This window comes from Heteronotia binoei, chromosome 15 (genome assembly GCF_032191835.1).
Source record: "Heteronotia binoei isolate CCM8104 ecotype False Entrance Well chromosome 15, APGP_CSIRO_Hbin_v1, whole genome shotgun sequence".
Lineage (NCBI taxonomy): Eukaryota > Metazoa > Chordata > Lepidosauria > Squamata > Gekkonidae > Heteronotia > Heteronotia binoei.
In genome coordinates, this window is record NC_083237.1 from 2,483,480 (window position 1) to 2,622,853 (window position 139,374).

The window sequence follows — 139,374 nt, forward strand, 5'->3', positions numbered from 1 at the left end:
TCCGCCTCACCCCCACCCCCACAACACACACCATAAGGAGGTTCTGTTGGCTTACCACTTCTAGAAAAAAGTCCACGTGTGGCCTCTTATGTACAAAAAAGCGGACTGGGTGCTTGTCTATGACAACCTGGAAAAGAGGGGTGGGAGGAGACACATTTAGCAGGAGCCTGGCCATAAGGACATAAGAGAAGCCATGTTGGATCAAGCAAATGGCCCATCCAGGCCAACACTCCGTGTCACACAGGGGCCAAAAAACCAGGTGCCATCAGGAGGTCCACCAGTGGGGCCAGAACACTAGAAGCCCTCCCACTGTTGCCCCTCCCCCAAGCACCAAGAATACAGAGCATCGCTGCCCCAGACATAAGGACATAAGAGAAGCCAGGTTGGATCAGGCCAAAGGCCCCTCCAGTCCAACACTGTGTCACATAGTGGTCAAAAAACCCAAGTGCCATCAGGAGGTCCATCAGTGGGGCCAGGACACTAGAAGCCCTCACAGTGTTGCCTCTCCCAAGCACCAAGAAGACACATCATCACTGCCCCAGACATAAGAACATAAGAGAAGCCCTGTTGAATCAGGTCAATGGCTCATCCAGTCCAACACTCTGTATCACATAAGAACATAAGAGAAGCCCTGTTGGATCAGGCCAGTGGCCCATCCAGTCCAACACTCTGTGTGACACTGGCCAAAAAACCCAGGTGCCATCAGGAGGTCCATCAGTGGGGCCAGGACACTAGAAGCCCTCCCATTGTGCCCCCCCACAAACACTAAGAATACAGAGCATCACTGCCCCAGACAGAGAGTTCCAACAATATGCTGTGAGAGCCACTGATGGATCTCTGCTCCAGATGTTGATCCAATCCCCTCTTGAAGCTGGCTATGCTTGTAGCTGCCACCACCTCCTGTGGCAGTGAATTCCATGTTAAGAAGAAGTAATTCTTTTTATCACTTCTAACCCGACTGCTCAGCAATTTCACTGAATGCCCAGGCCCTGGACCGCATGCCGGGTCTTGACAACGGCACGCTTGCCCCTTGGCTCTGAGCCAGCCCTCCCTGAGCTACAGTGGGAGAGGGCACCAATGCCAAGGGGAAACAGGAGCCCCAGGAGGCTTCCCAGGTGTCTTCTGAGGCTTGACAACCGCAAGAGACTAGAGGGCTGGGAGGGACCTCCCATCGAAGGCTCCCCAGGAGGACTGGGGAGATTCTCCCCCCACACTCCTGATAGTATGTTAAGCCAATCTAGCCCCCTGTTTCATAGAATCCTTGAGTTGGAAGGGACCTCCAGGGTCATCTAGTCCAACCCCCTGCACAATGCAGGAAACCCACAAACACCTCCCCCTAAATTCACAGGAGCTTCTTTGCTGTCAGATGGCCATCTAGCCTCTGTTTCAAAATCTCCAAGGAAAAAGAGCCCACCACCTCCCAAGGAGGAAGCCTGTTCCACTGAGGAATTGCTCTAACGGTCAGGAAGTTCTTCCTAATGTTGAGCCGAAAACATTTCTGATTTAATTTCAACCCACTGGTTCTGGTCCTACCTTCTAGGGCCACAGAAAACAATTCCACCCCATCCTCTATAGGACAGCCCTTCAAGTCCTTGAAGATGGTGATCCTATCACCTCTCAGCCGCCTCCTCTCCAGGCTAAACCTTTCCTTCAACCTTTCTTCATAGGATTTGGTCTCCAGACCCCTCACCATCTTCATCGCCCTTCTCTGGACCTGTTCCAGCTTGTCTATATCCTTCTTAAACTGTGGTGCCCTTTACGCGCTATCACTCTGTCGAAGTGGCAGACTTTGACCGCCCAGCATCGGTGCAGACCGTTCTACAGTTCTGCACAGACAGAAGTTCTAGAAAACCGGCGGATCGAACAGGGCTTCAAAACACATGGCGTTCACGTGATGCAGCCTTACAAGGGATCACGACGTTGGTCCATCAGAGTCAGCCTTGTCGGCTCAGACAAACAGTGGCTCTCCAGGGCCTCGGGCAGAGAAAGGTCCTTTCCCTCACCTACTGACTGGTCCTTTTTAAACTGGAGATGCCAAGGAATGAACCTGGGGCCTTTGGCATGCAGAACAGGGGCTCTCCCACTGACCCACACCTCCTCCTCTTAAAACAGGACTACTCAATCAGACGGTGCCATTGTGCACCGGGGCGTCTCACCTTAAGGATGAAGTCAGGGGGTGTGCCGGGCCTCACCGTGGGCCTCAGGACCCCGTCGTGATGGGAATGGATGAGCGTCTCATCCAGGTCTAGGACAAGAATCTTTCTCTTCACCTGATCTGCCAAGGAAGGGAAGGGGGGAAAGGGAAGCAGACAGGGTTAGATGCAGCCCAGACAGTCCACTTGTTTTGCCATCCTCTTTACAGGCCCTTCTAATATTAAGAACATAAGAGAAGCCACGTTGGATCAGGCCAATGGCCCATCCAATCCATGTCACACAGTGGCCAAAAAAACCCAGGTGTCATCAGGAGGTCCACCAGTGGGGCCAGGACACCAGAAGCCCTCCCACTGTTCCCTCCCCCCATCCCAAGCACCAAGAATACAGAGCATCACTGCCCCGGGCATAAGAACATAACAGAAGCCATGTTGGATCAGGCCAATGGCCCATCCAGTCCAACACTCTGTGTCACACAGGGGCCAAAAAACCCAGGCGCCATCAGGAGGTCCACCAGCAGGGCCAGGACACTAGATGCCCTCCCACTGTTGCCCCTCCCAAGTACCAAGAATATAGAGCATCACTGCCCCAGACATAAGAACATGAGAGAAGCCATGTTGAATCAGGCCAATGGCCCATCCAGTCCAACAATGGCCCATCCAGTCCATCACTCTGTGTCACACAGCGGCCAAAAAACCCCAGATGTCATCAGGAGGTCCATCAGTGGGGCCAGGACACCAGAAGCCCTCCCACTGTTCCCTGCCCCCACCCCAAGCACCAAGAATACAGAGCATCAATTCCCCCAGAAAGAGAGTTCTATCTATACGCTGTGGCTAACAGTCACTGATGGACCTCTGCTCTATATATTTATCCAATCCCCTCTTGAGGCTGTCTACGCTTGCAGCTGCCTCCACCTCCTGTGGCGGTGAGTTCCACGGGTTATTCCATGTACATTCCGCATGATCCCAGGAGGAAGTGTTTAAAAACCCCACCCATCTCGGTGAGGGCCACACTTACTGAGCCGTTCCCGTGAGACTTTGGAAAGGGGAAGGATATCGTAGCGCACCGTCTGATACTGGATCACCTGCCAGAAGGAAAAGAAAGGATTCTAAATGTTTGCAAAAGGCAGCAACCCGTCACAGTGCAGCCAGCTGCGCGAACGCTGGCATGCAGAGTGCCCCCCCATGGCAATTCATACAAGGAATAACGGGGAACACACACACGTAAGAGGGAGGTTTTGGTGGTGGGAAGGGCCTTCGTTACAGCCAATTCATGGCAACCCCTGAAGTGGTTTTTAAGGCAAGAGGCTAACAGAGGGGGTATGCCATTGTTTGGCTCTGCAGAGTGACCCTGGACTCCCCTGGTGGTAGGGGAGGGACGGTGGCTGAGTGGCAGAGCATCTGCTTGGCAAGCAGAAGGTCCCAGGTTCAATCCCTGGCATCTCCAACTAAAAAGGCTCCAGGCAAGTAGGCGTGAAAAACCTCAGCTTGAGACCTGGGAGAGCCGCTGCCAGTCTGAGTAGACAAGACTGACTTTGATGGACCAAGGGTCTGATTCAGTAGAAGGCAGCTTTATATGCTCATATATTTGGGAAGGGATGGTGGCTCAGTGGTAGAGCCTCTGCTTGGTAAGCAGAAGGTCCCAGGTTCAATCCCCAGCATCGCCAACTCAAAAGGGTCCAGGCAAGTAGGTGTGAAAAACCTCAGCTTGAGACCCTGGAGAGCCACTGCTGGTCAGGGGAGGGATGGTGGCTCAGTGGTAGAGCATCTGCTTGGTAAGCAGAAGGTCCCAGGTTCAATCCCCGGCAACTCCAACCAAAAAGGGTCCAGGCAAGTAGGCGTGAAAAACCTCAGCTGGAGACCCTGGAGAGCCGCTGGCAGTTGAGTAGGCAAGACTGACTTTGATGGACCAGGGGGGGGGGGTCTGATTCAGTATAAGGCAGCTTCATACGTTCATCCAAATACTGCTGACGCTTGCTTGGCTTCTGGGATCTGACAAGATCAGGGTTGCCAGATCTGGGCTGAGAGACTTCAGGACACCCCCAAGCCCTGAAGATGTACATTTTTAAAGAAAGAATTTGCGAACAAAGTGATGCAGAAAAGGAGGAGGGGGAAGGCAGCTGGAATTCAGATGCATCGAGAAATCTGCCCCAGTCTTGCACGCTTCATTCCTCTTAACACAAGTGCTTTCCTATCAAAAAAAAAAAGGGCAGAGCGCGATATGGTTCTCAAAACAGACGGTGAAACTTGGCCTCCTGGCTCCCGTCTAGGGCTTACGTTATGTTTGTACAAGACTCAGCTTCAGACTCCAGCCAACGGACTGCCCTCCTCCCACTCGCAGGTAGAGCACCGAGACATCTAGTGCAGCCGGAGCGCACCTCCCACTTCCCCTCAGAGCCCTGATACCAACAGCTGGAACTTCCTCGGCTATGGAGGTGCACCAACTCTGCAAACATCAGCCGAAGATTGTTTTTCAAACTACGCCCTTCCTTTGGCGCACAGTATACTCTGCCCCCACCCCACCCCACTGCTCGCAAGGAATCTGCTGTTAATTTAAGCCTTATCAGACCTGACGAGTTGGCTCCTTTCTGCCCAGTTTGACTGCAGGGACTCTGCACTCTGCCCAACTCAGAAGGGAGAAGGACCCCTGGGCCTCTGCTCTCCCCTCCTGGCCACGAGACGCCCGACCTCTTCTGCAGAGAATCTGGCCTCAAATGATACCAGCACCCGGCCTTACTGACATCCCAAGGTGTTTATTTGCCACCAGGGTTTTTTTTCGCAGCCGGAACTCCTTTGCCTATTAGGCAAAGGAGCCAATCCTCCTGGAGCTTACAGCAGGCCCTGTACGAAGAGCCTCTTGGACGATTGGCTGACATCAGGGGGCGTGGCCTAATACGCAAATGCAGGGCTTCTTTTGTAGCAGGAACCCCTTTGAGGCCACACACCCCTGATGTAGCCAATCCTCCTGGAGCTTTCAGGAGGCCCTGTACGAAGAGCCCTGTAAGCTCTTGGGGGATTGGCTGACATCAGGGGGCGTGGCCTAATACGCAAATGCAGGGCTTCTTCTGTAGCAGGAACTCTTTTGCCTGTTAGGCCACACCCCCCTGATGTAGCCAATCCTCCTGGAGGCCCTGTACGAAGAGCCCTGTAAGTTGTCCAGTTAGCTCAGTTGGTTAGAGCGTGGTGCTAATAACGTCAAGGTCGCAGGTTCGATCCCTGTTTGGGCCACAAGTTTATATTTGGGGAGGGACGGTGGCTCAATGGTAGAGCATCTGCTTGGTAAGCAGAAGGTCCCAGGTTCAATCCCCGGCATCTCCAACTAAAAAGGTTCCAGGCAAGTAGGCTTCACAACCTTTCAAGCCTTCTCAGCACTGCCCCCCTTGACAGGGGTGATGTAATGACTTCTGAGGTAACAAACTGCCCGCCCTCCTGCAAACAACAATCTCTCCCCCCCCCCCCCCAGATCTCCCTCCCCAGGATTTCCTGGGCTCTCAGGGACTTCAGCAGACCCACTTCTTTCCTCCCTCATTCTCCCTTTAACTGGAAAAGGAAAGGAAAGGTCCCCCGTGCAAGCACCAGTTGTTTCCAACTCTGCAATGACGTTGCTTTCACATGGTTTTCACGGCAGACTTTTTACGGGGTGGTTTGCCATTGCCTTCCCCAGTCCTCTACACTTCCCCCCCAGCAAGCTGAGGACTCATTTTACTGACCTCAGAAGGGTGGAAGGCTGAGTCAACCTGGAGCCGGCTACCTGAACCCAGCTTCCGCCGGGATCAAACTCAGGTCAGGTTTAGTGTGCCAACTCTTATCTGGGTTTGATTCCCCACTGCTCCACTTGCAGCTGCTGGAATGGCCTCGGGTCAGCCATAGCTATCGCAGGAGCTGTCCTTGAAAGGACAGCTTCTGTCAAAGCTCTCTCAGCCCCACCCACCTCACAGGGTGTCTGTTGTGGGGGAAGAAGATGTGGGAGATTATAAGCCGCTCTGAGTCTCTGATTCAGAGAGAAGGGCGGGGTATAAATCTGCAGTCCTCATCTTCTTCAATCCCAGAGCATGGCTGCCCTGTTCACCACTGAACTGGAGGGCCAGCGTAACAAGACAGGATGCTATTCCTTAATGATTTGGAGTTGGGAGTACGCAGCGAAGTGGCTAAGATTGCAGATGACACGAAATTGTTCAGGGTGGTGAGAACCAGAGAGGATTGGGAGGCACTCCAAAGGGATCTGTCGAGGCTGGGTGAGTGGGCGTCAACGTGGCAGATGCGGTTCAACGTGGCCAAGTGCAAAGTAATGCATATTGGGGCCAAGAATCCCAGCTACAAATGCAAGTTGATGGGGTGTGAACTGGCAGAGACTGACCAAGAGAGAGATCTTGGGGTCGTGGTGGAGAACTCACTGAGTATGTCAAGAGAGTGTGCGGTTGCAATAAAAAAGGCCAACGCCATGCTGGGAATTATTAGGAAGGGAACTGAAAACAATCAGCCAGTCAGCTTCAAGAGGGGATTGGATAAATATATAAAGCAGAGGTCCATCAGCCACAGAATATTATTGGAACTTTCTGGGGCAGTGATGCTCTGTATTCTTGGTGCTGGGGGGTGGGGGGTGAAGTGGAAGGGCTTCTAGCCCCACTTGTGAACCTCCTGATGGCACTTGGGGGGTTTTTGGCCACTGTGTGACACAGAGTGTTGGACTGGATGGGCCACTGGCCTGATCCAACAGGGCTTCTCTTATGTTCTTTTGCCTGGGGCAGTGATGCTCTGTATCCTTGGTACTTGGGAGGGGCAACAGTGGGAGGGCTTCTAGTGTCCCTGCCCTGCTGGTGGACCTCCTGATGGCACCTGGGTTTTTTGGCCCCTGTGTGACAAAGAGTGTTGGACTGGATGGGCCATTGGCCTGATCCAACATGGCTTCTCTTACGTTCTTATGGCTGGGGCAGTGATTCTCTGTATTCTTGGTGGGGGGAGGGATCAGTGGGAGGGCTTCTAGTGTCCCTGCCCTGCTGGTGGACCTCCTGATGGCGCCTGGGTTTTTTGGCCGCTATGTGACACAGAGTGTTGGACTGGATGGGCCATTGGCCTGACCCAACATGGCTTCTCTTATGTTCTTATGTGACACAGAGTGTTGGACTGGAGGGGCCATTGGCCTGACCCAACATGGCTTCTCTTATGTTCTTATGTGACACAGAGTGTTGGACTGGATGGGCCATTGGCCTGACCCAACATGGCTTCTCTTATGTTCTTATGTGACACAGAGTGTTGGACTGGATGGGCCTTTGGCCTGATCCAACATGGCTTCTCTTAGGTTCTTATGTTCTGGGATGCAGGGCGCCAGGCTGCTGCTGTTCCATCTGGGCACCCTTGGAGGAGATCTTTCTGGGACAGACCAAAGCCACTTCCTCGTCCCGCCTGCACGAGGCACTTGGAATGGTCTCCACGGCTCTTCTCTCAAGCCGCACACCTTGGCCAGCCTTCACCCTGACCTGCATGGCCCAGGCTAGCCTGATCTCATCAGCGCTCTGGAGCTAAGCAGGATCAGCCCTGCTTAGTACTGGATGGGAGTTCACCAGGGCTGCTATGCTGAGGCCTGAAGTGGCAAACCACCTCTGCTCCTCTCTTGCCTTGAAAACCTTCCAGGGTTGTCGCAAGTCAGTGGCAACTTGAAGGCACTTTCTGGCTCTATTAAAAGCTTTCCTGACCTTGGTGGTCTATGCCAGGGGTCCCAGTCCATGGCCGCTTAGCAAATGGGCCGTGAGTTGTATAATTATTTCATTTTATATTGCAATGTAGTAATAAGAAGACGACAGTATTAGATTTATATCCCTCCCTCCACTCCGAATCTCAGAGCGGCTCACAATCTCCTTTCCTTTCCTCCCCCACAACAGACACCCTGTGAGGTAGATGAAGATATTGGATTTATATCCCGCCCTCCACTCCGAAGAGTCTCAGAGCGGCTCACAATCTCCTTTCCCTTCCCCCCCCCCCACAACAGACACCCTGTGAGGTAGATGAAGATATTGGATTTATATCCCGCCATCCACTCCGAAGAGTCTCAGAGTGGCTCACAATCTCCTTTCCCTTCCTCCCCCACAACAGACACCCTGTGAGGTAGATGAAGATATTGGATTTATATCCCACCCTCCACTCCGAAGAGTCTCAGAGCGGCTCACAATCTCCTTTCCCTTCCTCCCCCACAACAGACACCCTGTGAGGTAGATGAAGATATTGGATTTATATCCCGCCCTTCACTCCGAAGAGGCTCAGGCTGGCTCACAATCTCCTTTCCCTTCCTCCCCCACAACAGACACCCTGTGAGGTAGATGAAGATATTGGATTTATATCCCTCCCTCCACTCCGAATCTCAGAGCGGCTCACAATCTCCTTTCCCTTCCTCCCCCACAACAGACACCCTGTGAGGTAGATGAAGATATTGGATTTATATCCCTCCCTCCACTCCGAATCTCAGAGCGGCTCACAATCTCCTTTCCCTTCCTCCCCCACAACAGACACCCTGTGAGGTAGATGAAGATATTGGATTTATATCCCGCACTCCACTCCGAAGAGTCTCAGCGCGGCTCACAATCTCCTTTCCCTTCCTCCCCCACAACAGACACTCTGTCAGGTGGGTGGGGCTGAGAGGGTTCTCACAGCAGCTGCCCTTTCAAGGACAGAGTCTCAGAGTGGCTCACAATCTCCTTTCCCTTCCTCCCGCACAACAGACACCCTGTGAGGTGGGTGGGGTTGAGAGGGCTCTCCCAGCAGCTGCCCTTTCAAGGACAACCTCTGCCAGAGCTATGGCTGACCCAAGGCCATTCCAGCAGGTGCAAATGAAGGAGTGGGGAATCAAACCCGGTTCTCCCAGATAAGAGTCCACGCACTTCACCACCGCACCGAAATAAAGTGCACGGTTGTATCATTCCGACACCATTGCCCCCGGTCCGTGGAAAAATTGTCTTCCACAAAACCGGTCCCTGGTGCCAAAACGGTTGGGGGGCGCTGGTCTAGGCTATCCCGATCATGTCAGATACATTTCCTAAATAAATAAACCAACGCTTGACTACTGAAGTTACAGTGGAAGATCAACCACTGCTGTGTGAACGAGGTAGGAACCGCCGCTGAATTCAGAGGGTTTTTGAACCCCGGAATGCACAAAGCCTCTACTGGAAAAGGAGCTCTCTGGCCCCTGCTTGCTTAACCTCCTGAGCCCCTGGGAGGGCGCCCGAGCTCAGTGGCACAGCCCACGCTGGCAGGGGCCCTTTGAGAAGGGCCTGGAAGTCAGCTGCTCCCATTGGGCAGAAAGGTCCAATGGAGGGACAGCGCAAGAGGCAGCTCCTATCTCTCTTCCTGCCACCAAATCTATTCCCGTCCTCCACCTGCTGCCTTGCCTCAAATGGCCCTGCCCCTCCGTCGCAAGGGCATCAGGCTGGGGACAGACCCAATGACCGCACAGCAGCTGCCCCCCAAGTGCCCCCGGCAGGCACCTGCATGGTCGACCCTCTCCCACCCGCTCTTCCAAAATTAGCCAACCCAGCCTCCCTGATCTGGGATCGCCTTCCGGTCTCTGGCGAGGTGCCCATGTGCTGAGTGCAAGGTGCTGAGGTGAACCAGCAAAGGAAGAGAGATTTCTGTGCCTCTGAAACTCTCTTCTGTACTTTTAACTGCGCGGCACAGACGCTGCGGGGATCTGAACCCAGACAGGGATCCAGGAAGGAGTTTCTCATTAGCCTGCACAGATTCCACTGAAACGTTCTGCTTTCGCAGTCCTGCTTCACAGGTCACTCAGCCCAGCCGCTGAGGCAGGTGATCGTGAAAAGGGGAAGTCTAAAGGGACGGAGGAACAGCCAACATTTTACACATTGCTTGGCCCTTTCAGTCTATGGGGAAAATGGGATAAAAAGCTCGAGGCAGCAGCCAGGGTTGAAATGTAGACATTTCAAAGAGTTCCCACGCCATGTCAAGGATAGCGTTATAATATGTTTTAGTTAATTGTTTTAATTCAGGCTTTTAAGGTTAATTTAATGTTTAATTTAATGTTTCCAATGTAACTGTTTTATTGTTGGTGCACCATTGGGCACCGTATTGTTAGCCGCCCTGAGCCTGCTTCGGCAGGAGAGGGCGGGGTACAAATAAAATTTATTATTATTATTATTATTATTATGGCCCTCCCATTCCTAGAGGAAAGCCCTGCTATTCTCAGAACCCTGGACACATTGGTGTAATTGAATCATGACGTAGTCATGTCTGTGAGCCGCCCTGAGCCCGCCTTTTGGTGGGGGAGGGCGGGATATAAAAATAAAATTTATTTATTTATTTATTTGGTCAAGACTGCAGGCAGGTGGGCTCTCTTTCAGCCTTCACTTGGCTCAGAAGCTGTCCTCCCTTCAGCCGCTACCGGTCTAGACACCTTGCCCCAAACGTTGTGACTTCTGACCTGGACTACTGGAGCGCATTCTACATAGGGCTGCTCTTAAAGGTGACCCAGAAGCCCCAAGAACTGCATAAAGCACTTGCTTTTAGGAGAGCCAGTTAGGTGTAGTGGTGAAGTGTGCGGACTCATATCTGGAAAAACCGGGTTTGTTCCCCCCTCCTCCACTTGCAGCTGCTGGGATGGCCTTGGGTCAGCCATAGCTCTAATAGAGAGCCAGCTGGGTGTGGTGGTTAAGTGTGAGGACTCTTATCTGGGAGAACCGGGTTTGATTCCCCACTCCTCCACTTGCAGCTGCTGGAATGGCCTTGGGTCAGCCATAGCTCTGGCAGAGGTTGTCCTTGAAAGGGCAGCTGCTGTGAGAGCCCTCTCAGCCCCACCCACATCACAAGGTGTCTGTTGTGGGGAGGAAGTTATAGGAGGTTGTGAGCTGCTCTGAGACTCTTCGGAGTGGAGGGCGGGATATAAATCCAATATCTTCTCCTCCTTCTTCTACTTTACTCAGAAGGCTGAGCTATGTGTGAGTTTACTGGTTTATTTTATTTATTTATTTACCTTAAATTTGCATGCCGCCCACTCCATTTACACCAGCTTAAGAGTTCAGTTCAAGGTGCTCATCCCCATCTTTATAGCACTCCACAGTCTGGAACTGGTCCTCCCTGTATTAACTTCTGTGCCAGCTACACACCTGCTCCCAGGGCACGTTTTGCCCCTGTCCATTCTGAGCTATTGGTTGTGGAACAGGTAGCAGACGTGGACCAGAAAGCATCACCACCGAGAACTTTTCACAAGGACTGTTATTCCCCACCCCCCCGTGAGCTTTTCTGTATTGACTGCTATCAAAACCAAAATATATGGCTAGTATGTAGACAATGAGGCTTTGATGTTTTTGCAGGGCTATGTAGCCTGGGAATCAGTTAAGAACATAAGAGAAGCCATGTTGGATCAAGCCAATGGCCCATCCAGTCCAACACTCTGTGTCACATAAGAGAAGCCATGTTGGATCAGGCCAATGGCCCATCCAGTCCAACACTCTGTGTCACATAAGAGAAGCCATGTTGGATCAGGCCAATGGCCCATCCAGTCCAACACTCTGTGTCACATAAGAACATAAGAGAAGCCATGTTGGATCAAGCCAATGGCCCATCCAGTCCAACACTCTGTGTCACATAAGAGAAGCCATGTTGGATGAGGCCAAAGGTCCATCCAGTCCAACACTCTGTGTCACACAGTGGCTAAAAAAACAGGTGCCATCAGGAGGTCCACCAGTGGGGCCAGGACACTGGAAGCCCTCCCACTGTGCCCCCCCCCCAAACACTAAGAATACAGAGCATCACTTGCCCCAGGCAGAGAGTTCCAACAATACACTGTGGCTAAGAGCCACTGATGGATCTCTGCTCCATATGCTTATCCAATCCCTCTTGAAGCTGTCTATGCTTGCAGCCGCCACCACCTCCTGTGGCAGTGAATTCCACGTGTGAATCACCCTTTGGGCGAAGAAGTATTTCATAAGGCTTTGTGGTTGGACGCACACTTGAGTTTTAGTTGTATTGACGTGGTATGCCGTCACCATTTTTTTTCTAAGCATCTTGAGCGGCGTGTGCTGAAAGGTGCCAACAAGTCACACCTGACCAATGGCAGCCTCGGATGGTTTTCAAGACGAGAGATGAACAGATGAACCCCCGACGTCCTTGCTGGTCTCCCATCCAACTACTAACCCTGCTTAGCTCCTGAGGTCTGAGAAAACTGGGCTACCCCCGGCCATCCAAACAGAGGAGCCCGCCTCTGTGCATTGACCCCCTTGCTGGTCTCCAACCAGGGTCAACTCTGCTTCTGAGATCAGGTCAGCCTAGGCCGCCCAAGTCAGGGCTGTGCTATAAAGCTCAATCTAGTCTTTTTCTAGCAGGAGACTCATATGACTTCCTTTCCTTTTAGAACTCTTCTGCACAGCATGTGCCGTGTTTCATGGACCTCATGTGGCCTGGGGTCATGTTACAAATCACACCGGGCTAGAGAGGGCTTGGATGTTTTCAACGAAGCAAAACGGGGAATCCAACAGCCCTTTATTATCCAACAGGGTCTCATCTGTTCACAGAAAAGGGAAGCAGAGAACCCTTGCAGAACCTTGGACTGCAGCGCCTGACATACACACCCGTCCTTCTTTGCCCAGTCAGGGGAGAAGTTAAGACATGAGCCCCTTGGGCAGTACTGGACTCAGCCAACACAGAGGGAGAGAGGAGCAATGAAGCGCAGACATCTGTCCCACCCAAGATTCCTCAAGATGTCCAACGCAAGCTTTGGCAGAGCAGCTCAGGAAGTGGGGAAATCCCAAGCCTTCACACGAGGGCACCCAACAGCCTCCAGTCTCTCAGAATGCAGCTTTTCCACTTTAGGCAGCCGCTGGGAACTCTGCAGTGTAACGCAACTGACGGTTTGCCCAACTTCCTCCAAAACAACCCTCCGTCGCTAGCCTCAGGGTGAAGGAGATGCTGCAACTTGAGCCCGGTTCTGCTAGGAAGGGGTGGCAGCGAGCAACAAACAGACATGGTCTCACTTCCTTCGCAACGTCCTAAACACACACAAGCCAGATCGCTTCAGTGTTCCATCCCTCTCCCCAGTATTTTAACTGCTGCCACAATCCTTTCAAGGGCAGCTGCTTTGGAACCAGAAGGAACCAAAGGTGGTTTCCAATCCAGGCCTGGAAGCTAATTTATGAGACCAGTGGTCCCCAGACCCTATGTATTTCTGATCTGGAGGAAGCATAAGGCAGAGAATGGGGGGAGGGCGGGGAGGTGAGGACAAGAGGAAAGTTTGAGTTCGGTGGTACCCTTTAAGACTAACAACTTTAATTCTGGGTAGAAACTTCCATGGGCATGCACACTTTGAAGAAAGCTTATACCCAGGATCAAACTTTCTGGTCTTAAAAGGTGCCACCGGTCTCAGACTTCATTGTATTGCTTCAGAGCAACATGGCTATCAAGGAACTGTGCAGCAAGGTAACAACTGAGTTAAATGACAAGGAAACAGGCTCACTAGCAGCGGATCTTGGAATTATATTTTCCTGACAGTGAACCTGGTGCCTTTAGTAAGCACCCCTGCCCACAATGAACAACAGCTTCTCTGCCAAGAGCTTTACCCCACACACACACACACACCAGGAGGGATGGTGGCTCAGTGGCGGAGCATCTGCTTGGGAAGCGGAAGGTCCCAGGTTCAATCCCTGGCATCTCCAAAAAAGGGTCCAGGGAAATAGGTGTGAAAAACCTCAGCTGGAGACCCTGGAGAGCCGCTGCCAGTCTGAGAAGACAATACTGACTATGATGGACCCAGAGTCTGATTCAGTAGAAGGCAGCTTCATATGTTCACATGTTCACCAATGCAGCCAACTACATCCCATTTTACAGAGGAGAAAACTGAGGCAAGTAACTAGGTCAAGACGACACTGAGTCCACAAAGAAAAGAAAACTGCGCCTACAAAATACACTTTACACACACTAGGTAGAAACATTAAAAAAAACTTTACATGGATGTTTCCACTTAAAAGTATGTGTAAAGTGTTTTTTGTAGGCGCAGTTTTTCTTTTCCTTTTGGATTTCCCACTGTGCCGCCACTGTTCTCCTGACACTGAGTCCAAAGCGGACGACAGCAAACGTGGAAACTCTGCCCGTCAAAGCACTTCTGATCCCACAACTGCACTGGCTGGTGATGATGATGATATTGGATATATATCCCGCCCTCCACTCCGAAGAGTCTCAGAGCGGCTCATAATCTCCTTCACCTTCCTTCCCCACAGCAGACACCCTGTGAGGTGGGTGGGGCTGGAGAGGGCTCCCACAGCAGCTGCCCTTTCAAGCACAACCTCTGCCAGAGCTATGGCTGACCCAAGGCCATGCTAGCAGGTGCAAGTGGAGGAGTGGGGAATCAAACCCGGTTCTCCCAGATAAGAGAGCCATGGCTGACAAGGCCATTCCAGCAGCTGCAAGTGGAGGAGTGGGGAATCAAACCCAGTTCTTCCAGATAAGAGAGCTATGGCTGACCCAAGGCCATTCCAGCAACTGCAAGTGAAGGAGTGGGGAATCAAACCCGGTTCTCCCAGATAAGAGAGCTCTGGCTGACCCAAGGCCATTCCAGCAGCTGCAAGTGAAGGAGTGGGGAATCAAACCCGGTTCTCCCAGATAAGAGATCTCTGGCTGACCCAAGGCCATTCCAGCAGCTGCAAGTGAAGGAGTGGGGAATCGAACCCGGTTCTCCCAGATAAGTGAGCTATGGGTGACCCAAGGCAATTCCCGCAGCTGCAAGTGGAGGAGTGGGGAATCGAACCCGGTTCTCCCAGATAAGAGAGCTCTGGCTGACCCAAGGCCATTCCAGCAGGTGCAAGTGGAGGAGTGGGGAATCAAACCCGGTTCTCCCAGATAAGAGAGCTATGGCTGACCCAAGGCCATTCCAGCAGCTGCAAGTGAAGGAGTGGGGGATCAAACCCGGTTCTCCCAGATAAGAGATCTCTGGCTGACCCAAGGCCATTCCAACAGCTGCAAGTGAAGGAGTGGGGAATCGAACCCGGTTCTCCCAGATAAGCGAGCTATGGGTGACCCAACACCATTCCAGCAGCTGCAAGTGGAGGAGTGGGGAATCGAACCCAGTTCTCCCAGATAAGAGAGCTCTGGCTGACCCAAGGCTATTCCAGCAGGTGCAAGTGGAGGAGTGGGGAATCAAACCCGGTTCTCCCAGATAAGAGAGCTCTGGCTGACCCAAGGCCATTCCAGCAGCTGCAAGTGAAGGAGTGGGGAATCAAACCCGGTTCTCCCAGATAAGAGAGCTCTGGCTGACCCAAGGCCATTCCAGCAGCTGCAAGTGAAGGAGTGGGGAATCAAACCCGGTTCTCCCAGATAAGATAGCTATGGCTGACCCAAGGCCATTCCAGCAGGTGCAAATGGAGGAGTGGGGAATCAAACCCGGTGCTCCCAGATAAGACTCTGCACACTTCACCACTACACCAAACTGGCTCTGGTCTGACATGCTGAGGAAAACTCCTTCTCCAGCAACTCTGAAAAGAAAAGCGAGCGCTGCTTAAGAGTTGCAAAGACGTTTTCACCACTGTAGATGGTCCGTCTTTCTCACACAATTGGATTAACTTCAATGGGGCGGGGGGGGGGAGAAATAAGCAGATTTTCAGCCGGAAAACAATGCTCAACAATCCCAGTCCCACTTGCACCCAGATATCCTAGCTGTCTCTTGCGCCACTGGAATAGCACTGCAACAGATGTAAAGAAAGCAGACAAAGGGCAGCTCATTTACTCTAAGATGCTGTCAGCTTAAATCGCATTAACTCCTACAATCTGTGCCAGTGATAGTTTAGCGAGACACCTAAAAGTAAGACCAGCAGACAGGCTCCTTTGTGCTTCCTGCTGCACCAAAATGTAGGTCTCTACCGGCATAGCTTTCCCTTCCTTTGGTTTCCAATTCACATGAAAATGGAAAGTGAAGCAGAAACTGCTGGGAGAGCAGGGAGGGGAGTGCAGAAGAGTAGGAAGTAGAGGCTTACAAAGAATGATAAATAAATTGATCTGACATTCTCTCATACTTAACAGTCTCTCTACAGATTTGCATCGATACCTATCTCCCCTCCCTCCTAAACTAACTACATTTGAGAAGAAGGGACCCTGCAAAGTCACCAGGTGTTTTCCTGAATTGCACAAAATTCACTGGAAACAGCCACTGTCACAACCTAAAAGGAAGTTACCCTCCATTTCCCTGGTGTTGATTTTCAACGAAAATCTTTGCCTTCTCCAGCTGAATTGCCACCTGTCACCCGACAATCCTTCAAGCAGGAGCCACAAGTCACAGCCAAAACAGATGCCCAAGAGGTTGCTCATGCCAGATGGTGTGAAAGTCGGCTTCTCCGCCAGCAAAGGAGCGTGGCTGGAAGAGCGTCAGAGTTATCTGGTTTGAGAAGGTCGACCCGAGGCTGGAAAGCCAATCCCGAGACCAGACCCTGGGGCATATGAACTTATGAAGGTGCCTTCTACTGAATCAGACCCCCCTCAGTCTATCAAAGTCAGTCTTGTCTACTCAAGACTGGCAGTGGCTCTCCAGGGTCTCAAGCTGAGGTTTTTCACGCTTACTTGCCTGGACCCTTTTTAGTTGGAGATGCCGGGGATTGAACCTGGGACCTCCTGCTTACCAAGCAGATGCTCCACCACTGAGCCACCGTCCCTCCCCAAACATATGAACATCTGAAGCTGCCTTCTACTGAATCAGACCCTCCCTGGTCCATCAGAGTCAGTCTTGTCTACTCTGACTGGCAGGGTCTGTCTATTCAGACTCTCCAGCTGAGGTTTTTCCCACCTATTTGCCTTTTTTAGTTGGAGATGCCGGGGATTGAACCTGGGACCTTCTGCTTACCAAGCAGATGCTCTACCACTCAGCCAAAGCCCCATTCATGGCTCTCCAGAGTCTCCAGCTGAGGTTTTCCACACCTATTTGCCTTTTTAGTTGGAGATGCCGGGGACTGAACCTGGGACCTTCTGCTTACCAAGCAGATGCTCCACCACTGAGCCACCGTCCCTCCCCTAAAATGAAGCTATGAAGCTGCCTTCTACTGAATCAGACCCCCCTGGGTCCCTCAAAGTCAGTCTTGTCTGCTCAGACGGGCAGCGGCTCTCCAGCTGCAAGCAGAAGGGGTCCGCGGAGGCCAGAGACTGGGGGGGGGGGGGGGGAGAGACTTGCATTCCTCCCCTCGCAGCTCCTCCAGAGCGGCCAAGGCGAGCAGGCCAGCAGCCATACCCCATAGGCAGGGGTGGGGTGGGGGTCCCGTCTGCCTGCTGCCTCCCGCAGCCCCTGGCGACAAGCCTCCTCCTAGCAGGAGCGGAGCTGCGGGGCCGAGGCGGGCGGGTGCTTGCGGCGCGGGGGAGGCGGGCAGGTACTCACGGTGCGGGCCTGGCGCCGCAGGAGGTAGAGCAGGAAGCCCCAGAGCTTGGCGGCGAAGGCGAGGAAGGCGCGGAGGCCGAGCAGGCACTGGGAGCGCATCATCCCGCCGGCGGGCCCCGCGGCGCCCCCGGCCCGGCCCAGCTCCGCCAGGGCGGAAGGCGGGAGGGCGAGGGAGGGGAGGGGAGGAGGGGGGCGCCGAGGCGGGCGAGGGGCCCGGCCCACCAACCGGCCGCCCTCAGCCCGTGCCCGCGGGCTCCGCCATGCGCGCTGCCCACGACGGCCGCTGTCGGTCGCTACCGGCCCCCGAGGAACCGCTCCCCCCCGGTCCCGCCGACTCTGGGCTCTTCTTCAGGCCACTTCCGGGGCAACCGAGCAGGGCGGCAGGGAGTGCTTCCGGGGCAGCGGGAGGAGCGTCCAATGAGAAGCCGGAGAAGCCGCAGCCCCTGTGCCTGTGGAGCGGGAGGAGGGAGAAAAAGCGCGGGGGTGGTGCGCCTGCGCCGTCTGTGAAGGGAGGCGCGCATGCGCCGTGTTCCCAGCTCGAAGTTATCCGGCTTACATTTCCGCGCGTGCGCTCCAGGCTCAGCGACGGCGAAACAGAAAGAGGAAGGGCAGCGAGCGCCGACAGACGCATGCGCTCAAGAGCCGAGCGAGAGAAAAGAGGAAAGCTTAGCGATTCCAGAAAGGGGCGAGGCTATGACGACAGAGATGTGGGAGCGGCCAATGTGAAGATTGGGCAAGAAGTGGGAGGACGGGGGGCAGGGCTGGATTGACAGCTGGAGGGGCGGATTGAATAAACCAATGGAAAAGCGGGAACGGGTACAGAAGGTGTCACGGGGGTGGGACTAGCAGTCTTTTAAAAGAAATGGGGAGGAGCCACGGAAGGAGGCGGGGCTTAGATTTATAAAATGTAAACCCAAAAACATTTGGGATATACCTTTTTGCAAATCTTCCTCCCCTCTGCTTTTGTAAACTATTACTTTTCTGAATGCAGTAATAGCTCACATTCTGGTTATAAGCTCTTTAATATTGGTGGTTGTTTTAAACATCAGGTCAATTTCTTTTAATGGGCAAAACATGTTTAATCAGAGATCATACAAATTGTACCATGTTTCTGCTTTGCATGTGCTAAAACTAGTACTGGATCTAATTTTTGTTCTGCCCCCTCCTCAACTAAGATAGAACGGAGTGACCCTTGATCAGGTCTACTAACCTCTTTAAACCGGCTGCAATCCATGTATTAAAAGTTGCCTTCTACAAAAAGAATATTCTAACTCATAAGTAAAGAGTGCTCTCAATGGACCTCACTGGTTCTTTCATTTATGCTATACTTGGGCAGTGCTTTTCTGATTGCATCAGGTCCAGAATCAACGTGGTCCTGCTTCTGGCCTTTTTTCCAAACACACAACGAAGTCTCTGTCTCTGCGTGTTCTAACTCCAGCAGGGCAGTTGAACTTCCTGAACCAAAAACCGAGGGTCCTCAAACTTGTAGCATAAAAGTACACTTCAATATTTGGTACTATCAAACCCCTTTCAAAGACAACTCCTGTGATAGCTCTGGCTGACCCAAGACCATTCCAGCAGCTGCAAGTGGAGGAGTGGGGAATAGAACCCGGTTCTCCCAGATAAGAGAGCTCTGGCTGACCCAAGGCCATTGCAGCAGGTGCAAGTGGAGGAGTGGGGGATCAAGCACGGTTCTCCCAGATAAGAGAGCTATGGCTGACCCAAGGCCATTCCAGCAGGTGCAAGTGAGGAGTGGGGAATCAAACCCGGTTCTCCCAGATAAGAGAGCTCTGGCTGACCCAAGGCCATTCCAGCAGGTGCAAGCGGAGGAGTGGGGAATCCAACCCGGTTCTCCCAGATAAGAGAGCTATGGCTGACCCAAGGCCATTCCAGCAGCTGCAAGTGGAGGAGTGGGGAATCCAACCCGGTTCTCCCAGATAAGAGAGCTATGGCTGACCCAAGGCCATTCCAGCAGCTGCAACTGGAGGAGTGGAGAATCCAACCCGGTTCTCCCAGATAAGAGTCTGTGCACTTAACCACTTAGCAAGAGCTCTGGCTGACCCAAGGCCATTCCAGCAGGTGCAAGTGGAGGAGTGGGGGATCAAACCCGGTTCTCCCAGATAAGAGTCCGCACACTTAACCACTACACCAGACTGTCTAGATAGAATCAAGTTTATTAAGAACAGACAAATGAGGTGGAATGAAAGAAATCAGCCTGATACATTTGGTCAAAATTCAATCCTTACCAACAAGTGAGATTTAATAAAAGAAAACAGTGATCAAGGTCAAGTTGGATAAAGCGAGATTTCTGCCCCCGCTGCTCCCCTCAACAAACTTTCTTCCTCCTGCCCACCAGCAGGCATCCCTTCCCAGGGAGGAATGTACCTGCCCAAGGTCTGTTCTCTGGCCAAGCTAGCCAAGTATTGCCTGAGGTGACCCAAGGAGGTGGCTGCAGCAAGGGCCTTCGACAAGAGTGAATCCGGTCTCAAACCGGTCGCAGGTTCCTGAAATCTGATAATCCCAAAAGCAGGATTTATTCATCTTTCTTTACAGATTTTAAACATCAGAAATTTGCGCCAAAGGAACTCGCACACTTCCCCTTTCATAATGGGAGTCAAACTGACGCTGCATGGAAGCATTAGAACAAATGCCACCCCCCCCCTCCAGGCTATGGCAAAAAAAGGCACAGCGGCGTGTCCTGCTGTCTAAGCTGAAGAAGTTCCCCTCTGCCAGAGTTCATTCCCTCCCTTCAAACAAGATCAATGCTGCTTGAGTGTTCATTTGGGTGTACTGAACAGATCCGTTGGGGCCGTTCTTACGGGCCATGCAAGGTCTTCAAACCGAGGTCAGGGCCTTTCGTCTCAAGGGAGCATCCTCTCCAGTTCTCCACAGGGATCTTCCAGGTGGTTGGCTGGGTCTTTCACCTCCGAGATGGTCCATGCAAGGCTGGAGTGCTGGTGGTGAGGCCCAGAAGGCATCCAGTTCGTGTCCAACTGCTCGGCAGCTGCTTCTCTAGGGTGCTTCCAACAACAAGGGCAGGCCAGCTGGAAGGGCCCCCTCCATCACCCCAGCTCCCACCCCGGATCACTCTCAGAAATCCAGGTCATCGTCGGGATCTTCTTCATCGATGTCATCAGCAGCATCCGGCTCATAGTGGATCTTTCCCAAGCTAGTCGATGTCTGTAACAGAGACGATTTCCTGAATGGGAAGAAAGGAAGTTAGAGGCTCCATCACAAGCTGAGAAAATGGGGAAGAAGAAGAAGATATTGGATTTATATCCCGCCCTCCACTCCGAAGAGTCTCAGAGGGGATCACAATCTCCTTTACCTTCCTCCCCAACAACAGACACCGTGTGAGATGGGTGGGGCTGAGAGCGCTCTAACAGCAGCTGCCCTTTCAAGGACAGAGTCTCAGAGCGACCTACAATCTCCTTTGCCTTCCTTCCCCACAACAGACACCCTGTGAGGTGGCTGGGGGCTGAGAGAGCTCTCCCAGAAGCTACCCTTTCGAGGACAGTCTCAGAGCGGCTTACAATCTCCTTTGCCTTCCTTCCCCACAACAGACACCCTGTGAGGTGGCTGGGGCTGAGAGGGCTCTGACAGAAGCTGCCCTTTCAAGGACAACCTCTGCCAGAGCTATGGCGGACCCAAGGACATTCCAGCAGCTGCAAGTGGAGGAGAGGGGAATCAAACTAGGTTCTCCCACATAAGAGTCCGCACACTTCACCACTGCACCAAACTGGCTCTCTACAGTTTTGACAGGCTGAGGCCATTTAAGCACAGTCTTGTGGGGGGAACCAGGGACGAGAGATCTAGAAAGGAAAGGAGGGATGCAAAGGGTCAAGGTTTCAGCACAGCCTAGCATGGAATGCCCGAAAGAAAAGCAGCAGGAGACAAACAAAGGACTGAGCAAGGGGAGAGCAGGATTCAAGGTACTCACTTCTCCTCGCTGAACTGATAAGGGAGAGGCACCGCCTCCTTTGCCCGGCGTTCGGCCTCCGACAGGCGCAGGTTAAAGGTCAAATTAGCAGCTGGATCAGCCTGAAGGAGTCCAGAGAGAAAAGCGCTTACCAGAAAGCAGGAGGCAGCAAGAAAGTCGGAGTCCAGCCTCGGCTGGGGGGGGGGGAAGGGGACAGTGGCACGGCTGCCCAACCTGTGCCAAGGTGCCTCTCTCCCTCCTCCTGCTATGCCAGGGAAGCTTCTGGTGGGGCTTGACCCCGATGTCCCTCCATGAAGGACCAAGACCTTCTGCATATGGAGCAACTGGGAGGAAGGGCTGATTCCTAGCCAAGGGTCTTACAGAATCATAGAGTTGGAAGGGACCTCGAGGGTCATCTAGTCCAACCCCCTGCACAGTGCAGGAAACCCACAAACACCTCCCCCTAAATTCACAGGATCTTCATTGCTGTCAGATGGCCATCTAGCCTCTGTTCAAAAACTTCCAAGAAAGGAGAACCCACCACCTCCCAAGGAGGAAGCCTGTTCCACTGAGGAACCGCTCTAACGGTCAGGAAGTGCTTCCTAATGTTGAGCCAGAAACTCTTTTGATGTAATTTCAACCTATTGGTTCTGGTCCTACCTTCCGGGGCCACAGAAAACAATTCCACACCATCCTCTAGATGACAGCCCTTCAAGTCCTTGAAGATGGTGATCAGATAACCTCTCAGCCGCCTCCTCTCCAGGCTAAACATCCCCAGCTCCTTCAACCTTTCCCCATAGGACTTGGTCTCCAGACCCTTCACCATCTTCGTCGCCCTCCTCTGGACCCATTCTAGCTCCCCTAAATTCACAGGATCCTCAATGCTGTCAAATGGCCATCTAGCCTCTGTTTAAAAACTTCCAAGGAAGGAGAGCCCACCACCTCCCGAGGAGGAAGCCTGTTCCACTGAGGAAACGCTCTGTAAGGAAGTTCTTCCTAATGTTGAGCCGGAAACTCTTTAGATTTAATTTCAATCCACTGGTTCTGGTCCTACCTTCTGGGGCAACAGAAAACAATTCCACACCATCCTCTATATGACAGCCCTCCAAGTCCTTGAAGATGGTGATCCTATCACCTCTCAGCCGCCTCCTCTCCAGGCTAAACATGCCCAGTTCCTTCAACCTTTCTTCATAGGACTTGGTCTCCACACCCCTCACCGTCTTCATCGCCCTCCTCTGGACCCGTTCCAGCTTATAGAAACATAGAATCATAGAGCTGGAAGGGACCTCCAGGGTCATCTAGTCCAACCCCCTGCACAATGCAGGAAACTCACAAACACCTCCCCCTAAATTCACAGGATCTTCATTGCTGTCAGAGGGCCATCTAGCCTCTGTTTAAAAACCTCCAAGGAAGGAGAGCCTACCACCTCCTGAAGAAGCCTGTTCCGCTGAGGAACTGCTCTAACGGTTTAATTTCAACCCACTGGTTCTGGTCCTACCTTCCGGGGCCACAGAAAACAATTCTTATAGAGAGAGTTTGAAGACCTATGAGATGGCAATCAAATCCGCAAAGAAGACATACTTTGCGGCTAAGATTGCGTCCGCAACTTCGCGCCCGGCACAATTGTTTGAAATAATTCGAGACCTGACGACTCTGCCCCAGGGCAGACCAAATTCCGATAGAGATAGGCTGTGAGGCTTTTGCGAACTATTTTGTGGACAAGATCGCGTCACTCCGCCACGACCTCCCTGTCAACTTTGAGACAGTTAACGCAACCGAGGCCCCGAGCATGTCTTCGAATTATATCCTGGACGGTTTCAGCCCCCTCAGCCTGGAGGAAGTCGACAGGATTCTCTCATCTGCCCGCCCAACAACTTGCAAATTGGACCCATGCCCTTCCTGGCTTATTAAATCTTGCCAGGGGGATCTCAGATATCCTATACGGGATATCATAAACAGATCCCTAACGGAAGGGCTTTTTCCAGCGCCCCTTAAAGAGGCCGTGGTCCGGCCCCTCTTAAAAAAACCATCTTTAGACCCGGCCCAATTGGCACACTATAGGCCGGTCTCAAACCTGCCCTTTCTGGGCAAACTTATTGAGAGGGCAGTGGCGAGGCAGCTACAGACTTTCCTGGAGGACGCTTCCATCCTCGACCCACTTCAGTCCGGCTTCCCCCCAGGTCACGGGATGGAGACGGTGTTGGTTGCCCTGGTGGATGACCTTCAACGGCATCTGGATCGGGGTGGCTCGGCAGTACTGATGCTGTTGGACCTATCGGCGGTGTTCGATACGGTCGACCATCGGCTGCTGACTTGCCGCCTTGCCGACGCGGGGATTCAGGGGTTGGCCTTGCAGTGGCTTTCCTCCTTCCTTGAAGGTCGGGGACAAAGGGTCGCGATTGGGGGGGAACTGTCCCAGAGGCGCTCACTTAACTGTGGGGTGCCCCAGGGAGCGGTTCTCTCCCCGATGTTATTTAACATCTATATGCGACCTCTTGCCCAGATTGCCCGAAGGTATGGGCTGGGGTGTCACCAGTATGCTGATGACACCCAGCTCTATCTACTTATGGACGGCCGACCGGTCTGCGCCCCAGAAAACCTGGATCGGGCATTACAGGCCGTGGCTGAGTGGCTCAGACTGAGTGGACTGACACTGAATCCTGCGAAGACAGAGGTCCTTTGTTTGGGCCGTCGGGGACCGGGGGGGGAAATCCCCCTGCCAGCTTTTGACGGTGTACCGCTGAGGCCAGCGGACAGGGTCAGGAGCCTGGGGGTGCTATTGGAGCCGTCCCTAAAGATGGAGGCTCAGATAGCGGCCACTGCCAAGTCCGCGTTTTTTCATCTTAGACGGGCAAGGCAGTTGGCCCCCTTCCTGGCCCCCGACGACCTAGCAACAGTGATCCATGCCACGGTCACCTCGAGGTTGGATTACTGCAATGCCCTCTACATGGGGCATTGCAGCTAGTGCGGAAATTGCAGCTAGTGCAGAATGCTGCGGCCCGGCTGTTACTGGGCCTCCCAAGGTGGGGGCACATCCGGCCGGGCCTTCGTGCTCTGCACTGGCTTCCAATAATATACCGAGTCCAGTACAAGGTGCTGGTCATCACCTTTAAAGTCCTATATGGCCTGGGACCTGCCTACCTGAGGGACCGTCTCTCCCCACACGTTCCCCAGAGAGTACTGAGGTCTGGGACTCAAAACCTGCTCACCATCCCCGGGCCCAAGGAAGTGCGTCTCAAGGCAACTAGAGACAGGGCCTTTTCCACAATGGCCCCTATGTGGTGGAACCAGCTACCGGAAGAGGTGAGGGCCCTGCGGGACCTTGCTCAGTTCCGCAGGGCCTGTAAGACAACCCTCTTCCGGTTAGCCTATGCCTGATTAGATAATGTAGCTACCAGATTTCTGTGATTATACTGTATAGTTTTAATGTTATAATTTTAAGGTTTTTAGGTGTTAATTGTCTGATTTTAAATGTAATAACTTGCTCTGATTTTACTGTTTTATTGTCGTTGTAAGCCGCCCTGAGCCACTTGTGGGAAGGGCGGGATAGAAGTCACCAAATAAATAAATAAATTCCACACCACCCTCTGTAGGACAGCCCTTCAAGTCCTTGAAGATGGTGATCAGATCACCTCTCAGCCGCCTCCTCTCCAGGCTAAACACCCCCAGCTCCTTCTTTAGTCCCAAAGACCTCTGTGAACCACAAGCCTCCCCCCATGAGGGAGGGGAAGGGCACATACCGTAGCTGGGACTGGGGCATCCGCTGCTCTGGAAAGGCCACCCACTGGGAGCTCCCCGAGGCATTTGAGGGTCCAGTTTGGGAGCACGGTGAAGTATTCTTTCTGAAGGAGAAAAGTGGAGCAAGGATAAGGAGGGAGCTGGAACCCCACCCCTTCTGTCCTCCCTTTGCTCCCTCTGCGAATCCACTTCGGCAGCAAAGCAGATGCCTTTTGCACAGCTCACGTAACTCCCACTGGAGAGCTCTGGCCAGAGGCATAGGCAGTTTGAAAAGGAGGATAAGGCAGGGTCACAGAGGACGGGAGGCCCATCAGTGGCTACTAGCCATGGAGGCTAAAGGGAACCTGCACCTTCAGAGGCAGTTAGCTGAACCCCAGTGCCAGGGGCAATCTCAGGGGAAGGCCTCGGCATCCATGCCCTGTTCTTGGCCCTCTAGAGGAACTGGTTGGCCTCTGTGTGAGACAGGAGGCTGGACTAGATGAACTGGTCTGACCCAGCAGGGCTCTTCTGAGGTTCTTCTGAGGGGAAGGCCTCTACTTCTCTGCCCTGTTGTTGGCCCTCCAGAGGAACTGGTTGGCCGCTGTGTGAGACAGGTTGCTGGACTAAAGGGACCCTCACTGGTCTGACCCAGCAGGGCTCTTCTGAGGTTCTTCTCAGGGGAAGGCCTCAGCCTCTCAGCCCTGTTGTTGGCCCTCCAGAGGAAGTGGTTGGCCACTGTGTGAGAGAGGAGGCTGAACTAGATGGGCCCTCACTGGTCTGATCCAGCAGGGCTCTTCTGATGTTCTTCTCAGGGGAAGGCCTCAGTCTCTCTGCCCTGTTGTTGGCCCTCCAGAGGAACTGGGTGGCCACTGTGTGAGATAGGAGGCTGGACAAGACAGACCCCTGGCTCTTCTCATGCTGAGAGGTTTTAACAACTGCTCTTCCTTGCTGCTCTCCATGCCCAGCAATCTAGGGAAATTTTCTAATTTCCTTGCTCTGCTGCAGCAGCAGAGGAGCATCTGGGAGAGCCACTCACTATTCCCAAAACACCTCTGCTGGGTCTTCATCAATGGCGCCACAGGAGTGGAAATGCAGATCCTGATCGACCTGCAATGAGGCAGGAGCTCTGTGACACTAACCCACTAAGTAGGAAGCCTAGCCTAAGTTCAAATCCAACCTTTGCTATGGCAGACTATCCAGGGAGACCAGTTTGAGATAAGAACATAGGCGAAGCCATGTTGGATCAGGCCAAAGGCCCATCCAGGCCAACACTCTGTGTCACATAAGAAAAGAAGAGGAGCCATGTTGGATCAGGTCAATGGTCCCTCCAGTCCAACACTCTGTGTCACACGAAGGCCAAAAACCCCAAGTGCTTTCAGGAGGTCCATCAGTGGGGCCAGGATACTAGAAGCCCGCCCCCCCCAAACACCCAGAATACAGATCATCACAGTCCCAGATATAAGAACATAAGAGAAGCCATGTTGGATCAGGCCAGTGGCCCATCCAGTCCAACACTCTGTGTCACATGGTTGCCAAAAAAATTCCAGGTGCCATCAGGAGGTCCACGATACTTGAAGCCCTCCCACTGTGCCCCCTCAAGCACCAAGAATACAGAGCATCCCTGCCCCAGACAGATAGTTCCATCAATATGCTGTGGCTAATAGCCACTGATGGACCTCTGCCCCATATGTTGATCCAATCCCCACTTGAAGCGTTCTGTGCTTGTAGCTGCCACCACCTCCTGTGGTAGTTTGTTAACCCAGTCAAGGTGTTGACGTCACTTTCCAGCACCGCATCAGGACGCCACTCCCCTCCCATGCTGGTCACCTCCTCACTGGGCTGCCACAAACAGGAGGGTCTCAGGTATCTCTGCTGCCCCACACACCCAGGTTGCTCCCGCTCCGTCAGCTACAAAACAGGGGGGATGCTGCTGCTGATGGCCCCTCTCCCAATTGCAGCCCTCACCTTCTTCATCACTTTGCCTCCCCGTTTCTTGTGCAGCGTAACAGCAACACGGGCAGCTTCATCCCCTCTTGGCACACCCTCCGGTGCTGGCACGATTTTCACCACAGCGGGGGCCAAGGCATGGAGAGCCTCCAGCTGGCCCTGCTGGTGCAGATCTCCATGAAGGAGGGCCACAATCCGAGTGACTTTCAGACCTGCCAAGGAGAGGAGTGGTAGGAACAACCTCTCAGCCCTGCCCTGTGCTGGCAGCTTCCCCGGCTCCAGCCCAGCTGGAATCGGGTGAGGCCAACACCCTAAGACCAGCAGAGTTTGGTGTAGTGGTGAAGTGTGCAGACTCTTATCTAGGAGAACCGGGTTTGATTCTCCACTCCTCCACTTACACCTGCTGGAATGGCTTTGGGTCAGCCAGAGCTCTCTTATCTGGGAGAACCGGGTTTGATTCCCCCCTCCTCCACTTGCACCTGCTGGAATGGCCTTGGGTCAGCCAGAGCTCTCTTATCTGGGAGAACCGGGTTTGATTCCCCCCTCCTCCACTTGCACCTGCTGGAATGGCCTTGGGTCAGCCATAGCTCTTGTAGGAGTTGTCCTTGAAAGGGCAGCTGCTGGGAGAGCCCTCTCAGCGCCACCTGCCTCACAGGGTGTCTGTTGTGAGAGGAGAAAATATAGGAGATTGTAGGCCGCTGTGAGACTCTGTCCTTGAAAGGGCAGCTTCTGGGAGAGCACTCTCAGCCCCACCCACCTCACAGGGTGTCTGTTGAGGGGGGAGAAGATATAGGAGATTGTAAGCAACTCTGAGTCTCTGATTCAGAGAGAAGGGTAGGGTATAAATCTGCAGTCTTCTTCTCCTCCCCCCCTCCGAATCAGGCCCATCTAGTCTAGACTGACACTTGTATTGTATTGCATTTATATGTTGTGAGCCGCCCTGAGCCTGCTTGTGCGGGGAGGGCGGGATACAAATAAAAAGTATTATTATTATTATTACTTCAGAAGGCACAGAGGCCAGAACTTCCCCCCTCCTGCTCTCCAACCCCCCCACAACATATTGTGTGGCTCTTGAAGCCCTCACTGCCCCATTAGGCAGCCTGGAGAAGGCATTTGTCTCTTTAAATCACTTCGCCAACTCAAGCCAGCTGGCAGCTTGGAGAATGCATTTAAAGTTAAAGTTGTTTTCTTTCCACCTCTCCCATCTATTTTCCTTCCTTCCTGTTCTCAAACATCTGACATTTATCACTTCTTCAAGCCAAACCAGCAGCTTGGAGAATGCATTTAAAGTTAAAGCTGCTTTCTTTCCACCTCTCTCCCATCTATTTTCCTTCCTTCCTTCCTGTCTTTCGGCTCTCAAACATCTGATGTTTATTCTATATGGCTCTTATGTTAAGCAAGTTTGGCCACCCCTGATACATCCCCTGCATCCCACAGAACTTCTCCTGCAGAAGTGGAGAAATTCCTAACAAGCACTCCTTTGGGCAAATCGACAGATATGCTCAAGCCTGTGATTGGTCCCAGAAGACTCTTGCTCTAATTTATTCATTTACACCCTGCCTTTCTCCCCTAGTGAAGACCCAAAGGAGCTTATCTCCTCAGTGTGATGCGGTGGCTAAAAAGGCAAATGCAATTTTGGGCTGTATCAACAGAAGTCTAGTGTCCAGATCACGTGATGTGATGGTATCGCTTTACTCTGCTCTGGTAAGACCTCACCTGGAGTCTTGTGTTCAGCTTTGGGCACCGCAATTTAAGAAGTATCTAGACAAGCTGGAACAGGTCCAGAGGAGGGCGACAAAGATGGTGAGGGGTCTGGAGACCAAGTCCTTTGAGGAAGGGTTGAAGGAGCTGGGCATGTTTAGCCTGGAGAGGAGGCGGCTGAGAGGTGATAGGATCACCATCTTCAAAGACTTGAAGGACTGTGATGTAGAGGATGATGTGGAATTGTTTTCTGTGGCCCCAGAAGGAAGGACCAGAACCAGTGGGTTGAAATTAAATCAAAGGAGTTTCCGGCTCAACATTAGGAAGAACTTCCTGACCATTAGAGAGATTCCTCAGTGGAATAGGCTTCCTCCTTGGGAGGTGGTGGGCTCTCCTTCCTTGGAGGTTTTTAAACAGAGGCTAGATGGCCATCTGACAGCAATGAAGGTCCTGTGAATTTAGGGGGAGCTGTTTGTGAGTTTCCTGCCTTGTGCAGGGGGCTGGGCTAGATGACCCTGGAGGTCCCTTCCAACTCTAGGATTCTATGATTCAGTGGGTTGAAATTAAATTAAAAGAGTTTCTGGCTCAACATTCGGAAGAACTTCCTGACTGTTAGAGCAGTTCCTCAGTTTAACACGCTTCCTCGGGAGGTGGTGGGCTCTCCTTCCTTGGAGGTTTTAAACAGAGGCTAGATGGCCATCTGACAGCAATGAAGATCCTGTGAATTTAGGGGGAGGTGTTTGTGAGTTCCCTGCATTGTACTGGGGGTTGGACTAGATGACCCTGGAGGTCCCGTCCAACACTAGGATTCTATGATTCCTCCTCCTGATCTCCATTTTGTCCCCACAACAACCCTGTGAGGTAGGTGAGGCCGAAAGGATGTGAGTGGCCCAAGGCCATCCAGCAAATTTCCATGGCACAGCCGGAGATCGGAGCCTGAGTCTTCCCGATCCTTATTTATTTCTTTATCTATTTTATTCCATTGATATCTCGCCCTCCCTGCAAGCAGGCTCTGGGCAGGTTCCATCGTAGAGCCACACATTACATCAGTTCACGAATTAAGATATATTTTAAACGATCCAAATATCAGCATCAATAACTAGCTGGTGCCTCGACGCTGATGCTCTAGCTCAGGGGTGGCGAAACGTGCTTAATACAAGAGCCACATAGAATAAATGTCAGATGTTTCCGATGAGGGAAGGAGGGAAGGTGGGAAGAAAGCAACTTTAAATGCATTCTCCTGCCGGCTGACTTGGCGAAGGGACTTAAAGAGAGAAACGCCTTCTCCGAGCTGGCCAATGGGGCGGTGGGGGCTTCGAGAGCCACACAATACGAGTGAAAGAGCCACGTACGGGTCCCGGGCCACATTTTGGCCACCCCTGCTCTAACCCTTCCACCACGCTGGCTCTCATGCTAATCCCAGATGTGTGCTGACAATGGTTATTCAGGCACTCCCTATGTCTTCCAAGGCATTCATGGCTTGCTGATTTGCACTGCTGGAAACTGTGTGTGCTTTCAGTTTTCTTTCAAAGGAACCTAGGAGTCCTGGCCGTCCCATCATCTATATCCGTAGAGCAGGGGTCCCCAGCCTTACGAAGCTGCCTTATACTGAATCAGACCTTCTTTGGTCTATCAAAGTCAGTATTGTCTACTCAGACTGGCAGCGGCTCTCCAGGGTCTCAAGCTGAGGATTTTCACACCTATTTGCCTGGATCCTTTTTAGTAGGAGATGCCAGGAATTGAACCTGGGGCCTTCTGCTCACCAAGCATATGCTCTTACCACTGAGCCACCGTCCCTACCTTAAAGTTGCCTTCGTTCCTTGTGAACATATGAAGCTGCCTTATACTGAATCAGACTCCCCTCAGTCCATCAAAGTCAGTCTTGTCTACTCAGACTGGCAGCGACTCTCCAGGGTCTCAAGTCTGGAACCTTTTTAGTTGGAGATGCCAGGGATTGAACCTGGGGCCTTCTGCTTCCCAAGCAGATGCTCTTACCACTGAGCCGCCCTCCCTCCATCTCCATCACCTACTGCCTGGACCCTTTTAGTTGGAGATGCCGGGGATTGAATCTGGGACCTTCTGCTTCCCAAGCAGATGCTCTACCCCTGAGCCACCGTCCCTCCACTGAGCCACCTTTTGGAGCCTGTGAGCGCCTTTGGAATTCTGACACTGCGTGGTGGTGGATGTAGCCACAAAATGGCTGCCACAGCTTCCTTCACTCACCCTGTGAAGGGCCTTGTGCTGTGGTGGCCCCTGCGGCCAAAGCAACATTCTCAAAAATCTACACAGCCAATCAGAAGCCTTGCTGGGCAAAAGCCTGACCTGGCCCCACCCACTTTCTACAAACACTCACCCTGTTGAGGCACCCTGCTGTAGTAGCCTTCCCAAGCCTCCCGCCCTGGCGGGAGAATACTGGATTTTCAGCCTCTTTTCCCGCTTTCCATAACTCTGGAAGCGGGGGGAGGAGGGGGGAATGGCGCCAAGGAGCATTTGCGTCGTCCGGGGAGGAGGTGCTGAGCCTGGCAAGGGAAATCTTGAGAAGGGAGGCTGGCTCGCCAGCGAGCGGGTGGAGGTGGCTGCCGAACGCAGGCGGGTCTTGACGGACTCCAATGCCCGATGCTTCTCCTCCTCCCTTCCCTTCCCACCCAGCCCCGTTGCAGCAGCCGTTCTTCCTTTTCGCAAGCTGCTTCCCGCGCCCAGTCAGCTGGCTGGGGGGGGGGGGGAGGAGAGAAGCCCCGCCTGCAAAGGACCATGTGCCTTTGCACCTCCGGAGGCTTGATTGCAAGGCTCCACTTTGGGATGGTGTGACTGCTGCTGTAAAGAAGCTGGCAGCAACTCGTGAGTAGAAAGGCCAGTCCCTCGCTTCAGTTGCCAGAAAGGGGGGGGGGAGGGAGGAGGAGAGGGAAACGTCTTCATTATTCCCTATGTGGAGATCAATTCTCATAGGGTATAATGGGGAATTAATCTGGAGGTTTTGGGGGCTCTGGGGGAGCTGTTTTTTGAGGTAGAGGCACCAAATTTTCAATATAGTATCTAGTGCCTCTCCCCAAAGTACCCTCCAAGTTTCAAAACGATTGGACCAGGGGGTCCAATTCTATGAGCCCCAAAAGAAGGTGCCCCTATTCTTTGTTATTTCCTATAGAAGGAAGACATTTTAAAAAGTGTGCTGTCCCTTTAAATGTGATGGCCAGAACTCTCTTGGAGTTCAATTATGCTTGTCACACCCTTGTTCTTGGCTCCGCCCCAATGTCTCCTGGCTCCACCCCCAAAGTCTCCTGGCTCCTCCCCCAAAGTCCCCAGATATTTCTTGAATTGGACTTGGCAACCCTATGCTGTAGAGAGCTAATTAGACAACAGCCCCCCCATTAAGAGGATAATCTGAAGCGGGGCAGGCGGAGTGTGATGACGTCGCCACCTTTCCCTTCCCATTGCCGCCCTGCCCTCCGCCACTCTGGGTCTCACCTGTTGCCTTTGCCCTCCTGGGCAGCTGCGCAAGGACCTGGCAGACAAGAGGAAGCGGCAAGCGAAGGAGCAGCCAGCTGAGTGAGTCCAGCACCACCGTGGAGGGCCCCTGCTTTGCAGCCTTCAGCCGTGCCACCAGTTCTGAGGTTGAAAAGCCATCCAGGGTCAAGCCACTGCCCTGCCCGGTCCAGCCAAGGGGATCCCGAAATGCATCGTGGTAAAGCAGCCTAAGATGTTTTTAAAATATATATATATTACTATGAACAACGATCCAAATGAGACATGATATCCCAGGCAGAAGGCGGAAGGGGCGTTGCAAAGAAGGGAGTCTGGATGCAAAAGGAAACACTCCCTTAGTGATTAAAATGTGGGGCCAGAGGATGCAGCGATGGCCACAAGAACAGACAGCTTTCAAAAGGGATCAGACAGAGCCACGGAGGACCGGCCTAGCAGTGGCTACTAGCCAAGGTGACTGAGGGGAACCTTCACATTCCGAGGCAGTCAGCTTTTGAATCCCAGCGCCAGAAGGCAGCAATAGGGGAAGGTCTCGACCTCTATGCCTTCTTGTGGAACCTTCAGAGGGACTGGTTGGCCACTGTGATGGACCCTCACTGGTCTGATCCAGCAGAGCTCTTCTTATGTGCTTATCAAGGGACGGCCTTGGCTCCTATGCCCTGCTGTTGGCCCTCCAGAGGAACTGGTTGGCTGCTGTGAGAGATGGGATGTTGGACTAGATGGACCCTCCCTGGTCTAATCCAGCAGGGCTCTTCAAAGGTTCTTCTCAGGGGAAGGCCTCAGCCTCTGTCCTGTTGTGGGCCCTCCAGAGGGACTGGGTGGCCACTGTGTGAGACAGGAGGCTGGACTAGATGGACCCTCACTGGTCTAATCCAGCAGGGCTCTTCAAAGGTTCTTCTCAGGGGAAGGCCTCAGCCTCTGTCCTGTTGTGGGCCCTCCAGAGGAACTGGCTGGCCACTGTGTGAGACAGGAGGCTGGACTAGATGGACCTTCCCTGGTCTGATCCAGCAGAGCTCTTCTGAGGTTCTTCTCAGGGGAAGGCCTCAGCCTCTCTGCCCTGTTGTTGGCCCTTCAAAGGAACTGATTGGCCACTGTGTGAGGCAGGAGGCTGGACTAGATGGACCCTCACTGGACTTATTTATTTTCTTTTATATTTTTATATATTTTCATATTTTTAAATATTTTAATTTTATATTTTCTTATTTTTAATGAAGAATGTAATAATCTTCATTACAACAGGGGATATAAGTATCCTGTGTCCCCATTTAACGGGGAGGGGGGGAGGTTTCTATCATTCTGAACTTGTGAATGAATTCCAGTTCAGCGATCTTACACTGTAATCTCCTCTAGATGTTTCTCTGAGGACTGCCACTCTTAGAAGATGATGATGATATTGGATTTATATCCCGCCCTCCACTCCATATCTCAGGGCGGCTCACAATCTCTTATACCTTCCTCCCCAACAACAAACACAATTCTTGTGAGAGCTATGGCTGACCCAAGGCCATTCCAGCAGCTGAAAGTGGAGGAGTGGGGAATCAAGCCCGGTTCACCCAGATTAAGAGTCCGTGCACTCTCTTAAATCAGCAATGGAATGGCTCAGAAGATTAAAATGATCTTCCACCTGTCTGACTGCAGATATTGTGTTTTCCATCCCTTAGCATTTCTCCTCTGCTCTGATCTAGCTGATCACAATGCGCTTTGTACTTCTGCATCCAGTGTCCCTTCTTTGCAGCATCCATCCTGTCTTTTATAAGGACTTGATGGACCCTCACTGGTCTAATCCAGCAGGGCTCTCAAGGGGAAGGCCTTAGCCTCTCTGCCCTGTTGTTGGCCCTCCAGAGGAACTGGCTGGCCTCTGTGTGAGACAGGATGCTGGACTAGATGGACCCTCACTGGCCTGATCCAGCAGGGCTGTTCTAATATTCTTCTCAGGGGAAGGCCTCGGCCTCTCTGCCCTGTTGTGGCCCTCCAGAGAAACTGGGTAGCCACTGTGTGAGACAGGAGGCTGGGCTAGATGGACCCTCCCTGGTCTGATCCAGCAGGGCTCTTCTGATGTTCTTCTCAGGGGAAGGTCTCAGCCTACGTCCTGTCTTCTATAAGGCCTCAGAGATCTCCATTCCGGCTTGGATCTAACAAACAAGAGCTTTGACTCTTGAAACAAGGGTTCTGATCAGGGACAGAAATGGGCCACTGTGGGCAGCAAAGGACTGGCACGGATGCTTTTGAAACTCCCAAAGCTGTTTGAATTGGAGAACATGAATGGGATGGAGAAGGTAGAGAAAGAAGTACTTTTCTCCCTTTCTCACAATACAAGAACTCGTGGGCTTTCGTTGAAATTGCTGAGCAGTCGGGTTAGAACGGATAAAAGGAGGTACTTCTTCACCCAAAGGATGATTAACACGTGGAATTCACTGCCACAGGAGGTGGTGGCAGCTACAAGCATAGCCAGCTTCAACAGTGGGTTAGATAAAAATATGGAGCAGAGGTCCATCAGTGGCTATTAGCCACAGTGTGTGTGTGTGTGTGTGTGTGTATAAATTTTTTGGCCACTGTGTGACACAGAGTGTTGGACTAGATGGGCCATTGGCCTTATCCAACATGGCTCCTCTTATGTTCTTATGCGACACAGAGTGTTGAACTGGATGGGCCACTGGCCTGATCCAATAAGGCTTCTCTTATGTTCTTATGTGACACAGAGTGTTGGACTGAATGGGCCTTTGGCCTTATCCAACATGGCTCCACTTATGTTCTTATGTGACACAGAGTGTTGGACTGGATGGGCCATTGGCCTGATCCAACATGGCTTCTCTTCTGTTCTTCTGTGACACAGAGTGCTGGACTGGATGGGCCATTGGCCTGATCCAACAGTGCTTCCCTTATGTTCTTATGTGACACAGAGTGTTGGACTTGATAGGCCACTGGCCTGATCCAACCTGGCTTCTCTTATGTTCTTAACATCTGCCTGAGCCAGGAGGGTTTTTCTCAGTCTCTAACTAAATGTGCAGAAAGCTTGAAAGAATTGCTGGGGAGGAGGGAGAGAAACTCACTGGGAGGTCACTGCGGCGGAGAATCCTGCCTTGAATTCTTCCTCTGGGATGTCGAAGCCAAGAACATGAACAGATTCCCCCCTAAAGAAAGGAAGGAAGCAGAAGAAGACCGCAGATTTATACCCTGCCCATCTCTCTGAATCAGAGTCTCAGAATGGCTTACAATCTCCTTTATCTTCTCCCCGCCCCCCATCCCACAACAGACACCCTGTGAGGCGGGTGGGGTTGAGAGAGCTCACCCCGAAGCTGCCCTTTCAAGGACAATTCCTGCAACAGCTGTGGCTGACCCAAGGCCATTCCAGCAGCTGCAAGTGGAGGAGTGGGGAATCAAACCCAGTTCTCCCAGATAAGAGTCCACACACTTCACCACTACACCAAACTGGTTCTCAAGCAACAGACACCCTGTGCGGTGGGTGGAGCTGGAGAGGGCTCTCACAGCAGCTGCCCTTTCAAGGGCAACCTCTGCCAGAGCTATGGCTGACCCAAGGCCATTCCAGCAGCTGCAAGTGGAGGAGTGTGGAATCAAACCTCCCAGAGAAGAGTCCGCGCACTTAACCACTACCCCAAACTGGCTCTCTGGAAGGCAGGAACTGATTGTACAGGCAGGGGAGAGCCCAATATGGCAAAGGGATTGAGGACACAGAGAGGGGAGGCAGAAGAAAGGGTTTCAGTCCATGTGGGGCTGTTTTAACCGGGGGGGGTGGGGAGGGGAGACACAGGGGGAAGATGGTGAAGCTGCCCTGGCCTAGCTTTGCTTGCAGGAGGGAAGAACCAGGTATCCTGAACTGGAAAACAATGGGTTTCTGACAGCCAGGAGTAACCAACCAGCATAAGCAACAGAAAAGCTTAAATAAGAACTGCTAGCAGGTCACATCCACCCCTTTTCTGTCTCCTCCAACATCATCAGAAGAACCAGGAGAAAATTCTCTGCTCACAAGATCTTGCAGACTCCCCAAGTCAAACTGGCAAGATGGGCAGCAGTGGAGTCAGGGGCTGATTAGGACCTGATTCCCCAAAGGGATCTAGAGCTCACACTTCCCACCCACCTTTCTGCAGAAGCAGCCACAAAGCTCTTGAGCAAGGTCCGGCCTTCGCAGCTGACCGAGTCTGTCAGGGAGGAAGAAGAGATGAGCCACCGTATGACCCCCCCTTCCCCATAAATTCTGCCTTTCTCTGAGCCTCTAATACCCTCTTCCTGGGTTCTTCCATCCCCCTCACCTTAAGTTTCCCTGCATCTTCCAGCCTCTGATACCTCTCTGCCTCCACTATGGGAGCAAACCTAAAGAGGTCTACCCAAACATAAGTATCGCTTTATTCAAAAAGGGGCTTACTTCCCAGGAAGAAGACGAAGATTTTTTGGAAGATTTTGGATTTATATCCCAGCCTATACTCTGAATCTCAGAGTGGTCACAATCTCCTCTACCTACCCCCCCCCCCCACAACAGACACCCTGTGAGGTAAGTGGGATTGAGAGGGCTTTTATAGCAGCTGCCCTTTCAAGGACAACTCTTGAGAGAGCTCTGGCTGACCCAAGGCCATTCCAGCAGCTGCAAGTGGAGGGGTGGGGAATCAAACCCAGTTCTCCCAGATAAGAGAGCTCTGGCTGACCCAAGGCCATTCCAGCAGGTGCAAGGGGAGGAGTGGAGAATCGAACCCGGTTCTCCCAGATAAGAGAGCTCTGGCTGACCCAAGGCCATTCCAGCAGCTGCAAGTGGAGGAGTGGGGAATCAAACCCGGTTCTCCCAGATAAGAGAGCTCTGGCTGACCCAAGGCCATTCCAGCAGGTGCAAGTGGAGGAGTGGGGAATCAAACCCAGTTCTCCCAGATAAGAGAGCTCTGGCTGACCCAAGGCCATTCCAGCAGCTGCAAGTGGAGGAGTGGGGAATCAAACCCGGTTCTCCCAGATAAGAGAGCTCTGGCTGACCCAAGGCCATTCCAGCAGCTGCAAGTGGAGGAGTGGGGAATCAAACCCGGTTCTCCCAGGTAAGAGAGCTCTGGCTGACCCAAGGCCATTCCAGCAGCTGCAAGTGGAGGAGTGGGGAATCAAACCCAGTTCTCCCAGATAAGAGAGCTCTGGCTGACCCAAGGCCATTCCAGCAGCTGCAAGTGGAGGGGTGGGGAATCAAACCCAGTTCTCACAGATAGGAGTCAGCACACAACCACTACACCAAACTGGCTCTCACAATCTCTTTTATCTTCCTCCCCCACAACAGACACCCTGTGAGGTGGGTGGGGCTGAGAGGGCTCTCACAGCAGCTGCCCTTTCAAGGACAACCTCTGCCAGAGCTCTGGCTGACCCAAGGCCATTCCAGCAGGTGCAGGTGGAGGAGTGGGGAATCAAACCCGGTTTTCCCAGATAAGAGTCTGCGCAGTTAACCAATACACAAAACTGGCTCTCAGTCACACACACTAAATCAGGGGTCCCCAACCCAAAGGCTGTGGACCAGTACTGGTCTGTGGCCTGTTAGCAACTGGGCCACAGAGTGAGGCAGAGATTTCTGCCTACTTCTCATTTAAAGATCCGCATTGGGTGGGGGGCAGGGACAGGTTGTGGAGATGGGAGCAGCAAAACCCCCAGCACCCCCACCAGCATGTGGAGAAATTCTTCCACAAAATCTGGTCCCTGGTGCCAAAAAGGTGAGGGGCCGCTGCACTAAATAATGCACTTTCAACCCAATTTCATCAATACCCTTTCCAACTGGATTCTGCCAGATCACAAGATAAAATCCAGTCGGGAAGTAGATTGAAAGTGCATTGTTGAAGTCTGTGTGATCGCAGCCTTAGAATTGCAGCCCTCGACAGTCTGTTTCTTGCAGGTGATTCTGGCCTCCTGGTTCCCAATTACTGCATTTGACAGCCCTCTCTCAAATTTTGCAGCCCAAGGGAGCTGTCTGATACCAGGGGGGTGAAGAGAAGAACCTTGAGAGTCCCTTGGACTGCAAGAAGAACCAACCAGTCAGTCCAAAGGGAAATCAACCCAGACTGTTCCCTGGAAGGTCAGATGCTGAAGCTGAAGCTCAAATACTTTGGCCACCCAATGAGACGGGAGCACTCCCTGGAGAAGATTCTTGAGAGTCGCTTGGACTGCAAGAAGATCCAACCAGTCAGTCCTAAGGGAAATCAACCCAGACTGTTCCCTGGAAGGTCAGATGCTGAAGCTCAAACACTTTGGCCACCCAATGAGAAGGGAGCACTCCCTGGAGAAGACTCTTGAGAGTCCTTTGGCCTGCAAGAAGATCCAACCAGTCAGTCCTAAGGGAAATCAACCCAGACTGTTCCCTGGAAGGTCAGATGCTGAAGCTGAAGCTCAAATACTTTGGCCACCCAATGAGACGGGAGCACTCCCTGGAGAAGATTCTTGAGAGTCGCTTGGACTGCAAGAAGATCCAACCAGTCAGTCCTAAGGGAAATCAACCCAGACTGTTCCCTGGAAGGTCAGATGCTGAAGCTGAAGCTCAAACACTTTGGCCACCCAAAGAGAAGGGAGCACTCCCTGGAGAAGATTCTTGAGTCGCTTGGACTGCAAGAAGATCCAACCAGTCAGTCCTAAGGGAAATCAACCCAGACTGTTCCCTGGAAGGTCAGATGCTGAAGCTGAAGCTCAAACACTTTGGCCACCCAAAGAGAAGGGAGCACTCCCTGGAGAAGATTCTTGAGAGTCGCTTGGACTGCAAGAAGATCCAACCAGTCAGTCCTAAGGGAAATCAACCCAGACTGTTCCCTGGAAGGTCAGATGCTGAAGCTCAAACACTTTGGCCACCCAAAGAGAAGGGAGCACTCCCTGGAGAAGACTCTTGAGAGTCGCTTGGACTGCAAGAAGATCCAACCAGTCAGTCCTAAGGGAAATCAACCCAGACCGTTCCCTGGAAGGTGAGATGCTGAAGCTGAAGCTCAAATACTTTGGCCACCAAACGAGAAGGGAGCCCTCCCTGGAGAAGACTCTTGAGAGTCGCTTGGACTTCAAGAAGATCCAACCAGTCAGTCCTAAGGGAAATCAACCCAGACTGTTCCCTGGAAGGTGAGATATGCAATAAAGAGGCCTTCAGAAAGAGAATCCTGGATTGGACCAGAGATCCAGCCGCAGGGTCAGAGAGCGGATTCTGCAGCACGAGGCCCTCCCCGGGCTCCCTTTGCAGCTCCCCCCTTCCTCACCCTGGAGCAGGAGGAGCCCCTCGGCGCCCCCCGCCGCCAACTCGCCCAGCATGCTGCGCCGCCGCTTCCCCCGCCCCTGCCCGGCTCCTTCCTCGGCGCGCCTCTCTGACGTCACTGCACGGCAGCCTCCTCCTGGGCGGAGGCGTCCCAGGCACCGCGTCGTTGGCGAGGTCCGGAGGCGCCTGCTTTTGCACGTGGGGACTGGAAGAGGAGGCGGAGAAGCGTCGGATCCTGGGGTGGGGTGATTGAACACGATTGGCTCGCAGTGATTGAACAAAGCAGGAGTCAAGTGGCATCTTGTTGTTGTTCAGTCGCACAGTCGAGTCCTACTCTTTGCGACCCCCTGGACCAAGTCACGCCAGGCCCTCCCGTCTTCCACCATCCTCCGAAGTCTGCTCAAATTCGTGTTTGTGACATAAGTAACGCTGTCCAGCCATCTCCTCTTTTGCCGTCCCCTTCTTCTTTTGCCTTCTGCCTTTCCCAACATCAGGGTCTTCTCCAGGGAGTGCAGCTGCTGGAATGGCCTTGGGTCAGCCATAGCTCTCTTCTCTGGGAGAACCGGGTTTGATTCCCCACTCCTCCACTTGCACCTGCTGGAATGGCCTTGGGTCAGCCAGAGCTCTCTTATCTGGGAGAACCGGGTTTGATTCCCCACTCCTCCACTTGCAACTGCTGGAACAGCCTTGGGTCAGCCAGAGCTCTCTTATCTGGGAGAACCGGGTTTGATTCCCCACTCCTCCACTTGCAACTGCTGGAACAGCCTTGGGTCAGCCAGAGCTCTCTTATCTGGGAGAACCGGGTTTGATTCCCCACTCCTCACTTGCAGCTGCTGGAATGGCCTTGGGTCAGCCATAGCTCTCTTATCTGGGAGAACCAGGTTTGATTCCCCACTTCTCCACGTGCAGCTGCTGGAATGGCCTTGGGTCAGCCATAGCTCTCTTATCTGGGAGAACCAGGTTTGATTCTCCACTCCTCCACTTGCACCTGCTGGAATGGCCATGGGTCAGCCAGAGCTCTCTTATCTGGGAGAACCAGGTTTGATTCCCCACTCCTCCACTTGCAACTGCTGGAACAGCCTTGGGTCAGCCAGAGCTCTCTTATCTGGGAGAACCGGGTTTGATTCCCCACTCCTCCACTTGCACCCACTGGAATGGCCTTGGGTCAGCCAGAGCTCTCTTATCTGGGAGGACCAGATTTGATTCCCCACTTCTCCACTTGCACCTGCTGGAATGGCCTTGGGTCAGCCGGAGCTCTCTTATCTGGGAGATCCGGGTTTGATTCCCCACTCCTCACTTGCACCTGCTGGAATGGCCTTGGGTCAGCTGGAGCTCTCTTATCTGGGAGAACCGGGTTTGATTCCCCACTCCTCCACTAGCACCTGCTGGAATGGCCTTGGGTCAGCCATAGCTCTCTTATCTGGGAGAACCGGGTTTGATTCCCCACTTCTCCACTTGCACCTGCAGGAACGGCCTTGAGTCAGCCAGAGCCCTCTTATCTGGGAGACCGGGTTTGATTCCTTACTCCTCACTTGCACCTGCTGGAATGGCCTTGGGTCAGCCGGAGCTGTCTTATCTGGGAGAACCGGGTTTGATTCCCCACTCCTCACTTGCACCTGCTGGAATGGCCTTGGGTCAGCCGGAGCTCTCTTATCTGGGAGAACCGGGTTTGATTCCCCACTCCTCCACTTGCAGCTGCTGGAATGGCCTTGGGTCAGCCAGAGCTCTCTTATCTGGGAGAACCGGGTTCGATTCCCCACTTTTCCACTTACACCTGCTGGAATGTTCTTGGATCCGCCATAGCTCTGGCTCTCCAGCCCCACCCACTTCACAGGGTGTCTGTTGTGGGGGAGGAAGGGAAAGGAGATTATGAGCCGCTCTGAGACTCTTCGGAGTGGAGGGCGGGATATAAATCCAATATCTTCATCTACCTCACAGGGTGTCTGTTGTGGGGGAGGAAGGGAAAGGAGATTGTGAGCCGCTCTGAGACTCTCCGGAGTGGAGGGGGGATATAAATCCAGTATCATCTTCTTCTACCTTGCCTCCTTTTTATCCTCACAACAACCCTGTGAGGTAGGCAAGGCTGGGTGACGGGGCCAAGAGGGCTTTTGCACCTAGGGACCATTCTGACACTCTGGCCACCAGAGTGGTCACCGGCAGGCAGGGGCCAGCGGAAGGCAACCCGCAATGATGGCAGAGGCCTAAGGGCTACTTGATTCTGCGGTCAGCAGTCCCTGCCCCGCAACAACAATGGCCTCGGCCCAGCTCTGAGCCAGGTTGCCAACCCTAGGGGGGAACTTGCTGATTTACCATCTCAGGCCATCACGCTGGGACCTGCGGGGAAGCTGCTAGGCAAAGATCTCTACTGGGGATTATCTCACGAGAGGAGCCTGACAAGATTTCCCATGACACTCCCACGAAAATGGATTTGGTGGGGAAAGTTCTGGAAACAGCAGAGTTGGACTTCTTGTCCCAGCTGTTAGCTGGGAAATCTAAAGAAGGAGCAAAAAAATATTGGATGAAATTTCTATGAAATTAGATAACCAAGACTCTTAAGATTCACTGATGTGAACTTATTTTTTCTTCTTTTTCCCTGTACCTTATATTATAACATTTCTCTTTACTGGAATTGTCAAAATTACTAGACAATTTTACCAAAAGGTTTATGCTATAAAATTTGAAAATGGATTCTGTGCAGTTGAGACATAATAATAGCGGACAATTTATATAAAGAAAATATTGTAGAATTAAGGTTTTTTTTGAAAGTATTCCTATGCAAAATAATACCAGAAATGTATTGTGGGGTTTTTTTTGTTTTTTCCCATTCCCCCATCCCTTTTCCTTTCTGAAACCAATAAAACTTTTTGAAAATCAAGATTTTTTGTGGCATGGGTGTGTTAAGTAATTTTATTGTTTTATTTTTTTTAGAATTTTAATTAATTGTTAGTTATTGTTTAAATCATTGTATAACACATTGTACTGACTGATGTTGTTAGCCGCCCTGAGCCTGCCTCGGGGAGGGCGGGATATAAATAAAATGACTGATTGATTGATTGGGTGTGGTCAAGACACTGCCAACTTAGGGCGACCTCCCCATGAATTTATGACCTCCGAGACATCCTCTCCTTAACAGCCTTGTTCGGGTCATGGAACTGAGGAATCTTGGAACTGCGGCTTTCTTGAGAGGCTCAGCCCATCTCCTGTTGGGTCCTCCTCTTTTCCTCCTGCCCTCAGCTTCTCCTAGCATCCTCTCTTTTCCAGTGCTTCATGTCTTCTCATCATGAGGTCAAAGTATAAGCCACAGTAAATCCATAATGCTTTGTGTGGCACCATGAAAGTCTGGTTTTCAGACAGGTGGAGAGCCAGTTTGGTGTAGTGGTTAAGTGTGCAGACTCTTATCTGGGAGAACCGGGTTTGATTCCCAACTCCTCCACTTGCACCTGCTGGAATGGCCTTGGGTCAGCCATAGCTCTGGCAGAGGTTGTCCTTGAAAGGGCAGTGCTGTGAGAGCCCTCCCAGCCCCACCCACCTCACAGGGTGTCTGTTGTGGGGGAGTAAGGGAAAGGAGATTGTGAGAGCCAGTTTGCTGTAGTGGTTAAGTGTGCGGACTCTTATCTGGGAGAATCGGGTTTGATTCCCCACTCCTCCACTTGCACCTGCTGGAATGGCCTTGGGTCAGCTATAGCTCTCGCTGGAGTTGTCCTTGAATGCGCAGCTGCTGTGAGAGCCCTCTCAGCCCCACCCACCTCAAAGAGTGTCTGTTGTGGGGGAGGAAGGGAAAGGAGATTGTGAGCCACTCTGAGACTCTTCAGAGTGGAGGGCAGGATATAAATCCAATATCTTCATCTACCTCACAGGGTGTCTGTTGTGGGGGAGGAAGGGAAAGGAGATTGTGAGCCGCTCTGAGACTCTTCAGAGTGGATGGCGGGATATAAATCCAATATCTTCATCTACCTCACGGGGTGTCTGTTGTGGGGGAGGAAGGTAAAGGAGATTGTGAGCCGCTCTGAGACTCTTTGGAGTGGAGGGCGGGATATAAATCCAATATCTTCATCTACCTCACAGGGTGTCTGTTGTGGGGGGGGGGGGAGGAAGGGAAAGGAGATTGTGAGCCGCTCTGAGACTCTTCAGAGTGGAGGGCGGGATATAAATTTAATATCTTCATCTACCTCACAGGGTGTCTGTTGTGGGGGGTGGGGAACATAAGAACATAAGAGAAGCCATGTTGGATCAGGCCAACTGCCCATCAAGTCCAACACTCTGTGTCACACAGTGGCAAAAAATTTTATATACACACATACACTGTGGCTAATAGGCACTGATGGACCTGTGCTCCATATTTTTATCTAAACCGTTCTTGAAGGTGGCTATACTTGTGGCCGCCACCACCTCCTGTGGCAGTGAATTCCACATGTTAATCACCCTTTGGGTGAAGAAGTACTTCCTTTTATCCGTTTTAACCTGTCTGCTCAGCAATTTCATCTAATGCCCACGAGTTCTTGTATTGTGAGAAAGGGAGAAAAGTACTTCTTTCTCTACTTTCTCCATCCCATGCATTATCTTGTAAACCTCTATCATGTCACCCCGCAGTCGACGTTTCTCCAAGCTAAAGAGTCCCAAGCATTTTAACCTTTCTTCATAGGGAAAGTGCTCCAGCCCTTTAATCATTCTAGTTGCCCTTCTCTGGACTTTCTCCAATGCTATAATATTGTAAAAAAGATTGTGAGCTGGGAAGGTAAAAAAGATTGTGAGCTGCTCTGAGACTCTTCGGAGTGGAGGGCGGGATATAAATCCAATATCTTCATCTACCTCACAGGGTGTCTGTTGTGGGGGGTGAAGGAAAGGAAATTGTGAGCCGCTCTGAGACTCTTCGGAGTGGAGGGCGGGATATAAATCCAATATCTTCCTCACAGGGTGTCTGTTGTGGGGGAGGAAGGGAAAGGAGATTGTGAGCCGCTCTGGGACTCTTCGGAGTGGAGGGCGGGATATAAATCCAATATCTTCATCTACCTCACAGGGTGTCTGTTGTGGGGGAGGAAGGGAAAGGAGATTGTGAGCCGCTCTGAGACTCTTCGGAGTGGAGGGTGGGATATAAATCCCATATCTTCTTCTTCTCTCTGGAATCTGAAAAGCAACCAACATCACTCTCTTCTCTTTCCAGACTACAACTCCCTACCCATGTGCCTTTGCAATAGAATCCTATAGCCCCATATGCATCTAGATACCTCTCATGATCCTAGAATCTGCATTTACACACCGTGCAATCCATGTTGAGCATTTATGGAGTACATACAAGAAAAAATGATTAAAATGATGCATTATGCAGTCCAGCCATTTCTGCGTCTCCTGCAGATGGGCAGTGTGACGGAACCGGCCCGATTCTGCCTTCAGGCCCGGTCCCGTCAGCTCCCTATTGAGTCGCCAACTCCTGGAGGGAGCTATTTCTCCTCCTGCCCCTTGGGCTCGCTGCCACCACCTGCTCAGTCCAGGGGTTCAGATTGAGAGGAACAGGACTCCCAATCCCCCTCTCCAGCTGTGAGGCTAGGCCTCCAGGTCCTCTGCCACCCTGCACTTGGGTTTCACAGAGACCTCAGCGCGTCTTTGGGGCACCCCTGGAGGGTTGGCACCTTATCCAACTGCATGCCTTCCCCCTTCCCCGGGGCCCCCTTCTCAAAAACAGCGTGGTCTAAAGCGGTTTGGGGATCTATGTGGTACAGAGTTTGACTGCCAGCATTTTAAACAGAAAAAACATTTATTTAAAAGGGAAAAGGATAGGGAAAGAAAAACAAAACAAAAACAGTTGCATCTAAAAAAGTAGCACAGCACAGCACAGCAAACAGCATGACAAAGGAAAGGTGTTTATAAACGCGTCCTGCTGGCCCTGATCTAAACTTGTCCTGTCTTGAGAATTACTTACTTAGTCTGCCTGCCTGGGGGCCTCCCCGGCAGGAGCCTCCATTGTTCACCACATGCTCGCTCGAGCCCCAGTTCAAATCTGGCTTCTCTTCCTGCCTAACACATGCAAGGAACAACAGCACTTCCTCCCTCTCTAGGAGATATTCCCCCTAGCATTGTTGGTTTGGCTCTGGAAGTGAGGGGGGGAGTGAGGGGAAGGCTACAAAGCTTGCTGAGGGATTTACTGATCCCTGCCAAATGAAGCACCACCACTGACTAAAATGGCGTTTCTCCACAGGCATGATCCCATTGCAAAAAGCACTGTGAATTATTAGGGAATTATTAGGATGGGAATTGAAAAAAAATCAGCCAGTATCATAATGCCCCTGTATAAATCGATGGTGCGGTCTCATTTGGAATACTGTGTACAATTCTGGTCACCGCACCTCAAAAAGCATATTATAGCATTGGGAAAAGTCCAGAAAAGGTCAACTAGAATGATTAAAGGTTTGGAACACTTTCCCTATGAAGAAAGGTTAAAACGCTTGGGGCTCTTTAGCTTGGAGAAACGTTGACCACGGGGTGACACAATAGAGGTTTACAAGATTATGCATGGGATGGAGAAAGTAGAGAAAGAAGTCCTTTTCTCCCTTTCTCACAATACAAGGACTTGTGGGCATTCAATGAAATTGCTGAACAGTCAGATTAAAACGGATAAAAGGAAGTACTTCTTCACCAAAAGGGTGATGAACACGTGGAATTCACTGCCGCAGGAGGTGGTGGCGGCTACAAGCATAGCCAGCTTCAAGAGGGGATTGGATAAAAATATGGAGCAGAGGTCCATCAGTGGCTATTAGCCACAATATATATATGTGTGTATGTGTGTGTATTGGCCACTGTGAGACACAGAGAGTTGGACTGGATGGGCCATTGGCCTGATCTAACATGGCTTCTCTTATGTTCTTATGTGACACAGAGTGTTGGGCTGGATGGGCCATTGGCCTGATCCAACATGGCTTCTCTTATGTTCTTATGTGACACAGAGTGTTGAACTGGATGGGCCACTGGCCTGATCCAACATGGCTTCTCTTATGTTCTTATGTGACACAGAGTGTTGGACTGGAGGGGCCACTGGCCTGATCCAACATGGCTTCTCTTATGTTCTTATGTGACACAGAGTGTTGGACTGGAGGGGCCACTGGCCTGATCCAACATGGCTTCTCTTATGTTCTTCTGTGACACACAGAGTGTTGGACTGGAGGGGGCATTGGCCTGATCCAACCTGGCTTCTCTCATGTTCTTATGTGACACAGAGTGTTGGACTGAATGGGCCATTGGCCTGATCCAACATGGCTTCTCTTATGTTCTTCTGTGACACACAGAGTGTTGGACTGGATGGATCTTTAGCCTGATCCAACATGGCTTCTCTTATGTTCTTATGTGACACAGAGTGTTGGACTGGATGGGCCACTGGCCTGATCCAATAGGGCTTCTCTTATGTTCTTATGTGACACAGAGTGTTGTACTGGATGGGCCATTGGCCTGATCCAACATGGCTTCTCTTATGTTCTTATGTGACACAGAGTGTTGTACTGGATGGGCCATTGGCCTGATCCAACAGGGCTTCTCTTATGTTCTTATGATGACAGCAGACACTAAGATGAGCAAGGCCACCGGATTTTTCCCTGCTGAATTGCAGATGCCTCCCAGGGAGAGCCAGTGTGGTGTAGTGGCTAAGAGCAGCAGACTAATCTGGGGAACCAGGTCAGATTCTCCACTCCTCCACATACAGCCTGCTGGTGACCTTGGGCCAGTCACGATTCTCAGAGCTCTCTCAGCCCCACCAACTTCACAAGTCCCTGTGTGTTGGGGAAAGGAAAGGAAGGCAGTTATAAGCCGCTTTGAGACTCTACAGGGTAGAGTGTATACAAAAACTGGCTTCCAAACGGCCAGCTCCCGAAAAGCAGCTAAAGGCTGCCCCTTTCAACTGCTTTTTCTGAGGGAGGCGGGGGAAGAGTTTGGCGCATCTGAATTCCGCTGCGCCAGGCTTCCAGGGAACAGCATTAACTGCTTTTGGAGGACCTGAATTCGGATGCAGAAGGGTGAGTCAGACCTGCTGGGGGTGGGGTGAGATCATGCAATTCCGAAGAGCAAAGAGGAGCACTGGAAGCAGACATGCACAGAGCGGCCCCCGGGAAGGTGGCAGGCAGGGGCTGGGCGGGAGGTTTCTGGACGAAACCTTCCTCTCCCACCCACACTGGGGTCTTCTTCCCAAGCCGCTTTCCTGCCTTGCTCCTCTTCTCGCTGAAGGGATCCAAAGGGAAGTCGCGATGCAGTGCCCAAGAAGGGAAGGGGGACCGCAGGCCTTCCAGCATCCCCATCAACCACGGCCATCCAACTGTCTCCAAAAATCTCACGTTTTAAGGGTTAAATGGTCTTAAAAGTGCCACTGACCTCAAACTTTAAAATAATGGCAATTGGAATTGGATAATAATAATTAATCATAACATAATACAATAATAATAAATTGTTCAATCGCACAGTCGAGTCCGACTCTTTGCAAACTCATGGACCAAGTCACGCCAGGCACTCCTGTCTTCCACCATCCTCCAAAGTCTGCTCAAATTCATGTTTGTTACATCAGCAATGCTGTCCAGACATCTCCTCTTTTGCTGTCCCCTTCTTCTGCCTTCTGTCTTTCCCAGCATCAGGGTCTTCTCCAGAGATTGCTCCCTTCTCATTGGCTGGGTTGATTTCCCTTAGGACTGACTGACTGGATCTTCTTGCAGTCCAAGGGAGTCTTCTCCAGCACCACAGCTCAAAAGCATCTATTCTTCTGTGCTTAGCCTGTTGTATAACAGCACTGTGGAATGAATACCGTCGCCACGGAAAAACTGTACAATGTGTAACATCTTTAATATTAATCTAATCTTAGAATGCTTTTTAATTACAATGATGATTAATTTTATAAATGTTTGATTTTTAATATGTATGTACGTATAATATGTATTGTTTTAATTGATGAAGAACCTGTGTTGTAAGCCGCCCACAGCCTGCTTCGGCGGGGAGGGCAGGATACAAATTAAATATTATTATTATTATTATATAATCACTCACATCCACCACTCAAAATACATACATGGGCCATTACACAGTTCTTATTATGTATGGCTAAGAATCTCTGCATGCAGAATTATAATAGCGACAAGACGGCTGCTGCTGCCCTCTCGTTCGGTGTCAAACAGTGCCGGGACCACGGAGGTTAACAATCTCCGTGTTACAAAACAATATCAAAATATAATTACAATACTTTCCATTCACGACATAGTATTGCAATGTAAATTTCAGTAACAAATTCAGTGACAAATACCACCCAAAGCACACAACTTCACTACTGTCCATAAGATGATATCAGGTTCTTTCCAAATGATACAGTCTGATGATGCAAAACCGGTCCGTTCTCGTTTCGGATCCTTATGATCCTTCCTCTGGGACTGTCTTATTAATTTTTGAATGCAGTAGTCTGATGGTGCCTTATTTCTTTACTATCCAGGGTTGGCCAACGGTAGCTCTCCAGATGTTTTTTGCCTACAACTCCCATCAGCCCCAGCCATTGGCCATGCTGCCTGGGAGCATTTGGAGAGCTACTGTTGGCCACCCCTGTGCACTGTTTTCCAGGCTTTCTCTAATTTATTTCATTACTAGAACGCTACTGTCCTTTCTCCATCTTTCAGCATTTCCTTGCTTTCCGTCTTTCAGCATTTCATCTCGTTCGGGGCTCGTTTTCCCCCCAGGAGAATACTGTCCCCGCTGAGCCACCGGAGGCAAAAAACATCTGGAAAGCTACCGTTGGCCACCCCTGCAGGCTTTCTCTAATTTATTTCACTACTAGAACGCAACAGTCCTTTCTCCATCTTTCAGCATTTCCTTACTTTCCATCTTTCAGCATTTCATCTCGTTCTGGGCTTGCTTTTCCCCCAGGAGAAAACTGTCCCTGCTGAGCTATTGGAGGCAAAAAACATCTGGAGAGCTACCATTGGCCACCCCTGAGAGCTTTCTCTAATTTATTTCACTACTAGAATGCTACTGTCCTTTCAGCATTTCATGTCGTTGGAGGCTCGCTTTCTCCCCCCCCCCCCCGCAGAAGAAAAGTGTCCCCTCTGAGTAGGGTTGCCAATCTCCAGGTGGGGGCAGGGGATCCCCTGGTTTGGAGGCCCTCTCCCCGCTTCAGGGTAATCAGAAAGCAGGGGGGGGGGGAGAAATTGCTGGGAACTCCTGATTCCCTATGAAGGCTTATTCCCATAAAAAATAACGGAGAATTGATCCGCAGGTATCTGGGGCTTTGGGCCCCCGTTTTTTGAGTTAGAGGCACCATATTTTCAGTATAGCATCCAGTGGCTCTCCCCAATATACTCCCTAAGTTTCAAAAAGATTGGACCAGGGGGTCAAATTCTATGAGCCCCTAAAGAAGGTGCCCCTATCCTTCATTATTTCCAATGGAAGGAAGACATTTAAAAAGGTGTGCTGTCCCTTGAAATGTGACGGCCAGAACTCCCTTTGGAGTTCAATGATGCTTGTCACACCCTTGCTCCTGGCTCCGCCCCCAACGTCTCCTGGCTCCACCCCCAAAGTCTTGAATTGGACTTGGCAACCCTACCTCCGAGCCACTGGAGGCAGAAAACATCTGAAGAGCTACCGTTGGCCACCCCTGCGCACTGTTTTCCAGGCTTTCTCTGATTTATTTCACTACTAGAACGCTACTGTCTTTCAGCATTTCATCTCGTTGGCGGTTCGCTTTTCCCCCCCTCCAGAAGAAAAATGTCCCCTCCGAGCCACCGGAGGGCCGCAAAGCGAGCCGCCACGGCTCTGCCGCAAAGCGCTGCGGGCCGCCTCCCTCGGCGGGCGCTTGCCCTTCTGCCGTCAAGCGCGGCGGCATGCCCCCTTGCCGTCAAGCGCGGCCGGCCGTCGCGCCTGGTCGTGCTTGGCGCTGTGGGGCAGGCAGGCAGGCAGGCAGAGGCCGGGCCGGGGCCAGGGCCGGGGCCGGGCTCGGCTGGGGGGCGGGCGGGATGCTGGGCGGGCAGCCGGGCTCGGGCGGCTCGTCGTCGTCGCCGCTGCCGCTGCTGCACCCGCGGACGGGCCGGCTGGTGACGCTGTCGCGGGGCGGGAGGAGCGCCGCTCGCTCGCAGCCCGGCCAGGAGTTCAACCACGGGCTGGTCCTCAGCAGGGAGCCCCTCGGCCCCGGAGCCCTCTTCACCGTCAGGATCGACCGCAAGGTGCGGGAGGAAGGGGGGGGGGAGGGTCTGCGGCGCGGCTCCGGCGGGGGGGTCTGAAACACAGTCAGGCCCCCCTCGGTCCATCCGAGTCAGCCTTGTCTGCTCAGACTGGCAGCGGCTCTCCAGGGTCCCAAGCTGAGGTTTTTCACACCTATTTGCCTGGACCCTTTTGAGTTGGAGATGCCGGGGATTGAACCTGGGACCTTCTGCTTCCCAAGCAGATGTTCTACCAATGAGCCACCGTCCCTCCCCTGACCAGCAGTGGCTCTCCAGGGTCTCAAGCTGAGGTTTTTCACACCCACTTGCCTGGACCCTTTTTAGTTGGAGATGCCGGGGATCGAACCTGGGACCTTCTGCTTACCAGGCAGATGCTCTACCACTGAGCCACCGTCCCTCCCCTGACCAGCAGTGGCTCTCCAGGGTCCCAAGCTGAGGTTTTTCACACCCACTTGCCTGGACCCTTTTTAGTTGGAGATGCCGGGGATCGAACCTGGGACCTTCTGCTTACCAAGCAGATGCTCTACCACTGAGCCACTGTCCCTCCCCTGACCAGCAGTGGCTCTCCAGGGTCTCAAGCTGAGGTTTTTCACGCCTACTTGCCTGGACCCTTTTTAGTTGGAGATGCCAGGAATTGAAGCAGAGGCTCTACCACTGAGCCACCGTCCCTCCCCCAATTTGAACAACATAAATTTCTTAAATTTGAACAATGTAAGGGAAAACGGGGCTGTGCTGCCTTGCATTTTTAAAAGGCTAATTCTGCTAAAAAAAAAAAAAGCAACTTCCCTATAATTGGCTTTTTTCAGTTTTAACCATGTAAGAGAAATGCATGCTGTACTGCTTTTTGAGAAAGCGTCATAATAATAATCATAATAATGATAATAACCACACGATTGCCATCTCCTGTTTCAATGCTGATGTTTTGTTTCCAGCTTTCTGCTTGAGATTTCATCTGTTTTCCGATTTCTGTAGCCCAGCCCTGATGGTGCTTGGGGGAGCTCTCCTCCTGTGGATTGTGTTTGAACACATGAAGCTGCCTTCTACTGGATCAAACCCAAACATTTTAGTTGGAGATGCCGGGGATTGAAACTGGGACCTACTGCTTCCCAAGCAGATGCTCTGCCACTGAGCCACAGCCCCATTCATGGCTCTCCAGCTGAGGTTTTTCATACCTCCTTGCCTGGACCCTTTTTAGTTGGAGATGCCGGGGATAGAACCTGGGACCGTCTGCTTACCAAGCAGATGCTCTACCACTGAGCCACCATCCCTCCCTTAAAGTTGCCTTCGTTCCTTGTGAACATATAAACATATGAAGCAGCCTTATACTGAATCAGACCCTTGGTCCATCAAAGTCAGTCTTGTCTACTCAGACTGGCAGCGGCTTTCCAGCGGCTCCAGCTGAGGTTTTTCACACCTATTTGCCTGGACCCTTTTTAGTTGGAGATGCCGGGGATTGAACCTGGGACCTTCTGCTTACCCAGCAGATGCTCTACCCCTGAGCCACCCTCCCTTCCCTTAAGTCAGTCTTGTCTACTCAGACTGACAGTGGCTCTCCAGGGTCTCAGGCTGAGGTCTTTCACATCACATTCTGCCTTAAGAACATAAGAGAAGCCCTGTTGGATGAGGCCAATGGCCTCTGTGACACAGTGGCCAAAACCCCCCCATGTGCCATCAAGATGTCCACCAGTGGGGCTAAAAGCCCTTCCACTGTGCCCCCCCCCCCAAGCCTTGTCCTTTTAACTGGAGATGCTGGGGATTAAACTTGAGATCTTCTACATGCCAAGCAGAGGCTCTTCCGCTGTGCTGTTACCGCTTCCCAAATAGATCCTTTGTCCATCAAGATCTGTACTCTGACCAGTGGGAGCTCTCCAGGGTCTTAGACCTCTAGAGGTCTCTCCCATCACCTCCTGCCTGGTCCTGTGAACTGGAGATGTTGCCAGGAATTGGACCTTCTGAATGTTAAGCAGAGAGCCAGTTTGGTGTAGTGGTTAAGTGTGCGGACTCTTATCTGGGAGAACCAGGCTTTATTCCCCGCTCCTCCACTTGCACCTGCTGGAATGGCCCTGGGTCAGCCAGAGCTCTCTTATCTGGGAGAACCGGGTTTGGTTCCCCAATCCTCCACTTGCACCTGCTGGAATGGCCTTGGGTCAGCCATAGCTCTCTTATCTAGGAGAACCGGGTTTGATTCCCCACTCCTCCACTTGCAGCTGCTGGAATGGCCTTGGGTCAGCCATAGCCCTGGCAGAGGTTGTCCTTGAAAGGGCAGCTGCTGTGAAAGCCCTCTCAGCCCCACCCACCTCAGAGGGTGTCTGTTGTGGGGGGAGAAGATATAGGAGATTGTAAGCTGCTCTGAGTCTCTGATCCAGAGAGAAGGGTGGGAGTATAAATCTGCAATTCTTCTTCTTCTTCCACTATTTGACTTACTCTTTGTAATCTCTGAGCGTCAGTGAGAAAAGTGGAGTCTAAGCAATGTAGATGAATAGACCTGTAGAGGCTGCAGCTCGGTAGCAGAGTTCCTGTGTTGCATGCATGACAGTCCCAGCTTCAGTTCCCAGCAATTCTTGTAAAGGCTCTCAGGGGGCTGACGCTGGGAAGGCCTTTTCTCTGCTTGAGAGCTCTGCAGACCAAGGGTCTGGCATGGTAGAAGGCAGCATATTACGCTCCTGTGACTTGAGGGGTCCACAGGGGCCTGATCCTGCCGGACTTTGCATGTGCTTAAGCTTCTAGGAAATGGGTATTTCTGGACCACTTAGCAACATACCGCTCCACTTGCAGCTGCTGGAACGGCCTTGGGTCAGCCATAGCTCTTGCAGGAGTTGTCCTTGAAAGGGCAGCTGGTGTGAGAGCCCTCTCAGCTCCACCCACCTCGCAGGGTGTCTGTTGTGGAGGGAGAAGATATAGGAGACTGTAAGCCGCTCTGAGTCTCTCATTCTGATAGAAGGCGGGGTATAAACCTGCAGTCGTCTTCTTTATCCTATCTCATCTCTGCAAATTGTGGCCAGGTTTTAATACTCCTGGATAGCTCATAATTTACGAAGATTGCTTTGGAGGGGGTGGGTGGGGGGTTGGAATGAAAGCAAGCCCTGTTGATAACGGAGAGAGCTGGACCCATCTCTGGTGTGTCGGCTGTGGGGCTGTTTCTCCACAGGGGCTTTATGAAAGAAGCTTCCATCTTGGAGACTTGAACCTATGAAGCTGCCTTATACTGAATCAGACCCTCGGTCCATCAAAGTCAGTATTGTCTACTCAGACTGGCAGCAGCTCTCCAGGGTCTCAAGCTAAGGTGCCTGGGCCCTTTTAGTTGGAGATGCCGGGGATTGAACCTGGGACCTTCTGCTTACCAAGCAGATGCTCTACCACTGAGCCACCATCCCTCCCCTAGCATTGTGTGACTTGCATTGACTTGCATTGTGTGGACCAGCACTCTGTTTTTCTCTGCTTCCAAAGGTCTTCCCAGGAAGATGGGAAGTGAAAAGTATCTCTGGGCATGTGGAAAGTACTATCTGAGAAGTAACTACCACCAGCTCCAGCTTATTTTTGGGGGGCCAGGAGGCAGGTCTGAAGCTGGTTTGAGCTCCAGTGCATCTTCATAATTAATTAGAAACCTGTCTTCTAAGTTGAAGTTTATTGGATTTCTATCCCGCCCTCCCCGCCGAAGCAGGCTCAGGGTGACTCACAACCAGTAAAATCAAATGATATGCATTACTTGCATAATAAATTAAACAATTAAAACAGCTAAGACAGTAGTATGTCTGTGTGAAAAGGATCTCGGGGTCTTAGTGGATCATACGCTGAACATGAGTCAAATGTGGGGATGTTTAGCCTGGAGAGGAGGCGGCTGAGAGGTGATCACATCACCACCTTCAAGTATTTGAAGGGCTGTCATACAGAGGATGGGGTGGAATTGTTTTCTGTGGCCCTGGAAGGTAGGACCAGAACCAAGGGGTTGAAATTAAATCAAAAGAGTTTCTGACTCAACATGAGGAAGAGCTTCCTGACCGTTAGAGTGATTCCTCAGTGGAACAGGCTTCCTCCTTGGGAGGTGGTGGGCTCCCCTTCCTTGGAGGTTTTGAAAGATGCTGGATGGCCATCTGACAGCAATGAAGATCCTGTGAATTTAGAGGGAGGTGTTTGTGAGTTTCCTGTCTTGTGCAGGGGGTTGGACTAGATGACCCTAGAGGCCCCTTCCAATTCTATGATTCTATGATACAATGGGTGGAAATTAAATCAGAAGAGCTTCTGGCTCAACATTAGGAAGAGCTTCCTGACCGTTAGAGTGATTCCTCAGTGGAACAGGCTTCCTCCTTGGGAGGTGGTGGGCTCTCCTTCCTTGGAGGTTTTTAAAGACAGGCTAGATGGCCATCTGACAGCAATGAGGATCCTGTGAATTTAGGGGGAGGTGTTTGTGAGTTTCCTGCATTGTGCAGGGGTTGGACTAGATGACCCTGGAGGTCCCTTCCAACTCTAGGATTCTTCGGGAGGTGGCGGGCTCTCCTTCCTTGGAAGTTCTTAAACAGAGGCTAGATGGCCATCTGACAGCAATGTGGATCCTGTGAATTTAGGGGGAGGTATTTGTGAGTTTCCTGCATTGTGCAGGGGGTTGGACTAGATGATCCTGGAGGTCCCTTCCAACTCTATGGTTTTGTGATTCCATGACAATCTGGCGCTAATATCGGTTGACATTGTTCCATTTTAGATGGCGTTCTGTACTACCTTATCAGTCATTCCAGATCAGTTAAAGACCAGCCAGAATAGTGTCATCTTGCGGAGCTGGGCAAGGAACTGCGTGTGCAAGAATATTGTAACGTCCCCCTGCGGTTGGAGGTACAGTTGGTGTGTCTCTGCTGACCTTCCATGCTGCCCTTTCCCCACAGGTGAATTCCTGGAGTGGCTCCATTGAGATTGGGGTCACAGCCTTGGATCCCAACCTCCTGGACTTCCCCAGCAGCGCCACAGGCCTGAAGGGGGGCTCGTGGATCATCTCCGGCTGCTCGGTGCTGCGGGACGGGCGGTCCATCTTGGAGGAGTACGGGCAAGACCTGGACCAGCTTGGCGAGGGCGATCGGGTGGGCATCCAGCGCACAGCCAATGGGGAGCTGCGGCTTTGGGTCAACGGCCAGGACTGCGGCGTGGCAGCAACCGGCATCCCCCACCGGGTCTGGGCAGTCGTCGATCTGTATGGCAAGTGCACCCAGATCACCGTGGTGCCGAGCGATGCGGATGAGGCGGAGGAAGGCGTGCCTCACGACAAAGGTACCTTTTTTGTGAGCAGCCAGAGAAATGGGTGGAGTTGTGTGTGGGTGTCAGTTGAAATCCCCCTCTTGCTCCTTGGCCCTTCCCCCTGGGGTCCCAATTCCTGGTCATCCTTCCTTGTTCTTGGGGAAGTTAGTCGGCACGTAAAGGTTTGGGCTCCAAGGACAGTTGGCAGATACGAAACACGTCATGTTTTAAAAGCCGCAACGGTGTGCCGTGGCAAGAGGTTAGAGCACCGCACTACAACGTAAGAGCCAAAGGTTCAAATCCTTACTTAGCCATGATGAATTTGCAACCCTTTCCTCCCCCGTCGAGATTCCGTGCAGCTCACAACACTGTTCTCCCTTCCTCCAATCTCTCTCAACAACAGCCCTGCGAGGCAGGCCAGACTGAGAGGTTGGGATGGGCCAAATATCACCCAGGGAGCTTCTGAAGTAGAAGGAGAGATTCAAACCCGGGTCACCAAGGGCCCTAGTCCGCCGCTCTCTCCGCTACCCCACACTCATCTGGAATAATATGTACAATTCTGGTCACCGCACCTCAAAAAGAATATTATAGCATTGGAAAAAGTGCAGGAAAGGGCAACTAGAATGATTAAAGGTTTGGAACACTTTCCTTATGAAAAAGGTTAAAAGTACTCCAAATCAGACTGCACCATCGATTTATACAGGGGCATTAGGATACTGGCTGATTTGTTTTCAGTTCTCTTCCTAAGAATTCCCAGCATGGCACTCTAGGATATTCAGAAAGTACCTCAAATTTTGCCGCATCATTCTTCCCGGTATGAATCCAGTTTGATCTTCCTGTACTATATTTGTTATAACTTTTTTAAATCTGTTAGTCAGTATCGTCGCGAAGATTTTATAATCTGCATTTAGGAGAGAGATTGGTCTATAATTTTTTATATCTGTCGGTTCCGTTCCTTCTTTATGGATTAAAGATATCAATGCCTCCCTCCAAGATGTTGGAATTATAGCCGATTCCTGAATTTTCTCTCTAATTTTTGATTAAGAAGATAAGAGACGACACTGAAATTAGGGGCTTGAAAATAAAAAATGAAGAATTTAAAATTCAGGCGCTTGCAGATGATTTGCTGTTCATCCTAGAAGATCCTATCCACTCTATTGATAAATTGAAAACAAGGCTACAACAATTTGGAGAAGTTTCCGGTTTTAAAGTTAATACGCAAAAAACTAAATTCCTAACCAAAAACATGAATAAAGAACAAATAATACAATTAGAGGCCAAATTTGGATTTAAATACGAAAAAAGAATTAAATACTTAGGGGTTCATTTAACAAACGATCTGAAATCTCTCTATCGAGATAATTACGAGAAGATTATTAAGGAAATAGAAGCAGATCTGGAGAAATGGAGAGATCTACAAATCTCCCTTTTAGGGAGAATAGCCACGATCAAGATGAATACCCTCCCTAGAATCTTAATAAAATTTTTAAATTTTTGGAAAAAAAAATAATTCCCAGCATGGCGTTGGCCTCTTTTTATTGCCATCGCACACTGTCTTGACATTTTCAGTGAGTTCTCTACCACGACCCCAAGATCTCTCTCTCGGTCATTCTCTTTCTTAAGTAGGGGGGAGTCTTATAGAAAACGAAGACGCATATGCTTCTAGGTTCTGTGAATATACCGAATAGTACTATTTTATATGCCAAGTTGCTAAATGATGCATTGTCTGATATCGAATCAGTTTTTTTTTTATAGAAATAATTCTATTTTTCCCAATGTGGCTTCAAAGTTCCCAAATTTTCCCCTCTCTAGTTTGGGGCAGGAGGCCTCTTGCTTCCTCTGTTTGATGTTGAGGTGTGGGGGAATATCTCCCCCTTTCCTCAGTGCCCTGACATAGGGGGCGTTGAGGGATGCAGCAGAGTCTCTCCACACCGTGTTAATTTTGCGAGGACTCGCTGGGAGGCTTTTGCTGAGCCAGCCTGATCTCTAGATCTGGGATCGGGCGATGTGGGCTGGTGATGCTGGGGGCGGGGGATGGATTGGGTGTGCCTGCTTCCTCTGGGAGCCTATGATTGACATCAGCCAGAGCTCTTGAGTGTGTGTGGAGGGACCTTCTGCTTGTGACAGCCATGGGTTGTGGGGGGGTTGACTTGTTGTGGGACGGGACAGGTAGACAATGTGCCGTTGTGTGTGTGGAGTTGTGGAGGAGGGACCTGTTAGGCTGGGTCTGGGGACGGGTGATCCTGCTTGGTTGTCTTGATGGGATGCTTACTTCTTTCTCTGCTGCCTTTGCAGTGCTGGACCTCCCGTGCAATCAGAACCGGCCTGATACGTTTCCCAACAGTCTGGAGTCCGAGAATGGTAAGCATTCCTTCTTGTCCTGGTCCCCCGGAAACCAAGTGGGGGATCTGAAGAGACCAGGGTGGTGCTGCACACATGCGAGACTGCTGGTTCTGATATTGCTCTTATAAATCCAATAGCCAGTTTGGTGTAGCGGTAAGTGCGCAGACTCTTATCTGGGAGAACCAGGTTTGATTCCCCATGCCTCCACTTGCAGCTGCTGGAATGGCCTTGGGTCAGCCAGAGCTCTCTTATCTGGGAGAACCGGGTTTGATTCCCCACTTCTCCGCTTGCAGCTGCTGGAATGGGTTAGCCATTAGCTCCGGCAAAGGTTGTCCTTGAAAGGGCAGCTGCTGTGAGAGCCCTCTCAGCCCCACCCACCTCACAGGGTGTCTGTTGTGGGGGGAGAAGATAGAGGAGATTGTAGGCAGCTCTGAGACTCTGTCCTTGAAAGGGCAGCTTCTGGGAGAGCTTTCTCAGCCACACTTACCTCACAGGGTGTCTGTTGTGGGGGGAGAAGATAAAGGAGATTGTAGGCAGCTCTGAGACTCTGTCCTTGAAAGGGCAGTTCTGGGAGAGCTCTCTCAGCCCGACTCACTTCACAGGGTGTCTCTTGTGGGGGAGGAAAGGAAAGGAGATTCTAGGCCGCTCTGAGACTCTGTCCTTGAAAGGGCAGCTTCCGGGAGAGCTCTCTCAGCCCCACCTACCTCACAGGGTGTCTGTTGTGGGGAAAGAAGATAAAGGAGATTGTAGGCTGCTCTGAGACTCTGTCCTTGAAAGGGCAGTTCTGGGAGAGCTCTCTCAGCCCCACCTACCTCACAGGGTGTCTGTTGTGGGGGGAGAAGATAAAGGAGATTGTGAGCTGCTCTGTGACTCTGTCCTTGAAAGGGCAGCTTCTGTCAGAGCTCTCTCAGCCCCCACCCACCTCACAGGGTGTTTGTGTGGGGGAGGAAGGGAAAGGAGATTGTGAGCCGCTCTGAGATTCGGAGTGGAGGGCAGGATATAAATTCAATATCTTCTTCTTCATCATCATCGCATGACAGGGCAAAAGGTGGCTGAAACTTAAAAATCCTGCTGGTAGTTTCAGAGGACGGCTGCGGTGGTCTGCAATAGAACGGCTAAATTTGCGTCCAGTAGCACCTTTGAAACCGCCAAGAGTTTTGGGGTACCAGCTGTTGACATCTGGCAAAAGGAGCTTTCTCTCTTGAAAGCGACGTGCTTCTGACTTGAAGGAGTGAGAGCATGCTCCCAAACTCTTGGTGGTCTTTAAGATGCTGCTGGATCTGATTCTAGCAATCCTGAGGCTCCCGAGCATTGTGGGGTGTGAGGTGGGAGGGCCCAGCCTTCCCATTGGCCCAAGAGCTTCTGTGCCATTCCATCAGTCTTCCTCTCTGGCCTTCCTCCCCGCAGGCTTTTCCAGCATGGAGCTGTCCGAAGTGGTGAGCAACGCCATCTTGTCAGCCTACAACGGGAACCTGTTGAACGTCAGCCTGGGCAGCCCGCCCTCGGACTCCGCCCCCTGCGGGGCCCCGCCCATGACCTCCAACGACGCCCTCCTCTTCCACGAGAAGTGCGGCACCCTCATTAAGCTCAGCAACAACAACAAGACGGCGGAGCGGCGGCGCCCCTTGGACGAGTTCAACAACGGCGTGGTCATGACCAACCGCCCACTGCGCGACAACGAGATGTTCGAGGTGAGCAAGGAAGGCGCGGGTTCTCCTCCTTCCCCTGCGCTGCGGTTAAGGCAGTCTGGGGTCGTGGTGAAGTGCACGGACTCTTAGCTGGGAGAACCGGGTTTGATTCCCCACTCCTCCACTTGCAGCTGCTGGAATGGCCTTGGGTCAGCCAGCGCTCTCTTATCTGGGAGAACCGGGTTTGATTCCCCACTCCTCCACTTGCAGCTGCTGGCATGGCCTTGGGTCAGCCAGAGCTCTGGCAGAGGTTGTCCTTGAAAGGGCAGCTGCTGTGAGAGCCCTCTCGGCCCCACCCACCACACAGGGTGTCTGTTGTGGGGGAGAAAGGGAAAGGAGATTGTGAGAGCCAGTTTGGTGTAGTGGTTAAGTGTACAGACTCTTATCTGGGAAAACTGGGTTCAGTTCCCCTCTCCTCCACTTGCACCTGCTGGAATGGCCTTGGGTTAGCCATAGCTCTCGCAGGAGTTGTCCCTGAAAGGGCACCTGCTGCAAGAACTCTTTCAGCCCCACCCACCTCACAGGGTGTCTGTTGTGTGTGTTGGGGGTGTGGGAGGTAGAGGAGATTGTGACCGTTCTGAGTTTCAGAGTATAGGGCACGGTATAAATCCAATGTTGTTGTCGTCTTCTTTCTTCTTCTTTTTCCTCCTCCTTCTTCTTCCTCTTCCTCTTCTTCTTCTTCCTCTTCTTTTTCCTCCTCTTCCTCTTCTTCCTCTTTTTCCTCTTCCTTCTTCCTCTTCCTCTTCTTCCCCCAAGATGATTTTACCCCGTCAGATTTCTTGTCTTGTGCATGATAGTCAAAAGTTCCTTTGTGTCGTGAGAGCTGGTGTTTCTCGCAGGGGAGCTTAGCCTGTGCATCATTACTGGCTTTTCCATTCTCAGCGGAGGGTGACTGTCCTCCTGTGCGCCTCAAGGAAGGAGGAGAGACAGGCCAGTGAACTGAAACAAGAGAGAGAGAGAACCGATTCCCGCGCTGGGTGCTGGGGGCAGGGGAAGGGGATCTTGTATTTGAAGCAGGTGGAGACAGATTCTTGGCCTCTTCTTCCAGATCCGAATTGACAAGCTGGTGGATAAATGGTCGGGATCCATAGAAATCGGTGTGACCACACACAATCCTAACAACCTGGAATACCCGGCCACCATGACTAACTTGCGCTCAGGTAACGCACCTGCCTGCAGGGGGAGGGCAGGGAGACAGGAGCCGTGGTGCAGAGACTGGGCCGGGAAGGACTTCAGCTGGGCTTCCATAGGATACACCGAGCTTCACTTCTGCTGGCTGCCGGTGAGCCTCCTCGATCCCGTTTCTGTTCTCTCCCCAAGGAACCATCATGATGAGCGGTTGCGGCATCCTGACCAACGGCAAGGGGACGCGAAGGGAATACTGTGAGTTCAGCTTGGATGAGCTGCAGGTGTGTAAGCCTTCCACGTTTGTGTGTGCTTCTCCACCCCAACCACCACCCACCCCAGAACAGGGTCCTTCTCCCTTTCTTGTTTCCCCAGAATTCTGCTCACCCTCCCTCTCTGCTTCCGCAGGAAGGAGACCACATCGGCCTCACCCGGAAGTCCAACAACGCCCTTCATTTTTACATCAACGGTATCGATCAAGGTCAGTGTGGCTGGAAAACGCAGGGGTTTCTTTTGAGCTGGGATTGGCAGGACTCTAGAGATGCTGCCGGGGCCCCGAAAGAGTGAGTGGGCGGGCAAGGGGGAGAAGCAGGAGGCTGTGAGGGAGCAAGGCATGGAGGGAGGCATCTGTCCTTGGCCCATTTGCTCTCCCGAGGAACTGGTTGGACACTGTGTGAGACAGAACACTGCACTAGATGGACCGCTGGTCTGGTCCAGCAGGGCTCTTCTGATGTTCTAGTGAAGGCCTCAGCCTTTCTGCCCTGTTGTTGTGAGACAGGATGCTGGACTAGCTGTGTGACACAGAGTGTTGGACTGGATGGGCCATTGGCCTGATCCAACAGGGCTTCTCTTATGTCCTTATGTGACACAGAGTGTTGGACTGGAGGGGCCACTGGCCTGATCCAACATGGCTTCTCTTATGTTCTTATGTGACACAGAGTGTTGGACTGGATGGGCCATTGGCCTGATCCAACAGGGCTTCTCTTATGTTCTTATGTGAAACAGAGTGTTGGACTGGATGGGCCATTGGCCTGATCCAACATGGCTTCTCTTATGTTCTTATGTGACACAGAGTGTCGGACTGGAGGGGCCATTGGCCTGATCCAACCTGGCTTCTCTTATGTTCTTATGTGACTCATAGTGTTGGACTGGATGGGCCTTTGGCCGGATCCAACATGGCTTCTCTTATGTGACTCAGAGTGTTGGACTGCATGGGCCGTTGGCCTGATCCAACCTGGCTTCTCTTATGTTCTTATGTGACACAGAGTGTTGGACTGCATGGGCTGTTGGCCTGATCCAACAGGGTTTCTCTTATGTTCTTATGTGACACAGAGTGTTGGACTGGATGGGCCATTGGCCTGATCCAGCATGGCTTCTCTTATGTTCTTATGTGACTCAGAGTGTTGTGTTGGACTGCATGGGCCATTGGCCTGATCCAACATGGCTTCTCTTATGTTCTTATGTGTCTGGTTGGATACTGTGTGAGACAGGACACCGGACTAGATGGACCGCTGGTCTGGTCCAGAAGGGCTCTTCTGATGTTCTTGTTAAGGCCTCAGCCTCTCTGCCCTGTTGTTGTGAGACAGGATACTGGACTAGACGGACCACTGGTGTGATCCAATGAGGCTGCTCTTACAAATGGAGGACAAAATTGTGATCCTTGTAATGAAGGATGAACATGATATAGGCTGGAAGCCACGACAAGCAACACTTGGAAGGGGACAGGAATCCGCAGACCTTGCGTGTCCCGTTGGTGCCTTTGTGCCACGCAGGTGTTCTTTTGCCCACTGGCAGAGACGAGTAACTGTCTGCTCCCTTCCCCTTTCTCCCAGGCGTGGCCACCAACCTGACTCCCCTGGTGGTTTATGGTGTGGTGGACCTTTACGGAATGGCTGTGAAGGTCACCATTGTGCACAACCATAACCATAGCGACCGGCTGCGGCGTAACAATGCCATCATGAGGGCCCTCTCGCCAGATGTGGGACGCCGCGCCATCGACGCCGGGAATGAACCAGAGCCAGAGCGCCTGCTGTTCCACCCCAACTGCGGGCAGAAGGCCGCCATCATCAACGAGGGACGGACCGCTCTACGGCCCCAGTACGTATCGAGGTCTTCAGCTAATAGAAATGTCTTGTGTTGAAGACTCGGCAGCCCTTGATCCCTAAACTGCACTCTGGATCGGGGGAGGAGAAGGGCCACGGTTCACTGGCATAGCTTCTGCTTTTCATGAAGCAGGGCCCAATCCTCAACATCTCCAGTTTTTTGTGTAAAAACAATTTTATTATAATGTAATATATTGTGATTTCCTATAATCATTGGTTATTAAAAATTAAAACAAATACATTACATTTTCTCTACCCCTCCCTCCTTTCCGTGATCCCTGGCAGTGCAAATTTTACCCCTTTTATAAACTGTCCCTTATTGCTATTTTCTTTAATTGTTAGAAGGTAAATTCTACCTATTAAAGAATCTTTTTCCATAAAAAAGACATTAAAGAAGAAAAATAACACCATATTTGTAATCCAATTTAATAATAATCCTTTTTAGTCCTCCACAAAGAAACAAAAAATATAGAATCCAATAATCTCAGACTTTTCTTAACTCATATAAAGTTTTTGAGATTATCCATTGTCAAAAATACCAAACGTCCCTTAACGTTCCATTGTTTTTCAATGTACTTTTGAAATTTTCTCCATTCATTTTTAAACTTCTCTAAATCTTGTTCTTTTAAGATTCTTGTAAGCTTGTCCATTTCACTCCAGTGCATATCTTTGAATGCCCACTCCCAGCTTTCTGGTATTTTGTCTTGCTTCCACATTTGTGCATATAATGTCCGTGCAGCTGAAAGCAGGTACCATATCATTGTTCTACCTTGTTTTGGAAATGTTTCCATTTGTAATCCCAGCAAAAAAGAAAAAAAAGTCTGGCGCCTTCTTAACATTATATCCCAAAATTTTCGAAATCTCTTGCTGAGCCATTTGCCAAAATCGTTTCGCCTTTTCACAAGTTAAAAGGAACAGGGGATGGGAAAGACCTCTGTGCATGAGGCCTTGGAGAGCTGCTGGCAGTCTAAACATGTTCAGCCCTTGAGGGGACCAAAGTCTGACTTAGTCTAAGGCGTTTCTTGCCCCCCTACCTTCTCTTAGCCTAGCCTCTTTTCTTTCTCTCCCTTTCTGCCAGCAGGAAATATCTCCTGTTGGCACAGGTCGTGTACGAGGTGCTCTGCCGGCCAAATTTAAGTTTTGCTGCCCTTGCAGAAGCCGCTGTGCCGCTCACCCTTTCACTTTGGTCGGAATGTTTGCGAGCATTCCATGACAGCACAACAGCTTGGCCAATGTCAGGGGGAAGTTTGCAGAGAGGGTGGCACACAGGTTTTTAGTGTCAGCAAAGGGTTCATTGACGTTTCAAAATGATCAGACTTGTCTTTGTTTCAAAACTAAGTTTTCATTTATTGATTACAGCAATGTTACTCTCTACTAAGAAGCATTTAAACTAACGGTTAGCTTCACCTCTTGGCATTTATACATACACTTCAAAGGACTGGGCTTTAAACTAATTATCATAACAAAATACATTTGGCCCTGCAAGTAACTTCTTCACACGCCCGCTTATCTGTTGCCGGTGACGGCCGGTCTCTCCCCCCTGGTGATGTCCTTGCTTTGCTCGGGAGGCGCCAGAGAGGCGAGCTTGGTGCTTTTGCACTTCAAAGGCCGTGCTGGCCTCTAGGGCCCTGGCGCCTCCGTTCCCACCCCTCCTCCTTCTCTTGCAGGGCACAGGTGTTAGTGGTACAATATTTTATTCAGGCATAGGGTTAGTAAATATAAGACGTTAATAACTTCAATGAGACATTTCTGACATTTAGCCTCTTCTGTATGATACGTGCTATTTGGAGGGCCTGTGCGCTCATCGTTCCAGTCTGTGTATTTCAGTCCTGAGGTAGTTCTGTTTGACGGGTCCATATACAGACAGCACTCCCCATCACTCACAGTAACGGTGCTCTCATGTCTCTCCTACTCGAGCAGTGCCACAGATGATTTCAACCACGGAGTGGTCTTGAGCAACCGGCCGCTACGCAATGGTGAAGTCTTCCAGGTGCGCATTGACAAGATGGTGGACAAATGGGCAGGCTCCATTGAGATTGGTGTCACCACCCACAACCCCACCTACCTGCAGCTGCCTTCCACCATGACCAACTTGCGATCAGGTGAGACCTCTCCTCAAAGTCATCTCCTGGTGGGAAATAAGTGCCTCTTCGAATGCTGTTGTTTTAAACCAACAGGACTATTTGTGGAGCGATTTGCTTAACTGCACTTTCTGGGGTCAGTATCTGACAGAAGGGGAGCAAACGTGTTGGCAGATCTTTGTTGTGTGGTCTCGGTTGTGGTTGTCCCACAGTCGCTGCAGTAACTTTGTGGTCTTAGGACAATCCTGAATGGCTTCTGTGACGAACTGTAAATGGTTAATTTTTTATTTTAGGGTCACAAGGCTGCCACCAAATATGACGGTTCCTCCCAGGATCCCTTCACCTTCTTGGCTGTGCAGACCCTTTTCTTCTTTGTTTTTCAGTCTGTCCCACCCAGTTGTTTAAATATCTATAGGTATATGCTGCAGACAGAGGTATATGCCATAGACCCAGTCTAGGGATCTGAGGGAACAACTAAAATCATGCTTTTGTTTTTGTTTAAAAATGGAGCATGAGAAATTCAACACTAACAAACTTTTATTTTACTTATGAGGGGAAATGGTCAGGTAGGCATCAGGTTTAGGACTTAGTAGGTAAAAAGGCAACAGGAATGAGGTACAGATATATAAACAGAAGTATTTATATTAATAGCTACAATAGATAGCTTGTCACAAACAAGCAGCTGTTTAATTGTACAGATAGGTCTTTTAAACATTGAGGAGAGAGATTTCTTGGCAGTTTCTGCTTCCATAAACAAGCGTAGGCTTCTTTGTCTCACAGACACTTAAGTTGGTGAAGGCAGGAACATTCACACAAGTTGCAGTATCCTTTCTTGTACACTTGACTGGGATCACCTCTTTTTATGAAGGGTTATTTCCCTCAGACTTGGTAGAGATTAACTCCCCCCACCCTTTATTAGGAGCTATTTTCCTCAGGCATGAATGGGGATCCTTCTTGATCCTCTCAACCTACCTCCCTTCCTCGTCCACTGTCATTTCTTAACTGCCACTTCTAACTGGTGCTCTCAACCTGTAGAATTCCTTTTGAATCCCCTGTCACTCAAGGTTCTCAGACCAGCTTAAAACATTAACCATCTGTTGTCTGTCACAGCTTTGGAAACCTGCCAGTTTTCAGAGAGCCAGTTTGGTGTAGTGGTTAAATGTGCGGACTCTTATCTGGGAGAACCGGGTTTGATTCCCCACTCCTCTGCTTGCAGCTGCTGGGAATGGCCTTGGGTCAGCCATAGCTCTCACAGAGCTGTCCTTGAAAGGGCAGCTGCTATTAGAGCTCTCTCAGCCCCACTTACCTCACAGGGTGTCCGTTGTGAGGGGTGGGGAGGTAAAGGAGATTGTGACTGCTCTGAGACTCAGGGCAGGATATAAATCCAGTATCTTCTTCTTCCTACACCGCTGACCCCTTTAGAACTCTCTGTCCCCGTTTCCTCCTTGTCATCGCCAAGATCCCCACTTCTCTATGCCTGTCCCGATGACCATCTCTTTGCTCCAGCTGTGCAGGTGCTCAAGTGTGGAGCAGGGGGACTCCTGGTCTCTCCAGCCTGACTCTTGCCCTGTTTTTTTGGCTGATCTTCTGCAGGCACGTGGATGATGACGGGGAACGGGGTGATGCACAATGGAACGACCATCTTGGATGAATACGGCCACAACCTGGACCGCCTGAAGGCGAGTGCGAGAGATGGCAGCCACGGACTCGTAGCAATGAGGGTTTGGGACGGTGCTGTGCCTAGGAGTGAGCTGCAGCAGGACGCTCTGCTGAGTCAAGGAGGGCCCTGCAGGAGACATTCCCGGAGCAGGCTCCAAATACAGCCTCTACCTGGGCGTTGGATGCTTGCTTCTCCCTGTCCCTCCTCCTCACGGATGCCTCTTCGCTTCCGCAGGCAGGTGACACAGTGGGCGTCGTGCGCAAAGAGGATGGGACGCTGCACTTCTTCGTCAACGGGGTGGCCCAGGGACCTGCGGCGTGGAATGTCCCACCAAACATCTACGCTGTGGTGGACCTGTATGGGCAGGCGGCCCAGGCGACCATCGCTGATGACACAGGTGAGGAGAGGCTGTGGCTCAGGGGCAGAGCATCCGATTGGGCTGCAGGAGGTCCCCGGTCCAATCCCCAGCAGCATCTCCTGCGGAAAGGATGGAGCAGGAGGTGATGTGTAAGGCCTCTACCTGGAGAGCCTCTGCCAGTTATATTAAGCCATATTGTCTTTGATTGACCGAGGGTCTGATTCAGTATAAGGCAGCTTCGTATATTCACATCTTATCCTTTTTAGGAGGGGCCATGGCTTAGTGGGAGAGCCTCTGCTTGGCCTGCAGGAGGTCTGAACTTCAAGCTCTGCAGTCTCTGGTTAAGGGATCTAATAGGGGAGGGACGGTGGCTCAGTGGCAGAGCATCTGCTTGGTAAGCAGAAGGTCCCTGGCATCTCCAACTCAATCCCTGGCATCTCCAACTCAAAAGGGTCCAGGGAAATAGGCGTGAAAAACCTCCGCTGGAGACCCTGGAGAGCCACTGCCAGTCTGAGTAGACAAGACTGACTTGGATGGACCCAGAGTCTGATTCAGTATAAGGCAGCATCATATGTTAATAGAGGTGCAGCAGAAGAACTATTTGAGGAGGGATGGTGGACCAATGGTTGAGCCTCTGCTTGGTAAGCAGAAGGTCCCAGGTTCAATCCATGGCATCTCCAACTAAAAAGGGTCCAGGCAAACAGGTGTGAAAAACATCAGCTGGAGACCCTGGAGAGCCGCTGCCAGTCTGAGTAGACAAGATTGACTTTGATGGACCGAGAGTCTGATTGAGTATATGGCAGCTTATTAAGTGTTAGGGAAGGACTCAGTGGTAGAGCATCTGCTTGGTAAGCAGAAGGTCCCAGGTTCAATTCCCAGCATCTCCAACTCAAAAGGGTTTAGGCAAATAGGTGTGAAAAACCTCAGCTGGAGACCCTGGAGAGCCGCTGCCAGTCTGAGTAGACAAGACTGACTTTGATGGACCCAGGGTCTGATTCAGTGTAAGGCAGCTTCATATGTTTATAGTAGGTAACAGAATCATAGAGTTGGAAGGAACCCCCAGGGTCATCTAGTCCAATCCCCTGCACTGTGCAGGAAACTCACAAATACTTCCCCCTAAATTCACAGGATTGCTGTCAGATGGCCATCTAGCCTCTGTTTAAAAACCTCCGAGGAAGGAGAGCCCACCACCTCCCAAGAAAGCCTTTTCCACTGAGGAACCGCTCTAATGGTCAGGAGGTTCTTCCTAATGTTGAGCTGCAAACTATTTAGATTTAATTTCAACCCACTGGTTCTGGTCCTACCTTCTGAGGCCACAGGAAACAAACTCTGCACCATCCTCTAGATGACAGCCCTTCAAGTACTTGAAGATGGTGATCCTGTCCCCTCTCAGGAAAGACTTTCCTCTCCCTAAGGCCCTGGAGAGCTGCTGACAGTCTGAGTAGACAAGACTGACTTGGGTGGGCCAAAGGTCAGATTCAGTGGAAGGCAGCTTCATGAGGGGACTGGCCAGATTGGTGTGTTGTTTGCTAGGACAGGGGGGCCCATTGTGGGGTAATGAGCAGGTACTTAATGTGTTTGCAAGTCTGACTGCGCTCCTTGCTGGACTGTGCTGTCCACCTGGGCTTTATGCAGGAACCCTGACTCCAGCTTTTAAAAAAAACCCTCTGGTTCTTTCATAAAAAATAGCAGGATGTGTCTGTATTCTCCCTGCATGAGTGGAGGCTTCACCGCTGAAGGCTGCACACCTTGGGGCCCTACAAAGCTCCGCTGCAGCTAGGGGATTTTTTAAAAAAAATTAGGTGTTCCTTTTTCTTTGGACTGCAAAGAATGCCTGATGAAGTCTCAGGAATGCGGTGGGCTCTCCTGCCTTGGAGGTTTTTCAACAGAGGCTAGATGGCCATCTGACAGCGATGAAGATCCTGTGAATTTAGGGGGAGGTGTTTGTGAGTTTCCTGCATGGTGCAGCAGGTTGGACTAGATGGCCCTAGAGGTCCTTTCCAACTCTAGGATTCCTTCCTTCCTTTCAGCTTCCTCAGGAGGTGGTGGACTTTCCTTCCTTAGAGGTTCTTAAGCAGAGGCTAGATGGCCATCTGACAGCAATGAGGATCCTGTGAATTTAGGGGGAGGCGTTTGTGAGTTTCCTGCATTGTGCAGAGGGTTGGACTAGATGACCCTGGAGGTCCCTTTCAGCTCTGTGACTCTATGACTGTTAAGGGCAGTTCCTCAGTGGAACAGGCTTCCTCAGGAGCTGGTGGACTCTCCTTCCTTGGAGGTTTTTAAGCAGAGGCTGGATGGCCACCTGACAGCAATGAAGATCCTGTGAATTTAGGGGGAGGCATTTGTGAGTTCCCGTCATTATGCAGGAGGTTGGACTAGATGACCGTTAGAGCGGTTCCTCAGTGGAACAGGCTTCCTTGGGAGGTGGTGGGTTCTCCTTCCTTGGAGGTTTTTCAACAGAGGCTAGATGGCCATCTGACAGCAATGAGGATCCTGTGAATTTAGGGGGAGGTGTTTGTGAGTTTCCTGCATTGTGCAGAGGGGTTGGACTGGAGGTCCCTTCCAACTCTGATTCTGTGATTAACTTTCTGACCGTGAGAGTGGCTCCTCAGTGGAACAGGCTTCCTCCTCGGGAGGTGGTGGGCTCTCCTTCCTTGGGGTTTTTTAAACAGGTTGGATGGCCATCGGACAGCAATGAAGATCCTGTGAATTTAGAGGGAGGGGTTTGTGAGTTTCCTGCCTTGTGCAGGGGGTTGGGCTAGATGACCCTGGAGGTCCCTTCCAACGCTAGGATTTTATGATTCAGGCTGGGGACTGAGCAGGCTGTGTGGGAAGGGTCGACTCCAACACTTTTGGTTTCTGCTGTTTGATGCGATTGGGGGAAACGCTGAGTTGCGTTCTGTGCGTTTGTTCTGCAAGTGGCAGTGCTCTCCCTTGCAGGTGGCATGCCCCGCTTCAATCCGAGCTCTGGCAGAAAAAGCCGGACTCAGATGGGCCTTCGCGGGGCCCGTAGGTAGGTGGTATTTGGGGCAAGGTTTTGGAACTGCGTTGCACGTCCGTGAGGTGTGATGCTTCCTCCACAGATCTCCCCCCTCTTTCGGATGACCTGTCAGAAGGGAACAACCAGCTGTCTCCCAGCAGCCCGTCCTCAGTTGCTTCGGGGAGCGACCTGCGCTTCCACCAGCTCCACGGCAACAACGCGGTCATCACCAACGGGGGGCGCACGGCGCTGCGCCAGAACTGCCGAAGCGAGTTCAACGACGCCATTGTCATCTCAAACCGGTCAGTTAGCAGCCAGGAGCCAAGCTGTGCCCCCAGTTCCCCCTTCCCTTTCGCTCTCCATGTTGCTAATCCTAAAACCGGACGTCTGCTCTGCAAACCAGTAGGGTAGCCGGACAGTTGGGAGCATGGGAAAACAGACTGCGTTGATTGGATTGCAGGGGGCTTGCTTAAGAACATAAGAGAAGCCATGTTGGATCAGGCCAGTGGCCCATCCAGTCCATCCAATGGAGTGGAGGGCGGGATATAAATCCAATATCTTCATCTACCTCACAGGGTGTCTGTTGTGGGGGAGGAAGGGAAAGGAGATTGTGAGCCGCTCTGGAGGGCGGGATATAAATCCAGTATCTTCATCTACCTCACAGGGTGTCTGTTGTGGGGGAGGAAGGGAAAGGAGATTGTGAGCCGCTCTGAGACTCTTCGGAGTGGAGGGCGGGATATAGATCCAATATCTTCATCTACCTCACAGGGTGTCTGTTGTGGGGGAGGAAGGGAAAGGAGATTGTGAGCCGCTCCGAGACTCTTCGGAGTGGAGGGCGGGATATAAATCCAATATCATACCTCACAGGGTGTCTGTTGTGGGGGAGGAAGGGAAAGGAGATGGTGAGCCACTCTGAGGCTCTTTGGAGTGGAGGGCGGGATATAAATCCAATATCTTCTTCTTTCTTTCTTTTATTTTTATTTCATTCGATTTTTAGCCCGCTCTTCCCATAAAACAAATCAACAATAAAAATAAAAGGCCAATTTAAAATATTTAACATCTACCAGTGCAGAGTGACGATAGAGACTAAAATGGCAGGTTCTGCCTCCCAGACATGGCCTCTTGTCCAGGTCCAACAGATCTTATAGCCCTGGGATGGAATGAAGAGGGGGAGGCCGGTAACAAGTGACATCCACCTGCCTCAGCTGAAAGCCTGGCAAAAGATCCCACAGGCCCCAGATCTCCAGGGAACTCATTCCACCAGGCAGGGGCCAGTGCTGAAAAGGCCCCGGCCCTCGTCGTGGCCACATGGACGTCTCTGGGGCCGGGTATTGCCAAAAGTTGTTGGGTCACTGATCATAAAGACCTACAGGGCTCATACAGGGAGAGGGTAGAGAGCAGCCCAAAAGTTTGGTTGAGCTTTGTTCGTGTATCTCAGCCAATCAGAGGCTAGAGCAGTAAAACTGGGTAGCATTTTCAAGTGGACAGAGAGGGCATGGAAGTCCCTCTCTTAGTTACGTTGAAAGAGCTCATGGGACTGACTGCCCTTTTGGTATCTGTCAGCAAGACCAAGAGACTGACCAAGAGAGAGATCTTGGGGTCGTGGTAGATAACTCACTGAAAATGTCGAGTCAGTGTGCGGTTACAATAAAAAAGGCCAACGCCATGCTGGGAATTGAAAACAAATCAGCCAGTATCATAATGCCCCTGTATAAATTGATGGTGCAGTCTCATTTGGAGTACTGTGTGCAGTTCTGGTCACTGCACCTCAAAAAGAATATTATAGCATTGGAAAAAGTGCAGAAAAGGGCAACTAGAATGATTCAAGGTTTGGAACACTTTTCCTATGAAGAAAGGTTAAAACGCTTGGGGCTCTTTCGCTTGGAGAAACGTCAACTGCAGGGTGACATGAAAGAGGTTTACAAGATTATGCATGGGATGGAGAAAGTAAAGAAAGAAGTCCTTTTCTCCCTTTCTCACAATACAAGAACTCGTGGGCATTCAATGAAATTGCTGAGCAGTCAGGTTAAAACGGAGAAAAGGAAGTTCTTCTTCACCCAAAGGGTGATTAACATGTGGAATTCACTGCCACAGGAGGTGGTGGTGGCCACAAGCATGGCCACCTTCAAGAGGGGTGTAGATAAAAATATGGAACACAGGTCCATCAGTGGCTATTAGCCACAGCGTGTATATATATGTGTGTGTGTGTGTATATATGTGTGTATGTGGGAACAACCTCAGCTAGAGACCCTGGAGAGCCGCAGCCAGTCTGAGTAGACAAGACTGACTTTGATGGACCGAGGGTTTGATTCAGTAGAAGGCAGCTTCATGGGGAGGGACGTTGGCTCAGGGATAGAGCATCTGCTTGGTAAGCAGAAGGTCCCAGGTTCAATCCCCAGCATCTCCAACTAAAAAGGGTCCAGGCAAGTAGGCGTGGAAAACCTCAGCTTGAGACCCTGGAGAGCCGCTGCCAGTCCGAGTAGACAGTAGTGAGTTTGATGGACCGAGGGGTGTCTGATTCAGTATAAAGCAGCTTCATCTGTTCATATTAGAGGAGGGGCGGTGGCTCAGTGGTAGAGCATCTATTGGTAAGCAGAAGGTCCCAGGTTCAATCTCCAGCATCTCCAACTCAAAAGAGTCCAGGCAAAAAGGCGTGAAAAACCTCAGCTGGAGACCCTGGAGAGCCGCTGCCAGTCTGAGTAGACAATACTGAGTTTGATGGACCAAGGGGGGGGTCTGATTCAGTAGAAGGCAGCTTCGTATGTTCATATGTCCCCCACTTCCAATTTCCCTGCAGACCTCTCCGAGACGGGGAACTGTTTGAAATTGCCATTCAGAAGATGGTAGATCGCTGGTCGGGCTCCATTGAAGCAGGTGAGTTGGGGAGACACAGGCTTGTTTGTTTAGAACGCTTCTGTGTGGGCGTTTCCTTGAGTGGAGTGCTTTCGATCTGCATTCTCCCTTCAGGGCATTTGAGGTGGCCGCAGACTCGAAAAGACGGTTGGAGCCCTTGGATCTGTTTTGCTAACAGCAGGGCTTTTCACCCGGCAAAAAAAAGGGGGTGCTGTTAGCAGGCCAGTCCATCCCAGGGCGCTGAACCCATTTTCACAACAGCACTGTGGTTTGAGAAGCTAGACTGGAGTAACACCTTAGAGGCCAGCAAGAATTTTGAGCCGTAAGAGGCAGAGCTCCCTTCGTCAGAGACAAAGTTCCTGACTCTGGAAATCTGGTTAGTCTCTTAAGATGCTCCTGGTCTCGAATCCAGCTCTTCTGCTGCAGACCAACATGGCTGCCCTCTGGATCCATCTATCTGTCTGTCTGTCTGTCTTTGAGAGCCAGTTTGGTGCAGTGGTTAAGTGTGCGGATTCTTATCTGAGAAAACCCAGTTTGATTCCCCACTCCTCCACTTGCAGCTGCTGGAATGGCCTTGGGTCAGCCGTAGCTCTGGCAGAGGTTGTCCTTGAAAGGGCAGCTTCTGGGAGAGCCCTCTCCAGCCCCACCTACCTCACAGGGTGTCTGTTGTCAGGGAGGAAGGTAAAGGAGATTGTGAGAGCCAGTTTGGTGCGGTGGTTAAGCGTGTGGACTCTTATCTGGGAGAACCGGGTTTGATTCCCCACTCCTCCACTCACAGTTGCTGGAATGGCCTTGGCTCAGCCAAAGCTCTCGTAAGAGTTGTCCTTGAAAGGGATCAGGCCCACCCACCTCACAGGGTGTCTGTTGTGGCGGGGATGGTAAACCAGGTTTGATTCCCCACTCCTCCACTTGCAGCTGCTGGAATGGCCTTGGCTCAGCCACAGCTCTCGCAGGAGTTGTCCTTGAAAGGGCAGCTGCTTGTAAGAGCTCTCTCATTCCCACCTACTTCATAGGGTCTCTGTTGTCGGGGGGAGGGGGAAGGTAAAGGAGATTGTGACCACTCTGAGACTGAGATTCAGAGTATAGGGTGGGATATAAATCCAATATCATCATCATCATTATCTGTCCATCCATCTTCTTCTGTCTGTCTGTCTATCCTCCTATCTAAAAAGCAACACATATCAAAGTTGCCATATGTTGTTACGAAGTGGAGTAAGGAAACACAGAAACCAGTCCCTCCACAACAGAGAATATGGAGTCAAATATAAAATGCAAAACCGCCATGAAATCAGCAACGTGCTAAAGAATATAAAAAGTTTTCTGCCAGGCGCCTGAAACTGGTGCCAGAAAAAACTCTTTGGGAAGAGATACAACCACCTCTGGAACAGCCACCTAATTGTCAGAGGAAAAAGGAAAGGTCCCCTGTGCAAGCACCAGTCGTTTCCGACTCTGGGGTGACGTTGCTTTCACAACGTTTTCACGGCATACTTTTTTACGGGGTGGTCTGCCATTGCCTCACCCAGTCCTCTACGCTTTCCCCCCAGCAAGCTGGGAACTCATTTCACCGACCTTGAAAGGATGGAAGGCTGAGTCAACCTCGAGCCAGCTACCTGAAAACCCAGCTTCTGCCAGGGATCGAACTCAGGTTGTGAGCAGGGCTTAGGACTGCAGCTTCAACCCTCTGCGCCACAGGGCTTGTCTGTCAGAAGAATACTCCAAACAGGCATTCGAAGCAACAGCACTGCTGACCGTCAGGGCAGCTTTCCCCAGCAGACTCGAAAGGAAATCTCCAGGGGCTTTCATGGCCCCTGAGGCAGACCAAGTGTCCAGGTCTGGGGGACAGCAGACAATTTTCACAGTCTCGGAACTGATGGAAAAAGCCCTCTTGGCTGTTGCTGACATCAGAGGGTGGGACCCTAGGAGGCATCTGCCCTGGTACAGTAATAGTCTGGCTACTGATGAGCAAGGTTCCCTCTAAGCTGAGTTAGCGTGAGCTAGCTCACAGTTTTTTAGCCTCCAGGTCACACATTTTTGTCTCCACTCAGGAAAAATGGCCCCAGAGCACACTCATTGATGCAGGAGCTCACAACTTTAGTGCCAGAACATAACAACATAAGAGAAGTCATGTTGGATCAGGCCAGTGGCCCCTCCAGTCCAACACTCTGTGTCACCTAAGAACATAAGAGAAGCCCTGTTGGATCAGGCCGGTGGCCCCTCCAGTCCAACACTCTGTCACATAAGAACATAAGAGAAGCCCTGTTGGATCAGGCCAATGGCCCATCCAGTCCAACACTCTGTGTCATATAAGAACATAAGAGAAGCCATGTTGGATCAGGCCAGTGGCCCCTCCAGTCCAACACTCTGAGTCACATAAGAACAGAAGAGAAGCCCTGTTGGATCAGGCCAGTGCCCCTCCAGTCCAACACTCTGTGTCACATAAGAACATAAGAGAAGCCCTGTTGGATCAGGCCAGTGGCCCCTCCAGTCCAGCACTCTGTGTCACATAAGAACATAAGAGAAGTCCTGTTGGATCAGGCCAAAGGCCCCTCCAGTCCAGCACTCTGTGTCACATAAGAACATAAGAGAAGCCATGTTGGATCAGGCCAGTGGCCCATCCAGTCCAACACTCTATGTCACATAAGAGAAGCCATGTTGGATCAGGCCAATGGCCCATCTAGTCCAACACTGTGTCACAGAAGAACATAAGAGAAGCCAGATCCTGAAGCGCTCCCCAAAAAGACGGCTTCTTTCTGTGGCAAGGCTCTTGGTTCCTCCTCCTTCCTCATCCCCTTCCTTGTCCCTGTCAGGTGTGACCGCCATCCGTCCAGAGGACCTGGAGTTCCCCAACACCATGACGGACATTGACTATGACACGTGGATGCTGAGGTGAGTAGAAGGGAGGAGTGCAAAACAAGCCAAGCTCGTCAGCTGGGGGGTGGGGGTGGCGAAGACAGGCAGAAAAGGACTCATCTTAAACACTTAAGAGAGGGGCTTATGGTGTAGCCCCCTCCCCCCACCTGGAGTTCTAGAACTTCTGTTTGCATTTCCCCCCCATCCCCTGCAGATGTATTTTGTTTTGTTTCAACATGTTTTAACCTTGCTCTTGCCGCTAAGATACTTTTGGGATTTTTGGTTTTGTTTTGTTTTTAATGCCCCATAACCCACAAAGCACTCTTTGCAAATAAGGAACCTCCCCCTCCGGAAATACAGAACTGATCACAGCAGCCTGTGTCACATAAGAACATGAGAGAAGCCCTGTTGGATCAGGCAGTGGCCCATTCAGTCCAACACTCTGTGTCACATAAGAACATAAGAGAAGTCATATTCGATCAGGCCAATGGCCCCTCCAGTCCAACACTCTGTGTCACATAAGAACATAAGAGAAGTCATATTGGATCAGGCCAATGGCCCATCCAGTCCAACACTCTGTGTCACATAAGAACATAAGAGAAGTCATGTTGGATCAGGCCAATGGCCCCTCCAGTCCAACACTCTGTGTCACATAAGAACATGAGAGAAGCCATGTTGGATCAGGCCAATGGCCCCTCCAGTCCAACACTCTGTGTCACATAAGAACATGAGAGAAGCCATGTTGGATCAGGCCAATGGCCCCTCCAGTCCAACACTCTGTGTCACATAAGAACATAAGAGAAGCCATGTTGGATCAGGCCAGTGGCCCATCCAGTCCAACACTCTATGTCACATAAGAGAAGCCATGTTGGATCAGGCCAATGGCCCATCCAGTCCAACACTCTGTGTCACATAAGAACATAAGAGGAGCCCTGTTGGATCAGGCCAGTGGCCCCTCCAGTCCAACACTCTGTGTCACATAAGAACATAAGAGAAGCCATGTTGGATCAGGCCAGTGGCCCATCCAGTCCAACACTCTATGTCACGTAAGAGAAGCCATGTTGGATCAGGCCAATGGCCCATCCAGTCCAACAATCTGTGCCACATAAGAACATAAGAGAAGCCATGTTGGATCAGGCCAGTGGCCCATCCAGTCCAACACTCTATGTCATATAAGAGAAGCCATGTTGGATCAGGCCAATGGCCCATCCAGTCCAACAATCTGTCACATAAGAACATAAGAGAAGCCATGTTGGATCAGGCCAGTGGCCCATCCAGTCCAACACTCTATGTCACATAAGAGAAGCCATGTTGGATCAGGCCAATGGCCCATCCAGTCCAACAATCTGTCACAGAAGAACATAAGAGAAGCCATGTTGGATCAGGCCAAAGGCCCATCCAGTCCATCCAAAGGTGGGACGGTGGCTCAGTGGTAGAGCATCTGCTTGGTAAGCAGAAGGTCCCAGGTTCAATCCCTGGCATCTCCAAAAAAGGGTCCAGGCAAAAAGGTGTGAAAAACCTCAGCTGGAGACCCTGGAGAGCAACTGCCAGTCTGAGTAGACAAGACTGACTGATGGACCAAGGAGGGTCTGATTCAGTATAAGGCAGCTTCATATGTTCAACCAGGCCTCAAAGTAGTAGGCCCCGTTAAAAAGCCTGGGAGAATAGCAAAGGGAGGGGTCTCGTGGAGCTGTTCCACCGGCAGAGGTTCTCGCCTTCGGCAAGAGGTGTGTTAGAAGATACTCCTCCCATTAGCAAAGAAAAGCTTCTGCTAACCAACCAGGGTCACAGGAAGATAGAGTCAGGTGGGGGCAGCCGTGTTGGTCCAAAGCAACAGAACGAAGCTCCAGTCTAGGGGCACCTCGAAGACCAACCAACTTTTATTTAATGCTCCTGTATAAATCGATGGTGCGGTCTCATTTGGAATACTGTGTGCAATTCTGGTCACTGCACCTCAAAAAGGATTTTATAGCATTGGAAAAAGTGCAGAAAAGGGCAACTAGAATGATCAAAGGGTTGGAACACTTTCCCTATGAAGAAAGGTTGAAACGCTTGGGGCTCTTTAGCTTGGAGAAACGTCAACTGCGGGGTGACATGAGAGGTTTACAAGATTATGAATGGGATGGAGAAAGCAGAGAAAGAAGTACTTTTCTCCCTTTCTCACAGTACAAGAACTCGTGGGCATTCCATGAAATTGCTGAGCAGTCAGGTTAAAACGGATAAAAAGAAGTCCTTCTTCACCCAAAGGGGGATTAACATGTGGAATTCACTGCCACAGGAGGTGGTGGCGGCTACAAACATAGGCAGCTTCAAGAGGGGATTGGATAAAAATATGGAGCAGAGGTCCATCAGTGGCTAATGAAAGCTTGTATCCGGCAACACAATAACAATGACACAAATGTTGTAACAACACAAAAACAATAAATGAAAAATACACATAAACATTTTGGGGGAAGAGAACTTTGATCTGATTCTTCTTCTAAGTTCATCTATCAGTTTCATAAAACTTCTCTTCCATCACCCCTCTCCTTTATTACTACTCTTTCTGCATGCTCAACCAATCGTACATGGGCTGCCAAAGCTCTTTACATCGATTGAACTTTGTTGCAAACAGTTTTGTTGAAAGTCCATTTCAGCTCTTTCCAACATTTTTTTGCACAAATTCTTCCTCCTTAGGTATTTGTGGTGTCTTCCAGTACCTAGCCGTAGTTGCATGAACCAAAAATCTAGCTTGTGTTTTTGTGTTGTTATAACATTTGTGTCATTGTTATTGTGTTGCTGTCCTTATGTTGTATATTATGTCAAAAATAAAAATATTTAATATTGAGGGGGAGGGAAAGAAAGCTTTAAACTTTGTTGGTCTTCAAGGTACCACGAGCCCCAGAATGTAACTGGAAGATCTATTGATATCGAAAAGGCTCCAATGCAGGGAGCAGGTCAATGAACGCCGGGGCGGTGGCAGCAACAGAGAGGGGTCTGTGATTATGATCTTGCTGTTTGGGCTGCTCCATACATCCATAATGAATTCCTGTCTGTAGAGAGCCAGCATATTGCAGAGAAAGCAAAGCTCCTGCCTTTTACCGGGTGACTTGAAAAGGCCTGGAGCCTCAGAGGAGCCTGTTCCCTGCAGTGAAAGGGATGTGGGGGGCAGAGGGCATGCTGGGAGCAGAAGGGGCTTGTTGTGAGCAGTCATAGGTGGCTGCTGCATCTGCCCCCGTCCTCTAACTCAAAGATGGAGTTGAGGGCTGAGAAGATAATGGAAGAGTCCCTGCGCTGTTGTCATTGTCAGCTCGTAGCGGAATTGGGGGACATTTGCAGGATGGGAAGGCCCCCCTCTGTGCTCACAGGTGTGCTGCTGCATCTTGGGAGGGGCGGTGGCTGCGTGGTAGAGCATCTGCTTGGTAGGCAGAAGGTCCCAGGTTCAATCCCCGGCATCTCCAACTAAAAAGGGTCCAGGCAAGGAGGCGTGAAAAACCTCAGCTGGAGACCCTGGAGAGCCGCTGCCAGTCTGAGTAGACAGTACTGACTTAAGGGGAGGGATGGTGGCTCAGTGGTAGAGCATCTGCTTGGTAAGCAGAAGGTCCCAGGTTCAATCCCCGGCATCTCCAACTAAAAAGGGTCCAGGCGAGCAGGCATGAAAAACCTCAGCTTGAGGCCCTGGAGAGCCACTGCCAGTCTGAGTAGACAAGACTGACTTTGATGTACCGCGGGGGGTCTGTTTCAGTAGAAGGCAGCTTCATAGGTTCATATATGTTCACATATTTAGCACTACGGAGTCACCCTTTAGGGAGGATGGTGGCTGAGTGGTAGAGCATCTGCTCGGTAAGCAAAAGGTCCCAGGTTCAATCCCCGGCATCTCCAACTAAAAAGGATCCAGGCAAGTAGGTGTGAAAAAAACCTCAGCTTGAGACCCTGGAGAGCCGCTGCCAGTCTGAGTAGACAAGACTGACTTTGAGGGACCCAGGGGGGTCTGATTCAGTAGAAGGCAGCTTCATTTTTTCATATGTTTGGGGAGGGCCGGTGGCTCAGTGGTAGAGCATCTGGTTAGTTAGCAGAAAGTCCCAGGTTCAATCCCCGGCATCTCCAGCTATAAAATGGTCCAGGCAAGTAGGCGTGAAAAACCTCAGCCTGAAACCTTGGAGAGCCACTGTCAGTCTGAGTAGACAAGACTGACTTGGATGGACCAAAGAGGGTTCTGACTCAGTAGAAGGCAGCTTCATACGTTCACATCTCGCATCTCTTTCCTTCCGTTCCAGCGGCACCGCCATCATGCAAGACGGCAACACCATGCGCAACAATTACGGCTGCGACTTGGACTCGCTGACCACGGGGTCCCGCATCGGCATGATGCGCACAGCCAAGGGCGACCTGCACTACTTCATCAATGGTGTCGACCAGGGTGTGGCCTGCTCAGGGCTGCCTCCAGGGAAGGGTGAGAACCTGGGCACGAGTGTGTGCATGTGAGGGGGTGTGCTTTGACTGGCAGAGCCTGTGGATCAGAACGTCTCTTTGGTTTATCCTGCAGCATCGAAGGACCTAAATATTTATGAGTTTATAAAATTATGTACAGCTGTGGAGAGAACCAACAAAGAGCTTTCTTTCCCTCTCCTGAAATCCTTTCGCTTGGGGGCCTCCTGCGAAGCCAACGGGCAGCAGATTCAGGATGGACAAAAGGAAATGCTGCTTTACGTGACAAATGGTTAAAAAGTGGAATTTGCCGTAGAGGATGTAGTGATGGCTGCAGGCACAGATGGCTTTAGAAGAGGATTAGGTAGATTCGTGGAAGACAGGTCTATGAGGGACTGCTAGCCGTGGTGACTAAAAGCAATCAACCTCTGAATCCCAGTGCCAGGAGGCAACGTCAGAGGAAGGCCTCAGCCTCTGTGTTGGCCCTCCGGAGGAACTGGTTGGTCCCTGTGTGGGGGCAGGATGCTGGACTGGATGACCCTCACTGGTCTGATCCTTCAGGGCTCTTCCAATGTTCTTCTGAGGGGAAGGCCTTGGCCTCTCTGCCCTGTTGCTGGCCTTGAGAAGGAACTGGTTGGCCACTTTGTGAGGCAGGAGGTTCAACTAGATGGACCCTCCCTGGTCTGATCCTTCAGGGCTCTTCCAATGTTCTTCTCAGGGGAAGGCCTCAGCCTCTCTGCCCTGTTGCTGGCCTTGAGAAGGAACTGGTTGGCCACTGTGTGAGGCGGGAGGTTCAACTAGATGGACCCTCCCTGGTCTGATCCTTCAGGGCTCTTCCAATGTTCTTCTCAGGGGAAGGCCTTGGCCTCTCTGCATCCCGTTCACAGTTTTACAAACCTGATCATATCCCCCGCTTAGTCGTCTCTTTTCTAAACTGAGAGGTCCCAGACTCTTCAGCCTTTCGCAATCACCTCAGAGTTTGCCTTTTTCACTGCTGCAGCGCACACGGCTGACGCTTTGATTGAGCTCTCTGCTACAAGCCCGAGAGCTTTTTCTCTCTCTCCATCTCAGCAAGTTGAGACCCGGTGAGCCTAGACTTGAAGTTGGGGGGGTGGGGGTTGTCCCAATGTTCTCGGGCGTGGAATTCTGCACAGGGAATAGGGTTGCCCTGTACAAAATGGTACACAAACTTACTTGGATAATAAACCATTAGAGACGATGGTCTAGACCGCTGTGCATGCTGTTGGCAGGATCCTGTTATGTCATTTTTCTGCATCACTTAATTTGTCGTGTAAATAGTAGCGCTGAGCTTCAGGTTTTTTTCTGGTGGTTGCAGACTTCTAAAATCCAGGACTTTTTTTGTAGCAGGAACTTTTGCATATTAGGCCACACCCCCTGAGGTAGCCAATCTTCCTGGAGCTTACAGCAGGCCCTGTACGAAGAGCCCTGTAAGCTCTTGGAGGATTGGCTGACATCAGGGGGCGTGGCCCAATACGCAAATGCAGGGCTTCTTTTGTAGCAGGAACTCCTTTGAGGCCACACCCCCCCTGATGTAGCCAATCCTCCTGGAGCTTAAAGTAGACCCTGTACCAAGAGCCCTGTAAGCTCTTGGAGAGGATTGGCTACGTCAGGGGGTGTGTGTGGCTTGATATGCAAAGGAGTTCCTGCTACAAAAAAAAAAAAGCCCCGCTAAAATCCTAATGCATTTTTTGAGCGTCCCGCTTTGAATGTCCCAGTCGTACCAGCTCGCTCTGCATAATCTGCTTCTTGTCCCTGTGAGAAAGGTGGCCTGTAAATTCTGTAAATGAAGAAGTCATTTTTTTTTTTGAGAGATGCTTCCGGGGGGGGGGGGGGTGGAGGGTGGGGGGGAGGTCAGCACCGAAGAGCCTCTGCGCTGGCGACTGTGCGGACTCTCGGGGAAGGGAGAGAGACTCCCCTCGGCTGCCGGTCTCCTGCCTCTCGTGCTAACGCGGACTTATCCCCTTTTCCCTCCCCCCGTGCGATGCAGAGGTCTACGCTGTGATAGACTTGTATGGCCAGTGTGTCCAGGTGTCCATCACCAGCGCCACCGGACCCATGGACAACAGCCTGTCCACCAGCAACATCACTGAGAAATCTTTCCCCATCCATTCGCCAGGTGGGAAACCCTGAGCCGGCTGCGTCCCCCCCCCTCCCCCAGCGCATCTGTCTCCCCGCGGCTCTGGGGAAGTGAGGGGGGGGGTCAAGCTTTCCTGGCTTCCAGGGGTGGGGCTGACTCACAGACTCTGCTGTGTTCTCTTCTAGTGCCCGGGGTGGCCCACCGTTTCCACACCAGCTGCGGCAAGAACGTGGCCTTCCAGGACGACGGGTGTCGGGCCGTGCGCGTGGCCGGGTACTGCCACGGCATCGTCTTTAGCATGAAGGAGCTGAAGACGGAGGAGGTGTTTGAGGTGAGGGCGCCTGCACGGGAGAGAGGCGCTGACGGGAGCACAAGGGGGGAGAAGCGACGGGGTCCCTGCTTAGACAGGCGTCGCGGGATCTGCTGATCTACGCCGAAGGTCTTGTCCCCCATTGTGGCGGAACCGGCCCGATTGTGCCTTCAGACCCGGTCCCGTCAGCTCCCTATTGAGTCGCCAACTCCTGGAGGGAGCTATTTCTCCTCCTGCCCCTTGGGCGCGCTGCCACCACCTGCTCAGTCCCGGGGTTCAGATTGAGAGGAACAGGACTCCCAATCCCCCTCTCCAGCTATGAGGCCAGGCCTCAAGGTCCTCTGCCACCCTGCACTTGGGTTTCACAGAGACCTCAGCGCTTCTTTGGGGCACCCCTGGAGGATTGGCACCTTATCCAACTGCATGCCTTCCCCCTTCCCCGGGGCCCCCTTCTCCACCCAGCGTGGTCTAAAGCGGTTTGGGGATCTATGTGGTACAGAGTTTGACTGCCAGCATTTTAAACAGTAAAAATATATTTATTTAAAAAGGGAAAAGGATAGGGAAAGAAAAACAAAACAAAAACAGTTGCGTTTAAAAAGTTAGCACAGCACAGCACAGCACACGCACAGCAAACAGCCTGACAAACAAAATGTGTTATAAACGCGTCCTGCTGGCCCTGATCTAAACTTGCCCTGTCTTGTGAATTACTTACTTAGTCTGCCTGCCTGGGCCCTCCCAGGCAGGAGCCTCCATTGCTCACCACATGCTCGCTCGAGCCCCCGTTCAAATCTGGCCTCCAACTGCCCTTCTCTTCCTGCTAACACACATGCAAAGAACAAAAGCACTTCCTGCCTCTCTAGGAGACTTTCCCCCTAGAGTTGTTGGTTTGGCTCTGGAAGGGAGGGGGGGTTTGGAGGGAGGCTACAAAGCCTGCTGAGGGATTTACTGACCCCTGCCAAATGAAGCACCACCACTGACTAAAATGGCGTTTCTCACACCCATCATTCCGGAAGCTTCACAAAGCAGAGTGGGAGACTGACAGCAGAAGCTTAGAGCAGTAGAGAAATGGGCGGACTTCTGAGTTAGAGCTGCCCTGGAGGGGTTTCAAGGCAAGAGACGTGGTTTGCCATTGCCTGCCTCTGCGTAGGGACCCTGGACTTCCTTGCTGGTCTCCCATCCAAGTACCGACCAGGGCCGACTCTGCTTCGTTTCTGAGATCAGGTTAGCCGGGGCCACCCAGGTCAAGGCAATACATAAATTAAAAAGGTCGTCCCCTGTGCAAGCACCGGTCGTTCCCGACTCTGGGGTGACGTTGCTTTCACGTTTTCACGGCAGACTTTCGACGGGGTGGTTGGTTTGCCATTGTCTTGTTTTTAAAGAGCCGTGTCTTATCAGCTTTTAGTTAGTGGACGTGGATCGTTCCCCACCAGTCACTTCTCGCAGCATTCCCTACCCGTCACTTCTCTCTTCTGGGGTTTATCAATCATATCTTATTTATTTCAGTTTAAACCAGCACAGGAAAGCAGCCGCTGCAGTTAAACACCTGCCCCGCCCCCAGCTGAGGCTGGTTTGTTTGTTTTCCAGTTTGGTGTAGTGGTGAAGGATGTGGACCTTTATCAAAGATCTCAGGTTTTCACGGCTGGCAACATCATTAGGGTTTGTAGAATCTTTCGGGGTCAAGTGCCGTGTTCTACTGGAGAAAGTTTCTCCAGCAGAACACGGCACTTGAGCCCGAAAGATTCTACAGACCCTAATTATGTGGACCTTTATCTGGGAGAACCGGGTTTGATTCCCCACTCCTCCACGTGCACCTGCTGGAATAGTCTTGGGTCAGCCATAGCTCTCTTATCTGGGAGAACCGGGTTTGATTCCCCACTCCTCCACTTGCAGCTGCTGGAATGGTCTTGGGTCAGCCAGAGCTCTCTTATCTGAGAGAACCGGGTTTGATTCCCCACTCCTCCACTTGCACCTGCTGGAATGGCCTTGGGTCAGCCAGAGCTCTCTTATCTGGGAGAACCGGGTTTGATTCCCCACTCCTCCACTTGCAGCTGCTGGAATGGCCTTGGGTCAGCCATAGTTCTCTTATCTGGGAGAACCGGGTTTGATTCCCCACTCCTCCACTTGCAGCTTTTGGAATGGCCTTGGGTCAGCCGGAGCTCTCTTATCTGGGAGAACTGGGTTTGATTCCCCACTCCTCCACTTGCAGCTGCTGGAATGGCCTTGGGTCAGCCAGAGCTCTCTTATCTGGGAGAACCGGGTTTGATTCCCCACTCCTTCACTTGCAGCTGCTGGAATGGCCTTGGGTCAGCCATAGCTCTCTTATCTGGGAGAACCGGGTTTGATTCCCCACTCCTCCACTTGCAGCTGCTGGAATGGCCCTGGGTCAGCCAGAGCTCTCTTATCTGGGAGAACCGGGTTTGATTCCCCACTCCTCCACTTGCAGCTGCTGGAATGGCCTTGGGTCAGCCAGAGCTCTCTTATCTGGGAGAACCGGGTTTGATTCCCCACTCCTCCACTTGCACCTGCTGGAATGGCCTTGGGTCAGCCATAGCTCTCCTAGGAGTTGTCCTTGAAAGGGCAGCATCTGTAAGAGCTCTCTCAGCCCCACCCACCTCACAGGGTGTCTGTTGTGTGGGAGGAAGGGAAAGGAAATTGTATGCTACTTTGAGACACTGGGATTCAGAGTGAAGGGTGGGGTCCAATATCATCATCGTCTTCTTTTACCAATAAATGTGTCCTGTATAAATGGGGGAAACAGCAGTTGGGGAACAGTATCGGCAGCATTGAACGGCAGTGTGTGTGTGTTTAAATATCCATAAAAGTGCCTACAAGTGAGAAAACCGATGGATTTCATCTCAATGGTGATGCGATCGAGGTTGTAGTTAAAAGCTTTGGTGAATAGAAATGTCCTGGTCTGGTACCGCATTGATAGCAAAGTCGGTGGCAGGTGACCTTCGAGGGGACGGGTGTCCCATGTAGACGGGGCCACTACTGACAAGGCCCCGCACCCCATGATGACCTCGACCCCTGTGTCCATAAGCATTGACCCTCCCTCCCACCGTCCTTCTAGGTGAAAATCGACGAACTGGACGAGAAGTGGTCCGGCTCCGTTCACATGGGGCTGACCACCTTCCTGCCGTTGGATGCCCCTTACGCAGTCACTGGGCTGCCCTCCTCCGTCCTCGAGCTCCGCTCCAAGGTGACGTGGCTGGTGACGGGCACTGAGGTGCGGCGCAACGGCATCCTGCAGAAGCAGAACTACGGGTGCTCGCTGGAGCGCCTTGGGGTGAGTGTGACAGGGAAGGCCTCTGGGACTCGGCTGGAGAGGTTTGCAGAAAGGGGAACAGAGGAGAGGTGGTGAAGGTTGTAGGTTTGCAAAAAGGGGAACAGAGGAGAGGTGGTGAAGGTTGTAGGTTTGCAAAAAGGGGGACAGAGGAGAGGTGGTGAAGGTTGTAGGTTTGCAAAGAAGTTTGTAAGTTGTAGGTTTGCAAGTTCTCATGGCGACGGTGGGCCTGTCAGAAACTCTCCACCTGGCCTACCTCACAAGGTTGTTGGGAGGATAAAACAGAGGGAGAATGGTGTTCGATCCCAGCTGGGAGGAGGAAAGTGGGATGTCGATGAATGAATGCAGGGCAAATGCAGAAGAGCCCCTCCCTCGGTTCAAGGTGCTGCCGTGTGGGTAGAAATGCTGTCTGGTGGAATGGGGGGGGGGGCAGGGGCTTTGTGTCAGTTGCACCTTAGAGACCAACATGGTTTTGGGGGGGTGAGCTTTCGAGCTCTATGGTGCTGCTGGATGTGAGTATGGCTGTTCCGCTGCAAACCGACATGGCTCTACCTCCTTTGAGTGAGGCGCTGAGGCAGCCTTCGGTGCTCACGGATGTCAAAGAGGTTACGAAAATGGCTGTCTGAAGGTTGTTAGCCAAGTCCCTGCACCCTCCGGGCCCTCTCCTGCGCTGGGGCCTGCTGTAGCCTGGCAGCTGACTCTGCAGTGACTCTGGTTCTTCCGGCAGGTGGGGAGCCGCATAGGCGTGAAGCACTGCACCGACGACACCATGCACATCTTGATCGACGGGGAGGACATGGGGCCTGCAGCGACTGGGGTGGCTAAGGTGAGGGCTGCTTCCCACGCTCATGAAAGGTCCGGTATTCTGCCCCAGGAGATGGGGTCTTTCTCTTGACTGGTGCAGACTTTGGGCATTTGTGAGCCAGTTTGGTGTAGTGGTGAAGTGTGTGGACTCTTACCTGGGAGAGCTGGGTTTGATTCCACATTCCTCCACCTGCAGCTGCTGGAATGGTCTTGGGTCAGTCATAGCTCTTGCAGGAGGTGTCCTTGAAAGGGTACCTTCTTGGGAGAGTCCTCTCAGCCCCACCCACCTCACAGGATGTCTGTTGTGGAGGAGGAAGGAAAAGGAGATTGTAGGCTGCTCTGAGACTGATTCAGAGAGAAGGGCGGGGTATAAATCTGTGCTCTTCTCCTCCACTTGCAGCTGCTGGAATGGCCTTGGGTCAGCCATAGCTCTTGCAGGAGTTGTCCTTGAAAAGACAGCTGCTGTGAGAGCCCTCTCAGCCCCGCCCACCTCACAGGGTGTCTGTTGTGTGGGAAGAAGATGGAGACTGTGAGCCGCTCTGAGACTCTGATTCAGAGAGGAGGGTGGGGTATAAATCTACGGTCTTCTCCTCCTCCTCCTCCACTTGCAGCTGCTGGAATGGCCTTGGGTCTGCCATAGCTCTCACAGGAGTTGTTCTTGAAAGGGCCGCTGCTGTGAGAGCCCTCTCAGCCCCGCCCACCTCACAGGGTGTCTGTTGTGGGGGAGGAAGGAAAGGAGATTGTGAGCCACTCTGAGACTCTGATACAGAGAGGAGGGCGGGGTATAAATCTACGGTCTTCTTCTTCATCCTATAGTGCTGGGTCCCTGATCTTTTTGAGCCTGGGGGCATCTTTGGCACGGTGGGCACAGCCACAGAATGGCTGCTGCAACTTCCCTTTGGTCACTCAGAGGAGACCTTTCTGATTTGGTGCCGGCTGCTGCCAAAGCAACATTTTAGAAAATCTGCACAGCCAATCAAATCTCCAGTGGCCAATCCCCACCTGGCTCTGCCTGCTTTCCAAATGCACTTGGTGAGCGCCAGGAAAGGTGTCGCCAAGTGAAGGTGAGGGGTCTGGAGACCAAGTCCTGTGAGGAAAGGTTGAAGGAGCTGGGGATGTTTAGCCTGGAGAGGAGGCGGCTGAGAGGTGTTGGATCACCATCTTCAAGTCCTTGAAGGGCTGTCATCTAGAGCAGGGGTGGCCAACAGTAGCTCTCCAGATTTTTTTGCCTACAACTCCCATCAGCCCCAGGCATTGGCCATGCTAGCTGGGGCTGATTGGAGTTGTAAGCAAAAAACATCTGGAGAGCCGCTGTTGGCCACCCCTGATCTAGAGGACAGTGCGGAATTGTTTTCTGTGGCCCCAGAAGGTAGGACCAGAACCAAGGGGTTGAAATTAAATCAAAAGAGTTTCTGGCTCAACATTAGGAAGAACTTCCTGACTGTTAGAGCGGTTCCTCCATGGAACAGGCTTCCTCCTTGGGAGGTGGTGGGCTCTCCTTCCTTGGAGGTTTTTAAACAGAGGCTGAATGGCCCTCTGACAGCAATGAAGATCCTGTGAATTTAGGGGGAGGGGTTTGTGAGTTTAGAGCGGTTCGTCAGTGGAACAGGCTCCCTCAGGAGGTGGTGTGCTCTCCTTCCTTGGAGGTTTTTCAAGAGAGGCTAGATGGCCATCTGACAGCGATGAAGATCCTGTGAATTTAGGGGGAGGGATTTGTGAGTTTCCTGCATTGTGCAGGGGGTTGGACTAGATCACCCTGGAGGTCCCTTCCAACTCTAGGATTCTATGACTCTGATAAAGCAGCTCCTCAGTGGAACAGGCTCCCTCAGGAGGTGGTGGGCTCTCCTTCCTTGGAGGTTTTTCAGCAGAGGCTGGATGGCCATCTGACAGCAATGAAGATCCTGTGAATTTAGGGGGAGGTCTTTGTGAGTTCCCTGCATTGTGCAGGGGGTTGGACTAGATGACCCTGGAGGTCTCTTCCAACTCTGTGATTCTATTATTCTAAGTTCCCACAGGCTTCCTTGGGAGGTGGTGGGCTCTCCTTGAACATATGAACATATGAAGCTGCCTTATACCGAATCAGACCCTTGGTCCATCAAAGTCAGTATTGTCTTCTCAGACCGGCAGCGGCTCTCCAGGGTCTCAAGCTGAGGTTTTTCACACCTATTTGCCTGGACCCTTTTTTGGAGATGCCGGGGATTGAACCTGGGACCTTCTGCTTCCCAAGCAGATGCTCTACCACTGAGCCACCGTCCCTCCACCGTCCCTCCTTCCTTGGAGGTTTTTCAACAGAGGCTAGAGGGCCATCTGACAGCAATGAAGATCCTGTGAATTTAGGGGGAGGTGTTTGTGAGTTTCCTGCATTGTGCACGGGGTTGGACTAGATGACCCTGGAGGTCTCTTCCAACTCTATAATTCTATTATTCTAAGTTCCCACAGGCTTCCTCGGGAGGTGGTGGGCTCTCCTTCCTTGGAGGTTTCTAAACAGAGGCTGGATGGCCATCTGACAGCAATGAGGATCCTGTGAATTTAGGGGGAGGGGTTTGTGAGTTTCCTGCATTGTGCAGGGGGTTGGACTAGATGACCCTGGGGATCCCTTCCAGCTCTATGATCCTAAGTGCCCCTGGGTGCCATGTTGGAGACCCCTGGTCTAGCGTAATGGTCTTGTGTTGTGGATCCTGTTGGTTTCATTCTCTTTCGGCTTCCCCCTGGGAGCTCTAGGCAGATGCTGAGGTACCAAGAAGGCAAGTGCAGCTAGTGCCTTTAGGCTTTTGTCCCAGGTGATGTGGAGGCCGAGCAGAGGGGGGGAGAGGGGAAGGCACCGCTTTGGTGGTGTTTGGGCAGGAGCCCGCAGCATAGCGGGCAACAAGGGAAAGATTTGGGGGGGGGGGGGAAGGTGTGTGTGAGCGAAGGAGATCTTCCCATCTGCCTCTCTGGCTCCAGAACGTCTACGTGGTGCTGGACCTCTACGGCCGGGTCACGTCGGTCTCCATCGTGAGCTCCAGCACCCTGGAAGAGGCGGACGGCACCAAACCCCCCTCGGTCACGTCAGAGCCCTTCAGCGAAGAGGAGGAGGAGGAGGAAGCCATGCCCGTAAGTGCTCAAATGAACAGCATCTGGGGGAAGAGTCAGGGGTGACGTTTTTGGGTCGGGAGTCCTGTCTTCCTTCTCCCCCCACTCCCGTTTACGGTGCGCAGATGGGGTGGGGAAAGCTGGTGGTCCCAGCGTCTGCCTCCTTCTCTCTGAACCCTGAGAGACCCTCTCCGGAAGAGGCTGTTTGCGGGACAACCCATGTGGTCGCTGCCGAGAGAGGTCCCCTTCCTCTTGCGGTGCCACAACTCTGCAGTGCCCGCCTGGGAAGGTCCTCTTTCCTCACTCTTCATGTCCTACACAGAGGTTGACAGGATTATGCACGGGATAGAGAAGGCAGAGAAAGAAGTCCTTTTCTCCCTTTCTCGCGATACGAGAACTTGTGGGCACTCCGTGAAATTGCTGAGCAGTCGGGTGTCAGACCCAGAGGCAAGGAAAAGACAAGTATAGTTCAAGATCTTTACTCCAGCATCGTAGGCAGATACAGGCGTTGTCGGAACTGGCTCTCCTGCCGGTTCCTTGCTCTTATAAACCTTTGCCCTGACCGTTACAATTCAAGCCGAGCGCGCCAAGCTAAGCGGAGATTTTTGCGCGGGTTCACTGTTATTCTGTCATCACCCCAGGTGCTCTTATCGCCCCTCAGTTCCCTTGACCTTGGTTGCGTAGTAACTAGCCAGTTCTCAGACATGCCATCCTCCCTCCAGATAAGCAGCAAAATGCTTCAAAGCCAGCATAGCAAAGCACAAGCGTTAGCATTGTATAACATTATTATGCATTGTATAGCATTATTGTGTTGTAAGCCGCCCTGAGACACCTAGGTGAGAAGGGCGGGGTATAAATCTTAATATAAATAAATAAATAAATAAATAAATAAATAAATAAATAAATAAATATTCAGGTATATATGGCAAGAGGAACAAAGATGGAGTGACTCTTGACATCGGGTTAGAACGGATACAAGGAAGTCCTTCTTCACCCAAAGGGTGATTAACACAGGGAATTCACTGCCACAGGAGGTGGTGGCGGCTACAAGCATAGCCAGCTTCAAGAGGGGATTGGATAAAAATATGGAGCAGAGGTTTGGTGTAGTGGTTAAGTGTGCAGACTCTTATCTGGGAGAACCGGGTTTGATTCCCCACTCCTCCACTTGCACCTGCTAGCATGGCCTTGGGTCAGCCATAGCCCTGGCAGAGGTTGTCCTTGAAAGGGCAGCTGCTGTGAGAGCCCTCTCCAGCCCCACCCACCTCACAGGGTGTCTGTTGTGGGGGAGGAAGGTAAAGGAGATTGTGAGCCGCTCTGAGACTCTTCGGAGTGGAGGGCGGGATATAAATCCAATATCTTCTTCTTCTTCTTCTTCCATCAGTGGCTATTAGCCACAGCATATCTTTGGAACTCTCTGTCTGGGGCAATGATGCTCTGTATTCTTGGTGCTTGGGGGGGCACAGTGGGAGGGCTTCTAGTGTCCTGGCCCCACTGATAGACCTTCTGATGGCACCTGGGGGTTTTTGGCCACTGTGTGACCCAGAGTGTTGGACTGGATGGGCCATTGGCCTTATCCAACATGACTCCTCTTCTGTTCTTCTGCCTGGGGAAGTGATGCTCTGTCATCTTGATGCTTGGGGAGGGGCCACAACAGTGGGAGGGCTTCTAGTGTCCTGGCCCCACTGATGGACCTCCTGATGGCCCCTGGGTTTTTTGGCCACTGTGTGACACAGAGTGTTGGCCTGGATGGGCCAGTGGCCTGATCCCACATGGCTTCTCTTCTGTTCTTCTGTCTCAGGCAGTGATGCTTTGTCGTCTTGATGCTTTGGGGGAGGGGCACAACAGTGGGAGGGCTTCTAGTGTCCTGGCCCCACTGATGGACCTCCTGTTGGCACCTGGGGTTTCTTGGTCCCTGTGTGGCACAGAGTGTTGGACTGGATAGGCCATTGGCCTGATCCAACATGGCTTCTCTTATGTTCTTCTGCCTGGGGCACTGATGCTCTGTCGTCTTGATGCTTTGGCGGGGGGCCGCAACCGTGGGAGGGCTTCTAGTGTCCATTGTTGGGGTTTTCAGGTGGATAAGCTTCTAAATAGCCCTGCCCTGGATGGTCAGCTCTGAGGAGCTAAGCAGGGTCAGCCCTGGGTCCTTCTTGGCCGGGAGACCACCAAGGAAGTCCAGGGTCGCTACGCAGAGGCAGGCAAGGGCCAGCCACCTCTGAACCTCTCTCGCTGGGCAAACTCTGCAGGGTCACCCTAAGCAGGCCTTGACTGGACATCCCTTCCCTCCTCCGAGGCTTCTAAATGTGCTGCTTTGGGGTTCCTAACAGGAGGGAAGGATAGAGTAGCAAAATAGTCAATAAAGATGTCAAAGCTTTCCTTGAAAACGGAGAAGGTTTGTTGGGCAGAGTCTGGAGAAGCAGTGAAGCCAGACATCCAGAAAGACCAGAAGAGGCCGGCCGCCTTCTTCCTCTCCACCTGAAAGCTCCAACCCCCCTCCTTGTTCTCCCTCCCTCCCTCTCTCTGGCAGTGTGAGAACGAGGTCCCTCCGGTGACGTCCTCCATGCAGTTCCTCGAGAACCACGGCAAGAACATTCTGCTGTCCAGCGGCAACCTGACAGCCACTCGCGTCTCCAGCTACAACCAGGGCATTGTGGTGGTCGCCCAGCCCCTCCCTCCGCAGCAGCTCTTTCAGGTGGGTCAGGCAGGAGTGCGGGGTGGGGGCGTCCCTTTTTGGGCAAGCAGCCCTCCCCGCCGTCCACTTCTCTTCCTGTCCTGGAGGGAGGGTCCAGCTGCTCGATCGCCATCTTCAAGTACTTGAACGGCTGTCCTATAGAGCAGGGGTGGCCAATGGTAGCTCAACAGATGTGTTCTTTGCCTACAACTCCCATCAGCCCCAGCCAGCATGGCCGATGGCTGGGGCTGATGGGAGTTGTAGGCAAAAAAAACATCTGGAGAGCAACCGTTGGGCACCCCTGATATAGAGGATGGTTGGAATTGTTTTCTGTGGCCCCGGAAGGTAGGACCAGAACCAAAAGGTTGGAATTAAATCAGAAGAGCTTCCAGCTCAACATTAGGAAGAACTTCGTGACCGATAGAGCAGTTCCTCAGTGGAACAGGCTTCCTCCTTGGGAGGTGGTGGGTTCTCCTTCCTTGGAGGTTTTTCAACAGAGGCTAGATGGCCATCTGACAGCAATGAGGATCCTGTGAATTTAGGGGGAGGGGTTTGTGAGTTTCCTGCATTGTGCAGGGCGTTGGACAAGATGACCCTAGAGATCCCTTCCAACTCTAGGATTCTATGATTCTTCAGGAGGTGGTGGGCTGTCCTTCCTTGGAGGTTTTTCAACAGAGGCTAGATGGCCATCTGACAGCAATGAGGGGCCTGTGAATTTAGGGGGAGGTGTCTGTGAGTTTCCTGCATTGTGCAGGGGGTTGGACTAGATGGCCCTGGAGGTCCCTTCCAACTCTAGGATTCTATGATTCTATGCTCTCCCATTTCAGAGGATTATTGAATTCATTTCTGCCCTGTCTTCCCCCCCCCCCCCACCTCCCAAGCAGCCAACCTCCTTCTCTTCTCCATTTTATCCTCACAAGAACTCTGAGAGGTAGGCCAGGCTGAAAGAAAGTGACTGACCCAAGGACTCCCTGCAAGCTTCCATGGCACAAAGTGGGAATTTGAATCTGAGTCTTCCAAATCCTAGCCTGATACTTTTAGCCACTGCACCACACTGGAGAGTAATCAAACCCTCGGCCTGGAGCTGCTGTTTGCATTTTTTGCAGTCAGATAAGGCTGGGAGGAATCATAGAATCCTAGAGTTGGAAGGGACCTCCATGGTCATCGAGTCCAACCCCCTGCACAAGGCAGGAAACTCACAAACACCTCCCCCTAAATTCACAGGCCCCTCATTGCTGTCAGATGGCCATCTAGCCTCTGCTTAAAAACCTCCAAGGAAGGAGAGCCCACCACCTCCCAAGGAGGAAGCCTGTTCCACTGAGGAATCGCTCTAATGGTCAGGAAGTTAGAATCATAGGATCCTAGAGTTGGAAGGGACTTCTAGGGTCATCTAGTCCAGCCCCCTTCACAATGCAGGAAACTCACAAACCCCTCCCCCTAAATTCACAGGCTCCTCATTGCTGTCAGATGGCCATCTAGCCTCTGCTTAAAAACCTCCAAGGAAGGAGAGCCCACCACCTCTTGAGGAAGCCAGAAGGAAGGAAGTAATCCTAGAGTTGGAAGGGACTTCTAGGGTCATCTAGTCCAACCCCCTTCACAATGCAGGAAACTCACAAACCCCTCCCCCTAAATTCACAGGCTCCTCATTGCTGTCAGATGGCCATCTAGCCTCTTCTTAAAAACCTCCAAGGAAGGAGAGCCCACCACCTCCCAAGGAGGAAGCCTGTTCCACTGAGAAATCGCTCTAATGGTCAGGAAGTTAGAATCATAGAATGCTAGAGTTGGAAGGGACTTCTAGGGTCATCTAGTCCAACCCCCTTCACAGTGCAGGAAACTCACAAACCCCTCCCCCTAAATTCACAGGCTCCTCATTGCTGTCAGATGGCCATCTAGCCTCTTCTTAAAAACCTCCAAGGAAGGAGAGCCCACCACCTCTCGAGGAAGCCAGAAGGAAGGAAGTAATCCTAGAGTTGGAAGGGACTTCTAGGGTCATCTAGTCCAACCCCCTTCACAATGCAGGAAACTCACAAACCCCTCCCCCTAAATTCACAGGCTCCTCATTGCTGTCAGATGGCCATCTAGCCTCTTCTTAAAAACCTCCAAGGAAGGAGAGCCCACCACCTCCCAAGGAGGAAGCCTGTTCCACTGAGAAATCGCTCTAATGGTCAGGAAGTTAGAATCATAGAATGCTAGAGTTGGAAGGGACTTCTAGGGTCATCTAGTCCAACCCCCTTCACAGTGCAGGAAACTCACAAACCCCTCCCCCTAAATTCACAGGCTCCTCATTGCTGTCAGATGGCCATCTAGCCTCTGCTTAAAAACCTCCAAGGAAGGAGAGCCCACCACCTCCCGAGGAAGCTGGAAGGAAGGAATCATAGAGTTGGAAGGGACCTCCAGGGCCATCTAGTCCAACCCCCTGCACAATGCAGGAAACTCACAAACCCCTCCCCCTCAATTCACAGGATCCTCATTGCTGTCAGATGGCCATCTAGCCTCTGCTTAAAAACCTCCAAGGAAGGAGAGCCCACCACCTTTCAAGGAAGCCAGAAGGAAGGAAGTAATCCTAGAGTTGGAAGGGACTTCTAGGGTCATCTAGTCCAACCCCCTTCACAATGCAGGAAACTCACAAACCCCTCCCCCTAAATTCACAGGCTCCTCATTGCTGTCAGATGGCCATCTAGCCTCTTCTTAAAAACCTCCAAGGAAGGAGAGCCCACCACCTCCCAAGGAGGAAGCCTGTTCCACTGAGAAATCGCTCTAATGGTCAGGAAGTTAGAATCATAGAATGCTAGAGTTGGAAGGGACTTCTAGGGTCATCTAGTCCAACCCCCTTCACAGTGCAGGAAACTCACAAACCCCTCCCCCTAAATTCACAGGCTCCTCATTGCTGTCAGATGGCCATCTAGCCTCTGCTTAAAAACCTCCAAGGAAGGAGAGCCCACCACCTCCCGAGGAAGCTGGAAGGAAGGAATCATAGAGTTGGAAGGGACCTCCAGGGCCATCTAGTCCAACCCCCTGCACAATGCAGGAAACTCACAAACCCCTCCCCCTCAATTCACAGGATCCTCATTGCTGTCAGATGGCCATCTAGCCTCTGCTTAAAAACCTCCAAGGAAGGAGAGCCCACCACCTTTCAAGGAAGCCAGAAGGAAGGAAGTAATCCTAGAGTTGGAAGGGACTTCTAGGGTCATCTAGTCCAACCCCCTTCACAATGCAGGAAACTCACAAACCCCTCCCCCTAAATTCACAGGCTCCTCATTGCTGTCAGATGGCCATCTAGCCTCTTCTTAAAAACCTCCAAGGAAGGAGAGCCCACCACCTCCCAAGGAGGAAGCCTGTTCCACTGAGAAATCGCTCTAATGGTCAGGAAGTTAGAATCATAGAATGCTAGAGTTGGAAGGGACTTCTAGGGTCATCTAGTCCAACCCCCTTCACAGTGCAGGAAACTCACAAACCCCTCCCCCTAAATTCACAGGCTCCTCATTGCTGTCAGATGGCCATCTAGCCTCTGCTTAAAAACCTCCAAGGAAGGAGAGCCCACCACCTCCCGAGGAAGCTGGAAGGAAGGAATCATAGAGTTGGAAGGGACCTCCAGGGCCATCTAGTCCAACCCCCTGCACAATGCAGGAAACTCACAAACCCCTCCCCCTCAATTCACAGGATCCTCATTGCTGTCAGATGGCCATCTAGCCTCTGCTTAAAAACCTCCAAGGAAGGAGAGCCCACCACCTTTCAAGGAAGCCAGAAGGAAGGAAGTAATCGTAGAGTCGGAAGGGACCTCTAGGGTCATCTAGTCCAACTCCCTGCACAAGGCAGGAAGCTCACAGTCTCTCTCCCATTTTATTGTTGTCTTGCATGGCGCTTCCAGTGCTGTCCCATGCAGGTGATTAATCGGGCTGATGCACGCCCCTCCGCAGGTGACCCTTTGATCCTGCCATTGCAAAAAGTCAGCGTCTCCCATGGGATCTCAGGGCCTCCTCTCTAGAAGGGCAGGGATGTCAGAGCAAAATGGCCGGATGTGATTCCGTGTAAGGCTGCAGCAGTTAGTGCCGCATTTAAGGAAGTCTTTAAATCTGTGCGGGGGGGGGCAGGTGTGCATTGGTGGGGGTGGCACATGCTGGGGCTTCCCCTTACGGTGCCAGAAGAACTCACTGCTCGTGCCCTGTCTGGTTGCCCATTAGTTTCAGATCGATTCTCTGAACCCGCAGTGGACTTCGTCGCTCTCTCTGGGGGTCATTGGCAGCTCTCCCGAGCGGCTCAATTTCCCCGCCACGGCCTGCTCCCTGAAGCGCTCCACGTGGCTGCTGCAGCGTGACTCCGTCTTCCACAACTCCCTCAAGGTGAGGCCAGCAAGGGCAGGCTGGGGCTGCGCTAACCGTCTCTGGTTGCCCATCCCTGGGGCAACCTGGTGTCTCTCTCTCTCTCTCTCTCTTTGGTTTACTGACATCTCCACCGATGTTCCCTCTAAGCCCTGGAGTCTCGTGAGCCAAAATTCTACTCCTGGCATTAAAGCGGCGAGCGACTGCATAAATTATAGTGTGCTCTGGGGCCATTTTTCCTGAGATTAGTCAAAAACGTGTGAGCTGGAGGTGAAAAATCTGTGCGCTCGCTCACGCTAACTCAGCTTAGAGGGAAGACTGGTCTCCGCCTTTCTCACGGCTCCATCACAGGGAGGCAGAGAATGTGTAAAGACTCTAGTGTCTTTTGCTCCTGTCCTTCCTTCAATGAGCTGGTGGGGGCATCTCCTCTTTACCCCTCTGCCAGTCAGGGAAGGCTGCAAGGGAGCCAACAGGGCCAGAGTCCACCGGAGAAGGAAGACGCTTTCTCTGCTGGGAGAGCCTGGCTCCGCTGAACTGTGTCCTGATTCACACACGAAACTGCCTTCTGTTGGATCAGACTCCCGCCCCCGCTGGTCCATCAGGGTCAGTCTTGCCTACTCAGCCGCTCTCTCTCCAGGGTCTCAGGCCAAGAAACCCATCACCCCCTGCTGGTTGTTTTAATTGGAGTTGCTGCCAGGTTGAAAGCCAGTTTGGCGTAGTGGTTAAGTGAGTGGACTCTTGTCTGAGAGAACCGGGTTTGATTCCCCACTCCTCCGCTTGCACCTGCTAGCATGGCCTTGGGGCAGCCATAGCCCTGGCAGAGGTTGTCCTTGAAAGGGCAGCTGTTGTGAGAGCCCTCTCCAGCCCCACCCACCTCACAGGGTGTCTGTTGTGGGGGAGGAAGGGAAAGGAGATTGTGAGCCGCTCTGAGACTCTTTGGAGTGGAGGGCGGGATATAAATCCAATATCTTCTTCTTCTTAATTGGAGCTGCTGCCAGGGATTGAACCTGGGGCCTTCTGCATGCCAAGCAGACACTCTGTCTCTGAACAACAGCCCCTCCCCGGTCTCCTCCGGCTGGCAGGGAATCTCCTGGGTTTTCAGGCAGAGACAGGTGTCTTCACCAGCTCCTGCTACCTGAGATCCATTACCTGGGGACACTGGGAACTGAACCGCAGGCCTTCTGCATGCCAAGCAGGTGCTCTGCCACTGAGCCAGAGCTCCTCGTTCCTCTGGAGTGAAGGAGAACTTGGAGGCCTCCCCGGGCCCTCCTGTTCTGTGTCAGGGAGTCCCAGGTGTTGCCTTAGTCTCATTTCTCAATAAGTTCAGGACTGGAATGAAAGCGCTTTGTGAGTTTACAGCCTGGAGGGAACCACCGAAGCAGGCTTGGTGGTCAGAGGGGGGTTTTCTAGGGCTCTTCGCCCCCCCCCCGACATCCCCTCTTCCGTCACAGCGCTGAGCAAAGCCGTCTCTCTCCCTCCCCACCACAGGTCGTCGAGAACTACGGTCCCAACTTGGACACCTGCCCCGAAGGGACAGTGCTGGGCCTTCTGGTGGACTCCAACAGCTGCCTCCACCTCTACGTCAACGGGATGGACCGGGGGGTGGCCGCGCAAGACATCCCCAGCCCCTGCTATGCCTTCGTCGACCTCTATGGGCAGTGCGAGCAGGTGAGCCTCATCTGCCCAGCAACAAGGACACCCCCTGCAGTGCAGCCCATGGGCTAGAGCGGGGGGGGGGCAAACCTGCTTAATGGAAGAGCCACGGAGAATAAATGTCAGATGTTTGAGAGCCACCAGACAAGGAAGGAGGGAGGGAAAGGAAGGGAAGGAAGGAAGGAGGGAGGGAGGGAAAGGAAAGGAAAGGAGGGGAAGGAAGGGAATGAAGGGAGAGGAAGGAAGGAAGGAAGGAAGGAAGGAAGGAAGGAAGGAAGGGAAAGGAAGGAAGGAAAGGAAAGGAAAGGAAAGGAGGGAAGAAAGGAAAGGAAATGAAGGAAGGAAGGAGGGAAAGGAAGGAAGGAAAGAAAGAAACGAAGGAAAGGAAGGAAGGAAGGGAACGGAAGGAAAGAAAGGAGGAAAAGGAAGGAAGGGAAAGGAAGGAAGGAAGGGAAGGAGGGAAAGGAACGAAGGAAAGGAAGAGAAGGAAGGAAGAAAGGGAAGGAAGGAGGGAGGGAGAGAAAGGAAGGGAAGGAAAGAAAGGAGGAAAAGGAATGAAGGAAAGGAAGAGAAGGAAAGGAAGGAAGAAATGGAGGGAAGGGAAGGAAAGAAGGTGGGAAAGAAAGGAAGGAGGGAAAGAAAGGGAGGGAAGGAAGGAGGGAAAGGAAGGGAAGCAAGGAAGGGTTGAAAGGAAGGGAGGGAAGGAAGGAGGGAAAGGAAGGGAGGGAAGGAAGGAAGGAAGGAGGGAAAGGATGGGAAGGAGGGAAGGAAAGGAAAGGAAAGGGAGGGAAGGTAGGAACGAAGGAAAGGAAGGAAAATAGATGGGAGGGGAGAGGGAGGAAGGAAGAGGTGGAAAGAAAGGAACTCATTTCAAATGTATTCGCCAAGCTGCCGGCTGACTTGACTTGGAGAAGTGATTTAAAGAGACCAATGCCTGGCCGATGGGGCAGTGGGGGCTTTGAGAGCCACACAATATGTATAAAAGCCACATGTGGCTCCTAAGCCGCTATTTGGCCAGCCCTGGTCTAGAGTCAGGCCCGGGGGTGGGGGTGGGCTGGGGGGCGTGGAAGCATCCTTGGCAGATGTCTGCTGAGGCTTTTCTCAAGGGATTGGGAATCGCATCTTTATTTCTCCTTCCACCCCCAAACCGCGATGTGGGGCAATTGAAAATTTATCTCCTTTTCTAAGTGATGTGTTGACCCCCCCCCCCCCTTTGCAACATCCGTGGATGCAGCCAGGGGTAGTTTCTGAGGATTTCCTTGTTGCTGTGTCTTCCCCACTCGCTGCTACTGATCTTATGTGTGGAGATGGAAACACAGGGTGGGAATCGTAGGGTTAGTTTTCTCCAAGGCTGCGGGACTGGGGGGTTAACAAAGAAAGAAAGGGTGTTGACTGCTGTGCCCATCCAAGGTTACCATCGTCACGAACGACACTCCCGCGGTGGGATCAGAAGGCACTGACCCCCATGGCCAGGGGGACATGGAGAAAGCAGACGTGGTGGACGGTGAGTGGACACTTGTGATGCCTTCATGTAGCCATTCCCAATCCTCTCATGTTAGAAGGAGAAGATGATGCTGGATTTATACCCGCCCCTTCAATCAGAGTCTTACAACCGCCTTTATCTTCCTCCCCCACAACAGACACCCTGTGAGGTGGGTGGGGATGAGAGAACTCTGACAGAAGCTGCCCTTTCAAGGACAGCTCTGCGAGAACTGTGGCTAACCCAGGGCCATTCCAGCAGCTGCAAGTGTAGGAGAGGGGAATCAAACCCGGTTCTCCCAGATAAGAGTCTGCACACTTAACCTCTACACCAAACTGGCTCTCACAATCTCCTTTCCTTTACTCCCCCACAACAGACACCCTGCGAGGTGGGTGGGGATGAGAGAGCTCTAACGGAAGCTGCCCTTTCAAAGACAGCTCTGCGAGGACTGTGACTAACCCAGGGCCATTCCAGCAGCTGCAAGTGTAGGAGTGGGGAATCAAACCCAGTTCTCCCAGATAAGAGTCTCCTTTCCCTTCCTCCCCCACAACAGACACCCTGCGAGGTGGGTGGGGCTGAGAGCTCTGACAGAAGCTGCCCTTTCAAGGACAGCTCTGCAGGAGTTATGGCTGACCCAAGGCCATTCCAGCAGGTGCAAGTGGAGGGAGGGGGGCGAAATCGAACCCTGTTCGCCCAGATAAGAGTCCGCGCACTTCACCAGTACTTCAAACAGCTGGCTCTTTGCATGGACTCTGCTTTAGCCCTGCGTGGACTCTGATCGTCGGCTTGGCTAATGCCACACTTCTGGGGGGGAAAAAGAAATATGTCAAGCAACGGCTGGTGGCTCAACTTGCCAAAAGGCTGTCCTGCCAGACTGCAGCCTCCTCCCAGATCTCTGGCATTGCAGAACTATGGGAACCTGAGCCACTGGATAGTTATTTATATGTCTGTTTCCGTTGACTTCGCCGTTGTCCTTATTTCTCCAGCCCCAAGCCTTTCCCCTCCTGCTGGTGTCCTGAACCTTTTTTTACACCTGCAGACCCCTTTAGAAACCTGACACAACCTAAATGGCCACCGCGCCTTGCCTTCTGCCATGCGGCGAAGGTCCTCGTGCTGAGGTGGCTGCTGTAGCCAAAGCAACGTCTGCAGAAATCTGGCCAATCAGAAGCCTTCCTGAGCAAAAGCCCCACTTGGCCCCACCCACTTCCTAAAGACGCTCAACAGGCTCCAGAAGAGATGGCTGGTGGATGCGGTGGTGCCCAGGGGCACTGTGTTGGGGACCCCCACCCTAGCAAATGTAACAAATGGTCCTTGGGGGGGTGTCTTATTTTTTATCACCAATTCCAAATCCAGGGCTCCTCTCGGTGTGGGCCAGCTTGGGTATGCCATCCCTTTTATCTCTCCTTCAGCATCTCCTGACTTCCCTTGCCTGAAGGACGTTCGATTTGCCTCGACCAGGGCCTTTTTGGCCTTGGCCCCAGCCTGGTGGAATCAGCTCCCTGTGGAGATCCAGGCCCTACCTGCTATAATGCCATTTTGTAAGGCCTGCAAGATGGAGCTATTCCACCGGGCTTTCGGTTGAGGCAGCGGACGTCCTTGTTTCCATCTGCTTGGCCTCCTTTGCCTGCCATGATGCTATATTATTTTAATCTTATTTTAATCTATGTTCCACCTCTGGGCCTACTGTTGTATTGATATATATTATGTGCCCAACTGGAAACTGCCGCCAGTGACATATCTGTTGTTTGTCTTATTGTATCTTATGGTTTGAGCTTGTAGTTTTTCATTGTTTTAACTTTTGTTGTTTATCTGCCCTGAGCCCACTTGTGGGAAAGGGCGGAATACAAATTAATAAAAATAATAGCAGTAGTCTGTGCAAAAAGGATCTAGGGGTCTTAGTGGATCATACGCGGAACATGAGTCAACAGTGTGATGCGGCATCTAAAAAGGCAAATGCAATTTTGGGCTGCATCAACAGAAGTCTAGCGTCCAGATCACGTGATGTGATGGTATCGCTTTACTCTGCTCTGGTAAGACCTCATCTGGAGTATTGCATTCAGTTTTAGGCACCACATTTTAAGGAGGATCTAGACAAGCTGGAACGGGTCCAGAGGAGGGCGACGAAGATGGTGAGGGGTCTGGAGACCGAGTCCTATGAGGAAAGGTTGAAGGAGCTGGGGATGTTTAGCCTGGAGAGGAGGCGGCTGAGGTGATAGGATCACCATCTTCAAGTACTTGAAGGGCTGTCCTAGAGAGGATGGTGTGGAATTGTTTTCTGTGGCCCCGGAAGGTAGGACCAGAACCAATGGGTTGAAATGAAATCAAAAGAGTTTCCGGCTCAACATTAGGAAGAACTTCGTGACCGTTAGAGCGGTTCCTCAGTGGAACAGGCTTCCTCCTTGGGAGGTGGTGGGCTCTCCTTCCTTGGAGGTTTTTCAACAGAGGCTAGATGGCCATCTGACAGCAATGAAGATCCTGTGGATTTAGGGGGTGGCGTTTGTGAGTTTCCTGCATTGCGCAGAGGGTTGGACTAGATGACCCTGGAGGTCCCTTCCATCTCTGATTCGGTGATTAACTTCCTGACCGCGAGAGCGGTTCCTCAGTGGAACAAGCTTCCTCTGGAGGTGGTGGGCTCTCCTTCCTTAGAGTTTTTAAAAGAGAGGCTAGATGGCCATCTGACAACAGCGAAGATTCAAAAGAGTTTCTGGCTCAACCTTAGGAAGAACTTCCTGACCGTTCGAGCGGTTCCTCAGTGGAACAGGCTTCCTCCTTGGGAGGTGATGGGCTCTCCTTCCTTGGAGGTTTTTCAACAGAGGCTAGATGGCACTCTGACAGCAATGAAGATCCTGTGAATTTAGAGGGAGGTGTTTGGGAGTTTAGAGTGGTTCCTCAGTGGAACAGGCTTCCTCCTCGGGAGGTGGTGGGCTCTCCTTCCTTGGAGGTTTTTCAACAGAGGCTAGAAGGCCCTCTGACAGCAATGAAGATCCTGTGGATTTAGGGGGAGGTGTTTGTGAGTTTCCTACATTGTGCAGGGGGTTGGACTAGATGACCCTGGAGGTCCCTTCCAACTCTATGATTCTTCGGGAGCTGGTGGGCTCTCCTTCCCTGGAGGTTCTTAAACAGAGCCTAGATGGCCACCTGACAGCAATGAGGATCCTGTGAATTTAGGGGGAGGCGTTTGTGAGTTTCCTGCATTGTGCCGGGGATTGGACTAGATGACCCTGGAGGTCCCTTCCAACTCTATGATTCTTCGGGAGCTGGTGGGCTCTCCTTCCCTGGAGGTTCTTAAACAGAGCCTAGATGGCCACCTGACAGCAATGAGGATCCTGTGAATTTAGGGGGAGGCGTTTGTGAGTTTCCTGCATTGTGCCGGGGATTGGACTAGATGACCCTGGAGGTCCCTTCCAACTCTATGATTCTTCGGGAGCTGGTGGGCTCTCCTTCCCTGGAGGTTCTTAAACAGAGCCTAGATGGCCACCTGACAGCAATGAGGATCCTGTGAATTTAGGGGGAGGCGTTTGTGAGTTTCCTACATTGTGCAGGGGGTTGGACTAGATGACCCTGGAGGTCCCTTCCAACTCCATGATTCTATGATTCTAATAAACAATTAAATCAATCTTGCCGTGGATGTCCCCATTCCCAATCCCTCCCCTGCTGTGCTGCAGGTATCAAGGAGAGCGTGTGCTGGACACCCCCCGTAGACCTGAATACCATGAAGACCTGTGAGTACCACGCCCTGTGTGCTCGCTTCAAGGACCTCCTCCTCCTGCCAGGTGAGCAGCCTGTTCCAGGGGGCCAGCAAACCCCACTGCAGCTTCTCTGTGCTTGTCTGTCAGCTGAATTGGGCGGGGGGGTGGGAGGAACTTTCAGGTAGCAACAGTGGACTTTGAGGGGTTGTTAAAGGGGGGGGATGAGTATCAGCTCAATTCAGTTGGGAACCCAGGTTGGTCTGAAGCAGTAGAGCCAAGTTTGAGTCCCGTGGCCATTTTAAGATTGGCAACGTTTAATTCTGGGCATAAGCTTTCATGCACGTGTGCGTTGCCCAGAATTAAGCTTATGCCCAGAATTAAACTTTGTTGGTCTTCAAGATGCCACTTGACTTAAATGTTGCTCTGTCAACTAGTTTGCTCTGAGGCCATCCTTCCCGAGCTAAGACAAAATGTGTGAGCCGGAGGTTTAAAAACTCAGCTTGCATTTCAGTGAACAACCGGGAGATGGTTGCCAAGTTAACACAGAACCGATGGTTCCCTTACTATCGCTGCGCCAATATGATCAACGCCATCCCCTCTGAGACGGCTGGATGGTGCTGGTGATGACGTTGCACCTATTATTATAACGGGAGTTTTAAATTTTATATACTGTATGTTAATGTATAGAAATGTTTATTGACTGCTTTTACGGTGGTATGTTTTATAATAATAATAATTTTAATTTATATCCCGCCCTCCCCGCTCAGGGCGGCTTACAACATAAAGTACAGCATTACAGTAGTACAATTATAAAATACCCCAATTACATAACAGTTATTCCTCAATTAAATATATAATTACATTAAAACCGTCGATTAAAACGACAGTTTAAAACCGCAGATTAATTTGCTGTTACGATCTTCATATAACATAGCTTTGCATGACGATGGTGCGATAATTCCACATTAAAAAGCCAGCTGGAAGAGGATGGTCTTGCAGGCCCGGCAGAACTGGTTAAGGTCCCGCAAGGCCCGTATCTCTTCTGGTAACTGGTTCCACCAGTGGGGAGCTGTAGCTGAGAAGGCCCTCTCCCTTGTCATTTTATGGCCATAATGGTCTGTTAGCCGCCCTGAGCCTGCTTGCAGGGAGGGTGGGACATAAATTTAATAAAAATAAAAATAAAATAAATTAGGGGGAACATTGGTACCCCCAGTAACTAGTATTGATCTCCCTCCCTGGTTCTGGTACTGCTTACGTGTTTTTACTGAATTATTTATAAGTTTAAGCGTTGTTTTTAATTATCCGCTGTTTCCATGTGTGGAAAGGCAGCATGAAATGGTTTTTAACAAATGGAAGAAGAAGATGATATTGGATTTATATCCTGCCCTCCACTCCGAAGAGTCTCAGAGCGGCTCACAATCTCCTTTCCCTTCCTCCCCCACGACAGACACCCTGTGAGGCGGGTGGGGCTGGAGAGGGCTCTCACAGCAGCTGCCCTTTCAAGGACAACCTCTGCCAGAGCTATGGCTGACCCAAGGCCATTCCAGCAGCTGCAAGCAGAGGAGCGGGGAATCAAACCCCGTTCTCCCAGATAAGAGTCTGCACACTTAACCACTCCACCAAACTGGCTCTTATAACACCTGCCCTTTCAAGGACAATTCTTGAGAGAGCTATGGCTGACCCAAGGCCATTCCAGCAGCTGCAAGTGGAGGAGTGGGGAATCAAACCTGGTTCTTCCAGATAAGAGTCCACGCACTTAACCACTACACCCAACTGGCTCTCTATTAGAGCTATGGCTGACCCAAGGCCATCCCAGCAGCTGCAAGTGGAGGAGGGGGGAATCAAACCCGGTTCTCCCAGATAAGAGTCCGCACACTTCACCACTACACCAAACTGTCAAAGTACGTGACAGTCTCAAGAGGAGGCTGAATTGGCAGGGCCTTCTCTTTTGCGGCACCTTTACTTGGGGACCGCCGCCCCCTCAAGGATCCGTGCCAAACTGATTCTCTCCTTGCTTTCTGGAAACCAGGGTCTTGGGTCAGGGGAAAGGGTCTTCCGGGGGCTGCTTCCATCCCTAACTGAACCGGGGATCTTGACGCTCAACCCATTGACCATTAAAAGGAGAAATCTGAATGTTTGTGCTTGATGCCTGTGACAGAACCAGCCCGATTCTGTCTTCAGACCCGGTCCCGTCAACTCCCCTTTTGAGTTGCCAACTCCTGAAGGGAGCTTGTCTTCTTCCCGCCACTAGGGCACGCTGCCACCACCTGCTCAATTTAGGGGTTCCTGACCGAGAGGAACAGGACTCCCATTCTCCCTTCCTGCCAGTTCTGTGGCCTAAGGTCCTCTGCCAACTCAGCACCTGGTTAACACAGAGACCACAGTCCTTCTTTGGGAGATCCCTGGAGGATTGGCACCCTTGCCAACTGCATGCTTTCCCCCCTCCCTGGACTCCCCTCTTGCAACAGCGTGCTCTAAGGCAGTTGGGGAAACTAGGTGGTGCAGAGGGACTGTCTTTTAAAAAGACAAAACGTTTATTTAAAACTTACAACTATATACAGGCATTATAAAATAGAATAATAGAATAGTTGGAAGGGACCTCCAGGGTCATCTAGTCCAACCCTCTGCACAAGGCAGGAAACTCACGAACTCCTCCCCCTAAATTCACAGGATCTTCATTGCTGTCAGATGGCCATCTAGCCTCTGTTCAAAAACCTCCAAGGAAGGAGAGCCCACCACCTCCCAAGGAGGAAGCCTATTCCACTGAGGAACTGCTCTATCAGAATTATAGAGTTGGAAGGGACCTCATCTAGTCCAACCCCCTGCACAATGCAGGAAACTCACAAGTACCTCCCCCTAAATTCACAGGATCTTCATTGCTGTCAGATGGCCATCCAGCCTCTGTTTCAAAACCTCCAAGGAAGGAGAGCCCACCACCTCCCGGTGAACAGAAGAACTAAATCAAACTAGGGAAAAACGCTCCTTCTTTCCCTACTATACAACTGGCCCTGATCCTACCATCCAGAACCGACTCACCCATCACCAAGACTCAAATCAAAACTCAACTAACTGTCAGCTTCCCCTGACAACTTTTAACTCCCCGTTTCCCTCCAAAAACCTCTAACATAAAACCCAGTTCCCACCCTGGACCTGGTTTTTCCCTCCTCAGCCTTCTGGGAGACCAGCCTGAAAGACTTCCTGCCTCTCAAACTGATGAGAGCCAATTTAGTGTAGTGGTGAAGTGTGCGGACTCTTATCTGAGAGAACCAGGCTTGATTCCCCACTACTCCGCTTGCACCTGCTGGAATGGCCTTGGGTCAGCCATAGCTCTGGCAGAGGATGTCCTTGAAAGGGCAGCTGCTGTGAGAGCCCTCTCAGCTCCACCCACCTCACAGGATGTCTGTTGTGGGGGAGGAAGGGAAGGTGATTGTAAGAGCCTGTTTAGTGTAGTGGTTAAGTGTGTGGACTCTTATCTGGGAGAGCTGGGTTTGATTCTCCACTCCTGCACTTGCAGCTGCTGGAATGGCCTTGGGTCAGCCATAGCTCTGGTAGAGGTTGTCCTTGAAAGGGCAGCTGCTGTGAGAGTCCTCTCAGCTCCACCCACCTCACAGGGTGTCTGTTGTGGGGGAGGAAGGGAAAGGAGATTGTGAGCCACTCTGAGATTCGGAGTGGAGGGCGGGCTATAAATCCAATATCTTCTTCTTCTCTCTAGGAGGCCTCCTCGGAAGTGCTGCTTCCAGACCGGAGGGGAGGGGGAAGGAGGTAGAGACTGGGCCAAAGTCTTGCCTAGAGTTTTATAAACTCCTCTAGCCCAGGGGTGGCCAATGGTAGCTCTCCAGAGGTTTTTTGTGCCTACAACTCCCGTCAGCCCCAGCCATCGGCCATCCTGCCTGGGGCTGATGGGAGTTTTAGGTAAAAAAACATCTGGAGAGCTACCGTTGGCCACCCCTGCTCTAGCCAGCTCCCAGACTACCACAGGGCTAATATGGTGTTTCTCCACAATGCTTGACCGACAGCCCTGTCTGAGGCCTTCTGACCTCACCCCGGCGGGGGTGCCCATTGTCTTTCTGCCTCTCCCCAGATGATTATTTTGTGGAAGATCCCAAGTACAGCCTCTGCTACTGCGAGTCCTGCCACAAGCTTCGGGGCGATGAAGCTTATTACAAGCGTGGGGAGCCGCCTCGAGATTACGCCCTGCCTTTCGGGTGGTGCCGTTTCAGCCTCAGGTATGCCTACGTGTGGGTGTGTGTGTGGGTGGGTGTGTGTTGGGGGGACGTTGGAAAGCAGAAATCATCATCATAATAATATTTTACTTCTATCCCGCCCTCCCCACCGCAGCAGGCTCAGGGCGGCTCGCAGCGTAATAATAAATACAAAAATTACAATATAAAACATATCAATACAAGCTATTTGAAACCATTATATTTAACCCCTCAGAAGTTAAAAACTAACATTTACAGGTGCTGTATTCTAGATGTTCTCTGCTTATTGATGGCCGTATGTAATAGACTAAAATCCACATTCAGAGAAGGCCTGTTGGAAAAGGGCAGTCTTGCAGGCCCTATGGAATTGATCAAGACTCCGCAGGGCCCGCACTTCATCCGGTAGTTGGTTCCACCAGTGTGGAGCTGCGATCGAAAAGGCCCTTTCTCTTGTGCTCTTCAGTTTGGCCTCCTTCGGCCTGGGGATTGTCAAAAGGTTTTGTGCACCTGATCTCAGCACTCTCTAGGGCACATATGGGAAGAGACAGTCCCTAAGGTAGGCAGGTCCTCGGCCATATAGGTCTTTAAAGGTAATGACCAGCACTTTGTAACGAATCCGGTATACAATTGGCAAAAAGAAGAAAAAGATGATATTGGATTTATATCCTGCCGTCCATTCCGAAGAGTCTCAGAGCGGCTCACAATCTCCTTTACATTCCTCCCCCACAACAGACGCCCTGTGAGGTGGGTGGGGCTGGAGAGGGCTCTCCCAGCAGCTGCCCTTTCAAGGACAACCTCTGCCAGAGCTATAGCTGACTCAAGGCCATGCCAGCAGGTGCAAGTGGAGGAGTGCGGAATCAAACCCGGTTCTCCCAGATAAGAGTCTGCGCACTTAACCTCTACACCGAACTGGCTCTCACAATCTCCTTTATCTTCCTCCCCCACAACAGACACCCTGTGAGGTGGGTGGGGCTGAGAGCGCTCTCACAGCAGCTGCCCTTTCAAGGACAACCTCTGCCACAGCTATGGCTGACCTGAGGCCATTCCAGCAGCTGCAAGTGGAGGAGTGGGGATTCAAACCCGGTTCTCCGAGATAAGAGTCCGCACACTTAACCACTACACCGAACTGGCTCTCACAATCTCCTTTCCCTTCCTCCCCCACAACAGACACCCTGTGAGGTGGGTAGAGCTGAGAGGGCTCTCACAGCAGCTGCCCTTTCAAGGACAGAGTCTCAGAGCAGCCTACAATCTCCTTTCCCTTCCTCCTCCCACAACAGAGACACTGTAAGGTGGGTGGGGCTGAGAGGGCTCTCACAGGAGTTGCCCTTTCAAGGACAACCTCTGCCAGAGCTATGGCTGACCCAAGGCCATTCCAGCAGCTGCAAGTGGAGGAGTGGGGAATCGAACCCGGTTTTTCCAGATAAGAGTCCGCACACTTAACCACTACACCAAACTGGCTCTCCAGTTGTCATGGAGCGTTGGGCGCTCTCACGGCCAGAGGCTGAAAAGAACCCAAATGCTTTTGGTCCCAGATGGAAGGATTTCTGTCTGAAGGGCTCGAATACATTGGGTGACTTGGCCATGCCGGACTTCATACACCCCCTCTGAGTCTCCCTTCTTTCCTCTGGCCACTGCAGAATCAACCCCCGGCTGGAGGTCGCCAGTACCTCTAAGAAGTGGCACATGGCCTACCACGGAACGAGTGTCGGGGCAGTGCGCCGCACGTTGGATCAAGGGGAGCTGGTGCCAGGTAAGGAGGGGGGGGATCCTCTGACCTCTTGCCGTACTTCTTCTCCTTAGAATTATAGAATTGGGGGGACCACCAAGGTCATCTAGTCCAACCCCTTGCACAATGCAGGAACGTCACAAATACCTCCCCCTAAGTTCACAGGATCAGCATTGCACCTTAGAGATGACAGAAGACACACGGTTTGAATTCTGAGGCCAGAATGGGTGGGGGTGGTCGTGGCGGGGTGTGGAAAGTGCCCATTAAGTCTCAGCTGATGCTGGCCAGCCCGTCATAGGGTTTTCAAGGCAGCAAGAGACAAACGAAGGAGGTTTGCTTTTGCTTGCCTCTGCGTAGCAACCTGGACTTCCTTGGTGGTCTACCAACAACGGCTGCGTCTCTGTCTTCCAGAAGCAGGTGACATTGGCATGCCAGCTAAATGAGTAAAAAGCACCCAGGTGGTACGTTGGCAGGCTGAACATATGAAACTGCGTTCTGCTGAATCAAACCCCTGCTCCATCAAAGTCAGTCTTGTCTACTCAGACTGGCAGTGGTTCTCCAGGATCTCAAGCTGAGGTTTTTCACGCCTGCTTGCCTGGACCCTTTTTAGTTGGAGATGCCGGGGATTGAGCCTGGGACCTTCTGCTTACCAAGCAGATGCTCTGCCACTGAGCCACCATCCCTCCCTTAAAGTTGCCTTCATTCTTTGTGAACATATGAACATATGAAGCTGCCTTATACTGAATCAGACCTTCCTTGGTCCATCAAAGTCAGTCTTGTCTACTCAGACTGATATTGGCTCTCCAGGGTCTCAAGCGGAGGTTTTTCATGCCTGCTTGCCTGGACCCTTTTTAGTTGGAGATGCCGGGGATTGAACCTGGGACCTTCCGCTTACCAGGCAGATGCTCTACCGTTGATCCACCTTCCCTCCCCTTGTCGGTCCTGTCTACTCGGACTGACAGTGGCTTTCCAGGGTCTCAAGCTGAGATTTTTCATGCCTGCTTACCTTGACCCTTTTTTAGTGGATTGAACCTGGGACCTTCTGCTTATCAAGCAGATGCTCTACTGTCCCTCCCCAGGTTCAGGAGTATCCCCAGGCTGTGAGTCTACCCCCTAAGTAGGATCCCATCCAGCACCAGTTCTTTCTTCAGCTGCCCAGCCCTAATTTTTTTACCTGATCTGTTGGGATTCAGCTCAAGTTTGTTCATCCAGAAAACCCTGGATGATTACAGAGAGGCTGTGGCTCAGGGGCAGAGCATCTGCTTAGTCTACAGGCGGCCCCAAGTTCAATCCTGGCAGCATCTTCAGTTCAACGGACCAGGCAGGAGGTGACGGGAAAGACCTATGCCTGAGACCCTGGAGACTAAAGGAGAAGGGCCGTGGCTCAGTGGCAGAGCGTCTGCCTGGCATGCAGAAGGTCCCAGGTTCAGTCCCCAGCGTCTCCCCTTAGAAGGACCAGGCAGGAGGTGATGGGAAAGACCTCTGCCTGAGACCCTGGAGACTAAAGGAGAAGGGCCGTGGCTCAGTGGCAGAGCCTCTGCCTGGTATGCAGAAGGTCCCAGGTTCAATCCCCTGCGTCTCCAGTTAAAGGACCAGGTAGGAGGTGATGGGAAAGACCTCCACTTGAGACCCTGGAGAGCCGCTGCCTGCCTGAGACCATGCGGACTTGGAGAGGCTTCTGCAGCAGAAGGCGGTGCTGTTTGTCCAGCCCAGCAGCAGCGACCACCTATGATGTGAGCCTTTTCTCACCTGTGTTGTGTGGCTTGACTGAGCTGAACCTCGGAACCTCTGCAGGAATTGCCCCTCAGGCAGAGAGAGAGTGGAAGACAGACAGACCCAGCACCCCTCCCCGGCACTGTCCAAGCTGTTGGCATCACATTCCAGCCTTTTCGGTCCAGGCCCCTACCTGGCAGAATGAGCTGCTTTTGGAGATCTGGACCCTGCTGGACTTATCCAAACTTTGCGGGGCCTGTAAGACGGAGCTCTTCTGCCGGGCTTTTAATGGATCCAGTGGGTGTCCGCTGAAGTCATCACTAACCCCAGCACCTTACTCAGGTTATGCTGAATACTACCAGCCCAGGAATGGCCAACGGTAGCTCTCCAGATATGTTTTTTTTTTGCCTACAACTCCAATCAGCCCCAGCCATTGGCCTTGCTGGCTGGGGCTGATGGGAGTTGTAGGCAAAAAACATCTGGAAAGCTACCGATGGCCACCCCTGGTCTATGGGGCAAGCGCTGTCCTTAGGGCCAGCCTCATTTCCATAACTCCCTATGGACAAGGGTGCTTTCCATTCTTCCCTATGGGCAAGTATGCATTCTGTATTGGGAAGCATGTATAGTCTATAGCAGGGGTGGCCAAGGGTGGCTCTCCAGATTTTTTTTTTTTTGCCTACAACTCCCATCAGCCCCAGCCATTGGCCATGCTGGCTGGGGCTGATGGGAGTTGTAGGCAAAAAAGCATCTGGAGAGCTACCCTTGGCCACCCCTGTAGCAGCCTATATGTGGCTTTATGACCTGTTGCCAGTGACGTGGCTCTAATTAGATCCTTTTGTCATCATATTGTTTAGCTGGGATGTGGTTCATGTAATCCTGCTGTAAAGCTTTTAACGTCAGCTGCCCTGAGGCCGCTTGCGGGATGGGGCGGGGTATAAATAAAATAAATTAAATCAAATCAGATCGACCCCTGCAGCCTTTCCCTGTGGCACGGGGGAAGCGTGGCAGGCTGGACTCCCCATCGCCTCCTAGCATGGCTGCATGTCTCTTTCCCGGCTCTGCAGGGAGCACGTCCATCTTGAGCTGCCGTCCGGTCAAGGCAGACCCGCAGGGCAGCGGCGGTGCAGCTGGCAGCGGGGGCAGCAGCGGAGGGTACCGCGAGGCCGAGGAGAACAGCTCTCACAGCCACGAGGATCTCCTGCGCGTCCTGCTGTCGCCCACCCTGCGCTACGCCGGGCTGGAGACGTTTGCCACCAAAGTGCAGTAGGTGTCTGGCTGGGGGTGGGAGGGGGAGGCTTTGTCCAAAACTGGAGAAAGAAGAGCTGGAAAGCGGTGTGGACGTTTCTCTTGAGAGCCAGTTTGGTGTGGCGGTTAAGAGCACAGACTCTAATCTGGGAGAACTGGATTTGATCCCCCAGTCCTCCACTTGCGGCTGGTGGAGTGACCTTGGGTCAGTCACAATTCTGTCAGAGCTCTCTCAGCCCCACTTTTCTTACAGGGTATCTGGTGTGGAGAGGAGAAGGAAAAGGAGATTGTGAGCCGCTCTGAGACTCTTTGGAGTGGTGGGCGGAATATAAATCCAATATCTTCTTCTACCTCACAGGGTGTCTGTTGTGGGGGCGGAAGGGAAAGGAGATTGTGAGCTGCTCTGAGACTCTTCAGAGTGGAGGGCGGGATCTAAATCCAATATCTTCATCTACCTCATAGGGTGTCTGTTGTGGCGGAGGAAGGGAAAGGAGGTTGTGAGCCGCTCTGAGACTCTTTGGAGTGGAGGGCGGGATATAAATCCAATATCTTCATCTACCTCACAGGGTGTCTGTTGTGGGGGAGGAAGGTAAAGGAGATTGTGAGCTGCTCTGAGACTCTTTGGAGTGGAGGGGGGATATAAATCCAATATCTTCATCTACCTCACAGGGTGTCTGTTGTGGGGGAGGAAGGTAAAGGAGATTGTGAGCCGCTCTGAGACTCTTCGGAGTGGAGGACGGGATATAAATCCAATATCTTCATCTACCTCACGGTGTCTGTTGTGGGGGAGGAAGGGAAAGGAGATTGTGAGCCGCTCTGAGACTCTTCGGAGTGGAGGGCAGGATATAAATCCAATATCTTCCTCACAGGGTGTCTGTTGTGGGGGAGGAAGGGAAAGGAGACTGTGAGTCGCTCTGAGACTCTTCGGAGTGGAGGGCGGGATATAAATCCAATATCTTCATCTACCTCACGGTGTCTGTTGTGGGGGAGGAAGGGAACGGAGACTGTGAGTCGCTCTGAGACTCTTTGGAGTGGAGGGCGGGTTATATATCTAATATCTTCTTCTTCTTTCTAGATTCAAAGACCCAAAGTCCCATCGACAGCATGCGGCTCAGGTGGCCTTCCAGGTATGCGTGCGCCCCGGCTCCTACAAAGTGTGCCCCCAGACTCTGGCCGTCCCGGAGCCGTTGGACCCCCGCTTCAGCAGTGCCGAAATCGAGTGGGTCACCAAGGAGAAGGGAGCGACGGTCTTGTACGGGCTGCTGATCCGCGTGGAGTGAGACAGCCGCCCTCCCTCCCCCCCACCACCTCGGTCCACGGGAGTGGGGGTCCATGCGACGTCACAACACGCAGGGACGGGCAGCTCTGGCCAAAGGAGCCCCTGGGGCACCTGCCTTTCGACACACAGCGTGGGGCAGAGCTTGCGAGTCTCCAAGGGTTTTACTGCTGCGACCGACCGGCACAAGAGACTTGGTGGCGGGGCTTTCCAGGAAAGGGGGCCGCCCCTTCCCAGGGCCACCAATGGCTTCCCCCCCCCTTTTTTCTTTTGCACAGAAACAAAGCAAGACAAGCTAAAGGGGTTTTTTGGGGGGCAGGGGGGGGGGCTGTTGACTTGAACCTTGTGTTTAAGAGCATGAAGGTGGGGATTTGGGGGTGGGTCGAAGGGAGGGGATTTAGGTGCCACAAAGAAAACAAAACACAAAACTTGACAGAACTTTGGACTGTGGGAACTCTTTTCTGGAACCCCCGGGGGTTTCTGTAATGATGAATCCCTCCTTTCCACTTGACCTCCTTTTCCACTTGCCTAGTTGCCTGTATCCACTGGGAGGGACATCGGATAAAGGGGTGGAGGGGGGACATTGGTGCTGCACTGAGGGCTGAGACAATTCAGAATTTGGGGCCTTTGGGCGGAACCCATCGGCGGTCCGAAGGAGCGGGAGGGGGGTTCCGGTCACCCCTTCTGGAAGAGAGCACAGGGGCACGCTGGGGTACGTGGGATGTCGAGGTGACCCTGCCTTCCTTCTGTGTATGTCTGTTTTTGTTTAAGAACCCATTTGTGTTTGGGATTCTCGACGGAGATGAAGTTTCTGCCCTCCCCTCCTCTGGCTTTTGGCACCGTTTATGCGCAGCCCCCAAGAAGGACAATCTAGTTTGGCTTGTGCATCATGCAGTCCCTGCTGCCCCGGGGAGGGGGATGAAGGCAGTGCATTCTTGGAAAGGAACTAGGTGTGTGAGTAAACAGAACCAGGACTGGAGCTCTGTTTCTGAGGCCAGGCTCTGATAATCAAACCGTTCCCTCCCCACACACACCCACAACGACACCCACACCCATCCACAACAAGAAGCACACCTCACTCCTCCTCAGACACTGGATTCCCCCCCACTTTGACCGTTTCCTCCTCCCCGGATTCTTTTCTTCTCTCCCCCCCCCCTTCCCTTATTTATTTATGCCTGCATCAGTTGTCCAAAAAAAAAAAAATGTGAACTTTTTTTAAGAGGCAAAAAAGGGTGTGTGAGGTTTAAATCTACCCACCCTTTTCCTCCTCTTTGATTTATGTATATTTTAAATTGTATTTATGCTGCCTTTTTCACTTTATTTGTTGGGAAAAATGACATGCATTAATCTTTTTTTTTTTTTTACATTAAGTCTGAAGCTTTGTTTCTTCGAAGTTGAAAAGGTTGTACAGTGTGTTTTGCCCTAGCGAGGGTTTATAAACCAGAATCCGACTGCTTCTGCGTGTCGGCCTGACTCCTTTCGCACACGCACCCCTCCCCCTGATCAACAAGTGGTTCGCTCCAGAGTCAGGAGGAGTTGCTACCTTGGACTTCCACGCTAGCAAGAGTGCCCTCCTCAACAGCAGGACCCCAGCTCTTTCATGTAGATAGCTCTTCCTACGATCAGGTGGGGGGGGGGGGGCGGGGAAAGACTCTTAACTGAAAATTAGTGGCACAGTGGTTCCTCAGTGGAACAGGCTTCCTCCTCGGGAGGTGGTGGGCTCTCCTTCCTTGGAGGTTTTTCAACAGAGGTTAGATGGCCATCTGACAGCAATGAAGATCCTGTGAATTTAGGGGGAGGGGTCTGTGAGTTTCCTGCAATGTGCAAAGGAGTTGGACAAGATGACCCTGGTGGTCCCTTCCAACTCTGATTCTATGATTAACTTCCTGACCGCGAGAACGGTTCCTCAGTGGAACAGGCTTCCTCCTCGGGAGGTGGTGGGTTCCCCTTCCCTGGAGGTTTTTCAACAGAGGCTAGAGGGTCATCTGACAGCAGTGAAGAGTCTGTGAATTTAGGGGGAGGTATTTTTGTGAATTTCCTGCAATGTGCAAGGGGCTGGACTAGATGATCCTAGAGGTACCTTCCAACTCTATGATTCTGTCCTTCCTTCCGGCTTCCTCGGGAGGTGATGGCCTCTCCTTCCTTGGAGGTTCTTAAGCAGAGGCTAGATGGCCCTCTGACAGCAGTGAAGACCCTGTGAATTTAGGGGGAGGTGTTTGTGAGTTTCCTGCATTGTGCAGGAGGTTGGACTAGATGACTGTTAGAGCAGTTCCTCAGTGGAACAGGCTTCCTCCTCGGGAGGTGGTGGGCTCTCCTTCCTTGGAGGTTTTTAAACAGAGGCTAGAGGGCCATCTGACAGCAATGAAGATCCTGTGAATTTAGGGGGGGAGGTGTTTGTGAATTTCCTGCATTGTGCAGGGGGTTGGACTAGATGACCCTGGAGATCCCTTCCATCTCTGCGTCTATGATTAACTGACCGCAAGAGCGGTTCCTCAGTGGAACAGGCTTCCTCCTCGGGAGGTGGTGAGTTCTCCTTCCTTGGAGGTTTTTCAACAGAGGCTAGAGGGCCATCTGACAGCAATGAAAAGTGTGAATTTAGGGGGAGGTATTTTTGTGAATTTCCTGCAATGTGCAAGGGGCTGGACTAGATGATCCTAGAGGTACCTTCCAACTCTATGATTCCTTCCTTCCTTCCTTGGGAGGTGGTGGGCTCTCCTTCCTTGGAGGTTTTTAAACAGTGGCTAGATGGCCATCTGACAGCAATGAAGATCCTGTGAATTTAGGGGGAGGTATTTAGAGGGGATATATTTAGAGGGGATGTATTTAGATCCTGTGAATTTAGAGGGTCCATCTAGTCCAGACTAGGGAGGATCCCTCCAGTCCAGCCTCCTGTCTCAGTGGCCACCCAATTCTTCTGGTGGGCCAAAAGCAGGGCAGAGAGGCCGAGGCCTTCCCTTGAGAAGAACCTCAGAAGGGCCCTGCTGGATCAGACCCGTGAGGGTCCATCTAGTCCAGCATTCTGTCTCACACAGGGGCCAGCCAGTTCCTCTGGAGGGGCCAACAACAGGGCAGAGAGGCCGAGGCCTTCCCCTGAGAAGAACCTCAAAAGGGCCCTGCTTGGTCAGACCAGGGAGGGTCCATCTAGTCCAGCATTCTGTCTCACACAGGGGCCAGCCAGTTCCTCTGGAGGGCCAACAACAGGGCAGAGAGGCCGAGGCCTTCCCCTGAGAAGAGCATCAGAAGAGCCCTGCTGGGTCAGACCAGGGAGGGTCCATCTAGTCCAGCCTCCTGTCTCACACAGTGGCCAGCCAGTTCCTCTGGAGGGCCCACAACAGGACAGAGAGGCAGAGGCCTTCCCCTGAGAAGAACCTCAGAAGAGCCCTGCTGGGTCAGACTAGGGAGGATCCCTCCAGTCTAGCCTCCTGTCTCACACAGTGGCCAACCAGTTCCTCTGAAGGGTCAACAGCAGAGCAGAGAGCCGAGGTCTTCCCCTGAGAAGAACATCAGAAGAGCCCTACTGGATCAGACCAGTGAGGGTCCATCCAGTCCAGCATTCTGTCTCACACAGTGGCCAACCCATTCCTCTGGAGGTCTAATAATAGGGCATAGAGGCCGAGGCCTTCCCCTGAGAAGAACATCAGAAGAGCCCTGCTGGGTCAGACCAGGGAGGGTCCATCTAGCCCAGCCTCCTGTCTCACACAGTGCCCAACCAGCTCTTCTGGACAGCCAACAACAGGGTGGAGAGACTGTGGCCTTCATAAGAACATCAGAGGAGCCCTGCTGGAAAAGACCAGGCTGTCTAGTCCAGCATCCCATCTCACACAGTGGCCAGCCAGTTCCTCTAAAGCAGGGAAGTCAAACATGCAGCCCCAGGGGTCGCATCAGGCCCCCAGAGGGGTCCTATCAGGTCCACAAGCAAACAAAAGTTGATTTGCAACCTACAGATACACACCTGAACAACACCTGAACCGCATACTCCAGATTGCTGCAGGACACCCATCTCCAGTTTTCGATGCAATAGTTCAGAACACGGCGTCGGTTCTCAGAGACTGTTAAATAAACAAGATATTGCGAGACTGCTGATGTTTTAAGTGTGTTTTCAGTTCTTATAAAATCTTTGCGTTTGTCTGTGTCTGCTACCTGGCATTAAATGTCATGACGCACAATGTCTCATGTCAGATCCGGCCCTCATAACGAATGGATGACACCAAAAACAGGGCACAGAGACTGGGTCCCCCCCCCCCATGTGAGGGAGGGGGGTGCTAGAAGTCAGCCTTCCCTAGGCTGCCGGACAGTCTGACCAGCCCTGTAAATAAAGAGCAAGGTCCCAGTCGCAACGTGTGAGGCGCTGGCAGGATAGCCCCTTATTCAGAGCCGAAGCTCCTCCCCTCCCCCCAAACTTGTGAGTCTTTCAGGCGCTGCTGGACTCTGGTTCTTTGCTGCAGCGACAGTCAACCTCCACAGGAGACCCAACGGTTAGCCCTGCAGAATGGTTACTACTACTACATCATCATCACCAATCACCCATCCCGCCTCTGGGCGACTGACAGCCTAAACACACAAGGCGAGAGGGACTCTCACTTGAGCTGTGTCTGAAGAAGGGACACCCGAAAGCTCCCCCCACCCCCTCCTCTGAAGGGGCTTCCGAATTCAGTCTGTTGGCTGCTGCCAGGATGGATCTGTGTATAAATAACATAAGAACATAAGAGAAGCCCTGTTGGATCAGGCCAAAGGCCCATCCAGTCCAAAACTCTGTGTCACATAAGAACATAAGAGAAGCCATGTTGGATCAGGCCAATGGCCCATCCAGTCCAAAACTCTGTGTCACATAAGAACATAAGAGAAGCCATGTTGGATCAGGCCAGTGGCCCATCCAGTCCAAAACTCTGTGTCACATAAGAACATAAGAGAAGCCATGTTAGATCAGGCCAGTGGCCCATCCAGTCCAACACTCTGTGTCACATAAGAACGTAAGAGAAGCCATGTTGGATCAGGCCAGTGGCCCATTCAGTCCAACACTCTGTGTCACATAAGAACGTAAGAGAAGCCATGTTGGATCAGGCCAGTGGCCCATCCAGTCCAACACTCTGTGTCACATAAGAACATAAGAGAAGCCCTGTTGGATCAGGCCAGTGGCCCATCCAGTCCAACACTCTGTGTCACATAAGAACATAAGAGAAGCCCTGTTGGATCAGGCCAGTGGCCCATCCAGTCCAACACTCTGTGTCACATAAGAACATAAGAGAAGCCCTGTTGGATCAGGCCAGTGGCCCATCCAGTCCAACACTCTGTGTCACATAAGAACATAAGAGAAGCCCTGTTGGATCAGGCCAGTGGCCCATCCAGTCCAACACTCTGTGTCACATAAGAACATAAGAGAAGCCCTGTTGGATCAGGCCAGTGGCCCATCCAGTCCAACACTCTGTGTCACATAAGAACGTAAGAGAAGCCATGTTGGATCAGGCCAATGGCCCCTCCAGTCCAACACTCTGTGTCACATAAGAACATAAGAGAAGCCCTGTTGGATCAGGCCAGTGGCCCATCCAGTCCAACACTCTGTGTCACATAAGAACGTAAGAGAAGCCATGTTGGATCAGGCCAATGACCCATCCAGTCCAACACTCTGTGTCACACAGGGGCCAAAAAAATCCCAGGTGCCATCAGGAGGTCCACCAGAGGGGCCAGGACACTACAAGCCCTCCCATTGCTGCCCCCCCCAAGCACCACCAAGGGTTGCCAATCCCCAGGTGGGGGCAGGGGATCCCCCGGTTTGGAGGCCCTCCCCCCGCTTTAGGGTTATCAAACAGCGGAAGAGGGAAGGGAAATGTCTGCTGGGAACTCTGTTATTCCCTATGGAAATTTATTCCCATAGAAAATCATGGAGAATTGATCCACGGGTATCTGGGGCTCTGGAGGGGCTGTTTTTTGGGGCAGAGGCACCAAATTTTCAGCACAGCATCTAGTGCCTCTCCCCAAAATACCCCCCAAGTTTCAAAAAGATTGGACTAGGGGGTCCAATTCTATGAGCCCCCCAAAAAGAAGGTGCCCGTATCCTTCGTTATTTCCTATGGAAGGAAGGCATTGAAAAGGTGTGCCGTCCCTTTAAATGTGATGGCGGGAACTCCCTTTGGGGTTCAATTCTGCTCGTCACAGCCATGATCTTGGCTCCACCCCCAAAGTCTCCTGGCTCCACCCCCAAAGTCTCCTGGCCCCACCCCCAAAGTCCCCAGCTATTTCTTGAATTGGACTTGGCAACCCTACCACCAACACAAGGCATCCCTGCCCCAGACAGAGATTTCCATCAATACGCTGCGGCTAAGAGCCACTGATGGTCCTCTGTGAAGCTGGCTATGCTTGCAGCCCCCACCTCCTGGGGCAGCGAATCCCACGTGTTGATCCCCCTTTGGAGGAGGGGGGGGGACTCCGGCATTGCACCCCCGAGGCCACGCCCTCCCACACGCTCCTCCCTCCCGGCCTCCAGGGCTGTCCCCCTCCGGGAGTTGGCATGCCCGCTCGTCGCCAGGGGGTCCAGTTCTGTGAGCCCCAAAAGAAGGTGCCCCTATCCATTATTTCCTATGGAAGGAAGGAATTGAAAAGGTGTGCCATCCCTTTAAATGTGATGGCCAGAACTCCCTTTGGAGTTCAATGACGCTTGTCACAGCCTTGATCTTGGCTCCACCCCCAAAGTCTCCTGGCTCCACCCCCAAAGTCCCCAGCTATTTCTTGAATTGGACTTGGCAACCCTACCACCAATGCAAGGCATCCCTGCCCCAGACAGAGATTTCCATCAATACGCTGCGGCTAAGAGCCACTGATGGACCTCTGTGGAGCTGGCTATGCTTGCAGCCCCCACCTCCTGGGGCAGTGATCCCCCTTTGGAGGAGGAGGAGGGGGGACTTCGGCATTGCACCCCCGAGGCCACGCCCTCCCCCACGCCCCTCCCCCCGGCCTCCAGGGCTGTCCCCCTCCGGGAGTTGGCATGCCCGCTCGTCGCCCTGCGCCGCGAGGCTCCGCCCCCTGGAGGCCCCGCCTGCGCCGCCGCGTGACCCGGAAGCGGAAGCGGGGAGGCGCTGGGCCCCGAGTGCCGCCGGCCGCCTTTTCGGTGTGGGGCTCCGCTCGCGGGCGGCTGGCTGGCTGAGGGGCGATGCCGGCGCTGCTGGAGCGGCCGAAGCTGAGCTCGGCCATGGCCCGCGCCCTCCACCGCCACGTCATGGTCGAGCGGGAGCGGAAGCGGCAGGGTGAGCCCCGCGGCGGCAACGCCAACCCCGCAGGCAGGCCAGGAGGGAGGGGGCGGGCTGCCAGCCTCCAGGCGGCACCGGGGGATCCCCCGGGGCTTCATTGCATCTCCAGCCTCAGAGGATCACGGAGTCTGGGGGTCGCCCAGGCCAGCCCCTGCACAAGGCAGGAAACTCACAAACCTCCGAGGAAGGGGAGCCCACCACCTCCCGAGGAGGAAGCCTCTTCCACTGAGGAACCGCTCTTGTGGTCAGGAAGTTAATCATAGAATCAGAAGGGAACTCCAGGGTCATCTAGCCCAACCCCCTGCACAATGCAGGAAACTCACAAACCCCTCCCCCTAAATTCACAGGATCTTCATTGCTGTCAGGTGGCCATCTAGCCTCTGTTGAAAAACCTCCAAGGAAGGAGAGCCCACCACCTCCCGAGGAAGCTGGAAGGAAGGAATCATAGAGTTGGAAGGGACCTCCAGGGCCATCTAGTCCAACCCCCTGCACAATGTAGGAAACTCACAAACCCCTCCCCCTAAATTCACAGGATCCTCATTGCTGTCAGATGGCCATCCAGCCTCTGTTTAAAAACCCCCAAAGAAGGAGAGCCCACCACCTCCTGAGGAGGAAGCCTGTTCCACTGAGGAGCCGCTCTCGCCGTCAGGAAGTTAATCATAGAATCAGAGTTGGGAGGGACCTCCAGGGTCATCTAGTCCAGCCCCCTGCACAATGCAGGGAAATCACAAATACCTCCCCCTAAATTCACAGGATCAGCCTTGTTGTCAGATGACCATCAAGCCTATGTTGGAAAAACCTCCAGGGTAGGAGAGCCCACCTCCTCCTGAGGAAGCCTGTTCCACTGAGGAACCGCTCTTGTGGTCAGGAAGTTAATCATAGAATCAGAAGGGAACTCCAGGGTCATCTAGTCCAACCCCCTGCACAATGCAGGAAACTCACAAACCCCTCCCCCTCAATTCACAGGATCCTCATTGCTGTCAGATGGCCATCTAGCCTCTGTTGAAAAACCTCCAAGGAAGGAGAGCCCACCACCTCCCGAGGAAGCTGGAAGGAAGGAATCATAGAGTTGGAAGGGACCTCCAGGGCCATCTAGTCCAACCCCCTGCACAATGCAGGAAACTCACAAACCCCTTCCCCTAAATTCACAGGATCCTCATTGCTGTCAGGTGGCCATCTAGCCTCTGTTGAAAAACCTCCAAGGAAGGAGAGCCCACCACCTCCCGAGGAAGCTGGAAGGAAGGAATCATAGAGTTGGAAGGGACCTCCAGGGCCATCTAGTCCAACCCCCTGCACAATGTAGGAAACTCACAAACCCCTCCCCCTAAATTCACAGGATCCTCATTGCTGTCAGATGGCCATCCAGCCTCTGTTTAAAAACCCCCAAAGAAGGAGAGCCCACCACCTCCTGAGGAGGAAGCCTGTTCCACTGAGGAGCCGCTCTCGCCGTCAGGAAGTTAATCATAGAATCAGAGTTGGGAGGGACCTCCAGGGTCATCTAGTCCAGCCCCCTGCACAATGCAGGGAAATCACAAATACCTCCCCCTAAATTCACAGGATCAGCCTTGCTGTCAGATGACCATCAAGCCTATGTTGGAAAAACCTCCAGGGTAGGAGAGCCCACCTCCTCCTGAGGAAGCCTGTTCCACTGAGGAACCGCTCTCACTGTCAGGAAGTTAAGCATAGAATCAGAGTTGGAATGGACCTCCAGGGTCACCTCATTGAACCACTTGCACAATGCAAGAAAATCACAAATACCTCCCCCCACACACACATATATCCCCCATGTTGCCTGCCCCATGCCCAAAATATGGCAAAAACTTCCAGGATCCCAAGCCCACCTGGCTTGGAGAAAATTGCTGACTGATCCCAAAGTGACCATAAGAATTTCCCTGGACGTGTAAGAATGGGGAAGATTAGTTCCCCTGGAGGAAAGGGGTAGAAGAAGAATAAGATGATATCGGATTTATATCCCGCCCTCCACTCCGAAGAGTCTCAGAGTGGCTCACAATCTCCTTTACCTTCCACAATCTCCTTTAGCTTCCACAAAGGTAAAGGAGATTGTGAGCCGCAATGAGACTCTTCGGAGTGGAGGGCGGGATATAAATCCAATATCTTCATCCACCTCACAGGGTGTCTGTTGGGGGGGGGGGGAGGAAGGTAAAGGAGATTGTGAGCCGCTCGGAGACTCTGAGATTCAGAGTATAGGGCGGGATATAAATCCAATATCATCTTCTTCTTACTGGAATCTATGAGCACCACACACATAACAACCTGTTTCAAAACCTCCAAGGAAGGAGAGCCCACCCACCACCTCCCAAGGAGGAAGCCTGCATGATACATAATCTGCATTACACATAATCGGATTGTGTGTTATACATCACAACCAATTTCATCTATGTATGTTGGCAGGGGGTCTCCAGGGTCCCAGGTAGAGGTCTTTCCTGCCTGAGACCCTTTAAACTGGAGATGCTGCCAGGGATCGAACCTGGGAGCTTCTGCATGCCAAGCTGATGTTCTGCCTCTGAGCCCCAGCCCTTCCCTTTCCTGGAAGGTCCCTTCTTCCACTCACCTGTTTCTGTCCTGCAGAGGAAGAAGAGGTGGACAAGATGATGGAGCAGAAGATGAAGGAGGAGCAGGAGAGGCGGCGGAAGAAGGAGATGGAGGAGCGTATGTCCCTAGAGGAGACCAAAGAGCAGGTAGGCGGTGTCTGGGACGGAGCCTCTGGCTCCAGGGCTCCGCCCTGTAGATGCTCACCCTCTGCCTCTTCTCCTCTTAGATCATGAAGCTGCAAGAGAAGCTGCAGGCCCTGCAGGAGGAGAAGCACCAGCTCTTCCTGCAGCTGAAGAAGGTGCTTCATGAGGAAGAGAAGCGCCGCCGTAAAGAGCAGAGGTGGGTGAGGCGGAGGAAGGACAGCACGGGGGACGGAATGGCACTTGTCTTTTTCCCAGGGGTCGTTTTGTAGAAAAGTTGACGGTGGAGCTCATTAACATATTCCCATATGCTCCCCCTCACCAGCCAAAAGCAACCCGACGCAAGAACTGAGTGTAGCTGTAAGATCGCTGTATGGTTTTAATGTTTTAAGTATATAACCGTGAGAAATGTTTAGATTTTAACTATGTAAATTGTGAAAATGTTTAAATTTTTATGCTTAATTTTATACTCTTCTGTTAGTTTTTATATGTTGTAAGCTGCCCTGAGGCACCTGGTGGGAAGGGCGGGATATAAATTGCAAATAAATAAAATAAATAAAAAGAAAGAAAGAAAGGAGAGCTCCGGGCAAGTGAGGCCTGCTTAGGCTGGCTAGAGATCCACTCACCTGGGGCTCACCTTGGCCGCACCCTCTGCAGTCAAAAGGCCAACAAGCTAGTCGCCACCCAGAATCACATCAGAAGTGGAGAAAGGGTGGCACAGGCTTCTCCAGGGGTTAACGAGAGCTGCTTGGGGTGTGGCAAAGCCCCTGGTGGCTGGCTGGTTGGCTGGCTGCCCGCTCTCCTAATCCAGGGATTGTTATGCAGCTGTACCTACTATTCAGTGGACACGGTAGGTAGGTGCGGGGGGGGGGAGAAGGAGGAACCCTCAGAAAGGTTCAGGAGCTGCGCTTTGTGAGCTCTTGCTGAATTCAAGTCCTGCTCTTTCCCACCCTGATCAAGGGGAGAGTTGGCAGGAGGTCAGGCTGGGCGTTGCTGCCCTGGAGCGTGAGATCTTGAGGTCATAACAGAAAGCATTCAGAGAGGAAGCGGAATGGGGCCGAAAAGAGTCTCGGGATGCTGCTCTGCCCGCCCTGCGCTGCTTCTCCACGTAAGCCGGTGTGTGCATTTTGAAAAAGAGTTCAGGGCCGCGCCTGCAGCTGCCACATACTGAATCCGAGGGCCAGTCCGTCAAAGTCGGTCTTGCCTACTCAGACTGGCAGCAGCTCCCTCTGCAGGGTCTCAGGCAGAGAAGGCCTTTCGGGTCACCTAATCCTTTCAACTGGAGATGGAACCAGGGATTTCTGCAGGCTGACCAGACAGCAGCCCTGTCTCCTGCCGAGGGGCCGCAGAAGCTTCCTCTTCAGACATTTGCTGAAAGCGATCGCTTATGCAACACACAGAGAGTAACACGGCAAAAGGACAAGAAATCAAAAGGCACACAACCCGCCGTGAAAGCCAGCTTCTATTATTAAATTATACAAAATCGACATAAATAAACATGCTCATATACAAATTCCACCATCATAAACTACAAAGCAACCAAGGGGAGGGACGGTGGCTCAGTGGTAGAGCATCTGCTTGGGAAGCAGAAGGTCCCAGGTTCAATCCCCGGCATCTCCAACCAAAAAGGGTCCAGGCAAGTAGGTGTGAAAAACCTCAGCTGGAGACCCTGGAGAGTCTGAATAGACAGACCCTGCCAGTCAAGAGTAGACAAGACTGACTTTGCTGGACCAAGGAGGGTCTGATTCAGTAGAAGGCAGCTTCATAGGTTCATATTAGGGGAGGGGCGGTGGATCAGTGGTAGAGCATCTGCTTGGGAAGCAGAAGGTACCAGGTTCAATCCCTGTTATCTCCAAAAAAGGGTCCAGGCAAATAGGTGTGAAAAACCTCAGCTGGAGACCCTGGAGAGCCGCTGCCAGTCTGAGAAGACAATACTGACTTTGATGGACCCAGGGTCTGATTCAGTATAAGGCAGCTTCATATGTTCATAACATTCGGTCCTTAATAAAAAAGGAATCTGGTGTTCACTTAAACAAGCTGGCTATGTGGCCTAATCCTTAAGAAAATTGCTAAGAGGATTATTGCAGCTTGAAGAAGCTCATGCGAAACAAGGGTTCAGTAGGGCCTCGTCCTTGGAAACTTAGATCGTTGGCTGCATCTTTGGACAGACATTAAACATCTGGAGTACTGCACCAGGATTTCATGGAATGAGATGGGAAGTTTTAGCACAGGATGAAAAGAAGGACTCTGGGTGTTAATGCTTCCTTTTTTTATTAAGGACCGAATGTTATGGCTGCTTTGTAGTTTATGACGGTGGAATTTGTACATGAGCATGTTTATTTATGTCGATTTTGTATAATTTAATAATAGAAGCTGGTTTTCACGGTGCGTTGTGTGCCTTTGAAAGCGATCGCTTGGCTGGACTCTCTCCTGCTCCGAGGAGGAAAGGCCAAAGAGCTGGGGGTTGTGTGTGTGTGTGTGTGTGGGTGGGTGGCATTTCCGGCACAAGAGTCTGGAGTAGTGTGATGCCAGTGCAGAGGGCTCTGAATTTGGGCAAGGAGGGCACTGCCAAGCCAGATGCTGTCGGTGGCTTCCTCGATGCCTCACTGTCAAGCATGATATTTTTGGGTCTGATCTTAATATGCTTAGTGAAACTTTTTTCTCCTGGGAACCTTTTGTTAGCCTGAATTGCATCTCAAGGGATCCCTTCCCCCTCTCAATAACAACCCCCTCTGTCTTTCCTTTTTGTGCCTTTCTATAATTTCCCACCTGGGGTAGAATTGTAAGGTTAGCAAGTAACGCTGATGATAAAAGAAAGGAGGCACTTCCCTCGACTAGACACCATTCATGCTTCTTATCAAAGAATGTCTGGGAACCAGGGAAGATCTGAACCAGCGGGGTTCCCGCATATTTGTAACAGTTCACATGCATATGTTATGACTCACAGCTATCTATACTGCTTCCTTTGAAGTATGCTTTAAAACACTGTGCCTTTTGAATATTTGTAACACTCTCGAGGTATCGTACCTTGAGGCAGTAACGGATTATCAATAAACGTAGCAATTGTATCTACAACTGACTCGTATACCGAAACACCGATGCTTGACACTCACCTCCTTTTCTTGCTCCTTGCCCCAGCGACATGACGACCCTGACTGCAGCAGCCTATCAGCAGGGCATGGCTGTCCATGCAGGGACCCACATCCTCAACATGCAAGGTGCGTCAGCTCAGGCTAGGACTGATGTGGAAAAGGTAAACGGGGCAGAAGCTGCCGCGGTGGAGATGTCCCAGGGTGGCGGGTGGCAACGCCAGGCTCGGAACGAACAGTGGGCCCTTCCCAGTCGCTGTCTCTGCACCCCTGGAATCACCGTCACAGTGTTGGACTGAATGGGCCATTGGCCTGATCCAACAGGGCTTCTCTTATGTTCTTATGTGACACAGAGTGTTGGACTGGATGGGCCATTGGCCTGATCCAACATGGCTTCTCTTATGTTCTTATGTGACACAGAGTGTTGGACTGGATGGGCCATTGACCTGATCCAACATGGCTCCTCATGTTCTTATGTGACACAGAGTGTTGGACTGGAGGGGCCACTGGCCTGATCCAACATGTCTTCTCTTATGTTCTTATGTGACACAGAGTGTTGGACTGGAGGGGCCACTGGCCTGATCCAACATGGCTTCCCTTATGTTCTTATGTGACACAGAGCGTTGGACTGGATGGGCCACTGGCCTGATCCAACATGGCTTCTCTTATGTTCTTATGTGACACAGAGTGTTGGACTGGATGGGCCACTGGCCTGATCCAACATGGCTTCTCTTATGTTCTTATTAACAAATACTGCTAGCCTGCCACAGATTTTGTTAAGTCTTTAAAAGACTCCCGGACTTTTGTAATTTGAGTCAGACCATCTTGCTCGCTGGGAATGGTCCTCTGCGATCCTGGGCTCGGCCTTTCTCTGCAGGCCTGACCTGTCCTCTGCCACTGAGCTGTGGGGCTGGATCCCCTCTCCACTAAGAGTGACCTCTGGCAACGCATGGCCCCTCTGCTATGACTAGGGAGGGCAAAAGAAGAGCTTCCCCCGTATTATCCTTGTCTCCGTCTCACGCAGTTCCTTTTTCGCCATAGGGAGTCCGGGGGGACATAACCGAGCCGGTACCCTGATCCCAGCCGACAGAGCCAAGCAGATGTTCGGGCCCCCTGTCATCACAGTAAGTTTGCCCATCCCCATGCAAAAGGTGGCGAAGGGTTCCCAACGTGACTGTTTGATTTCGTTTTCCCTTTTTGGTCCCGCTGAGGCTGGCTGTCAGCTGCAAGGGCACGGCTGACCTTCAGGGGCAATGCGGCTGCCCTGATCCCTTCCCCGAAGCTCCGCCATCCCTACTGCTAAGAAAAGTTGCACCACGACTTTCTCCCAGGGGTAGGGAACAGTGGCTCTCCAGCTGGTTTTTTTGCCTACAACTCCCATCAGCCCCAACCACTGGAAGAAGAAGAAGATATTGGATTTATATCCTGCCCTCTCAGGAGTCTCAGAGTGGCTCACCATTTCCTTTACCTTTCCCCCCCGACAACAGACACCCTGTGAGGTAGATGAAGATATTGGAATTATATCCCGCCCTCCACTCCGGAGAGTCTCAGAGCGGCTCACAATCTCCTTTCCCTTCCTCCCCCACAACAGACACCCTGTGAGGTAGATGAAGATATTGGATTTATATCCCGCCCTCCACTCCGAAGAGGTAGATGAAGATATTGGATTTATATCCCGCCCTGCACTTCGAAGAGCCTCAGTGTGGCTCACAATCTCCTTTACCTTCCTCTCCCCCCACAACAGACACCCTATGAGGTAGATGAAGATACTGGATTTATATCTCGCCCTCCACTCCGGAGAGTCTCAGAGCAGCTCAAATCTCCTTTCCCTTCCTCCCCCCCCCCCACAACAGACACCCTGTGAGATAGATGAAGATATTGGATTTATATCCCGCCCTCCACTCCGAAGAGTCTCAGAGCGGCTCACAACCTCCTTTCCCTTCCTCCCCCATAACAGACACCCTGTGAAGTGGGTGGGGCTGAGAGGGCTCTCACAGCAGCTGCCCTTTCAAGGACAACCTCTGCCGGAGCTCTGGCTGACCCAAGGCCATTCCAGCAGGTGCAAGTGGAGGAGTGGGGAATCAAAGCCAGTTCTCCCAGATAAGAGTCCACGCACTTAACCACTACTCCAAACTGGCTCTCCATGCTGGCTGGGGCTGAAGGGAGTTGTAGGCAAAAAAAGCATCTGGAGAACCACTGTTCCCTACCCCTGCAGCATACGGGCAAAAAAAGCATCTGGAGAACCACTGTTCCCTACCCCTGCAGCATACGTGCAGAATGACTGCTAGGCGGTCAAATGCAGAAGCGGTTGCTACACCTACCAGACAGTGTTCCCTCTAAGCTGCGGAGTCTTGTGAGCAAAAATTCTACTTGGTGAGCTACTGGCATTCAAGTTGTCAGCTGCTGCATAAATTAGTGTGCTCTGGGGCCATCCTTCCTGTGCTAAGACAAAAAGGTGTGAGCTGGAGGCTAAAAATCTGTGAGCTAGCTCACTCTGACTCCACTTAGAGGGAACGCTAATCCCAGGCATTGGGCTTGTCACCGGAGGCACAGCTTCCCATCTTCCAAAGCTCACACAATAGAAGCAAGCCTTTTGCAGGGGACTTGGGGCTGCTTTAATTTAATTTGTCAATGTATACCCGGCCCTATCCTGCAAGTGAAAGAGCCCCGTAGCGCAGAGTGGTAAAGCTGCAGTATTGCAGCCAGAGCCCTCTGCTCACAACCTGAGTTTGATCCCAGCAAAAGCTGGTTCAGGTAGCTGGCTCCAGGTTGACTCAGCCTTCCATCCTTCCGAGGTCGGTCAAATGAGTCCCCAGCTTGCTGGGGGGAAAGCGTAGAGGACTGGGGAAGGCAATGGCAAACCACCCTGTAAGTGAAAGCAGTGTCATCCCAGAGTCGGAAACAACTGGTGTTTGCACAGGGGACCTTTCCTTTCCACAGGGGACCTTTCCTGAGCCCCATGGCACAGAGTGTTAAAGCTGCAGTACTGCAGTCCAAACTCTCTGCTCATGACCCAAGTTCGATCCCAGCGGAAGCTGGTTCAGGTAGCCAGCTCCAGGTTGGCTCAGCCTTCCATCCTTCTGAGGCCGGTCAAAGGAGTCCCCAGCTTGCTGACGGGGAAAGTGTAAAGGACTGGGGAAGGCAACGGCAAACCACCCCGTCAAAAGTCTGCCGTGAAAATGTTCTGAAAGCAACATCACCCCGGAGTCGAAGCGGCTTGCACAGGGGACTACCTTGACCTTTTTATCCTGCAAGTGGGTCCCTTGTCTTTGCTCTCCTGGACTTCTGGGAGAAGTGGCGTCAGAGTGCATGAGAGGAAGCGATCAATAATGAATGCTGCGTTTGGTCCAGAGAGAAAGCTGGCAGGTCTTCTCTGCTTCCTCAGCTGTTGCTACAAGTGTGAATCAAGTTGCCAGTGTCTGTGCCCCTGCTGTTGCATGACCCAGAAAGACAAGAAAAGGCGGAGGGGGTAGACAAAGGAAGTGACAAAGGAAGTGCTGTCTTCTACGCCAGATGCAACTGTGGGGAAGAGCTGTCCCTTCACAGCTGTTGGCTTGCTGTCACAACCCGTGCTCCCCCTAAGCTGAGTTAGTGTGAGCTAGCTCAGAATTTCTTCGCCTCCAGCTCACGCATTTTTGTCTTAGCTCGGGGAAAACGGCCCCAGAACAAGCCTAATTCATGCAGTTGGCTCACGACTTTATTGCCAAAAGCTCACAAAGTGGAGTTTTTGCTGACAAGGCTCCACAGTTTAAGGGGCAATATTGCAGGGTGACATGATAGAGGTTGATGAGATGATGCCTGGGATGGAGAAAGTAGAGAAAGAAGTCCTTTTCTCCCTTTCTCACAGTATGAGAACTCATAGTCATTCAATGAAATTGCTGAGCAGTTGGGTTAAAACGGATAAGAGGAAGTCCTTCTTGATTAACACGTGGAATTCACTGCCACAGGAGGTGTCGGCGGCTACAAGCACAGAAAGCTTCAAGAGGGAATTGAATAAAAATATGGAGCAGAGGTCCAGTGGCAATTAGCCACTCTGTGTGTGTGTGTGTGTGTGTGTGCGTGAGAGAGAGAGAGAGACACCCAGAGTGTTGAACTGGAGGGGCCATTGGCCTGATCTATCATGGCTTCTCTTCTGTTATTATGTGACACAGTGTTGGACTGGATGGGCCACTGGCCTGATCTAACATGGTTTCTCTTTTGTTCCTCTGTGACACAGAGTGTTGGACTGGATGGGCCTTTGGCCTTATCCAACAGGGCTTCTCTTGTGTTCTTATGTGACACAGAGTGTTGGACTGGATGGGCCTTTGGCCTTATCCAACAGGGCTTCTCTTATGTTCTTATGTGACACAGAGTGTTGGACTGGATGGGCCACTGGCCTGATCCAACAGGGCTTCTCTTATGTTCTTATGTGACACAGAGTGTTGGACTGGATGGGCCACTGTCCTGATCCAACATGGCTTCTCTTCTGTTCTTATGTGACAGAGTGTTGGACTGGATGGGCCATTGGCCTGATCCAACATGGCTTCTCATGTTCTTATGTGACTCAGAGTGTTGGACTGAATGGGCCATTGGCCTGATCCAACATGGCTTCTCTTCTGTTCTTATGTGATACAGAGTGTTGGACTGGATGGGCCTTTGGCCTGATCCAACATGGCTTCTCTTATGTTCTTATGTGACGCAGAGTGTTGGACTGGATGGGCCTTTGGCCTGATCCAACATGGCTTCTCTTATGTTCTTATGTGACGCAGAGTGTTGGACTGGAGGGGCCACTGGCCTGATCCAACATGGCTTCTCTTCTGTTCTTATGTGACACAGAGTGTTGGACTGGAGGGGCCATTGGCCTGATCCAACAGGGCTTCTCTTATGTGACACAGAGTGTTGGACTGGATGGGCCACTGGCCTGATCCAACATGGCTTCTCTTATGTTCTTATGTGACACAGAGTGTTGGACTGGAGGGGCCATTGGCCTGATCCAACATGGCTTTTTGTATGGTCGCAACAGTCCCTTTTTCTCTCCCATCAGACACGGCACTTCGCCCCCCAGGCAGCATTCCCTACTGGCACCCCAGAGCACGGGCAGTACCAGAGCAGCCAGTCTGGCCACAGTCCCTATGCCGTGGGTCAGAGCCAGCACACCGTGCCAGTCAGCTACGCCAGCAGCCAGTCTATCAGAGGTGAGAGCAGGGAGTCGTGGCAAAGTGCAGAATCCCTTGTTTCCGGAGAGAGCGTTTGGTTCCGCTTGCTCGCAGCACCTGCCTTGTGGAGGGGGAGGGGAGAGGAGGGGGGAGACATTTTTCCAGCAGGGTTGGGAACTACTGTGTTAGCTTTGAAAGGGGGCTGCCAACTCTGCGGAGCCCTGCTTGGCCGGGGCCCCCCATGCGTCCAGCCTCAGCCGCCCCCTTGGTCTCCTTCAGCTTGGTGTAGTGGTTAAGAGTGCAGACCCTTATCTGGAAGAACCGGGTTTGATTCCCCACTCCTCCCCTTGCAGCTGCTGGAATGGCCTTGGGTCAGCCAGAGCTCTCTTATCTGGGAGAACCGGGTTGGATTCCCCACTCCTCCACTTGCAGCTGCTGGAATGGCCTTGGGTCAGCCATAGCTCTCTTATCTGGGAGAAACTGGTTTGATTCCCCCCTCCTCCACTTCCAGCTGCTGTAATGGCCTTGGGTCAGCCAGAGCTCTCTTATCTGGGAGAACCGGGTTGGATTCCCCACTCCTCCACTTGCAGCTGCTGGAATGGCCTTGGGTCAGCCAGAGCTCTCTTCTCTGGGAGAACCGGGTTGGATTCCCCACTCCTCCACTTGCAGCTGCTGGAATGGTCTTGGGTCAGCCAGAGCTCTCTTATCTGGGAGAACCGGGTTTGATTCCCCACTCCTCCACTTGCACCTGCTGGAATGGCCTTGGGTCAGCCATAGCCCTGGCAGAGGTTGTCCTTGAAAGGGCAGCTGCTGTGAGAGCTCTCTCACCCCACCCACCTCACAGGGTATCTGTTGTGGGGGAGGAAGGGAAAGGAAATTGTAAGAGAGCCAGTTTGGTGTAGTGGTTAAGTGGGCGGACTCTTATCTGGGAGAGCTGGGTTTGATTCCTCACTCCTCCCCTTGCAGCTGCTGGAATGGCCTTGGGTCAGCCAGAGCTCTGTCAGAGGTTGTCCTTGAAAGGGCAGCTGCTGTGAGAGCTCTCTCACCCCACCCACCTCGCAGGGTGTCTGTTGTGGGGGGAGAAGATACAGGAGATTGTAAGCTGCTCTGAGTCTCTAAGAGCCAGTTTAGTGTAGTGGTTAAATGCCTGGACTCTTATCTGGAGGAGCCGGGTTTGTTTCCCCACTCCTCCCCTTGCACCTGCTGGAATGGCCTTGGGTCAGCCATAGCTCTGGCAGAGGTTGTCCTTGAAAGGGCAGCTGCTGTGAGAGCTCTCTCACCCCACCCAACTCGCAGGGTGTTTGTTGTGGGGGGAGAAGGTAAAGAAGATTGTAAGCCGCTCTGAGTCTCTGTCCTTGAAAGGGCAGCTGCTGTGAGAGCCCTCTCAGCCCCACACACCTCACAGGGTATCTGTTGTGGGGGAGGAAGGGAAAGGAGAGTGTAAGAGAGCCAGTTTGGTGTAGTGGTTAAGTGGGCGGACTCTTACCTGGGAGAACCGGGTTTGATTCCCCACTCCTCCACTTGCACCTGCTGGAATGGCCTTGGGTCAGCCAGAGCTCTCTTATCTGGGAGAACCGGGTTTGATTCCCCACTCCTCCACTTGCACCTGCTGGAATGGCCTTGGGTCAGCCATAGCTCTGGCAGAGGTTGTCCTTGAAAGGGCAGCTGCTGTGAGAGCCCTCTCAGACCCACCCACCTCACCGGGTGTCTGTTGTGGGGTGAGAAGATGTAGGAGATTGTAAGCCGGTCTGTGTCTCTGATTCAGAGAGCTTCCCGGTACTGAGTCTCTGATTCCAGTGACTCAGATACTTCCAGGCAGCCAACAGAGAGAAGGGCGGGGTATAAATCTGCAATTCTTCTTCTAGGTCCTTCTGCTTTCCCAACCATGCAGTACTTATCTCAGCAGCAGCCCAGCTACGCCATCCACAGCCACTTCTCCACTGCCCAGCCAGGTAAGTCCCACTGTGAGGAATGCTAGCCAACCCTGGTACAAACAAGCGCAAGCCCCAGGCCTGGGATTGGGACCCCGTGCGATATATTCGTGCTGTGCAATCGCATGTTCTGGGGTTTTGTCCAGACAGATAAACCAAAGTTCCTTGTCCTTCTGGCTACAGCTAAGAACCCTCAACCCTCCTCGCCTGTACCGTGAGAAGAGCTGCGCTCAGACAAGCGAGTGGCACTCCAGCCTCCGGTAGCTGGCCAGATACTTCCAGGCAGCCCACAAGCGTTGGCAGGTTACAGGATATAAAAGGGCACAGAAGGCAGCTTTTTTTGGTCTGCAGTAGAAGAGCCGGATTCAAATCCAGCAGCACTTTTGAGACCAAAAGGGTTTCCAGGGGTGTGAGAGTCAGAGCTCTCTTTGTTTGATGAAGGGAACTTTGATTCTTGAAACCTCTTACCCCCAAAATTTTTGTTGGTCTCTTAAGGTACTCCTGGACTGGAATTTGGCATTTTTTCCCCTTAGTTTTTATTGTAGTGACTTTAAATAATTTCGGAGCTCTTGAAAACACGCGACTTTCTCTTGTAACCTCTGCATCCAGGCAAGCAGTTCTCTTCTTAGAAGAAGATGCAATAAAATGCTTTTCACGTCCCGTAGGATTTCAGCACAAAACCCTTAAACTAAGTCGGTATCAGCCGATCACAGAAAGGCAGAGGGAGAGCAAAAGAGATCTCACACAAGCAGGGCGGGTGGGTTTGGGAAAATCCAGATGCTACAGTGTCTTTTCTCTTACCGGGTCCTTTCTTGCACCTGTGTAGGTTTCATCCCGCCAAGTACCACCATCCCTCTCCAGAAGCAGCTGGAACATGCCAACCAGCAGTCCGGATTCACAGATTCAGTGAGTATCCATGAGGCAGCTGCAGAGGGAGGGGGCCGGGCTGGATTCTGCCCAGGGACTGACACAGAAGTTCCTGGGATTTTACCCCACCCCCCCACATTGAGCCAGAAGAGCCCCGTGGCGCAGAGTGTTAAAGCTGCAGTACTGCAGTCGGAGCCCTCTGCTCACGACCTGAGTTCAGTCTCAGCAGAAGCTGGGTTAAGGTAGCCGGCTCCAGGTTGACTCAGCCTTCCATCCTTCCGAGGTTGGTAGAATAAGTATCCAGCTTGCTGGGGGGGGAAGTGTAGAGGTTCAGGGAAGGCAATGGGAAACCGCCCCGTACAAAGTCTGCCGTGAAAACGAAAGCAACGTCACCCCAGAGTCGGAAACAACTGGTGCTTGCACAGGGGACTACCTTGACCTTTTTTGACCTTTTACATTGAGCCAGGAAGAGTATTTGACTATTGAGGGAGGGAATGCAGCTGAGGGAGGAGATGGAGCCCTTTCAAAGCGTCCAGGGGCTTCCAGATGCGGGGGCTTGTCTGGATCCCTTTCAGCCTGGCAGGGACCACGGTGGTCGTCCTTGCTGGTTGACCGACAGGGAGCCTGTTCCTGTCAGTTCTTCTGGACGGTCACTCCACAATGGGCACTCTGCCACTCTGGGCATCTCTGGTTTCAGGGAACGGCTGTTCAGCTGCTTGGAAGTGGGGGTGGGCTTCAGGGTTCCACTGGGCAACCTGCAGGCAGAGACTCTAGGGCAGGGCTGTTGATCATGTGGTGCGGGGGCCAAATCAGGCCCCCAGAGGGCTCCTATCAGGCCCTGAAGAACTGGCTGCCATCTGCTTGCTTCTCCCTCTCTCTTGCTTCTTTCTGCATCACAGCTTGCTTTGCCAGGCTCTCTCAGTCTCACAGCGGAGCTACTGAGCCAAGCCTCTCTTTCTTCTACTGGCTGAGGCTCCTCCCCCTCCTTGTCCCCTGGGGAAAGAAGGAAAGAGCCAGAGCTTCCTTTGCCCCGTTCCTTGGACCCCATGTGAGAGATACAAAGAAAGCACCTTTAAGACCAATGAGTGCTAATGTTTTAAGGATGTTTTAAGTGTTTGTTTAATCTTTAATTGTCTTTGTCCTTTATAAAGTTTATCTCTCTGCTGCCTAATCTTAAATAGGTACACGCGTGGCCCAGCCTGACATGGCCCGTCCCGACAAGGTCTCATTTATGTCTGCTCCAGCTCTCATAACAAATGAGTTGGACACCCCTGGTCTAGGGGGACCCAGCAGCCTGGCCCTCACCAGCGCGTCGATGCTGCTGGTCTCTCCTTTCCGTCCGAAAGGCAAAATGAGCGTTGTCCAGAAGGGGCAAAGCAACTGAGCCTTAATGCAGACCGGAGAGGGAAGCACAGCTGGGCCGGGGGTCGAGGGGATCCAGGACTGGCTTTCCAGCTTGCCAGATGGGGTTCTGCTTCTCCAGAGGGCCAGGTTGAATTTGTGACACTGTCTTTTGCTGAATCTGACCCTTGGCTTATCGAGGTCAGCCTTGTTGACTCAGAGTAGTTGCCCAAGGCCTCAGGCAGAGGTCTTTCCCATCACCTTCTCTTAACTGGAGAGGACGGGGATTGAACCTGGGACCTTCCTCATACCAAGCAGAGGCTCTTCCACGGAGCTATGGTCTCTCCCTAAAGGAATCCTTTAGTCAGGCCCTGGACCAAAGTCCGTCTTGTCTACTCAGACTGGCAGCTGCTCTCCTGGCAGGCAGAAAAAGGCCTTTCCCATCCTCTCCTGCCTGGTCCTTCTTAACAGGAGATGCTGGGGATTGAACCTGGGACCTTCTGCATGCCAAGCAGAGGCTCTGCCACTTTGCTGTGGCCCCTCTCCAGGGTCTCAGGCAGAGAAAGATCTTTCCCATCACCTCTTGCCTGATCCTTTTAACTGGAGATGCTGGGGATTGAACCTGGGACCTTCTGCATGGCCAGCAGAGGTTCTCTCAAGGAGCCACGACTCCTCACTGTTGGCAGCACTGTTCCTATTTTCTCTGTTCCTATCTGAATTCATTTTCAAAAAAAGCCCTCCGAGTAGAAATTAGAACACTTGGACTGGTCCAACTTAGTGTGGAGTGATTTCAGATGCCGGATGATAACAGCACACATTGGAATCGAGACAGGAAACCTCGCTCTTGATTCAGTCCAGGAGGATGCCTTGTCTTGAGCTTCATTATCAGCGGTTTCTCTTTCTAATCTCCCTTTGAAATTCCTTTGTAAGAGGACTGCTACTCTTTGGTCAGCAGCTGAATGTTGCGGTTTCTAATGTCAGACTGATGTCCATTTATTCTTTGTATTCTCCTGGATTGAACTGAGACCTAGGTTTCCTGTCTCATTACCAATGCTGGTATTTCCACCCCTCTGCACAGTTAACCGCAGCCCCTCGGTCTGGTACAAGATGCTCTTCTGGCTCTGGAGGGAGGTGCTGTTACCCTGGGAGTCATCCTCTCTCGGTAGTCACTTCTGTCTCCATGCTGGAGCTGACCTTTAGAGCCAGTTTGGTGTTGTGGTGAAGTGCGTGGACTCTTATCTGGGAGAGCCGGGTTTGATTCCCCACTCCTCCACCTCTTGGTATGACCTTGGGTCAGTCACAGCTCTCTCAGAGCTGTTCCTCTCAAGAGCAGTTCTTGGAGAGCTCTCTCAGCTCCACCTGCCTCAACAGGATGCCCGTTGTGGGGATAGGAAGCGAAAGGAGATGGTAAGTCGCTCCGAGATTCTGAGTGTAGGGCAGGTTATAAATCCAATAAATCCAAGGGGAGGGACGGTGGCTCAGCGGTAGAGCATCTGCTTGGGAAGCAGAAGGTCCCAGGTTCAATTCCCGGCATCTCCAAAAAAGGGTCCAGGCAAATAGGTGTGAAAAACCTCAGCTTGAGACCCTGGAGAGCCGCTGCCAGTCTGAGTAGACAAGACTGACTTTGATGGACCAAGGGTCTGATTCAGTAGAAGGCAGCTTCATAGGTTCATATGTTCAATCTCTTCTCCTTCTCCTCCTCTCAGGACCTAGATGGACGTGAGAGGCCACCTCTGCTGTGAGGCCTGCATTCATGGGAGCGGGGCCCGTTTGGCCTGGCCCCAGACTGTGGAACTCCCTGCCCCTGGAGTGCCAGCAGGTTTGCTGGAACAATCTCATCCCAGAGGGCGTTTTTGTGTTTCTCTTTCCTCTTCTTTTCGGAGGCCTGTTTGCTTTGGAGCTCTTTGCTCCCCTAAGCTCCCTTTGCTGCCGTTTTAACGGTACGAAGGTGGTTTGTAAATCTCTCCGCTCTTCTTGCAGTCGACCCTCCGCCCGATGCACCCACAGGCCCTACATCCCAACCAGGGGCTCCTGCAAGCCCCCCAGATCCCGGTCCAAATGCAGACAGCTGCAAAGGTAAGCCTCCCCCCGCTGCCTCCTGTCGTCTGGTCGAAACGCGGGCCTCTGGCTTCTGGGGCTCACCGGTCCTGAGCTTAGTGAGGAGCAGCCTGGATTTTGCTAATCTCACTGCAACCGGGAAGGCCTCCCAAACCCTCGTTGAAGCGCCTGTTGCTTTAGCCTAAATCAGAAGCCCCCCAACTTTTCTGAGCCTGTGGGCACCCTTTACGGGAAGTGGGCGTAATCACAAAATGGCTGCCCAAGGAGGCGGAGCCATAGTCACACCCAGAGGAAGCCCAAGTGCAGAGGAGAAGAAGGGTCCTTTTGAAACTACCTTGGGGAAGGGGAGAGAGCAGTCGAAACCAACCCTTGTGGCAAGGATATTTCATCTGCGCGGCCAATCAGCACCTGTGCTGGGCAGGAGCCCCGCCCCCCTTGGTGGGCCCCAGAGATGGTGTTGGCGGGCGCCATGGTGGAGGCCTTGGGCTGAGAGGTTTCTGTCCCTTTCCCGGTTGACTGACTGGTTGCTGGTGTTTCTCCTTTGCACCTTCCCTGCAGCCCACCCTGGCCTACACCCACCCTGCCCGCCCAGCTTCCCCCGGCAGCTTCTCCCATGGAACTGCCCCCCAGCAGCCGCACACGGTAAGTGTCCCCGGGGACGAGAGGGGAGCGGTGCTTAGCCTCAGCAGGGGGAAGGGGAGGTCGTCAAGCCTGGCCCATCTGACTGTGCCTCCCTTTCTTCACGCCACGCTACGGGGGCCTGAAGCCGGTAGCTAGAGTCGGATCCTGAGTCACGGGTTCTGATGCAGAGCCGCTCTAAGCCTGAACCTGCTTCACAGGGCTGTCGCGAGGCTGAAAGGAATAAACTAATTGTCACAACAGTGCTTTGTCCCAAATGGAGGAAGGGCAAAGATGTCAGGCAGTCCGTTCCACAGCGTGGGGGCCACAACAAAGGAGGCTCGCGCATGCGTAGCTGTTAATTTTGCTCATTTAAGCCTTTAAGTTTCCTCCTTTCAAAAAGAAGAGCCCCGTGGCGCAGAGTGTCAAAGCTGCAGTACTGCAGTCCTAAGCTCTGCTCACGACCTGAGTTTGATCCCCGGCAGAAGCTGGGTTCAGGTAGCCGGCTCGAGGTTGACTCAGCCTTCCATCCTTCCCAGGTCAGTCAAATGACGACCCAGCTTGCTGGTGGGG

The 139,374-nt window shown here is 52.1% G+C and overlaps 4 protein-coding genes and 1 non-coding gene across 8 annotated transcripts in view; 3 read left to right on the top strand and 2 right to left on the bottom strand.

The window, feature by feature from the left end:
* Positions 1-17,864, bottom strand: part of CTDNEP1 (CTD nuclear envelope phosphatase 1) — a 33,431-nt gene extending 15,567 nt beyond the window's left edge. Inside the window, exons 1-4 of the mRNA XM_060256365.1 lie at positions 17,497-17,864; positions 3,169-3,235; positions 2,157-2,275; positions 56-127 (exon numbers count right to left, since the gene is read on the bottom strand). Coding sequence (XP_060112348.1) covers positions 56-127; positions 2,157-2,275; positions 3,169-3,235; positions 17,497-17,598 — 360 coding nt within the window. The 5' untranslated portion in view covers positions 17,599-17,864. The remainder of the gene's footprint in view (positions 1-55; positions 128-2,156; positions 2,276-3,168; positions 3,236-17,496) is intronic.
* On the top strand, positions 5,304-5,378 carry TRNAI-AAU (transfer RNA isoleucine (anticodon AAU)). The gene has a single exon. It is a non-coding gene; the product is annotated as a tRNA-Ile (tRNA).
* A 1,790-nt stretch (positions 17,865-19,654) lies between the features above and the next one.
* Positions 19,655-39,541, bottom strand: ELP5 (elongator acetyltransferase complex subunit 5). The gene is made up of 8 exons (XM_060255742.1): positions 39,460-39,541; positions 36,354-36,414; positions 35,308-35,388; positions 32,243-32,469; positions 27,098-27,291; positions 25,156-25,257; positions 21,437-21,537; positions 19,655-20,695 (listed from the first exon to the last, which is right to left on the bottom strand). Exons 1-8 carry the CDS (start codon positions 39,509-39,511, stop codon positions 20,587-20,589), a joined length of 927 nt encoding a protein of 308 aa, XP_060111725.1. The 5' UTR covers positions 39,512-39,541; the 3' UTR covers positions 19,655-20,586.
* Positions 39,542-50,409: 10,868 nt separating this feature from the next.
* NEURL4 (neuralized E3 ubiquitin protein ligase 4) lies at positions 50,410-115,284 on the top strand. Of its 3 annotated transcripts, none has more exons than XM_060255347.1 (29): positions 50,410-50,623; positions 55,495-55,873; positions 58,136-58,201; positions 59,591-59,874; positions 60,920-61,031; positions 61,192-61,280; positions 61,372-61,477; positions 62,829-63,093; positions 65,019-65,200; positions 66,773-66,862; positions 67,078-67,236; positions 70,281-70,479; positions 72,975-73,051; positions 75,838-75,916; positions 80,137-80,312; positions 82,296-82,424; positions 82,571-82,716; positions 85,766-85,981; positions 86,706-86,804; positions 89,726-89,875; positions 92,382-92,546; positions 96,707-96,865; positions 98,333-98,512; positions 99,908-100,001; positions 103,643-103,750; positions 107,748-107,892; positions 109,506-109,618; positions 112,372-112,570; positions 113,628-115,284. In XM_060255347.1, exons 1-29 carry the CDS (start codon positions 50,417-50,419, stop codon positions 113,830-113,832), a joined length of 4,578 nt encoding a protein of 1,525 aa, XP_060111330.1. In that variant the 5' UTR covers positions 50,410-50,416; the 3' UTR covers positions 113,833-115,284. The 3 variants fall into 3 exon arrangements, with proteins under 3 accessions (XP_060111330.1, XP_060111331.1, XP_060111332.1); XM_060255348.1 differs by having other exon boundaries at positions 61,405-61,477; XM_060255349.1 differs by lacking the exons at positions 61,192-61,280; positions 61,372-61,477; positions 62,829-63,093; positions 65,019-65,200.
* A 5,605-nt stretch (positions 115,285-120,889) lies between these two features.
* Positions 120,890-139,374, top strand: part of GPS2 (G protein pathway suppressor 2) — a 19,876-nt gene continuing 1,391 nt past the window's right edge. Inside the window, exons 1-10 of one of the 2 annotated variants that reach the window (XM_060255473.1) lie at positions 120,890-121,066; positions 123,659-123,768; positions 123,849-123,961; positions 126,901-126,980; positions 127,893-127,975; positions 131,875-132,025; positions 133,852-133,938; positions 134,744-134,823; positions 138,106-138,201; positions 138,742-138,825. In XM_060255473.1, coding sequence (XP_060111456.1) covers positions 120,973-121,066; positions 123,659-123,768; positions 123,849-123,961; positions 126,901-126,980; positions 127,893-127,975; positions 131,875-132,025; positions 133,852-133,938; positions 134,744-134,823; positions 138,106-138,201; positions 138,742-138,825 — 978 coding nt within the window. In that variant the 5' untranslated portion in view covers positions 120,890-120,972. The remainder of the gene's footprint in view (positions 121,067-123,658; positions 123,769-123,848; positions 123,962-126,900; positions 126,981-127,892; positions 127,976-131,874; positions 132,026-133,851; positions 133,939-134,743; positions 134,824-138,105; positions 138,202-138,741; positions 138,826-139,374) is intronic. The other variant, XM_060255474.1, reaches the window with a different exon arrangement.

What these genes read in the sequence shown, in the direction of transcription:
- ELP5 (XM_060255742.1), bottom strand. Translation starts at nt 39,511, where the DNA reads ATGCTGGGCGAGTTGGCGGCGGGGGGCGCCGAGGGGCTCCTCCTGCTC. An exon ending in GAGGCAAAGTGATGAAGAAG is followed by an intron (nt 25,258 to 27,097) that starts GTGAGGGCTGCA and finishes TTTCTCCTTCAG; the next exon opens with AAAGAATACTTCACCGTGCT. An exon ending in TATCAGTTCAGCGAGGAGAA is followed by an intron (nt 20,696 to 21,436) that starts GTGAGTACCTTG and finishes CTTCCCATTCAG; the next exon opens with GAAATCGTCTCTGTTACAGA.
- NEURL4 (XM_060255347.1), top strand. Translation starts at nt 50,417, where the DNA reads ATGCTGGGCGGGCAGCCGGGCTCGGGCGGCTCGTCGTCGTCGCCGCTG. An exon ending in GCTCGCTGGAGCGCCTTGGG is followed by an intron (nt 85,982 to 86,705) that starts GTGAGTGTGACA and finishes TTCTTCCGGCAG; the next exon opens with GTGGGGAGCCGCATAGGCGT. An exon ending in ACGTTTGCCACCAAAGTGCA is followed by an intron (nt 112,571 to 113,627) that starts GTAGGTGTCTGG and finishes TCTTCTTTCTAG; the next exon opens with ATTCAAAGACCCAAAGTCCC.